Source organism: Mya arenaria, chromosome 7 (assembly GCF_026914265.1).
Source record: "Mya arenaria isolate MELC-2E11 chromosome 7, ASM2691426v1".
NCBI lineage: Eukaryota > Metazoa > Mollusca > Bivalvia > Myida > Myidae > Mya > Mya arenaria.
The window spans coordinates 438778-552254 of NC_069128.1; the positions used below are offsets into that span (position 1 = coordinate 438778).

The window sequence follows — 113477 nt, forward strand, 5'->3', positions numbered from 1 at the left end:
ACATGCATTTTTAACGTGCAAACAGCAGTATATTCATTTACAAAGTTTTGCAAAGTTTTTTTTTAAATTTAAAATACTAGTTTCAGTAAGCAAAAACAGTTTCAGATAATTCAAACATTTCATGGGGTCAGCAGGCATGAACATTTAACATTTTTATCAGAAGACTAGCTTTATGTGGGCTAGATTCCTTGACACTGGTAGTAAATACGCTTTTACACGCTGTTCATTTAACAGGACATATAATAGTTTCACCTGTTGGGTTCGCGTGTGAAGTGTCCAGTATGTTGTTCAATCAGTTACTATAAAAACAATCAAATTCTGTCCAAGAATATGTATGGGCATAATATCGACAGATTCGATAACCAGCCATATTGCTCGTCACTCAGGAGTTATCGCCCTTTGTAGAAATGGCCTAAAATCAGCCTTGTACATTCAATAACTTTAGAAATATTTGTCCTATCATGACCAAATATTGGTCAGAATGAGTAGGGGCATATTATCTGAGAACAAATTGATAATCAGCCAAATCGCTCCAGTCACTGAAGAGTTATCGCCCTGTTATTATGAAAATGACCTAAAATTGGTCTTGTCGGTCAATAACTTTAGAAGCTTTTGTCCAATCAACGCCAACTTTAGAAGATATGTGTATGGACAGAAGTAAGTGTTGATTACCAGCCACATTATCTTAGTCACCCAAGAATGATTACCCCCGAATTGGCAAAATTTGCATTCATAGTGACGATCTCCATATTTGGCTAACGTTCAACCAATTATCGCCTTACTTTCATTTCAGGAATGAACCTCCAAATCTCCTCATAGAATCGTTTGTAACAAAGGCCAACCCAGTGCTCAACATTCATTTTACACGGGAAAATCTGCTATTGGCAGCTGTAACTATGAAAGCGTCAAGAAACTTGGCATACACATAACCATATAATGGTTTTAAAAGACTCAGGCGACAGTTTAAACTTGTTGTGCAAAATTTAATGTGTAATAATTAGTTGAGCGAGACACATTAAAGAATTGATTAGTTAATTGAAAGTTTAAGACGTATTTACAATCACTTGTGATGCTTTTAGTGAGGGTGTGACTTACAGCATTTAACAACGTTACTACAGACAAGAAATTATATGAGTTGCTGGAGTGCGCTGTGCTCGGATTAATATTTGGGTACATTTGTTTCCAACAAAAGCAGAAGAAAACACATTTGATTTTTTATTGGTTTACAACATTAATTAATCTCTTAATGTAACAATTAAGCAATAAAACAGTTTTTAGTTACAAAAAGAAGTAGACAAACCCCAAAAAGTTACTCAAATACAAACAAATATTAAACGATTGCATGCGACCATGGTAAAACTACTAAACAACTAAAAAAAATAACATGTATTTAACTGCATTTCTGTTTGTCAAGTTTTCAACCAATAAAAAACGGCTGAAGTTTATTTATGTTAAGGCGCACACTATAGTTTGATGCAAAATATATAATATTTTTCAATGCATTATCGTGTTGACTTTAATGATAAAATGAACATATGGTATAGGAAAACATAAAAAAATTGTAAGCATATATAAATATTTTGTTAAATTGATACGTTTTTTTCAAGTCATCAAAAAAAAAACATTCGAAATTAACAAGAAATATATAAACTTAAACTATACAACATCAAAAAAATAATAACGAAGGTACTAGTTTACTAAAAAAAGATGACACACCATAGGATTCGAATCCGAAGCTTTCCAATATAAAGTCTTTAAAATAGTATATCGACAGAATCTATAATTACAGTGCAAGTCGTTATAATTACAACAAAACTTCGCAACATTTGTTTGATATGTGCATTTACATATAGCCTTGCAGTGACATAAGCTTTGCAATGATAACAAAACAGTTCAATTAATGTTAATGAAAAGTAATTATTTCAAATGTAAACATTATAAGGCGAAAAATAGCACTGTCTCTCTTTTTCTTTGAATACATTTAGTATTATTTCTTTTTGTTTAAAGTGCATATTGACTTAGATTGAACAGGCATGTTTATACGTCAGCCACACTTCATAATTAAATTGTTCTCTTTCATAAATGATATCATACTTAATATATTTCCGTGACTTTTTTACATCATGTGATTATTTGCTAGTCATATTTTCCTTCCTTTCTTAACCTATTGGTTTATGCATGTAGAAAGACAGTAATCGTTTGATTGTGTCATGTTTTACGAGAAAGGTTCATATAAACTTGCTATTGCCTTTTCCTTTGATATTCTCTTCCATCGTTCTGGAATATTTTCACATTGGCCAACGAGTTTGCCACAAATCTTTTCGTAATAAGTAGCAGAGAACCACGCCCAGAATGTTGAGCATTCTTCAGTATCGTTAGAAGGCTTTATGTCCCAAAGTTTGAAGAGCTCAGTGTATGTCTTGTAAAAGTGGAACTCACCAGACTGAACTCTTAAGAATGAAAACATACTCGCTATGATATCTGGTAATATACTTTTTGTACAGCCACAAGCCCCATTAATATCCGAACAGCGATAAGTACTTGTTCCTAAAGCTACTTCGTAATTACAAACATCAAAACAATTTCGATTGTTAAATTTGTCATGAACGCCTTTAAAACTTGGAGGTTTGTGTTGTAGACATTCGTGTTTTGAATCAGGTGTGTGATCCTTGCCTTTGGCGCATGGTTCGCGGCAAAACGGACACAATTCAGGACAACCCCAAATATCATCGAACAAGTTACGGAATTCATAAGAATCAGCGAAATCCCTTTTTGTAACTCTTCGTTTCAGTTCTTCCTTCAAGGAACTTAACATTTTTGTTAAGTGTCTTTCATCCAATACTGCTGTGGCAAAATGCACTGCAGTCTTTAACATTTTTTTGTTTAGAAATGGGAATAGTTTAGGATCAATTAGAATATGTTTGAATTCATTTTCAAAATGTTCTAACCACTCATTAGTTGTAAGTTCATTATGTTGCTTGCATTGGTGTTCGCAATGTTTAAGCGCATTTTAATATCTTTTTCAATATCTGTTAAATGACGTTTCAATTCGTCTTCTAGTGTTTTATCAAATAAGCCTGAACATTTACGCTTAAACCATTCTAAGGCGAATTGCTTCGGCTCCCGGGTATATTCAAAAACCTCACAAGGATCAACAACAGTAGCAATATATTCACATACGCTAGCAATGAGCTTTCGTTTCGTGTTTGGTATTAGGATTAGAAACCTTTTGCATAGCGACGTTGGTAATTTTGATTCTATAACTCCTTTAAGACAGTTTTCGAGGTAAAGGAAAAAAAAATACACGCTGTGCTTTCTTCATATCTATCCTCAAGTTCTTCTTCAAAGATTGCATACATTTCGTTTTTATATTTCTTAAGTTGGTATGTTACACCTGTATATAAATCATACTTTACATTATGATCTAAAAATTCCCCTGAAGCTATATGGAACCCATCCGCAAACAGTTTTGATGAAAAACTCTGTTTAGCGTATATTCCAATTTCCTTTAAGTCTGTTACATATTTGTCATGACACTGTTTAAAGCCTGCTGCAAAGCCTACTACATCGCTTTTAAAAAGAAGCCGCCTTTTTTCTTGTAATTAGAAATCAGGCTTTCAAATTCCCCAACTATCCTTCTCAACCACGGATTAACTATATCATGAACAAAATCTTTCCCAAATAATAATTTAGTGCAATAGTTCGTCTTTGAGAGGTTAAAATCGTGTTAAGTTATACCATTTATACCAGACAGACGTTCATAAAAACTTCCTTTTCCTTCTTTCCGCTGGTGGAAAACAGCGGAACATGTCTGACTAAACTGTCCAGCGAAATCATTGTACAAACAATCATCTTGAATAGAAAAAGTCTTTGCTTTAATTTCATTCTCAAAGTCACTCCATATTTTATCGAACTCAGCCATTTTTTCTCTAGTACCATTTGAGGATGAAACTATCTCAGCGTTTTTTTGCCGTAGTTTATCTCTTCTAGATGAATTTATTGTAGATGTTTCCATTTTCACCAACTGTTCGTCAAAATACCTATTTGTGTCATTTTCTGTGCGTCTTTTCAGTTCCTGAAATTCGTTTTCGAATCTTTCTACATACAATGAGCCCAAGTTGCCTATTTGCTGTTCTTCCAAAACCTTCATGAATACTTTTTTTAATTCCAGCTGTATTCCTCGAGATGAATGCATTTATCAAAGAAACTACTTCTTGTCTGTTCTTTTTTAATTCGTCTTCATTCTGACAGTCAGACATATATTTGAAACATTGATTTGCATGTTCGTCTCTCACCAGAAAGCCAATGTTTCTGACTAAGAGATTGAAATGGTCTTTAGTCTGAAAATATGCTTTCATTCTTATGCTACTTCGAAAGGTGAATATATATTTTTCAGAATTTATACCATCCCACACGTCAAACGCAAGCTGAGATAAATCTGAGAAGGATTTAAAGCCATAATCGGTTAAATGTGTCATAACTTTATCTTTCAATTCCAATACACGCTTAACGTAATCAGGGCTTATTCGCCTCAAATAATGACCACCTTGCCATAAATTTTGAACAGAGTGTACATCCTTTTCCGTGTTAAACTTAAGGCAATGTTTAGCATTATGAATATCTGGAACCCTTTCAGTTTTGACAGCCTCTCGAGCAACTAAATCTAATGTTGAGTCGAAATCCCTGTATACTTTCATGTAGACATCTGTAAAATTGTATGTTACGTTTTGATGAATAAAGAAACATTTATGACCTAGAACGATGCGACTTTGTGAAGATTTAATTTTGATAAGAGCGTGTATAACAATTTGCAAGATGTCTTTCATATCTGCTAAATTTTCACCCATAACGTTAATTATTGACAAGTTTCCTAATCCAGTAACAAATGTAGCAAGTTCATTATCTAGAGAAGTAGGCCTCCAGACATCGGATAAGAACGGTGATCTAAGGCCTTCTGAGTCTAAAATCATAACGTAATTCGACTCTTCATTGTTTGAGTTGTGCTGCCCCACAGGAAGCAAACTTGCTTGTATTCCTGTAGTACAGCGACCCGAATTTACAGCACACTGCACTCCAAACATTGTATTTAAAACAGTAGACTTACCAGAGCTTCGTAGCCCTAAGATTGAAATAGTTTTTATTTTATACACAGGCAGCCTCCTGTCTAGTGATTTAAAAACTTTTTACAACCATCTCGTGGCATGAAAAAGGACTCCGTCATTAGTTCAACTATCTCGCCCTCAATGATAAAATTAGAAAAAAGTGTCCACACAGTCGTTTACACTTGGCAAACGATATGTCCTAGGGTCCTCACCTAATTCAATGATCGAATCATAGACATGACTTATTCCGCGAAAAAGATGCTCAACTGTAAGAGATGAAATCTTTATAATCCCATCCAATTCTGAGTAGTGATTTTCGTTTTCCGTATCCGATTCGTACTTTTCTTTTTCCTTTGATTTTTGGGACAAGAAATGAGATAATTTTTGTTCAATAAAAATTCTAAGCCACCCAATGAAGTACTTTTGCCTCATGTTTAGTGGTCGCGTATTAACGAGATATTTTGCAAGAAGTCGAACGGTATTTGAAATATTTGAAAGGCATTCTTTCCGAGTGTTAAAAATAGCGTTACTATGCTTTTCTATTTCATTTCGATCTTCTTCCTGGTTCTTTAGTCTCAACGTTTTAATCAATTTTGGAGAATCATAATACGACACTGGTGTCAAAGTACTAATGCAGTTTTGAAAGCTGTTTTTTTCATTCGTTTGTCCAATTTCAGAAGTCATCTCTGACATCATACATTTTGCTAATTCCTTTCCTAAAACTAAGTCTTCGTTTTCTTCATCTTCTAATACGTGACCATTGTTTTCATTAAAAGTGTTGATTCTTTCTTCTAACGTCAGAACAGCCTGACATGTTTTCAAATGTTCTGCTATGTTACTCAACATGTTTTTCAACAGTTTTTCAGTTTCCTTTTCTGTTCCCATTTCATGTGTCGAAATGACTTTACATTTATCTTTGAGATTATTGCGTAACATTTTTATTTTGTCTTGTATACTGAATTTAGTTTCGTTCCCGAAATTATTGTGTTCAGAGAACAATATTACGCATTTTGGTATTTCATTGAGCAGTTTGCAATAATTCTCAAAATTGCTCACCATTTCGTTAAGCTCAATGACAACAACAAACAAATCGGATGTTTTAATTAGACATTTCCAAATATCAGTTTGAGAATTGAATTCTTCCGCAAAGTCGCTTCTGACATTCAAATATGTTCTTATCAGTTTGTTTTCATTTGCAGGAGTATCCCAAAATATCTCGACGACTCTTTTAAAAAGTACGCGACTTAACAGGCCTGACTTGCATTCCCTGTTGAAAAAGATTGAGAATGCGTCATTCCCATTTTGGATCAAGCGATTAAGAAACGTTAATTTTGAAAATTTTGGCCTACCAAGGCGAACAAAAGTTATAACATTGGTTTTCATGTTCAAAGCGCAATGCTCTAAATTACCATCTGAAATCGGAAACTGTTGAAAAGGCCATAACGAAACTCGAAGCGCATTCGTTTTAACTGAATGGTACAAAAAGGGCATGGCAAGTTTGCACAGATACATCTTCTTAAAAAGCGCTTGTTTCAAAAGTCCATCGCATGAATGAAATGTGGCCATAAATATGTCCATGGCACTCATTTCAGTTACCCTTTGGGAGTCATGTTCACTATTCTCTTCAAGCCTATCAAACATATCATCCTGCTGTGTGCCAGGTACGTTATCTCTGCATTCACAATTGCCGTGAAGAAGTCCGTGGAGAAGTGCCCACGGCGTATTTGATAGTCCCCGGTCAGATTTTGGACTTTCGGACTTCGAAATGTCTATAGCCAGTGCTTCGTTCAGCGTAATTTTTTGACGAAATCTTTCAGTCAGACTAAGCTCCTCGAAAACTGCTTTCACTTCTGTTGTGAAAGAAAAATGGTATAATTATGTATTATTGCTCTTCCATTCACCCCTGCTTATCAACATTTAAATAGCTCGCAATATGTGTGTGATATCCAATTGTATAGCGCCGGTATTCAAGTGCATGCTGTCCGCATTCCCTTGTCCGCATCCGTAGTTCGCGTACATGTTAAAACGAACGAGTAACATAATGATGTGTCTATTCAATGTGTCCTAATGCGCATACGCATCCGTAAAGAATCGGTCTGTGAGCGATTTAAGCAGATGCAGATCAAAAGCGGTCATGGTTTGGTTTGGAAAATGTATATAAAAAGTGGCCAGAAAAACTAGTGAACGTATTATTTACAGGAAAACATTTTCATAAAGCAAAACACACGGACATTGAACAACATTTTGTACACCGCTTTGTTTTAGTCCATGAAGCGAATGAAAGAAAATAATAACAGCCTTTTATACCAAAGCTTATGTAAAAAAACTACAGAAACAAGCTCAGTAGCCAAAAGTTTAAACATAAGCCATAAATACTCGTTTAATATTTGATAGTTCAAACAGGCTTTTCGTGGATTTCCAGGTACTGCGTTTGAGGGCGAGCGGATGCGACTGCTATAACAGATATTGTCCCGCTCAACAACTTAATAAGCATCAATGGATAGTGTGAAACATCATTATGTGACGACGTATCTTTTGATTGATTTGTGGGGTCAAGTAAAAAGTCGCTGAAACGAACAGTAGAAAAGTGGTTTCAGCACAAGTACCTAAGTTAGCATTAATGGATAGTGATGATACTTTTAGGTAGCAATGTAAATAAGTAGCATGGGATCGATTTTCGGGATTGTTGGGTTAATTTCACGGTCGCTTTATCTAAAATTTGAAAAAAAAAGGTTTCTGCATAGTAACGGGAATTCTTTGCTGATCAAGCAAGTTGTATAACAGTTTGGATCATTATGATCAATGTAAAAAAAATATTTATTCCACTGAATAACTATTGTAATAATTGGCGTCTAGTGATGAAACTTGTTGTATGTGAAGAGGTAGCTTTGGGTCGCTGTTTTGGTCGGTGCGGTTAACGTAGCTGTTACCAAAACTAGAAAAAATGGACTCTATTCAATAACTTAAGATAGGAATAATTTAAAGTGTTGACACTTTGTATATATACAGCAAGCTAATGTTAACATATATTATGATTGTATTTGGTATCAGTGGGATCAAGGTCAAGGTGACTTTAACTAAAAAAAGAAAATTAATTTCAGCTAAATCATTGTTGTAAGAGATAAATGTTATTGTGTAGGACGCTAACGTCAAGACAAACTTTGGGATCGCTTTGGAACAGTAGGTTAAAGGTCTCTGTTACAAGTTGACAAATTATTCATAACTTTATATAAACTTGATAAATGGTGATAATTTTTTTCTTGTAGGCATACCTTTAGATTGCTATTGATCAACGTCAAGGTAGTAGTTAAACAAAGGCCATAATGGTTTATTCTCAATAATTTAAGTTAGAACTGATTGAGGCTGGTTAAACTTGTTGTGACAAAGGTTATATGTAGGTCATATATAGACATATCTTGTAATAGCTTTTGGAGTCAGTAATATGAACATAAAGGTAGCTGTTGACAAAGCTTAAAACATGCTTTCTGTTAGCAATCATGGCTATGCAACCTAGTATATAACAAATTCGTACGGGGTTGTACTTTTGGATTACGTCTTGGGTCATTGGGGTCAAGGTCAAGCTCATTAATAATAAATATATGAAAAATATTCAGCATACTCGTGTGAAACATACCCTTCGGTTGGATGTTATTTGCTTTAAATATGAACTCAGTTTTAAATCAATTATTTTTGCTAAGAGTTGTAGTTGTTCAACAAGCTGTATACATTATTTGAGGTTAGAAGGTCACGATCTGTATTATTAATTCTCAAAACAAAATATTGCACACATTAAACGCCTGGTTTCTTCGCATAGCGGCGTTATTACTTTGTTCCTTTTTTACTTGAATGATATGTTTATTTGTTGATACCAATATATTATATTTTCGTTCGTAGAATTAATCCAACATAATTAAAGCATCTAACCTGCAGTGATGGAACTGTGTCTTGCTCTCCCAGTTAATTTAATGTTGGTATTAATTGCAACCTCTGTTGTCATGAAAATGGAGATGTCAAACCAAGGAGGCTGTGTATTTGATTGCACCATGTATGCCAAACAATGGTGTATATCAAATAAAATCTTCTCATCCTCGCCGACAATTTGAATCTCTTGTAATGTGCCTTTTGTCTCTTTGCGAAATTGAAGGATTCCAAATCCAATATAAACTTTTGACAATTCTTGACAACTTTTACCTATTTAGAACATAGAACATACTGAGTTTGATTTTAAAGGTAGTGACAAGACAATGTATACTTCTGGAGTCTAAAACTTTAAAAGTCGCAAACAACAAAGTTTAATAATCATTCAACGAGAAAACCAACGGCACCAGGAAATTACGGGCGTCGATATTTAGTCTACCCATCAATTAGAGGATTGGTAAGTAATCATGCAGGACTATTTCCCTATGCCTAAATGGAAACAATTTGTATTTCCATATTCAAATGCTCAATATCCAGATCATTTATTAGTAGCGTTGAGCAACGTTTGTTCAAATAATACAGATATATGTTCCTAATCCTTTATTTTCTTGCTCAGCGGACAAGCATTTCCGTTATACTTGGCCGTTTCGAAACATCCCATCTGGCACCCCTTTTGCCAGATGAGTAAAGCGCAACGACGCCCGAAATCATTTACTACATACTTAACGAAAATGAAATTATGACATTTCAATAGAGTGCGATTAAATAAATATTTTGACACAGATCTTAATAATAAAAGGAAAAAAAAATAATGTCTAAACACGCGACTTTTAGAGGAACTATTGACAGCAACATTGAACTGAAATTACTACTCCTCATTACCTCAGTGGACACCGTAACTCAAGTCTTTTCGTGAAATGTAAAAGCATGCGATTTATACGTTTATTTTCACAATTGAATAACTTAAAGCATACAAGAAAAAAGACAATGATGTATTTCCTGTCCGGATCGTAAACGGGGGACTGTAAACACATGTTATGTATTACAAATCCGGACGGGAAACACATGATCAACATCATTAGTAAGCAATTTATATATTCATGATATGTAATTATGAAATATTTATTTTGCCGATCCTTGTACATAGGTTTAATACATACAGAATACAGACCACTTGGTCATGGAATTAACCTCGTTTAAAAAATAAACATACTAAAATCTGAAGGAGGCGTGCAAGACATCCGATTTAGATCTGTAAAAAGCAGGTCACCTGCAAATCGTTTGAATACATATATTAGTTACAAAAATACGGTTTCAATCCGCGTAATAAAGTTATAGTACTGCTAGGATAGGTGAAAATGCAACTGTGGAAAAAAGGCTTTCTTCGCACTGCGTGAGACCTTGAACAAGGGCTTTCTTTAAATTATTTCCAAATGTTTCGACATTGATCTGTTAACAATAATTGTACATTTTGTCGTCATGCAAAATTCAAGAAAAAGAATACAAGCCATAATAATCCTTTATCTACAATTTATTTACGTACATTCATTTGTTTACAATCAGTGATGACAGCAGCGTATAACTCTTATTAAAAGCTATGCATAAAAATGAAATAATAATGGGCGCATCTTCCTATTTTATAAATGCTTTCTTCTGGGAAGACTCTTGGTAGTACAGTATGAATCTCGTAAACGTTGATTTAGTGTATAAAATCCACAAATGGCTTAACTATGGTGGCAAAAAAACTGCCGGAAGATTTGTTTCGAATTGTTTTGTGTCAACCTCTTAATTTGCGCAATTATTATCTAGCTATCTAGTTAATATTCTCGAATCTAAAATTATTCATGTTACCACTTACTACTAGTCCAAATAATTGTACGTTGAAGGATTTTTTTACAATTTTTGATATGGCAAATCCTTCACGTATTTGGGGATTGGAAGAATCCCGTATAACACGTCTATCATTTTAGACTACACTTGCTACGTACAATTAGCAAATCATAAGTAGATAACCATTTGTATAGATTTATTTATAGATAACTGGTAACAAAATCATATCTAGTAAAGCAGTTATTAAGTTTCTTACTTAGAATTTCGCGAATCATGACTTGATAACTGTTAAGCCGGATATTTGCATTAATAAATTATTGGTAAAACATTCTAGCCTCGTTTTAGTATTATGTTATTCTCTTACCGAAAAGGTTATACGAGTATTAATTAAAAAGCTGAGTAATTAACTCGAAATTAAAGTGATAAACACGAAACATTTCATAACGGTTTACGTTAGTTCATTTTATGGCAGTAGTATTTCACCATACTTGACTCATCGAAAAAGCGAGAAAAGATGGAAATCGAAGTTCACATCTCCTTTCAATAAATAAAGGCTTTTCAGAAATATTAAAATAAAATTCTTTTAAGAACTATGGATCGCGTTATTTGGATAACAACGAAAACTTTATTCTCCGTGAACTGCGACAAAGAGAACATTTTTACTTTAAATCACAGTTTTCTGAAAACCTTCCAAAAAACCGTTTGGCAACGTTAGCGGTTTTCGTTAAAGTTCCTTCTGAGTTAATGGAGGCACCTCGTTAATGAACTTAGTGTTTCAAAACATTTTGATACTATTTATTCATTGCTCAGTGTTGGTAAAATCTTGAAACAAAAATCATAGTCAATCGGTCTCCTTGTTTGACATGACCTCTATTTCGTTTATTAGACGAGGTAACTTAGTGGATTCAGTTATCAACCTCAGACTTCTTCAAAATTGCTATATTATTAAGTTTAATAAAACACAATGCGTATCCCATTTACGTTCCTTCACTACATACATTCATTTAATCTGTCATTCAATATGCAACTAGAGGATGATGTCATAGTCATCGATTTGTTTCATTATTAGGGCGAACGAACAAAAAACAACAAGTAAACAAAGTCATTGCATACTGGTCGTTGAAATCGGTAAAAAAGCCCCACTTTTTTGTTTTCAGTCGGTGATTTTTTTTATCTTGCATGGAAACAAAGACATATCACCTAATTCTTATAATGTGTCATTTTGGTCTATACTTACCGCCGAATATGGTTTATACTCATCCCAAACTGGAAAAGTGACCCTTAAAAGATTTTGATTTTGCGTAACAAATCCATTATCCACTAACAAGCACGCGTTCTATACTTCATGCAACTTGCCACACTAAACTGTCAGTTTCAGCTTGTCCGTAAGTGCAATCACCGTAGGGAATTCTGAAATGTTACATAAACGCACAATCCGTGGAGCATCTTTATCAAACAATATATTGATAGTCTTCGCGGCGATGCAACAGGGATAAAAACATCCCTTTGCTAATGGGCAATTATGTTGATTTGTAGAAACTAACATCTGCCTCCACACTCATGCTTTAGAAAACATCCACTGCATTAAACATCACACCACACTCTAGCTCTTTTTGTAAGCATATCAGGCATAAAATATCACTGTTTCTGTTGCTATATTTGATATGGAAAACTTAACTACCTTCATAAATTTTTAATCAGTTCCGATAATAAAACAACAACAAAAACAACAAAACAGCATTGCACTAGTTTAATTTTGCGTTCAAGTATCAACATGCTTTGTTTTAAAACATCCTCAGTTTATAAATTCGACATTGCAATTCCTCAAATATCTACATTAGTATTTGTCTACTTAATCGTATGCGAAAGTTACATAATGACGTCGTTGAAATTGTTCGCATGAATTTGATTTGGACGTAAAAACAGGCTATCGCTTCAATTGCAAAATAGAGAAGTATATCAAATAAATAACTTCAATGTTGAAACAGTGAGAAGTTAATTATATTTCAATGATAAATCTCTACAAAACATTGGAAAGCATATAACAGATGAAATAATTGTTGGAGTTGAGTTTTAATCAATTGTTCTGTTTCTCTGGACGCTTCCTGGTAATCGACGTCTCAAAGATACTTTGACTTTGAGCAAATGATTTCATAACAAATATATCAATGAATTACATAATTTATAATTTACCAACTTAGCAACCCAATATAATAAGTATTAGTTTACCTGGTTTAGGGCCTGGGTTTGGTTCTATTCCCGCTCTCAGTAAGAGTAAACCAATAAATAAAAGGGCTCCCGTCAACCCTTAAACTCTCTGTTTTAAAACCATACTGTTCCACAAAGGATCCAAAATGGCAGGTATATATCGGACTGCATCAATACCTGGCAATTGCAACTCCAAAGTCTGTTCTGCCTTCTTCTGGTTAGCTACATCAACTACAAAGGCATTATTGCAGATATATTAATTGTGCGCTGTCTCTTCTATATATTTCTTAACATTTAATTTTGTATTCCTAACACTTAAATATACGGGTAGAAAATGCACATTTAATAAATAAAATCGTATTTCATGAAATACACCTGGTGCAATTAACAACCCTCTGCAAACTTCCTTATCGGAGCAATATTTACACATATTTGAGTGTTTACTTTTATTTTACCATCGATGTTCACTCCAAAGGCTTCGCAATACTGCTTGATAGTATTAAGATTTATTTACTTGTCCATCAGATCACGTGAATAATTAGTTTTAAACAATGTGCGTAGTACAAAGAATATGCATACATGCAATGGATGCATAAACTCACCGGCATCTGTAAGACTGAAATCGTAGGCGCCTGACCTCACCACAAGGCACATAACAATCACGAATAGAGAAATCGTCGTGCTTTTCAAGAAAAGGCTAAAGTTGACTGATATACTTGAAGTTACAACATCGGAGCCAAATGCAAACTTGTTCGTTCCTATTCGAGCTCGGTAGGTTTGAATATCAACACACATGATGGAATCTGAAAAAGATGAAGTAAATGTCCGTTTGGTTAACACCTTTGTTCACTCAGCAAATTAGGTTATATCTGACGTCATCAGTGAAAAAGGTCATGTGGAGGAAAATCATAGCTTGTTGTATAAATTTTTAAAAATGTTCAATTATTTTATGCTAACTCATTGCTATGGGTTTGCCTTAAAATCATATTTATCTCCTGGGTAATGATTGTTTTTGTTGTAAACGGGAAAACCACAACAGGACTCGTATTCGTTACATCACATAAATGACATAAATTATTGAACCTTTAAACATTAGAGTGCACAAATGAGGATGATAGTGGTCATCTAGAACAGATGTAAGTCTCTCATCGGCCAAGTGGGTGTTGGTTCGACCCCCACCCTCCGGGGTTCTTTCTCATGGCCTCTCAAAATGATTCAACCCCAGAAACAGACTCGAGAGAGATTCTTTTACCGAGTCTGAGAAAATAAATTTAATCTAAAGATGTTACAACAACAACAACAAAAAACTCCAGCCAATGCAGAGAACTAAGTTATTGATCACAAATAAAAATATGAGCAAATCAGGAACAGTAAAGGCCATATTCTGAGTTACTAATGTGCCGATAATAGTTTGCTGTTTAACTATGTGTGTGCAAGGTGGTTGTTGGGTGCTTTCGTAACAGCAAATGCCTTAACATGGTATGGGCAGCACTGGTATGCATATAATGTATATATTGCAAATTTCAAAGTATTTGCGCCACAAAGCCGCAAATGTGTTTGAAAATTCTCCCACCCAGGGTCTTTTTCGAGACGTGTTATTGCTGTCAAAACGGCTCAAGTGCATTATGCATTCGTTTGAATCCACTGCGGCCTGCCCTGTGGCAAATATATATTTACCAATGCATTCCTAATAATTCTTACAAAACAAACTGTTTATATATTGGCATCACTTGTTCATTTTTTAATTACTGCTGATCTTCGCATATACGGTAGCTAACTAGGAACATTCATATCCGGATTGTCGAACTTAATCGTTCGAGGCTATTTCATCCGTTGTATTGTCGTCGATTAAGTGATTTTATTTTATAGTTTTGGTAATCCTGTGGCATCTTAGCCATCTAAGGATTACTTATAATATTTTTTCGTTGTTATGAACAATCTTCATTTCACTAACTCCCTTATCATCATAGTAATGCTTTAACACATCGTATTTACCGAGCTTTTGATTTTGATCCGTTGTATTGGAATCTTTTCGTAGCCGCCGTTTTGATGCTCCAATCTTTGTGTTATTATGATTATTCAGGATCGTCAAACACGTCATTGGTTAAAATATCCAAAGGCACACGATACACATGCGACATAAAACGAATTAAAACAGGATAAAAAGGCTTTACAAAAGATGGCAGTCTATGAATACAGACCTTCAAAGTCAAGTATCGCCAAGAGTTAAGTTTAATCAAAACGATTGTTGTCTTTCAAGGCAAAGCACTTACGAATTATGGTTCTGCTGATTCAGAACACCTAAAAATACAAGAATTTCTTGCTTCGAGTTATCGCCTCATTATTGCATATACCATGTGTATCTTGACTTGATACGTGTTGCATGAATGTATCATTTTTATAACCATCCTGTAAGTATTGATCATTAATAGAGCTGCAAATTATATCATATCTTTTAAACGAAGTATTTTTAATGACAATGAAAATAATTACAGCATTCAAATATAGTGTGTCACGATTCCGTTCAAAATATCGCCATTGAGTTATGTCGTAAAACCAATGATTACTGTCAACACATTCAATAAACGATTATTGTTAATGCATGGTCGACAACCACTGTATTTACTTCGTTGCAATTCATAAATAGCGAAGTAGTGTATCGGAGGTATTGGATGTGGTTTACATTGCCTTCATACTCTTATAATGCCAAAGCGACCTGCATACCCGCACGTATTGGACGAAATTTGAGTAACCTAATTGGTTGTGACTAAATGTGAGTTATGCGTTGTCTGGATTTATCCATTTATGATCCGAAGCCCTGTTGTGACTTAATATAACTTTTTGCGTGTGTTGGGATGTTGAAGAACACTTTTGTAAATGGAGATGACATGAGTGTAATTATTGAACAAATACAATACAGCTAGCATTATTGCTAATTTTTATCTATAAGTGACCTTAACAGTTTAATTGAAATATTTATCAATTAGTGTTCATCTATGACAGATGTACAATAAAGAAGTGAACATACCAGTAATTAATGTTTGTTTTTGAGGCATTAATTCTGGTTTAAACACATTTTATGGCGGATAAACTGGTGAGTTATGTTAGATTTAGATGTTATCATTGCTTGGTATTAGATTTTATTTATATCGTTACATTGATCGGCCATTTTGGCAATGATCTAGACACATTGGAATAGTAAAGAATGTAAATGTGTTGCTTTGTAATGGGCTTAAACAACATAGCACATGTATAGCTTTTTTCTGATCTGTTGTTCTTGTTAGCAACCTACACACATGTATGTTAATTGCATGATCTGTTCTTTTTTCTGTTTACTTGCATTGTTTTACTGTGTTGTTTGTATCGTCTGTAGTCTTGCCTTACTTTGCATTGTTTTGTACTCTTACATTATTTTGCATAGCTATACTTAAGTATTCCTGCCTTATTTTGCATTGTGTTGCTTGCATTATTTTATTTCTTGGCTAGCTGCTTTAGAAAATATCATGCATGTCTGTTTATCTTGTATAACCTGATTACCTGTAACTTAGTATTATTGTGATTTTCTGTGTGTCATGTCAGTAATAATATACTATTTAATAATTTATACCAAATGATTTTATTTTATATTCTATGTGTAACATGCTAATCAGGGCACTTTAAATCTGATTTGAGCTGATATTTTCATATCTTATGCCATTTTTTAAAACAAACACACTTGTGTCATTTACATTTTTTTGTCTTGTACTAATATTTTTATGCTCTTTTAAACCTCTTTTGGTAAGATTAGCATGTCTCCCATAGTTTTTATGCTGTATTTATGTAAGTTTTACTCTCTGGTAGCTGCTTTATATATGTTATCTATATACATTTGTTGAATAGTCGGTTATTAAAGCTCATCAGAGCTTATGTAAACTGTATATCTGTCTTGCCGACTTTAAATAAAATCTTATCTTACATCTCTAGTCAACAGGTATTTAAGACGACGGGATGGATACATGTGACACTATTATGTTAAATGGCATATCTTCGTCTGTATAGTTCGATCAGTCAAACATTATTAAAAAAAAGACTTATAATGTAATGTAGAAAATGACCATGGAATTCCAATCTATTGCGCACAACTTGGCGACGTTAACTAGCTAACCGCATTATTAAACCCCTCAAACCGTTAACATTTTGTTGCGGTGAGTTTAGTCATTAGGCGTTAAAATATGTTTATTTCCCGTTTCCTGAGCTACCTTTTTTGCACCAATTCTAGACGTTATTATTGCTTTGAGTTTTTTTTTTGTTTGATTGTAATCTAGTTAAAGTTTTTTTCGGCTTTTAATAATACTACCGATACTTATACAGAGTGTTCCGTAGTTTTAAAGCTTTAAACATATAGTCAAAATATCAAGAAAATAAATGGCTAATAAAAGCATATGACGAAATAAACTTTCGACCAACCTACCTTTAATTGGGGGAGGGATGAAACCGGAAATACACCAAAGAAAGTTGTTTGACTGTCAGTTCATGCAGTGTACTCCTCCAAATTGTTAAGATCCAAACAACGTTTTCAATACGTTCGTGAATATGACGGTTCAATTGTCCATTGTGTTTGTAATCTGTTTTGCACCGCAGTGGGAGCAGAATGAGATCTAAATGCTCCCAGACTACACATTTTAACAAAGCATAACGTAATGTTAATCATGAGTGATAAATAAAGCATGAAATCCTGTCATTATTCTGCAAGTTTTGTTGAAAAAATTGTGTTGCTTAAAATATTCATGCCAAATCAAATATTTTTCAGAATGGGTCAATTCCCTCAGAAGATGAGTTCGGGAACCGAGTATACTCAATAATGTTTCACAAAAGGCTGAGCTATACATTAATAAGACATTTCTTCGTTCTTTATGAGATATATGTATCAAAAGTGCCTACTTTATTTGAACTTGTATTTTTACATTTAATAAAAAAACCTCGTCTTATTTTCATTTTCCTTTCAAATTCACAAGGATAATGGACTTTACAGATATTAAGTCAATGTTAATTTTAGCAATGGCGGCATCTCAAACTTTCGGAACTTAAATCAATACAAAAAAGTTCATATGCTTCCCAAAATGACATTGTAATACTCATATCAAAATTTCTATTACTTTCGCTCCAATGTAAAAATATCGTTTGATAAAAAAATCACAATACCTTTCTGGAGTCAGGCTCTGTTCTCATAAAAGCTACTTCCTCTACACAGCAGAAACCACAAAATGAAAACCGGCCAGTTGTTCAGCATTAAACCCGTACGCACATGCGCACTGGCAAAAAGATCGTAAAAACAACGCATTGCGCAGCTTTTTGTGCAGAATTGAACCATTACTTACGTGCTTGGGATATACTTACAATGCTCATCAATTTGAAATAAGGTCATACATATTTTTAAGTTAAGGTCGTTTGATCTCTTAAATATAAATGGAATATCTTAAAGATTCATGCTGTGACATCGGTTAAAATGAGTAAATGTTCCACATTTTACATACGCATATATGGTCATTTTTTATTCAACCACGTATGGTTAAAAACATTCACTTTCATTTTTTGAAATCTTTTTTTTATACGTTGTGTGACACGATAGGTTATACAGATCATTACATGTGAAAATAAACAATAACCATGGTATAGGAGAATGTTATATTTTAGAGCACGCCATTCGGTTTTCGGTGGCGATGGTCTAGCTGTAAACTCTGACTCTGGATCAAAGAGTAGCGAATCCAGATTCTACAACTGATCATACGTGCGTTTCTAGAAAAGGTTTACATAAATTAAGTTTCTTGTTAATCATTGCGGCGTAAAACAATCTTACCTTTGCCTTAAGTTCTTTTTTGTCAAAGACATATCAAATAACAGTCTGGGTTTAAGACGATATTTCACTGACCTTTACAAAGGACTTTATATGAATATCCATTGTCTCTAAAGAGCAATATTGGACTACTGTGTTTGACAAAGCGATACCTGCTGATTAAAATACCTCCTGCAATATGCTATTCAAAAGAATGTGTATCTATTCTCACAGCACAATCGAAATTTCATGCAATACCAATCTAAATGACGCGACAAAGTCAATGTTTATCAATGAATTATATTGCAGTTGAAACTACTTGTGTTCGGTATGATAAATTGTAATGTTTATATAATAAGTTTTAATAAGTTTTATGGACATGGTATTTCCCTGTCCCAATTAAAATATAGAAAATCGGTAGAAGTATTACTTAGGCATTACTAACGCGCTTGGGATATAAATACAATGCTAAACATATACCCAATGAAGAGAATCCGGGTGGAAAAAATAAATAAGTACACGTGAAGCCGGTTACGTTATTATTATTATTTTCATAACCCGTCACACTTTCATCGCATACGCAGTTGATACTTTATGTCTTCAAAATCTCAAGAATGAAACCAACCAACTTCACAAGCAAGTTAATGTGGGCGAACCATCCGAACGATAAGAAATACTATATAAGCGTCTAAAGAAGATGATATCGCTCCAAAAAAAATGCTAATTTTATGATAAAGGGTGCATTTGGGTGTATTTTAAGCATACTTTCTCGACCATTCTGACATAAAATGTTAACTTGGACAATGGTGGTAGCAGGTAGCCCCTCCTCCCCCCCCCCCGAGATTCGCTTGTGTATTTAATATAATAAAATTACGTGTCCACAATGTCCAAAATGCATGAGTGTGTTAAAACAACCAGGTTGCGTTCTCATTTGGCTATATATCTGGGGCAGTGATTACGAACAGTCTCAAGTCTGAGTTCAGACTCAAGACTCATTATTGCAAAACTTCATTCCATTGTAATCTTCCTTTTACCAGAGCATTGATGGTGAAATTTACTGAAACATATTAAACTAATATTTACCATTTTTTTGGTAAAAGAAATGAAATAAATATGACTTTTCTTCCTTTATCAAAATGCTTTTCTGAGTCTGAGTCTAGACTTGGACTTGAGACTGTTCGTAATCACAGCCCCAGATCATTAGCTTCAATTTGCCAGTATAATCTTCATGAATCATGAATCAACTTTATCAAAACCATCGGGACGACTCTTTATTATTTTCTGAGTTCTGATTCTTTCTGGATTGCACTGTAGTTATCGTCAGAATCTTTATCAGGATTGAACGCTACCTTTCTGTCTTGACCGTGAATTTTTCATCCAGACATGATAAATTTCTCAAAGTCTAGGCCCTTTTCGCCCAAATCGCTTCACATGTTTAGAATAACACATACCTTAAGTTCTATCTAGGAAACAACATTATTCAATAACTCAACAACATCATCAAAAACAAATATGTAAAAGCAGACAGTGGCAACTTGATCTTCGCTAGAAGGCATGTGAATTTGACATTCATTTCTATTTGATTTTCCGGGTAAAAAGTGTCTATCACAGATGGAATTTTCTGAATTATATCTTCACATATGGTTCCGTTTGCACCGCAGTCGATGTTTTTAACAGAGTTGACCCTCAAATCATCGTCGATTTTGTTTTCATTGATTTTGTTCAATTGTCCGATGTGTATAATCATTACATGGGCTGTTTTAGGATGTTTTGTCAATAGAAAAAGGTGTTCAACTTTCGATATTTTTAATAGTTTTGGTGTCATGATTTCGAATTAAATGGCTGATGATAATAATTCATTGGGACGACTCAAAAATCCTTTGACTATAATGACATCAGTTATTTTTTCGAATACTTGCATACTTTAATTTTCAGATTCATGTCTTTGTGTTGTGATGCTTATTGAATTATAATTATAGCAGTTAATGCATACAAATTATTTCGTTTTTACCTGAAAACCCCAAAATACAAGGTAAACTCAAGTATTATACAATGACTTACAAATTAATAATAAAATTTGCCAATTAATATATTATCATACAAATAGATGGTGTGAATAAGCTACACTTTCAATGCAATATATGATATAAACAAAATCCAAATAGTTAAAAAAATCAATAGAAGTTTGCGTGTTATATTTGAATATGCCTTATTGGCAGCATTTCAATTACAAAATGAAATAATATATTCATGCAGGGTTTATACTATCGTCAAATCATACCGTGATTATCAGATGAAAGCATTATGTAAGTAGAAGTGACTACATCTTTCGAAATCCTTAAACAGTGAAGAAAAAGTGATTGTGCTTTAAGAAACGGTTCTGAACATAAGCAGTAAGACATAATTGTGTTTTCATTGTTGTTTAAATAATATTACCTGCTCAATAAAAGGAAAAATACAATCATAACGTTAACTCTGATGCTTTCCAGCTTTGGGGTTAATTTCTTATTAATTACTTAAGCAACGTAGAATTAAGTCATAGAGAGAGAAAGAAAACCGGAGAGAGATGCGTGGGGGGGGAGAGAGACACTTGCTTTAGTATCAGAGGAAAATTCGGTGTATACAAAATAATGAACGGCCTCTTTTCTTTATAGATTATCGACCATGAGGGCCATTTTCTATGGGTGTCACATTACGACTCCTAAACAAAGTAAACTAATACTGGTTGTCGGTTTTCTATAGGGATTGAAATTAAAATTCTTCGGCAGTATTTTGCCCCTTATATAATTACATTCCCACTCCTCGGTCATTATGTTATAGAAAAAGTGTCCCTGGGTCATAATATATCAACTTCCGGGTCATACTATTAAGACATCCGTACGAGAAGTTAAGTGATACCGTAATTTTGTTTTTCTGTGGGGGTCGAAATTTCTTGTAAGGGTTCAATTTACTTTGTGTTGTATGCTAATTTTTTCATGACTTTAAGTTGTGGTTTTGGCTGAAAAAGAAAACACACATTAGATTTCCGCGCCTTTATACACACGGCGAAGGTTAGTTGTGTACGATCCGATAAGGTATCATTGAATGATAATTTCAAGTGTTTGTTAAACGATTTTACTATTGAAACTTATAATCGTTTATAACACATACTCAACATATAAGTTAATACGGTTAGCATTGTTTTATAATTGATAATTTGTCACGTGTTAAGTATTTTGTCCTTTAATGGAGGGATATTGATATTTAAGGCAAAAATTACCATTAGCTTCATTCAATTATTCAAGACTTCCTGATTTCGTTTAACACAAACTGGTGTGCATCGTTTGCCCATGCCACACAGTGCATTACTTTTTTTGCTATTCCTTACTGTTAAAACTCGTTCATTTAGGTTGAACAGCAGGACATTTTTTTTTTGTGCAATTTAACAAGAATACTCGATGTGGCTATTCTAATACGTCTATCGGATTTCTTAGTAGCGTCAGATGAGCCGCGTTGATTGGATCTCTGAAGAACCACAATGGTAGTAGGAAACATTTAAAACGTGGTACCTGTCAAGTGGGGATCTCAATTGTGTCTTATTTCTTTTGGTGGTACTAAGCCTCTAAAAATGCTAATTTGCTAATTTTTCAGTTGAAAGGCCAATTTTGAGCTAACATTTGGCAATTACTTGGTGGTTTAATTCGTGTCTTGTCCATAGTTGGACTTCACGGTAATTAATGTTTCATGGTGCGAGTTTTATTTTAGTGTGCAGAATTAATGTGCCACGTATGCATGTTATTAGGAATATTAACATTGTATAAGAAGCAGTTGCTCTTATTTGTTGACAGGTCTTGATGCCACAATATGCCTGTGGGACATTTCTAAATGTGGTATTGTCTAAGCTTTCTTTATGCATGGAGGACTTGTAATGGAATTTATGTCAGCCCAAATGAGAGACCATACTAACGCGGTGTATTCCCTGTGTTTAAGTCGATGTGGTTCAGTACTGGCTTCGCTAAGCTTCTTTTATGTATGGGACATTTCTAGCTGGATTAAATCTAGCCTAATTGAGTTAACAATCTAACACAGTGTATTCCCTGTGTTTCAGTAGATGTGGTTTAATTCTAGCTTCAGGTAAGCTTCCTTTATGTATGGGACATTTCAAGCCGGATTTATTCTAGCCTAATTGTGTAACCAATCTAACACAATGTATTCCTTGTGTTTTAGTAGATGTGGTTCAGTACTGGCTTCAGGTAAGTTTCCTTCATGTATGGAATATTTCTAACGGGATTTATGCTAGCCCAAATAAGAGTCCATACTAACACAGTGTGTTCCCTGTGTTTTAGTAAATGTGGTCAAGTATTGGATCAGGTAAACTATTAAGTTTTAAAGCTTTGGGAATTTCAATTGCAAACATGGTAACACAAATGAGATATTATTCAAATACATTGTATTCTCTGTGCTTAAGCTGATGTGGCTTTGCACTTGTATCAGGTAAGCTTCCTTTATACATGGGTGTTTTTAAGGTTAACCATACTAACACAGGGTATTTCCTGTATTTAAGTAGATGTGGTTCAGTTCTGGTTTCAAGTAAGATTCCATTATATACGGGGCATTTCTAACAGGATTTAGAAACAGTGTATTCACTGTGCTTGTGCAGATGTGGTTCATTACTGGTTTCAGATAACCTTTATTTAGGGTTTTGTCTATCTTAACAGAACTACAGAAAAATACTTGATTAAAATATGATGATAGGATTGCTTAAACAACCTTTGTTTCTTTAAAATTTAAGATCTCCTATCTATAAAAGACCTAAAAATGATAAATTAATTGCGAAATCAATTCTAACGAATAAATGTATTAAAATGCATATCATTCTTACAGAGGGTCTAGACAACACCGTGAAAGGGACGTCACGAAAGTCATCAAGGAAACAGATGCCATGGATGCCAACATACCTAGTCCATTATCTGTGTGAGTACTTAAAAATACTTCAAATATACATTATTATATAATTAAAATTATTAATATCTGTTTAAATCTTTCTTTTTTTCCAAATGTTAATCTTATTGATATATATCATTTAGGCCTGTCTGGTTTTCAAAATTTATAGTACTATTTGTAAAACAATTTAGCATTTTGTCACAATAGTGAATTAACTCATTAACATGAAGCAGGTAATGATTTGTTGCAACAATGTTTTGATTAAGAGGTTTTAAAGCAGTGAACAATGGTGGTGATTATATAGACAATACTTGTTTGTTTTTCATTTTAAGATATGCAATACATATCACCCTGTGCACACAAAAATACCCATTGCACGAGCGGTTATGTCAAAAGTGAAATATTTACTGTTTGTGTTCACATGGTGATAAAGTGCAATCTTTCACGAAAACAAACATCTTTCTTTTCATTTCATGCTTTTATTTAATAAAAACAGAATTTAACCGCCTGAAATTGTATCCAAATGAGGTCATACTGGAAATGAAATTAAGTGAGTTCACTGTATTTGCTTTACGGCATTGTATGCGTTTATGTGTCCATTTTAACAACGAAATGGGTAAAATATGAGAAAACAGTGATACATTATTTCATTAAACTTAATATTTCAAACAGTGAGTTTATCGAGATATAATCCACTGTTATATTTTAATAAACCACTAGAAACATGAAATAAAAGTACCAAAATTCACAATTGATATTTGATTGATTTAAGTTTGATGAACTTCAAATACGGCTAGAAATATATGAGTTATGTGACAAACTGCTAAATTCAAACTGGCAGTAAAATCTAGCATGACTTTGACCCAGTTAGAAATGTTGATACTGAACGTTCCGGTTTGAGCAGAATAATGTCTAATATGTTGTCCGATCAATAACATTTGAAGCATTTGGTCCGAATGTGTATAGGCATAATATCTCGGACAAGTTCGTTAACCAGCTATATCGCTAGTCAGTCACTCAAGATTTATCACCCTTTATTTATAAAAATAACCTTAAATCAGGTATTGTCCGATCAATAACTTTAGCATTCATTGTCAAATCATGACCAAATTTTATCAGAATGTGTATAGGCGTAATGTTTTGGACAAGTTCAATAAACAGTTTTCAAAACTAGAAATTACCTAAAATCGGTCTTGTCTGTCAATAACTTGAGAAGGCTTAGTCCGATAATCAACAATTTAAGACAATTATGATTAGGGGCAGAAGATCCTGGTCAACTTTGATAACCAACCGCATTGTCTTCGTCACTCTAGAGTTATGACCCTCGAATTGGCAAAAGCTTTACTAATAGTGTTAGGTCCCTAAATTAAACATAAAACCAATTATCACCGATTTTGCTGTCCTTAAATATGACAGGTGTATTTTGTGACAGTTGGCGCCCTTGTTTATAAAATCAAGTAAAACTTTCTCTCTTTTATTTCAGGTAAGTTTCCTTTATATATGGAACATTTCTAACGGGATTTATGCTAGCCCAAATGAGAATGAATCTCCGAATCTCCTCATAGGTTCGTTGGCGACAAAGGCCACCCAGTTCTCAACATTCATTTTACACGGAAAAACTTGCTGCTGGCAGGTGGACCCAGTAAAGTGTCATGAAACTTGGCATACTCATTACAATATAACGGTTTTAAAAGACTCAAATGACATTTCAAAGATTGGTAAAGTGCCGAACTCGATGTGTTATAATAAATTGAGAGAGCCACATGTGCTATGAAAGATACTTGTTTTGTTGAAAGTTTAAGATCATGAACCTGTTCTTGTACATAACAAGTGCAATTCAGTGTATATTGTACCAGAACATGTTGCCTTTTACTTGTGTTATGGATTATCAGTTTTACGAGAATTGACAACCACTTGTGATGCTCGTGTTGAGAAAATAGGGTGTGATTTCCAGCATGTTACAACGTTACTATGGACGTGCGTTCATGATCATGTTACTATTATAACTATTGTCTTCTGACTGAAAAATAGGATGCATTCAAGTTGCCAAGTTGGAAGGAAGCATTCATTTGGACAGCTGTAATGTCGGATTATATATTGGTACATGTTGTGCAAGTCTTAATAAATTATATGTGGATATTAATATACGAAATTTTTATGTATGTATTATTTTTCCAAATGCAAAAACACTTATAAAGACTGTGTTGTAACTCAATGTTTTTCAACTGACATAGATAGATATTCAATTAGTAACACAAGTGAGCTGTGCTCAGTTTAATATTTGGGCACATTTGTTTCCAACCAATAGCAGAAGAAAACACATATTAATAAGACAATTTTATTGAATCACAGCACGAAATGTTTTCAGTATATTTAAACAGTCCAACAATAAGAAACAATAATTTAAGTTAAAAAAGCAAAAAGAAAGAAACATCCATATATTCAATGATTGCTTGTAACCATGGTAAAACTACTATACAATTCAAAAATCTACATGCATTTAACAGTGCAATTTTTGAACAAAATGCATTGTCTGCAAATTTTCAAAACTGGTCAAAATGATTTCTATTATGTTTATTGTTATACCATTTTTTTAAAGACATTTTTATACATTAAATGTAGTATTCCTATCAAAATAACGCAGAACCTTACACTCAAAATAAACAATAGGCAAAAACATCAAAGCCTAACATGTGCACTTAGTAGAATACACGCCATCCGAAGAATTATATAAAATATTAAAAATCGTTATAGTACCTACCATAACATAAATGTCTACAAGAAATCGAAGTGTAAACCAATTTTACATTATGCAAGCTTTTTATTATAAGAGTAATATAAATTTTATAATCATTTATAATAAAAATAATGAAATATTTTAGTGAATTGGTCGCACTTACGGTTTTGAAACAAATATTTTTCTGTTATCCCTTATACATGGGATTGAGGACAATTTTACAAAATATGAGCCTCGCTTAACAATAGTTGCAAATATACATGTGTAATTAATGAATTATGACAAACAATTTAAAATACATGAAACATTAATTTGTACATATACATGTAAATGACAATAAGAAATCGAATGGTGAGCCTGTTATACAATATGTTGGCTTTGTTATCATAAAAATGATATAGTTATAATAATCAATTATTTAAAAAAAACACACACTCATATAATTTTCTATTTTTCTTAAAGGGACTGTGTCACAGATTGGCACCAAAAAAAGTTTTTTTTTCTGTAACGCATCTCAGGACAATTATCTAATAGAATGTGTTACGCTTTGATATCATAATTGTAAAATAAGTACCAAAATGTAAAAACCCGTGTCGCCAAAATTGAAGTCCAGCGTCTTACTCACTGAACTATTTAAGCTTATTCTAATCGGGTGACATAATTAAGCTATACACCTACCTCGGTAATATCACGTGATAACACCGACTAGCCAATCACGCATAAGGAATGAATTCTACCTGGTAGACATACCCAGTAAACTTTTTTAATGGAAAAATACGAAATAACAGCTAAACTTAAATTGTAAACTATCTGGTACTTCAGTTAGTAAGTTTCAATGCATTGTTCAAATCGATGCGAAGTTTAGGTCATTTTTCGTTAATTTTCTCTTTTTTTCGCTATTTTATCATCTGTGAGGTAGCCCCTTTAATAATGCATATTATCATAGCACATTTATATTACATACAATGTAAAGTCACATAACCATATACAATTATAACATTGTTATTGATCTTGATGAATCAATAATGAAGAAAAAAGGACCTCCACAAACTAACGTTTTAAAGGATGATTGCCCTTAAATCAAAATGAAAAGACAACTTTAAGGAGTGTTTCAAATTCTTGTTTGGTTTGTAATGTATCTTCAAAACAACGTGTCTTTATGTGGTTTAATCATGTTACTGCAATCTATGGAAACTTGTCGAAATAATAAACGTGTTTTGAGCTGATTTCAATTTTTAAGGAAATAGAACAACTCGGTCTGTCTTTTAAAGCTTCCGGTTGCGATTGTTAGACTCCAATATGTTATTTTTCAATTTATTTTGCGCTACATTCTCTTCTTTCTATTGAATTGTTCAATAGAGATAGTGGCCATGTACTTCTACGGTTTGTACCTATTTAAAGTGACACTCTTATTCAAAATCAATACATTCTCTTGTATAACAAACATAAATTTTGACTGATAAACTTTTAACTGCTTATTAAATAATGCATTTATTGAAAATATTGATTACTGATAACAAGATTGTAGCCGTGTGTTTAATAGTAGAAAGCGCAAAAATATTAAATGATTGGTGAATGTTAAAAGAAATACCGCGGTCTACTTTAGTCTCAGGTAGAAATACCGTGTTTTATGCTTATTTCTTTCCATTAAACTTCGTATCCTACATAAAAACTATTGCTTTCGACATTTATTAATCCTTTTTGGAATATTAAAACAATAGTATTAATCGTAGCAAACCTTATTTGGGAGTAAGAGTGCATCTTTAATTATGTTACAATGCAATAATTGAAAAGGCCACGCATCTCGGACAAAAAAAAACGAGTTCACCAATATCCATACACGTAAGCCCCATTTTGTAATTAAAATGTTCACAGTAAACGCTAGTTTTCTTAGAAATTATATCATACTTAATATAAATTTCCGTTGCAAGAATAATTTCATGTGGTTTGCTCGACTTGTTAATCTTCCTTTCTAACATCAATGGACCTTGCATGTAAAAAGAACGTATTCGTTTGATTGTGTGAAGACTTACATGAAAGGTTCATATAAACTTGCTATTGCTTTATCCTTTGATATCTTCTCCCATCGTTCTGGAATATTTTCATGTTTACCAACGAAGTGTGTACAAATTTCGTTGTAATATTGAGAAGAAAACCACGCCCAAAACCTTGAACACTCTTCTGAAGCTTTCGAAACTTTTATGTCCCAATGTTTGAAGGGTTCAATGTACATGTACTTGTTGTACAAGTGGAACTCACCAGACTGAACTCCAAAGAATAAAAACATAATCGCAAATATATCTGGTAATTTACTTTTTGTACAGTTACATGCCCCATTAATATCAGAACAGCGATACGCACATGTTCTTAAACCTACTACATAATTACAAACATCAAAACGATAATTGTTGTATTTGTCACGAACGCCTTTAAAACTTGGAGGTTTGTGTTGTAAACATTCGTGTTTTGAATCAGGTGTGTGATCCTTGCCTTTAATACAGGGTTCGCGGCAAAACGGACACAATTCAGGACAGCCCCAAATATCATCGAACATGCTACGAAAATCAAAAGAATCAGTGAAATCATTTTTTGTAACACTTCGTTTCAGTTCATCCTTCAAGATACTTAACATATTTTTTAATTGATTTTCATCCAATAGTGCTGCGGAAAAATGCACTGCAGTCTTGAACTTATTTTTGTTTAGAAATCCTGGGAATCGTTTAGGATCAATTGGTACATTTTTGAATTCATTTTCAAAATGTTCTAACCACTTATTAGTCGTAAGTTCATTATGTTGCTTGCATTGTTGTTCGCAATGTTTAAGCGCATTTTTAATATCTTTTTCAATATCTGTTAAATGACATTCCAATTCGTCTTCTAGTGTTTTATCAAATAAGCCTAAACAGTTACGCTTGAACCATTCTAATGCAAATTGCTTCGGATCCCGGGTATATTTAAAAACCTCACAAGGATCAACTGTAGTAATATATTCACATACGCTAGCAATGAGCTTTCGTTTCGTGTTTGGTATTAGGATTAGAAACCTTTTGCATAGCGACGTTGATAATTTTGATTCTATAACTCCTTTAAGACAGTTTTCGAGTTCAAGAAAAAATATAATGGACGCTGTTCTTTCTTCATATCTATCCTCAAGTTCTTTTTCAAAGATTGCATACATTTCGTGTTTATATTTCTTAAGTTGGTATGTTACACCTGTATTTAAATCATACTTTACATTATGATCTAAAAATTCTCTTGAAGCTATATGGTACCCACCCGCAAACAGTTTTGATGAAAAACTCGGTTTAGCGTATATTCCAATTTCCTTTAAGTCTGTTACATATTTGTCATGACACTGTTTAAAGCTTTCAGCAAAGCCTTCTACATCGCTTTTTAAAAGAAGCCGCTTTGATGTTTTGTAATTAGAAATCAGGCTTTCAAAGTCCCCAACTACCCTTCTCAACCACGGATAAACTATGTCATGAACAAAATCTTTCCAAAAAAATAATTTAGTGCAATAGATCGTCTTTGAGAGGTTAAAATCGTGTTTAGTTATACCATTTATACCAGACAGACGTTCATAAAAACTTGCTTTTCCATCTTTCTCTGGGTGGAAAACAGCGGAACATGTCTGACTAAACTGTCCAGCGAAATCATTGTACAAACAATCATCTTGAATAGAAAAAGTCTTTGCTTTAATTTCATTCTCAAAGTCACTCCATATTTTATTAAACTCAGCCTTTTTTTCGTCATTACTTTTTGAGGATGAAACTATCTCAGCAGTTTTGTCCCGTAGTTGATCTCTTTTAGATGAATTTATTGTAGATGTTTCCATTTTCACCAACTGTTCATCAAAATACCTATTTGTGTCATTTTCTGTACGTCTTTTCAATTCCTGAAATTCGTTTTCGAATCTTTCTACATACAATGAGCCCCAGTTGCATATTTGCTGTTCTTCCAAAAACTTCATGAATTCTTTTTTCATTCCAGCTGTATTCCTCGAGATGAATGCATTTATCAAAGAAACTACTTCTTGTCTGTTCTGTTTTAATTCGTCTTCATTCTGACAGTCAGACATATATTTGAAACATTGATTTGCATGTTCGTCTCTCACCAGAAAGCCATTTTTTCTGACTAAGAGTTTGAAATGGTCTTCAGTCTGAAAATATGCTTTCATTTCCATGCTACTTCGAAAGGTGAATATAAAGTTTTCCGAATTTATACCATCCCACACGTCAAACGCAAGCTGAGATAAATCTGAGAAAGATTTAAAGCCATAATCGGTTAAATGTGTCATAACTTTATCTTTCAATTCCAATATACGCTTACTGTAATCAGGGCTAATTCGCCTCAAAGAATGACCACCTTGCCATAAATTTTGAACAGGGTGTACATCCTTTCCCGCGTCAAACTTAAGGACATGTTTAGCATTATGAATATCTGGAATCCCTTCAGTTTTGGCAGCCTCTTGAGCCGCTGAATCTAATGTTGAGTCGAAATCCCTGTATACTTCTTTCATGTAGACATCTGTAAAACTGACTGTTACGTTGTGATGAATAAAGAAACATTTATGACCTAGAACGATTCGACTTTGTGACGATTTAATTTTGATAAGAGCGTGTATAACAATTTGCAAGATGTCTTTCATATCTGCTAATTTTTCACCCATAACATTGATTATTGACAAGTTTCCTAAACCAGTAGCAAATGTAGCAAGTTCATTATCTAGAGTAGTAGGCCTCCAGACATCGGATAACAACGGTGATCTAAGGCCTTCTGTGTCTAAAATCATAACGTAATTCGACTCTTCATTGTCTGAGTTGTGCTGCCCCACAGGAAGCAACCTTGCTTGTATTCCTGTGGTACAGCGACCCGACCTTACAGCAAACTGCACTCCAAACATTGTATTTAAAACAGTAGACTTACCAGAGCTTTGTAGCCCTAAGACGGAAATAGTTTTTATTTTATTCACAGGCAGCCTTCCGTCTAGTGATTTAAAAACATATTGCAACCATCTTCGTGGCATGAAAAAGGAATCCGTCATTAGTTCAACTGTCTCGCCCTCAATGATTAAATTAGAAAATGTGTCTACACAGTCGTTTACACTTGGCAAACGATATTTCATAGGGTCTTCATCTAATTCAATGATCGAATCATAAACGTGACTGATTTCACGAAAAAGATGCTCAACTGTAAGAGATGAAAGCTTTATGATCCTATCTAATTCTGAGAAGCGAACTTTATTTTCCTTATCCGATGTTTGACTTGTATGATCGTTCTTGCTTTCAGCAATCATGTCTAATAATTCGACTTTGTCCTTGGCCTTTTGGCATAAGAAATGAGATAATTTTTGTTCAATAAGAATTCTAAGCCACCCAATGAAGTACTTTTGCCTCATGTTTAGTGGTTGTGTATTAACAAGATATTTTGCTAGAAGTCGGACGGAGTTTGAAATATTTGAAAGGCATTCTTTCCGAGTGTTATAAATAAAGTTGTTATGCTGTTCTATTTCATTTCGATCTACTGCCTGGTTTTGTAATCTCAACGTTTTAATCAATTTTGGAGATTCAAAATATGACACTGGTGTCAAATGACTAACGCAGTTTTGAAAGCTGTTTTTGTCATTCTTTTGTCCAATTTCAGTAATGCAGTTTTGAAATCTGTTTTTGTCATTCCTTTGTTCAATTTCAGTAGTCATCTCTGCCATCAGACATTTTGCTAATTCCTTTCCTAAACTTAAGTCTTCGTTTTCGTCCTCTCCTAAAACGTGACCATTGTTTTCGTTAAATGTGTTGATCCTTTCTTCTAACGTCAGCACAGCCTGACATGTTTTCAAATGTTCCGCTATGTTACTCAACATGTTTTTCAATAGTTTTTCAGTTTCCTTTTCTGTTCCCTTTTCATGTGTCGAAATAACTTTAAATATATTTTCGTGATCATTGCGTAACTTCTTTATTTTGACTTGTATACTGATTTTAGCTTCTTTCTCGATATTATTGTGTTCAGAAAACAATATTACGCATGTTGGTATTTCAATGAGCAGTTTGCTGTAATTCTCAAAATTGCTCACCATTTCGTTAAGCTCAATGATAACAACAAACAAATCTGTTGTTTTAATCAAACATTTCCAAATAGCAGTTTGAGAATTGAATTCTTCCATAAAGTCGCTTCTGACATTTAAATATGTTCTTATCGGTTTGTTTTCATTTGTAGAAGTATCCCAAAATATCTCGACGACTCTTTTTAAAAGAACGCGACTTAACAGGCCTGACTTGCATTCCCTATTGAAAAAGATTGAGAATGCGTCTTTCCTATTTTGGATCAAGCGATTAAGAAACATTGATTACGAAAATTTTGGCCTACCAAGGCGAACAAAAGTTATAACATTGGTTTTCATGGTCAAAGCGCAACGCTCGAAATTATCATCTGAAATCGGAAACTGTTGTAAAGGCCAAAGGGAAACTCGAAGCGCATCCGTTTCAACTGAATGGTACAAAAAGGGCATGGCAAGTTTGCACAGATACATCTTCTTAAAAAGCGCTTGTTTCAGAAGTCCATCGCATGAATGAAATGTGGCCATAAATATGTCCATGGCACACATTTCAGTTACCGTTTGGGAGTCATGTTCACTATATTCTTCAAGCCAATCGCCCATATCATCCTGCTCTGTGTCAGGTACGTTATCTCTGCCTTCCCAATTGCCGTGAAGAAGTTCGTGGAGAAGTGCCCACGGCGTATTTGATAGTCCCCTGTCAGATTTCGGACTTTTGGACTTCGAAATGTCTATAGCCAGTGCTTCGTTCAGCGTAATTTTTTTACTAAGTCTTTCAGTCAGACCGAGCTCACCGAAAACTGCTTTCACTTCTGCTGTGAAAGAAAAATGCTATAATTATGTATTATTTTATGGCTCTTCCATTCACCCATGCTTATCAACATTTAAATAGCTTTCAATACTTGTGTGATATCCAATTGTATAGGTATTCAAGAGCATGCTGTCCGCGTCTCTTGTCCGCATCCGTAGTCCGCGTACATGTTACAACCGAACCAGTAACATAATGATGAGTCTATTTCATGTGTCCTAATACGCATATGCATCCGTAAAGAATCAGTCTGTGAGCGATTTAAGCAAACGCAGATCGAAAGCGGTCATGGTTTGGTTTGAAAAATGTATATAAAAAGTGGGAAGAAAATCAAGTGAACATATAATTTACAGGAATACATTTTCAAAAAAGCAAAAGACACGGACATTGAACAACACTGTGTACTCCGCTTCGTTTTAGTTCATGAAGCGAATGAAAGAAAATAAATAACGTTCACAAATAGCCCTTTAAACCAAAACATATGTGAAACATATGTGAAAAACTACAGAAACAAGCTCATTAGCCAAAAGTTTAAACATAAGCCATAAATACTCGTTCAATATTTGATAGTACAAACAGGCTTTTCGTGGATTCCCAAGTACTGCGTTTGAGGGCGAGTGGATGAGACTGCTATAACAGATATTGTCCCGCTCAACAACGTGATAAGCATCAATGGATAGTGTGAAACTTATCATTATGTGACGACGTATCTTTTGATTGATTTGTGGGGTCAAGTTAAAAGTCGCTGAAACGAACAGTAGAAAAGGGGTTTCAGCACAATTACCTAAGTCAGCATTAATGGATAGTGATGATTATTGGTGTTTAATGTAGCAATGTAAATACTTAGCATGGGATTGTTGGGTTAATTTCACAGTCGCTTTAACTAATATTTGAAAAAATGGTTTCTGCATAGTAACGGGAATTCTTTGCTGATCAAGCGAGTTGTATAACAGTTTGGATCATTATGATCAAGGTAAAAAATATTGATTCCGCTGAATAACTATTGCAATAATTGGCGTTAAGTGATGAAACTTGTTGTATGTGAAGAGGTAGCTTTGGGTCGCTGTTTTGGTCGGTGCGGTTAACGTCGCTGTTACCAAAACTAGAAAAAATGGACTCTATTCAATAACTTAAGATAGGAATAACTTAAAGTGTTGACACTTTGTATATATACAGCAAGCTAATGTTAACATATATTATGATTTTATTTGGTATCAGTGGGATCAAGGTCAAGGTGACTATAACTAAAAAAAGAAAATTAATTTCAGCTAAATCATTGTTGTGAGAGATAAAATTTATTGTGTAGGACGCTAACGTCAAGACAAACTTTGGGATTGCTTTGGAACAGTAGGTTAAAGGTCTCTGTTACAAGTTGACAAATTATTCATAACTTTATATAAAATTGATAAAAAGTGATGATTTTTTTCTTGTAGGCATACCTTTAGATTGCTATTGATCAACGTCAAGGTAGTAGTTAAACAAAGTCCATAATGGTTTATTCTCAATAATTTAAACTAGAACTGATTGAGGCTGGTTAAACTTGTTGTGCCAAAGGTTATATATAGGTCATATATAGACACATCTTGTAATAGCTTTTGGAGTCAGTAATATGAACGTAAAGGTAGCTGTTTACAAAGCTTAAAACATGTTTTCTGTTAGCACTCATGGCTATGCAACCTAGTATATAACAAATTCGTACGGGGTTGTACTTTTGGATTACGTCTTGGGTCATTGGGGTCAAGGTCAAGCTCATTAATAATAAATATATGAAAAATATTCAGCATACTCGTGTGAAACATACCCTTCGGTTGGATGTTATTTGCTTTAAATATGAACTCAGTTTTAAATCAATTATTTTTGCTAAGAGGTGTAGTTGTTCAACAAGCTTTATATATTATTTGAGGTTAGAAGGTCACGATCTGTATATTAATTCTCAAAACAAAATATTGCACACATTAAACGCCTGGTTTCTTCGCATAGTGGCGTTGTTACTTGTTCCTTTTTTACTTGAATGATATTTTTATTTGTTGATACCAATATATTATATTTTCGTTAGTAGAATTAATCCAACATAATTAAAGCATCTAACCTGCAGTGATGGAACTGTGTCTTGCTCTCCCAGTTAATTTAATGTTGGCAGCAATTGCAACATCCGTTGTCATGAAAATGGAGATGTCAAACCAAGGAGGCTGTGTATTTGATTGCACCATGTATGCCAAACAATGGTGTATATCAAATAAAATCTTCTCATTCTCGCCGACAATTTGAATCTCTTGTAATGTGCCTTTTGTCTCTTTGCGAAATTGAAGGATTCCAAATCCAATATAAACTTCTGACAATTCTTGACAACTTTTACCTATTTAGAACATAGAACATACTGAGTTTGATTTTAAAGGTAGTGACAAGACAATGCATACTTCTGGAGTCTAAAACTTTAAAAGTCGCAAACAACAAAGTTTAACAGTCATTCAACGAGAAAACCAACGGCACCAGGAAATTACGGGCGTCGATATTTAGTCTACCCATCAATTAGAGGATTGGTAAGTAATCATGCAGGACTATTTCCCTATGCCTAAATGGAAACAATTTGTATTTCCATATTCAAATGCTCAATATCCAGATCATTTATTAGTAGCGTTGAGCAACGTTTGTTCAAATTATACAGATATATGTTCCTAATCCTTTATTTTCTTGCTCAGCGGACAAGCATTTCCGTTATACTAGGCCGTTTCGAAACATTCCATCTGGCACCCCTTTTGCCAGATGAGTAAAGCGCAACGACGCCCAAAATCATTTACTACATAGTTAACGAAAATGAAATTATGACATTTCAATAGAGTGCGATTAAATAAATATTTTGACACAGATCTAAATAATAACAGGAAAAAAAAATAATGTCTAAACACGCGACTTTTCGAGGAACTATTGACAGCAACATTGAACTGAAATTACTACTCGTCATTACCTCAGTGGACACCGTAACTCAAGTCTTTTCGTGAAATGTAAAAGCATGCGATTTATACGTTTTTTTTCACAATTGAATAACTTAAAGCATACAAGAAAAAAGACAATGATGTATTTCCTGTCCGGATCGTAAACGGGGGACTGTAAACATATGTTATGTATTATAAATCCGGACGGGAAACACATGATCAACATCATTAGTCTGCAATTTATATATTCATGATATGTAATTATGAACTATTTATTTTTGCCGATCCTTGTACATAGGTTTAATACATACAGAATACAGACCACTTGGTCATGGAATTAACCTCGTTTAAAAAATAAACATACTAAAATCTGATGGAGGCGTGCAAGACATCCGATTTAGATCTGTAAAAAGCAGGTCACCTGCAAATCGTTTGAATACATATATTAGTTACAAACATACGGTTTCAATCCGCGTAATAAAGTTATAGTACCTGCTAGGATAGGTGAAAATGCAACTGTGGAAAAAAGGCTTTCTTCGCACTGCGTGAAACCTTGAACAAGGGCTTTCTTTAAATTATTTCCAAATGTTTCGACGTTGATCTGTTAACAATAATTGTACATTTTGTCGTCATGCAAAATTCAAGAAAAAGAATACAAGCCATAATAATCCTTTATCTACAATTTATTTACGTACATTCATTTGTTTACAATCAGTGATGATAGCAGCGTATAACTCCTATATATATTAAAACCTATGCATAAAAATGAAATAATAATGGGCGCATCTTCCTATTTTATAAATGCTTTCTTTTGGGAACAGTCTTGGTACAGTATGAATCTCGTAAACGTTGATTTAGTGTATAAAATCCACAAATGGCTTAACTATGGTGGCAAAAACTGCCGGAAGATTTGTTTCGAATTGTTTTGTGTCAACCACTTAATTTGCGCAATTATTATCTAGCTATCTAGTTAATATTCTCGAATCTAAAATCATTCATGTTACCACTTACTACTAGTCCAAATAATTATACGTTGAAGGATTTTTTACGATTTTTGATATGGAAAATCCTTCACGTAGTTAGGGATTGGAAGAATCCGTATAACACGTCTATCATTTTAGACTAAACTTGCTACGTACATTTAGCAAATCATAAGTAGATAACCATTTGTATAGATTTATTTATAGATAACTGGTAACAAAATCATATCTAGTAAAGCAGTTATTATGTTTCTTACTAAGTAATTCGCGAATCATGACTTGATAACTGTTAAGCCGGATATGCATTAATAAATTAGTGGTAAAACATTCTAGCCTCGTTTTAGTATTATGTTATTCTCTTACCGAAAAGGCTATACGAGTATAAACTAAAAAGCTGAATAATTAACTCGAAATTAAAGTGATAAACACGAAACATTTCACAAACGGTTTACGTTAGTTCATGTTTTGGCAGTAGTATTTCACCATACTTGACTCATCGAAAAAGCGAGAAAAAAGGAAATCGAAGTTCACATCCCCTTTCAATAAATGAAGGCTTTTCAGAAATATTAAAATAAAATTCTTTTAAGAACTATGGATCGCGTTATTTGGATAACAACGAAAACTTTATTCTCCGTGAACTGCGACAAAGAGAACATTTTTACTTTAAATCACAGTTTTCTGAAAACCTTCCAAAAAACCTATTGGCAGCGTTAGCGGTTTTCGTCAAAGTTCCTTCTTAGTTAATGGACGCATCTCGTTAATAAACTTAATGTTTCAAAACATTTTGATACTATTTATTCATTGCTCAGTGTTGGTAAAATCTTGAAACAAAAATCATAGTCAATCGGTCTCCTTGTTTGACATGACCTCTATTTCGTTTATTAGACGAGGTGACTTAGTGGATTCAGTTATCAACCTCAGACTTCCTCAAAATTGCTATATTATTAAGTTTAATAAAACGCAATGCGTATCCCATTTACGTTCCTTCACTACATACATTCACTTAATCTGTCATTCAATATGCAACTAGAGGATGATGTCATAGTCATCGATATGTATCATTATTAGGGCGAACGAACAAAAAATAACAAGTAAACAAAGTCATACTGGTCGTTGAAATCGGAAAGAAGCCCCACTTTTTGTTTTCAGTCGGTGATTTTTTTTTATCTTGCATGGAAACAAAGACATATCACCTATTTCTTATAATGTGTCATTTTCGGCTATACTTACCGCCGAATATGGTTTATACTCATCCCAAACTGGAAAAGTGACCCTTAATAGATTTTGATTTTGCTTTACAAATCCATTATCCACTAACAAGTACGCGTTCTGTACTTCATGCAACTTGCCACACTTAACTGTCAGTTTCAGCTTGTCCGTAAGTGCAATCACCGTACGGAATTCTGAAATGTTACATAAACGCACAATCCGTGCAGCATCTTTATCAAACAATATATTGATAGTCTTCTTTACATGAAATCAACATTTCCAGACCTAATTTAACCGGTTAAGTGGTTTTTGTGTCTCGCTAGTTATTTTCTCTGAAAAAAACAACAACAACTCTTGCACCGAGTTCGAGTTGATTCCCACCTTGCAATGTAGGCGCGGCGATGCAACAGGGATAAAAACATAACCGTTTGCTGATGGGCAATTATGTTTATTTGTAGAAACTAACATCTGCCTCCACACTCATGCTTTAGAAAACATCCACTGCATTAAACATCACACCACACTCTAGCTCTTTTTGTAAGCATATCAGGCATATAATATCACTGTTTCTTTTGCTATATTTGATATGGAAAACTTTACTACCTTCATAAATTTCTAATAAGTTCCGATAATAAAACAACAACAAAAACAACAAAACAGCATTGCACTAGTTTAATTTTGCGTTCAAGTATCAACATGCTTTGTTTTAAAACATCCTCAGTTTATAAATTCGACATTGCAATTCCTCAAATATCTACATTAGTATTTGTCTACTTAATCGTATGCGAAATTTACATAATGACGTCGTTGAAATTGTTCGCATGAATTTGATTTGGACGTAAAAACAGGCTATCGCTTCAATTGCAAAATAGAGAAGTATATCAAATAAATAACTTCAATGTTGAAACAGTGAGAAGTTAATTATATTTCAATGATAAATCTCTACAAAACATCGGAAAGCATATAACAGATGAAATAATTGTTGGAGTTGAGTTTTAATCAATTGTTCTGTTTCTCTGGACGTTTCCTGGCAATCGACGTCTCAAAGATACTTTGACTTTGAGCAAATGATTTCATAACAAATATATCAATGAATTACATAATTTATAATTTACCAACTTAGCAACGCAATATGATGAGTATTAGTTTACCTGGTTTAGGGCCTGGGTTTGGTTCTATTCCCGCTCTCAGTAATAGTAAACCAATAAATAAAAGGGCTCCCGTCAACCCTGAAACTCTCTGTTTTAAAACCATACAGTTCCACAAAGGACCCAAAATGGCAGGTATATATCGGACTGCATCGATACCTGGCAATTGCAACTCCAAAGTCTGTTCTGCCTTCTTCTGGTTAGCTACATCAAATACAAAGGCATTATTGCATATATATTTAATGTGCGCTGTCTCTTCTATATATTTCTTAACATTTAATTTTGTATTCCTAACACTTAAATATACGGGTAGAAAATGCACATTTAATAAAAAAAATCGTATTTCATGAAATACACCTGGTGCAATTAACTACCCTCTGCAAACTTCCTTATCGGAGCAATATTTACACATATTTGCGTGATTACTTTTATTTTACCATCGATGTTCCCTCCAAAGGCTTCGCAATACTGCTTGATAGTATTAAGATTTATTTACTGGTCCATCAGAATACGTGAATAATTAGTTTTAAACAATGTGCGTAGCACAAAGAATATGCATACATGCAATGGATGCATAAACTCACCGGCATCTATAAGACTGAAATCGTAGGCGCATGACCTCACCACAAGGCACATAACAATCACGAATAGAGAAATCGTCGTGCTTTTCAAGAAAAGGCTAAAGTTGACTGATATACTTGAAGTTACAACATCGGAGCCAAATGCAAACTTGTTCGTTCCTATTCGAGCTCGGTAGGTTTGAATATCAACACCCATGATGGAATCTGAAAAAGATGAAGTAAATGTCCGTTTGGTTAACACCTTTGTTCACTCAGCAAATTAGGTTATATCTGACGTCATCAGTGAAATAAGTCATGTGGAGGAACATCATAGCTTGTTGTTTAAATTTTTGAAAAATGTTCAATTATTTTATGTTAACTCATTGCTATGGGTTTGCCTTAAAATCATATTTATCTCCTGGATAATGATTTGTTTTGTTGTAAACGGGAAAACCTCAACAGGACTCGTTTTCGTTACATCACATGAATGACATAAATTATTGAACCTTTAAACATTAGATTGCACAAATGAGGATGATAGTGGTCATCAAGAACAGGTGTCCGTCTCTCATCGGCCAAGAGGATGTTGGTTCGACCCCCACCCTCCGGGGTTCTTTCTCATGGCCTCTCAAAATGATTCAACCCCAGAAACAGACTTGAGAGAGATTCTTTTACCGAGTCTGAGAAAAGAAATTTAAACTAAAGATGTTACAACAACAACAAAAAAACTCCAGCCAATGCAGAGAACTAAGTTATTGGTCACAAATAAAAATATGAGCAAATCAGGAATAGTAAAAGCCATATTCTGAGTTACTAATGTGCCGATAATAGTTTGCTGTTTAACTATGTGTGTGCAAGGTGTTTGTTGGGTGCTTTCGTAACAGCAAATGCCGTAACATGGTATGGGCAGCACTAGTATGCATGTAATGCATATATTGCAAGTTTCAAAGTATTTGCGCCACAAAGCCGCAAATGTGTTTGAAAATTCTCCCACCCAGGGTCTTTTTCGAGACGTTTTATTGCTGTCAAAACGGCTCAAGCGCATTATGCATTCGTTTGAATCCACTGCGGCCTGCCCTGTGGCAAACGCATATTTACCAATGCATTTCTAATAATTCTTACAAAACAAACTGTTTATATATTGGCATAACTTGTTCATTTTTTAATTACTGCTGATCTTCGCATATACGGTAGCTAACTAGGAACATTCATATCCGGATTGTCGAACTTAATCGTTCGAGGCTATTTCATTCGTTGTATTGTCGTCGATTAAGTGATTTTTTTTTATAATTTTGGTAATCCTGTGGTATCTTAGTCATTAAAGGATTACTTATAATATTTTTTCGTTGTTATGAACAATCTTCATTTCACTAACTCCCTTATTATCGTAGTAATGCTTTAACACATCGTATTTACAGAGCTTTTGATTTTGATCCGTTGTATTTGAATCTTTTCGTAGCCGCCGTTTTGATGCTCCAATCTTTGTGTTAACATGATTATTCAGGATCGTCAAACGCGTCATTGGTTAAAATATCCAAAAGCACACGAAACAATAATGATGCTACATAAAACGAATTAAAACAGGATAAAAAGGCTTTACAAAAGATGGCAGTCTATGAATACAGACCTTCAAAGTCAAGTTTCGCCAAGCGTTAAGTTTAATTAAAACGATAGTTGTCTTTCAAGGCAAAGCACTTACGAATTATGGTTCTGCTGATTCAGAACACCTAAAAATACAAGAATTTCTTGCTTCGAGTTATCGCCTCATTATTGCATATACCATGTGTATCTTGACTTGATGCGTGTTGCATGAATGTATCATTTTTATAACCATCCCGCAGGTATTGATCATTAATAGAGCTGCAAATTATATCATATCTTTTAAACGAAGTATTTTTAATGACAATGAAAATAATTACCGCATTCAAATATAGTGTGTCACGATTCCGTTCGAAATATCGCCATTGAGTTATGTCGTAAAACCAATGATTACTGCCAACACATTCAATAAACGATTATATTTAATGTATGGTCAACAACCACTGTATTTACTCCGTTTTACTTCATAAATAGCGAAGTAGTGTATCGGAGGTATTGGATGTGGTTTACATTGCCTTCATACTCTTATAATGGTAAAGCGACCTGTATACCCACATGTATTGAACGAAATTGGAGTAACCTAATTGGTTGTGACTTGATGTGAGTTATGTGTTGTCTGGAATTATCCATTTATGATCTGAAGCCCTGTTGTGACTTAATATAACTTTTTGCGTGTGTCGGGATGTTGAAGAACACTTTTGTAAATGGAGATGACATGAGTGTAATTATTGAACAAATACAATACAGATAGCATTATTGCTAATCTTTATCTATAAGTAACAGTTTAATTGAAATATTTATCAATTAGTGTTCATCTATGACGGACGTAGAATAAAGAAGTGAACATACCAGTAATTAATGTTTGTTTTTGATGCATTAATTCTGGTTTAAACACATTTTATGGCGGATAAGCTGGTGAGTTATGTTAGATTTAGATGTTATCATTGCTTGGTATTAGATTTTATTTAAATCATTACATTGATCGGCCATTTTAACAATGATCTAGACACATTGGAATGGTAAAGAATGTAAATGTGTTGCTTGTTTATGGGCTTAAACAACATAGCACAGGTATAGCTTTTTTCTGATCTGTTGTTCTTGTTAGCAACCTATATACATGTATGTTAATTGCATGATCTGTTCTTTTTCTGTTTACTTGCATTGTTTTACTGTGTTGTTTGTATTGCTCTGTAGTCTTGCCTTACTTTGCATTGTTTTGTACACTTATATTATTTTGCTATACTTTAGTATTCATGCCTTAGTTTGCATTATGTCGCTTGCATTATTTTGTCTTAAAATATCATGCATGTCTGCTTATATTTTATCACCTGAATACCTGTAACCTAACATTGTGATTTTCTGTGTCTTTTGGTTAGCTGCTTTAGAAAATATCATGCATGTCTGTTTATCTTGTATAACCTGGATACCAGTAGCCCAGCATTATTGTGATTTTCTGTGTCTTTTGGTTAGCTGCTTTAGAAAATATCATGCATGTCTGTTTATCTTGTATAACCTTGATACCAGTAGCCCAGCATTATTGTGATTTTCTGTGTGCCATGTCAGTAATAATATACTATTTAATAATTTATACCAAATGATTTAATTTTATTTTTTCAAGTCCTCAGCGTATTTTCCAACAAACCATAACCAGTATTTACAACAACCATGAGGGTCCGATGATGGCATAATCTCCCAATCATTAAAAAAATCTTTGTATTCTCTATATAGATGACCTTCATCGTTTTCTGTCAGAGGTTTTTCACAACCACATTTATTTTCAATAACAGAACAAAGATATCGCCTTTCCTTGGAATTTAGAAGAAAATTGCATGTACTCAGAACCATTTCGTCGGAACTAGCACGTCGTATATCTTTCCCACCTGGCGGGCGATGCTGTAAGCACTGGTGTTTTTCATCATGATCCTTTGTTTTCATACATGGCTCATGACAAAATGGACACACCTCTGCACAACCCCAACAGAATATACTTTCATACAAAACAGTGAATGCATTTTGTCTGTCAGCAACGTTACTTAAACTATGTTCAATGCGCTCAAAAGTTTTAGAAAGTAGACCGTCTCGCGCATTATCCGTTAGGAAAGAAAGAAAGCATTCGATGTCCTCTAATGTACCGGTTTCCAAAAATGCTCTAAAATGAAATTCGCTGCACGTAGATACTGTCAGATGTTGAGCAAAAATGCCAAACCAAGTTGACACCTTGACGGACGAATCTACATTAGTCTTAAAAATTGCTCTCTGAATCTCTCTTTGAATATTCGCTATTTCCTGTTCTAAAAGTTCCATATATTTACCGTTTGAATTCAAAACATGGTTTAAAAATGGCATTTTAAGTATGTATAACACATGCTTTTATTTAAAACATTTTATCGATCTGGGGTTGTAGTCAATATTCAACTTAAGTCATATTATAGCAAGATACAGTTATGGCTGCTACTCCCAAAACATCTCCACCCAAACAGATGGTGGAAAACTTCGGGTAGTTACAAATGCAATGAAGTTGAAATTGTTCGTTTATATCCTTTACATTTATTGAAACTACTTCATGACAACATAGTCTGCCAAAATCGTTCAACATTTCTGAACAAGGTTTGCAAAGATACCAGTCAACGCTGCTAACTCGATCATTTTCATGTTCACGCCAATCTGGCTAATTTTCTTCATTCGTATCCCCTCAGTTTGAAATCCTGTTTATATAGCACGTTGCTGTTCAAAGTGATATGCTTGTTTGATTAATTCATCACCAGAATAGGAATCTTTGTTATTATTTGAACTGTTGGTGCCATTGTCGCCCGTCAGAATTATTTTGAGGCTATAGATCACTAAACACTAAATAAATTTCCTATGTATTCTATCGTGAAATTACCGATTTGCACGCGAATTAACATTGACTTTTATGTTTTACGACCCCAACAATATTTAATGGATGAAAGTTCCACTTATGTACTCAACATTTATCAACATTATAAGAAAAGAAACGTGTGCCTTTTAAGATAAGCTTTATTTCGTAATATGAAACTTTATGATTTAAATGTGTAAATCATTTTCAAATTGAAAATGTTTTGTGTTTACATATGCTCACTCGAATCACTTTTAAAGGTCTGTCAGAATTTTGATACTTAATGATTGAAATTTAATGAAATGGCATAATAACTCATGAAATAAATCGAAATAAGCAGTAAAATGTATTCAATCCAATAACGATAGAAACAAATCCCTGAGGCAACATAAAAATGGTAGCAGTGCGAGGCTGCAGTAAGGAATGCTGAAATGGGCCGAGCAGCGACTTTTTCCTAAGCGCTGGTATGAGCTTGAAATTTTTCGGACATTGAATGCCAGTTGCCGTACATAAATGGAAGAAAAGTACTGACGAGAATCAAACTGTAGACAATCTAAAGACACATAAGAATCCGAAAGAGAAAATATGAATTTCTCGACGCAATTGATCATCAAATGATCATCGTGGTCACCAAGGAGTATCATACTTCTCAAGATGTGATTAATTTTTATATAAAATCACAGTGGAAGCACACCGGAAAACATTAAAGAAAATAAGAATAAAATAAAGACATTCGGAAACAATTGAATAACGTGACTGTTCCCATTTTCTTTGGTGAAAAAACTTAATAAGAAGCTTTAGTGGAAATCCGCATTCATGGCCTCTGTAGATGCTGCCCATGATACTTAAGAATATCAACTTTCAAAGTATAAAGTTTCCCTCCGTCTGCACATAGAGTTGGGATCTCTAATCATAGAAGTACTTGGATTTTACCTTTACGTTTATTATTATTTGTTTTATTGATAAGTTTCCTCAAGATAATGCATACTTTGATTTACCTTTTGCGTTTTATCTTTTTTTAAGGATTGTTGGGATAAGAGTGAGGTTTGTGCACATAAACTGGTTTAAACCCCCAGTAAATTTACAGTTTACTGACTGTTCCAAGGCAGTACCTAACAATTTTTGATAAACATACCAATTATTTATATATATATATATTATGTATGCACTGTGCTGTTTGTAGAGTTTTGTGCTGTTCTATGATTCTTGTTTGTGATTTTGTGTTTTATGTTTTTGGCGTTTGCCCAGTGCCACTCAACCGGGTTTATGCTACTGAGCTTGTTTCTGTAGCTTTTTGCATAAATATTTATATTATTTGAAAGGTTCTGCTATGAAAACAGTCGACGAACTTGGCCATTTCGCCTCAGCATATAGTTTAGCAAAGAAGCATTTAAAACGTAAGAAATTACCTGATCAAATGTAAGCGATATATTTTGTTTGAGATTGATATAATTTGGAATGAAAAGAATTAAAATGTTCACAGTTTAGGACTGTATGTATTAAGAGAATCAGAGTATCAGTTAATGTGAAATGAAACCATTCAAGGTCTTTATAAAGACCTTAAACGGGAAAAAGATGTATAGTGAAGATATCATCGTAAGAAATAAAACATTACCAATACCAGTTTTCTTTGCAGGCAAAATCATAAACTGTGGAGTTTTGAGAGGTTTCAAGATGGTCCATTACTAAAACCACAAATCTATGTATGTTTCAGATCCTAAAAGGGTAATCACCGGGATACGGGTTGTATGAATTGTCGAGTAAGTGGTTTCAGTGGTTGTACTAGAACACATTACCACCTCCTTCATTAGACAAAACTTGATCCTTCTGCAACAGCATTTAAACCTGAATAGCAAAAATGTTCATCGTATACAAGTATGCACTATTCAGTAAACATAGGATTGCGGACAATACCTGTGATTTTCAGGAAAATATAAGTGAACGCACTGTTAGATGACGGCAGTACAAAAAAGGAATCTAAACAGAGATGAAGTAGAAGAAATGGGACTGTTCGGTGAATTTGAAGAACTGAATGTGAATAGATTGAAAAGAAAGACTTAAAATGAAAACACAATGATTTAATATGGTCAGCACAGACAACTAAAGGACACAAGATGTAAAGGCTTATACAATAAATTATGTCACTGGTGTATTGAAAGCGATTGATTTAGCAAAATAGGGAAACATTGGCATCACATTAGTAAAATATTAGTTCGCCATATAAGCAAGAAAGCGAAGATTGATATTTCGAATGACATTATTTATTTTTTGATCAATACATGTAAATCTAATAACTACGGCTCTCGAATTTAAACCAAATTTTCAACAACTACAAAACCTCCATCAAGTCTAAAAATGAATACCAAGTGTAATCAATAAGACAACAATTTCACTTAATTAAATTATTGATTCACTTAATAAATATTCAAACAATATCAGGTAAATTAATGTTATGTTATTATTGTCTTTAGGGTGTCAAAAATACTATTTAAGGATCAACAATAGCTAATTTCTTTCTTCTTATTCTGCTAAAGCCACTGCCACACCTCGCCGCGTTGCTACTGATATTGCAGGGCATTGGTACATTTTCTAGAGCGTCGCTGGAATAATTGACATTTTTCGTGAAGATGGCGATTTCACGATGTTCTCAAGGCGACCTCTGCGTTTCTACGGAGCTCAATGAAGTTCTACTGTGTTCCAACGGAGTTCTAGTTTGCGCTCTCATGGCGTTCTCACGGCGAGTCCACTGCGGGCATCGATTTGCACGGCGCACATAGAAACAAAAAACTCATTGTAAGCGCCGTAGACGAGCCATAGACGCGCTGTTTAAACGCGATAGATACGCATTGTCATTTCAGAGAAGGCCGAATGATCGCCGAACAAGGGTCACCGATAACCATTGCGTTCAAACTGCGACCACTGTGCGCGCCCGCGGCGAACCTTTGACGTTGTAGGATACTTAACTGCGCTGCTGCTATGGCGACCTCACGGCTATCCCACTGCGCTCTTTTCAGGACGCCGAGCGACGGCAATTGTTTTCGGTATGCTCAAATTGCGTACCGTCGCTCGAGGTTCTATGCGATCCCATCGTTTTCACTGGTGATGCCACTACGTTGCCAGGGCGATGCTTGCGATTCTGCTGGGCGCAGATAGGCGTTCTTTATTACTCGTGTGATCGCGGCCCTAGTGTAAGAGGGGTTTCATAATTGCCCGGATCCCTGAGTCAGCTTGTGTTTTTTTCCAAAAATATATTTAGGTATTAAAGGTAAATTAGAATATCAAAAATCGGATATCCTTGTTTAGAGAATTCAATACCTTCGTTGTTTACAATAAAAAACATAGGTGGATCGAAATTATTCTATATTGTTTAGGATTCTCTAAAAACATGGTGCTTTTTGGGGGACTATTTATGTTAATGGATAATTTCAGACACTTCTTTTCTATAAATAGTTTATCAACGGGTTCCGGTCAGAAGGCTGCGACACATAACTTGATAATACGAGAGGCTCACAGAGGGGGTTATAAGTTTTAAAAATAATCTAAGATTTTCACTTAAATTTAACAACATATATTTTCACAGAACAATATTTTATAGAGAAATCAATTATAAGTTAGTATCCAAAACATTTTATTTCAAAACAGCACTATAATTCACAAAAAGACAAAATAAAAGTTAGGCAAAATGTTAGGTCGGTAAGCGACACCTGTGACCTAGTTTAATTTAAATTTTGGCATATGTCAACATTGCATTTGGTTTTGTCAACATACATATTACAACTTTATTATGGAGGTACAATTATGCAATACACTCATTTATTTGTATGGCTTTTTGCATATATATTGATAAATTGTTGGGCTATTATTATTGTTATTGTTCTCAACAATTATCTCTGTTCAGTGTCATTTGAAAATATTTGGGAATTGGATATTATTATGCTTTTATTAATTCGAAAGGCGAAGAGGATATTCAAACGGTAGTTGTTAACGTGTGTCCAAAGCATAAATGCCATGCGAATAACTCCAAAAAAGTTTGTGGGGTTTACTTCAATCTACGTTCCTAGTTAGAGTATATGTTGAGTGAAAGTGCATGTACAGGAACATAACTATGTCTGTGATATGTTTTAGTTATTGCCCTTTGTTTATTTTCATACTGATTTTTGTCCAGCGCATACCTCTCTTCAAACTTCATACAAAGGTTAATCATATTCAGTTGACGTGCAATGCATTGGGACCGAAGTTCTAGGTACGATTTTGACTTCAAACGCCATAATCAGATACTAGTATATCATATTGAGGAGAAGTGCAGTACACAGAAATTATATATCTGGCTGCAGTATTTCTTAAGTTATTGCCCTTTGTTCAATTCCAATCCTCCGTCAGAATACGACTGAGCTAATGTACATCATTCGGTGGGGGATATGGCAGACTGTGACTGCTCTTGTTCAAGCATTAAATGCATACCAGAGGTCTTGTTTGTTTCTAAATAGTCCTATTTAGTACATATGTTTCCCAGTTGGCATGTACACCAATTGCTGGATTTCCCTACGACTGGACAGTAAGTACCATGTCCCTACTGATGGTGATAAATCATTGAAAAAATCTAAGAATTTCACAAGGTGTGCATCAACTCACGGATTTTATTTTAGCAAGCATTCTTTTTAGAAGTTTGTTCAAATTTGTTATATAATTTATGAAGAAAAAAGAAACAGCAACCGATGTTCATTAAATCATAATTTGGAGAAAACAATCCTAAAATCGGTCAATTTTCAAGTTACAAATACATATCAGCAAAATTCTGTCACATTAACATCACTGCACTAATACGCATTTTTGGTGGTTTTTTTATCACTGAAATTATTCTTTTGTTCACATATCACAAAATTGATTTCATAAAAAGGATTATAAGAGACCTGTTGTGATCAAGAGATAATTTAGAATTGGCTGGGCACTTAGAAGGTACTCGGTAGGCTTAGGTAGAAACGCTTTATGGCTTGTTTAACACTCAATCATACATGAAACCTGCGCCGAAATGATTTATTGTACTCAATAATTTACATTCTAGGTTAGACTTGAACAATGATACTTTCGGCTGTATGGGCTAACATGAAAACTTCAAAAAAGTATAAATGTACTTTGTTAAGGCCTGGCTAAGCTGAAGTACGGACAATTATGGTAACTTGATTTTTATTAAGTTCTAATATGGGATACGAGATGGTATATGATTAAAACTGGTATGTGATTTTAATTATAATATGACCTTTTCATATGTAATGCAGGCAAACAAAATGAAGTAATAAATAATACAGTCTACATTTATTTTGGTTACTTTTGCATTTGAAATTGAAATGATCGTTTTGATCTTGATTTTGAATTGGTTAGTTTTATATATCGTTTTGAAGTGCATTATAAAACATAAGATGAATATTTTAAAGAGAAACAGTTCTAATTAATGTGGTATGACTCTTAGAGACATCATATTTCTTTTGACCGCCTTGGGTAACATGTATTGGGATGACACCTAGTTTCTGTCATGAAAGCTTTACAATATTCCTGAAAAGTAACTAAACAAGGATAAAAAAGAGGAATGAACCCTTTACTTTTCTATAAAAAAATGTGTAAGCAAGCGAAAACCAAACATAATTAAAAATAAGTTCACTGAATGGTTCAGTTCCCTCATTGGTGCGAGTTGGTGAGCCAAGTATACTTATATTTTAATAAAACTCAGAGCTATACAAAAGTAAGACCTTTTACTTTCTTTATAAGGTACATGAATAAAAAGGGACTACTTTATTTCAACTTGTCATGACACAAAACATACACTTACCTTATATTACTATTTTCCCATTAACTTTTTTTCAAAACAGTAAAACTTTATGATGTTACTTGGGTAGTAGACTTTACACACATATTAAGTAACTATCAGTTTTGATGGCATCTCAAAAGTTCAGATCTTAGATGGAAAACAATAGAACAAAAAATCCATATGCTTTCAAAAATGATCGTGTAGTTTTTCTAATATTTTCACTAAAATGTTAAGATAACGCTTTATCTACATTTTACAATACCTGTCCCGACAGGAGTCAGGTTGTCTTCTCCAAAAATCCACCTCTTCTCCTGAGCAGAAGCCGCACAATGCCAAACGGTTCGTTGTTAGAGCTTGAAACCGCCAGCACATGCGCACTGGCAATTTCATCGCAACCACGACGTATTGCGCAGCGATTCGCGCAGAATTAAAACGGAATGGCCAAATAAATAGGGCAAACATATATTTTCCTTATAAGGTAATTTGATCATTTAGATACAGGAATTGGGTGTAGTAGCTTAAAGGTACATTCTGTCACATCGGTTACATTTAATAAATGTTCAGCATTTTAAATACGATCATGTTAACATTGTTGATACAGCCACGTATTGTTTTTAGATTCACTTTTACTCCAAAATTGATTTAACCCAATGAATTGAATTGTTTTAATATACCAAGTGATGAATAAATGTCCAAAACAATAGTTTTTTATGACGGACTGTGTTTATTTTGAAAGAAATATGCAGAAAACACGGTATTTCCACTAAGAAACGATAGTAGATCACAGTAAATATGTTAGCACTCACCAATCATTTAATATATTTGCGTTTTCAGCTTTTGAATTCACAGTTAAAATCTTGTTATCGTAATTAATATGTTTTTGTAAATGCATTATTCAGTAAGTAGTTAAAATTTATCACTCAAAATTTGTGTTTGTTATACATGTGTATGTATTGATTTTGAATAAGTGTGTCACTTTAGAAAAACCCGTTTCATAATAAAGTTATTGATACAGTTCAATATGTAATGCATTCTGGCTATCCATTGAACAAATCAAATAAATGACTTTTAAGTTTTGCAACTGTTAAGTTTTAAACTAAAATATTATATTTGTCAATTTTTAATCGCAATAAATTAGCAGAACATATTCGTTTCTTCTCGGCCTTTGATAAATGCGTCGTTCAATACAGTTGTTTATTTGGATTGAACGCACGAGAACAGATCGATAACACTGCGTTTAAGTTTTATTACCCGATCTACGAAGTCTCATGAAAATATTTAGAGGGTTATATCTTAAAGTCCCATTATGTCTTTGTGATGCAAAAACATATTTGACTACTATCAACCTTTTTTGGCATTTTTAACCCGCAGAATTATAAACAAGCATTTGCCGCATGTACAAACAACAACAAAACCGAAAGTATAATCTTAATTTATTTGCGCACAATATCATTACGAAATTTGCATATCACGTGACTTCTTAAAAACCTTAAATTTTATTTTGCTTTATATTATAATGATTTACATCTTTTAACAAAAAAGTTTTTTGTTTAAATAGTGTTCCCGTGAGTGCATCTGAAAACACTTTTTCATCATTATTTCACTCGATGATATTGAAATTATAGACAAAATATGGTTAGGTATAAAACTTATTTTAGGTGTGCGAACTAGTCTAAAATAAAAGACGTGTTATACGGGATTCTTTTAATACTGAACGTCCAAACGGGTTTGTGCAAAAACGGGGGGTTTGAAAAATAATGAAATTGTATTTAGAGAAGTAATTAGTTTTTGAAATAGATAATAAATGTTTATATTTATATTTTACCTGGTACGTGCTAAGACAATTTTCACAAAACAAGCATTAAATGCATTTAAATACAGGATTTACCTTTCCATAAAATGAAACTTGACTGACACGGACAACAATTATACAACATAACAACTCGGCCATCTCCGGCAAACTTAGAGATAGACTTCGTAAATACAATCGTAACATCATTTACAGTGCAAAAAGGCATTATGTCTCTTACGTGTTTAAATAAATAGATTAATAAACGATAAAGATCAATATATCTATTGGACATGCACAGATAACATTGAAGTTTTAAATTTGGTACTCAATAATTCTTTTCTAAAATTCGGTAAATGTTTATATAAGCAAACGATTGGAATTCCAATGGGTGCCAATTATGCACCTTTACTTGCAGACCTCTTCTTATACTTCCATGAAAGTCAATATATGTTGAAATTATCTAAGTCTGGAGATCTAGCTCTTGTTGATAAATTTATTAGCACTTTTAGATATATTGATGATATTCTAAGTGAAGATAATCCTGTGTTAACAGATAACATTCAATCGATATACCCTTCATTCATAAATTTTATAAAAGAATGTACGAGTACACCAGTCTATGCCATATTTATACAGTTACATAATTAAAACTGCAGAATTTATATAAGGATGTGTAGAAAAACGAACACTCAGTATCTTCCAAATGGCAAAACTCGCCAATTTGTCTGAATATCATCCATCCGAATACCAAGACCTGGCACTTTGACATAATAAATATAGTTATATTACCAAATAAATACTCAAAAGTTTTATTGAAAAATAAACACAAATACATTCGGTTGATTAATGTGAATGAAGTAAAACATTATATGCTGTCTCTAGGACGTAATCATGAGAAACACCACGGTTTCGAGCACATTCACGATTCGTCATTAGACCTAAGTGCGCATGCGCGGGACAACATATTCAGCCACGAATGCTCGTTTCCAGTCTCTATGTTATTTGGGTTATTAGTCCCAGGTATTCGCTACATTCGCAGAAATTGAAGATAAAGAGAATTACAAGTGATGTTGCGTTTGATATTCTGTACTTGAAGACAGGACTTTGTTTGTTTATTGTATGTTAGCATGTTAACATACGACATTAGGCTGCCGAAAATGCCTGAGGCAATATATATACCAAGAGCAAACGTGACTAGACGTGGCTTAAATACACATCTAAAACTGGAAAGAACATTGAATTAATATTTTACTATACTTGATATAATTGATTAATTTACTAAAAGTCTGTTTGATTCTATTAAAGTATTGTACTACTTATTAGTTGAGTTGTGTACTTCTTCTCAAGTTCCAGTGAACTCTTGTTTCACTGGCTGTTCCAAGGCGGTAATCCCATCATTTAACGGTAAAGAAATTTTGATGCGGGTATGGTTTGTTTGTGGCGTTTGTATTTGTGTATGTGGTGTCAGTTTGTTTGTGGTGTATGTATTTGTGAATCTGATGTTAATATGTTCATATCTATAGTTCATATTCGTTTGTGTAATGAAGCACAAAGCAAATATAGAGGCTGGTATTTTTATTCACCGATCGCTTACATCATAGAGCACATAATATTATAGAAATGCAGCTTACGTGATAGGGAATTAATATTACTTCCCATTTTCCAAAGAAAAGATAAAGTTTTAGATCTAAATATATAATTATATCCTAACAATAAAGGAAAGACTGATACATATAATCGACTAGATAAAATACTGACATTACTATTCAAATACAATACAATACAAAACAGTTTATTTCGCATAAACAACTTACAAAGTTTATAGCGATAACAAGCAGGATTTTAGTAATAGTATAACATTTTCAGAGGAAAACGAAGTGTGGCATTAACATTGAGCATGTGTAAGATTAAATGCATTTTAGAATGTAAAATAAAGCATAGGTTTGTACAATAACCAAGTCATGTTCTTCTTTTCATTGCAAAATATACGTATTTAGAAATATCGATTAGAGTCGGTCTTGATATTAATGACATTATTTTTTCAAATTTGTGTAAAGAAGGCCATCTCAATAATAAGAAAAAAAAGGTTTTAAACGTAAATCTCTATATGCTGGACGTACTAATAAAAAAGGATACTCTGATTCTATAATTTGCATATTACAGTACACACACAATCTTTGTTCTTATGGTATTATTGTATCTCCCGTTTCAATTGCCAAATTATAAGCAGACACTCAATTTCGTTAAGGAAATTCTATATTTCAAAATATTAATGTTATCAAAGTATGGTTCTATGTATATATATTTATACAAACATACGACCTTAATTTTCGAGAATTGTTGATTTGGCTGCAGTTCAATATCTTAATCCAATACTTAATCATTCTAATTTTTCTAAAAACAATCAAGTGTACTCTTCCTAATTCCCCATACTGTGCGGAAATATTAGTCGACTTTTTTACTCCAAGAATTCGTCTCAAATAATTAGTATGTATAAGTTTAAGATCCTTGCACTCCGAAAACCTCACTTCCAAAATGTAGGATAGATGACACAAGTGTATCAAATAGTTTGTTTTTTTGAGAAACGGTCAGTTCAACCTTGTTAAAAATTGAAAACAATTTGTTCAAAGCAAAAGAACCATGGTGAGCTACAGCTTTTTGGCTTCTAAACCAGTAGTCATTTTTGAAAAGGTAAATCCCCAAATATTTAAACGAATTAACTACCTCTAGCTTTGTGCCATATAAATAGAAATCCTTCACTGTTTTGCGTCCCTTTTCAAAAATCATTACCTTGGTTTTAGACGTATTAATTTTTAACTTACAAATATTGCAAAATAGTTCTATATCATTCAACAATAGCTATAAAGATAATGAAGAATTTGCAAAAACAACTTGATCATCAGCATATAACAGAAGAGATAGCTTTAATTCACCTATAGAAAAAAGGTTGTCTATATTAGCATCAATACTGTCTATTTAATCGTTCAAGAACATCATAAATAACAACGGAGAACTAGGGTCCCCTTGTTTCAGGCCTATATGTGAGTCGAAGAACTGAGAGTATTTTCCTTTAAGTTGTGCACATGACCGTAGATAGATGAATACATAGATTTTAGGGCTTTCAATTTTTTCAAAACAACGCTAAAGAATGTAAAATATGGGTTGGTATTGTCCGAATATAGACTACTGTCTGAGTACACGGTATCAATGGCTGTCCCACTTTCCTCGTGCTCACCTGTTATGAGTGATGACTGAGCTTTCCTTTTATTTCCTTTTTTACTCTTTCCTGCTTTTAAATTGAGCGTCGAATCCTCCGCAGACATCTAGCATATGCACTGATGATTATATTCCGTATTAAAAAATCACAAACACGTTCGAAAAAATCCAGTTTTTTGAAAATAAATTATCTCCGAAGTGAAACACGTTAGCGCTATGCAAGGGACATTGCTCTTACAAATGTACATCCTCGGCACCCCAGCGTATCATAACCTATATGGTACCCTGGGCAAATTGGCTAGGGAAACTCTGTAAATCTTAAATATTCATAAGCATTTTCCGATGAAATAGCCGAAATAAGTATGTCTTTCTCATAACGTCTTAACTGGCATTGAGTATATAATACACAGTTTAATACACCTTGAGTCAAGCATGGTATATAAAACAAAATTCTAGATCAGCTACAAACACCATTATGAACATTCTCCTTTTTTACAGGTGAATGTATACATCGACACGGGCCGGTAAGAATAAACCTTTCCCGGACAGAACCAGACTGAAACGCAAATACAGAGCCTAGTTCAATATTTTTATTTGAGTCAATAAACTTTTAGGGGCGGCCTAAGAAAGAGCATCTAAGGGCAGGGCAGGGATGAAAATCTATAAATTAATTTAAAGTATATAAAATATAAGGCATAATTTATAGGTTATCAAGCATATTCTGTCATTATTAGTACATGTGAAAGGGTAAACAAATTTTGTACATACTTTTTGACATATCAACGGACAGGGAAATGCCGTTTATGTGTAGCTGTCGCATTTTTGTCATTAGTTACACAGGTATAATTTGAATTTGGGAGCTTGTCAGGGTTAATTGAAATGCTAACGTGTAAAACAAGGATCAGAATTAATACTTTGTTCGTATTTAAAAAAAACCACTTTTTTAAATGATTCGGAATACTTTTGTTATAAAGAGTACACACTTTCACACCCAACGTGTACGGGACCCGTGTACGGGATGGGAATACGGACCCCGTTCACGCATTTATGTACGAACCTTCACGTACACGCACCGTGTAGCGGATGAATATACGGACCTTATACGGGATGGACCTAGGTAGGGTTTGACCGTGTTAGACACGAATGATAAGAAATAACAAATGCATGACATATGAAAAACTACTATTTATATAAATTTATAAGATTTAAAAATAGCATGTTTGGGTAATCAATGTTAAATGTCATTCTAGATCTGCCTTAACAATCATTTCATTGTGGCATTTGCTCAAACAAAATGTTGTAGGATTAAAATTCAACTGTCATGTCAATCAACAATTAATACAGGCTGTTAAAACAAACACCAAGACAACATTACACAACTAGGCACTAATTAACAACATCCGTTTGTACGGTCTACCAGACTTGGACGAGCACGAAACTCCATCAATTATAATAGCAACACTCTTAAAAGAAATAAAGAACTTGCAGCTTGACGTAAATGAAACAGATTTGGACATCGCCTTGGAAAACTCAAAACCTATCATCATCAAATTGGTGTCGAGATTAACCAAAGATAGTGTGACGCGACACACAATACACCTGGACAAAGGAAATATGTATCAATAATGACCAGACTCGCTAACCAGCAAGTCTTTACATCGATAACACTTAAAAATGCAAGACGAGATTAAGTCAGGATGGACCAGGAATGGCCGCATATCATTCAGACGCAACGACAATACACTTACGCACGTTGAATTTGAGGACTCTGAACACTGGTTAGAAATACCTTGGCCTCAGCGGAATCGCCATTACTAGCATTAAAACTTTTGTGAAACAGTATAGATGCATCGATTACAGAAGTATGTACACACAAATCATTAGGCCGGAATGATCATTTTACACAAATGTACTATTATTTACTGCATGATTAACGCGTTGTGGTAAAGGGACCATTATCAAGGTATACGTCTGTTGTATTTCATATTACTTAGGCATAAATGTCCTTTCTCAAAATGTGTACACCAAATTATACATATATAGCTATATCCAAATTCAAATCGTACAACATTATTTGCTCGATTATCTACTGTAAATGCTAACTCTTTTGATACATTATTTCCGATTTTGTTGCTCGAATTGTCTAAGTCGTATATGAAACACATGCTATTAGCAACAGAAAGTGGGGTAAATCCTTGATAGCCATTGGCTAACAAATATGTGCAAACACAAATAACTCTAGAGCGGTATCTTAGATGATTTTAAAACACTCGGAAGAAAAGTTAATTTATCTTCAAAAGGTTTTTCACAATTCAGGTATGTTAATATGTATGCTAAAAGCTACAGAAAGAAGCTCAGTAGCAAAATGTTTAAACATGAACCCGGTTTAATGGCACTGGGTAAACGCCAAAGACATAGAACAGAAAATCACAAACAAGAAACATGGAATAACAGCACAAAACTGCACAAGAAGCACAGTGCATACATACTATATATATATAAAAAACTAGGTATATTAATCAAGGATTGAACCACTTGTTTTCTGGATTAATAGTTGAAAAACATGTATCAAAGAGCTACCAATTCATAAATACATTTGCTGTTAAAATGAAAAGCTTTGCAAATATCGCAATTGTCTATGGCCGTGACTTTATCATGTTATCAGTAATAAATATTGTCACTATTTGATCTGTCTTCTTAAAAGCCTTCGCTTACGTTTCATCATAAATCATAGGAGCGGTTTTATACATTCTAGATTTAAAATCAAATATATTGCTGTTAAACATTTCAGTACTGTTAATGATTCTAATGATCACTAATGTAATGGTTCAATAGATTCTGCTATCGAAGACACCTGCACAAATCATAAATATCAGTTATTTCCCAAACGGACTGCATAACTGTTGTACAATTTTAATATACATGCGCTAAGACTACGTAATTTTAAGACATCAGTTTGTCCAAGAATTAAATACAAATAATAACAATTATTAATCATGAAAAAGTACGCTTGCCTTTACTGCAATGTTCATTTGGCCACCGTTAATCATTGATAGGAAAAGAACGTGTTTAAATGAATCTGTATGTCCGAAATTTGATGGTTGAAATTCTTGTTGAGGTTCCAAATCAAGCAAAATATTTCAGATAATGTTTTGAATATTAAATTACATGTAAAACTATTCTCCTTACACATCAAAGTATAATAGTGTAAGACACAAAACAAATCCATACATAGAATAATATGAAACATGATGCCATGCTCATACAATGTTTTATAATATTTTATAATTAAGGAAAAATAAAACTATGGTAAAAGATAAAAAGTTCATTTTTTTAAACAAATTTGTGCAGAATTTATACAAAAGTGATCTAAATTTAAAATGTTCATCATATACATAGATTTCATGTTAACTACCTTTGATCTCTTAAATACAAGCACTGGATGTAAAAGGTACATGCTGTCACATCGGTAACCTTGGGTATATTTCACATTTAACTTACGAACATATAAATAGTGTTGACACAACCACGTGTTTAAAACAAAACAAAACAGTTTCATTCTTTAAAATCTTCTTAGAAGTTTAGTGCAAAAAATGACATTTTTCAGATTATTACATGTAAAAATAAACATTTTTTGTAAATATCAGAAATATAATGTTATGTTTTAGAGCATACCATTGATGAAGATCCATCTATTCAGTTATTGGTGGCGATGGCTTAAATTTTCGGACCCTGGATCTGCGGGTCCTGGTTTCAATCCTCAATCGGGGTTCCGTCGATGACAGGTTAACATACAGGAATGGTAAATACTTCCTTATGACATGTACCTAGGAAATTTATATTAATTTCGTCCTTAGTTGAACACTTTTACAGCTCTTTTCTTTATTTGTATAGGCTTTGTATCCAACGAGCAATATCAGACTTTAGTTTTTGTTGATACAAGTTGAATAAATTATCGCTTTAAATAAATAGGTAATAAAAGAAGTTGAATTTATGCTCTCAACAATCTGAATGACAAGGTCAATGTCTAAGCAGTTGAAGAGTTCTCGTTTATGGCTCGCCGTTTGCACAATAATTTATGAAACTTATGATATCACAGGTTTTGGCCTGATGACCTATGTCGAATAAATTTGCAAACTGCGCGTAATATGAACTGTTATCATAGGTTGCTCGTGCCGTTGCTCAATACTTTCCTATAACCTAGGTTATCAGAGCAAATATTGTGGTATCATAACTTTCATGAATTATTGTTGAAACGGCGCGCCATACTCGTTCACGGTATGTTTAATTGCACGTTTTAAGGAAAATATTTCACTATCTAAAATAAATTATGAAACACCGTTTGATGTGCTATAACTAAGTCAATAACAGCTTGCAGTCTTTACTAAAGTTGATATTCGTTCAAATCGGTGATTTTGAAGAGTTACCCAAGCGATTTTGGTAGTAATAAAATGCCATATACGGGAAAAAAAACTACCTAAACAAGAGGACAAACGGATTAAAGACAAGAAAATTAACTTAGGCGAACAGTCTGGACGGTTGATAACATTAAATGTGCGTCTTCGAGTGAATATTTCGCCAAAATACTGCCTAATGTAGGCTGAATGGTGCATTTGACTGTATTTTATGCATAACTTCTATACCATACTTACATGAAACACTCACTTGGACAATCTCAAGGCTGGAGAGAGTCATTAATGTGATATATTCCAAATCTGGTGATATCCCAAATTGAAGACTTTCTGCTTAATACAGCATTACCCCACAGGTCGTTTTTGCCGCTTCCCCATTCTCTTTGAACGACTGTCTGAGAACTATCTTGGAGATTTTTTAAACAAAAGATGTTTGTAGTTTTTTTAATGTGTAAGAATTGATTATATGAGTAATTCTGACATTTTTATGTAACTATGGGGTGAACTATTGTTAGGACACTATTAAGCATCTTTTCACGACTTTTTGCAAATGTTTCCGAATTCTTCTTGAGAATTTAAATTACCGTACCAAAACGACAACATCAAATGCACAAAGGCAACGTATACCTGTTGCTTATGCCATGTTGAGGACTACATACTGCTAGATCTGGAAATTGATCAAACGTTTTCTGATCTGTTTTCATATCTGTTTAATATCCTTTTACTGGCACTAGCGGATAAGGGCGTGGGATTCTTTCAAAACCCTCCCCGCTAAAGTTTTATTAGCAATATGAAAGAAGATTATGTATATAATGTATCAAAACAAATCCACCATTTTAAACTGATATAACCACATTTTACTAAGGGGGATGGGGTACAAGGTATACCAAATATCAATATAAAGCCAATTTTTATATTTCAGGGAGGGGAGAGGGTGACACTTTTAGTTGCTTACTACCTCGAGTAATGCTGCCACGGACGTCAATTCGAATACCCGGCTCTAATTTGAATCTCTACTTCAAGATTATTTTCAATTTTCATTTATGCCTGTAGAAAACAGCTAAGCGTCCATAGGAACTCCTACAACGAACACATTGAGGCTGAATTTGTTCCATCTGATCTGGTTGTAATATGTTATTTGATACAAGTCGGATTTCATTAATACTTAATTGGTAGTGCAGAATTAGTGCACATTGCAAGTTTCCTGCAAGAACATTACCGATGTATTTTTTTCCATAGCATCCCTGATCAAGAAACTCCAGGGCCATCAGATGTAAACCAGAAAAGAAAAGAAAACAAGTGACGATAAAGAGGGTCCAGGAAAAGAAGTCCATGAAGTAGTTTATATTTCTTGTAGAGCTAGAGTTTGATATCATAACATCTTGTCTCTTTTGATGAAAAACCCATGTGTTTGTTAAAACAAATTCTGAAGTATATACCGGTAATAAGTTGTTTATCGTTTATTTGATCAACCCATTTCAAATCCTTTGGTGTGAGGTTGCCTAAGCAATTAGGATGTTTTGTTATTTGTATTTGCAGTTGTGGATAATATTTAATCATTTTTATCTTGTGCCTCTGTATTTGAAAAATGATTTCGAATTATTTTACAATTTGTCAATTAATTAATGTTTTGTCCAAGGTTCATATGTATAAAAAAAGGATTTCTTGAAAGAACATATGTGGATGGACATAATCTCCCATCCAAAGAATGCAAAAATGATTGAATTAAGAGATCAGACATAAAAATCATAAATATACATTACTATTACATGCTATACAATGAAAAAGCTAAGGAGATGTGGAGGTGGTAGTTTAGATAACTTAAGATAATTGGCGAGCACTTCGCCTTCTGATTGGCGTGTAACGTCGCGTGACACGAAATAGGGGTGTTGATTGGCTTTTGGGATAATTTATGCGTGCTGCTTATTCCCAAGAGATTGTGCCTCTCTCGTGCCACGAACGTACCGTCATAAAGATTGAAAAATGTGCAAAGAAATAAGGATTGTTTTTGGCATAAAATTGCATATGTTTAACAAATGAAATAACAACATTAAATGCATTTGTATGAAATGATATTTGAAGTGATGTTTGTTTATGTAAAGGTTAATATTATTTAAGCAGTCAACTTTTTTTTCTTTGTTTATTTCAACGGGAGAGGGGTAGGTCGTTCCTCTATGACTTCTAAGACCCAGACTTTGATTCCAATGATCCAAATTTCTTCCAACAGATCTGGATATTTCCATTGTATAATCACTGGTCCCGGTCATTAATCTTTATTTCCAGTTTTACAGAGACTGAGAACGGTAGTCTTTAGTTTACACAATCGTAGCCTTGTTGAAGACCTTTTTTATACAAAGGTTTTACAACATTATTCTGGTCACTTAGTGTTGATATGGCTATTCTTACCAAAATTAATGTGCCATTAAACGGTGTTTATGTTTAAACTTTTTGCAACTGTGCTGGTTTCTGTAGTTTTTCATATAAATATTTAGAAAAAATGACCCCTGGATCATAATACAAAACTCCCGGGTCTTACTATTAAGACTCTTCTAAACGAAGAATAATCATGTCGGCATGTCGTTTTGTATGGGGGTTCGAACTTTTTCGTTATGTTTCATTTTACTTCGTGTTATATGCTATTTATTTTATGACTGTAAATTGTTGTGTTGACTTTATTTCCGCCCCCTTTTGCACACGGCGAACGTGAGTTGCGCACGCCCCGATTAGGTGTCATTGAATGTCCCCAAGGATTAATAATTTCAATTTTGTGTTAAACGTTTGTCCTCTTGAACCTGATAAACGCCTATTACACATACTAAACATGTAAGTAAATATTGTTAGCAATATTTTGAAATTGATAATGTGTCATCATGTTAAATATTTTGTCCTTAAATATATTTAAGGCATGGATTACCATTGGCAGTAACCACTTCTTCAAGCAATGCTGTTTTCGTTTATCGCAAACGGGTGTGGATCTTTTGCGCATGCTAAACAGGGCATTACTTTTTTGTTGTTTCTTCGTGTTTAAATTATTTATTTAGGTTGAACAGTAGTTTGAGGATAACATTTTCAGATTTCTTAATCATTTCAATTTAAAAATACCCCCCCCCCCCCCTCTTGCTGTTCAAGTACGTATATCGGATTTCTTAGTAACTTCAGACGAGCTGTATTTATTGGTTCTCACTAGCAATGTTAGCTGGAAACATTGAAAGTGGGATACTTTCGAGGTGGGATCTCATTATTTTGTCTTGTGCATTTGTAAGGGTACTAAGGATATAAAAATATTAATTTGCCAACAATTGCTGATATTTCAGTTGAAAGGCAACTTTGCTGCTCATATTTAACACATTTTGCTGGTTTCATTTGTGTCTTGTCCATGATTGGACTTCAAAGTACTTTCAAGTCATAGAACCTTGTCACGTATGCTTTATAAGCCTTACTTATGATAGAGGTTCAAGTCAAGTCCATTACTTAGTCATTATGGTGGAAGAACGTTTTGGTTTATGTCCAATTGTGTTTCTAAAAAGAGGTATATGTTTTGGCAAGGATTTGGTGAGCTTTGGTTGAAGTTGCTCAATTTATGATCCAGGTCGGAAAATTTTATTGTAATGTTTCAAGCGTGCACAGTTCTACATTTATGTTTAAGGATGGAGAATTATATATTAATGTGAAGTTCTTGCTTCAGATAAGCTTCAATTATATGCGGGCTTTTTCACTTGGAACATGTTAACCATTCCAATATAGCCTATTCCCTGTCTTTAGTCGATGTGGTGCATTAGGATCAGGTTATCCACTCAAACATTGTATTTTGTAATTTTTTATACATAAATCTCATTTATTTTTTTAGTTAACTTGGACCTCGTCTGGTTTTCAAAGTTACTATTACTGTTTGTAACAATTAGCGTTTAGTTACCCTAGTGTAATAACTCAATAACTACAAATAGAAGCAGATAATGATTTTTTGCATTAATGTTACGTAAGTGGTTTCAAAGCATTGAATATTGTGACCATACCGCTGAATTCAAACTGGCTGTGAAATCTGAACTTCAACCCAAAGCGAACTATTGAGACTGAAAAATGCAAAATTGTGCAAAGTGCAAAATTGCAAAGAGAACATGTTTCAACTGATTAAAATGCATGTTTCACTTGCAAACATTTGAATGATATAATAAACATGTTTTGTTTTTTAAACGTTCGATTTCAGTTGAAATACGGAGCAAGAAAATGGGCTTCAATATCTCGATGTACAATTAGTTTTTTTCATTCTTACATGCTAGTAATCAGCAAGCAAAAACCCTTTTTAAATTAGATGATTCCAACATTATATGGGGCCACCAAGCATCAACATTTTACATCATAATGAGAAGACTAGCTTTTATGTGGGTCAGATTCCTTGACACTTGTAGTTAACAGGCATTTTATACGTTTGTTCATTGAACAGGACATAAAATAGTTTCACTTGTTGCGTTCGCGTCTGAGGTGTCCAGTATGTTGTTCAATTAATCACTATAAAAGCAATCAAATTCTGTCCAAGAATATGTATGGGCATAATATCGACAAATTCGATAACCAGCGATATTGCTCAAGTCACTCAAAAGTAATCGCCCTTTATAGAAATGACCTAAAATCAGCCCTGTATATTAAATAACTTCAGAAACCTTTGTCCAATCATGATCAAAGTTTGGTCAGAATTTGCATGGGCATATTATCTGGGAAAAAATTATAACCAGCCAAATCGCTCAAGTCACTGGAGAGTTATCTCCCTATTTATCGAAATATGACCTAAAATTGGTCTGGTCGGTCAATAACTTTAGAAGCTTTTGTCTGATCATCACCAACTTAGAAAATATGTGTATGGGCAGTGGAAAGGTTTGATTACCAGACATGTTATCTCAGTCACTTAAGAATTATAACCCTCGAATAGGCAAAAGCTGTATCTATATTGACGCTCTCCATATTTGGCTTATGTTCACCTAACTTGGTGTCCTATCAATAGGATTGGTATATTTGTTGACAGTTGGCGCTCTTTTACATAGTATAACGTTACACTTGCTCTGTTTTATTTCATGAATGAATCTCCCAATCTCCACATAAAATCGTTTGCAACAAAAGCCCACCCACAGCTCAACATTTATTTTACACGGAAAAATCTGCTGTTGGTAGCTGGACCCATGAAAACGTCATGAAACTGGGCATACACATAACCATTTAATGGTTTTATAAGACCCAGGCGACAGTTCAAACATTGATATTGTGCCGAATTTGATGTGTTATAATCAGTTGAGAGAGACGTATGTGGTATTAAAGAATTAACTTGTTAATAAAAGGTTGAAGAGGATGAACCTGTATTTGTACATAACAAGTTGAAATTAGCGCATGTGGTACCAGAACAAGTTGCCTTTTATTTGTGTTTGGGATTATCAGTTTTACAAGTATTAACAACCACTTGTGATTCTTTGTTGTGAAAGAGGGTATAACTTACAGCATGTTACAACGTTACTATAGACATGCGTTCATTATCATGTTACTATTATAATTATTGTCATGTAGTGTCTGAAAGTAAACTACAATGTATCTAAGATGTCAAGTTGGAAGCATTTATTCGGACAGCTATAACTGTAAAGATTATGTAAGCATACATGTTGTGCAAGTTTTTATACATTATTTGTGGATATCCATATATCGGATTATATGGTTTTATTTTTTTCAAATGCAAAATGACAAATACAGACACAAGTGCCTCAATGTATTTCCTCTAACATAGATGGTTATTCAATGGGTTCAAAGTGCGCTGTGCTCAGTTAAATATTTGGGCACATTTGTTTTCAACCAATAGCAGAAGAACACTTATGAATAAGAAGATTTTATTGATTCACAATACAGATGATTCTATATCAATAATAGGAAACAAATATTTAGCTTCATAACGACATAAAAACATGATACTCATACAAACATGCATTAAACTGTTGGTGTGACCATAGTAAAACTACAATACAGTAAACAATCAACAAATATTAAACTGCATTTCATCAACGGTGTTTGTCTCTTTTTCAGCTTTAATAAATATATTTTCACATAACTTGCACTACTATTTTTTAATTTATTATACCAATATTGTTTGGACATTTTTTATACATTTGATTAAATTCTCTTTTCACAATAATTTCGAGCTTGCAATCAAATCTAACAATAATCAAGAATGTAAAAGCCCAACTTGCACTCAGCAAATTACATACCCACGCAAATGTATTATAAACAAAATCAATATGTGTTTTAACTTGTGTATAAAATCGCGACCTCCTCAAATAATAAGAGCAAAATAGATGTGTAATGATTCAATAATAACAAGCAAGTTGAAACAAAAATACAATAATATGTACATATTGACGTGAATGTCTATAAGAAAAAGAGGTGTGAGCCTATTATACAATACGCAAGTTATTTATCATAAAAAAGTCATTGTAAATTTAATAACAAAACACAAAAAACGCAATGATATAGTTCAATGATTTGGTAGCACGACTGTCTTTCGTTTAACCAAAACCTACAAAAATGTTATTTCAAAGGAAATATTTTCTGCTATTCTGAATATATGTACTTATATGTGAGTTGTGTCCCTTGTAATGGATGCACGTTGTTTTTTCGTGTCACAGATTTATCAAATTTAAACAAGTATGGGGATTAATATTGATCAATGGCATATGCGGATTGGATGCTTTACACAGCCAAACAAATGTGTGAGGATTATTAAGGTTTTAGTTCTTCCAAGTGGTTTTGTGAAACTGAAAATAACTCTCAGGCTAGCCACGTGTATCTTGGCTATATTACTGGTATGTGGTGACATTGAATCCAACCCGGGCCCTCCTTAAACCGATGGCACCCGGCCAGCTGCAACCAAACAGAACGGGTGATCGGGAAGAGCTGCCGTAAGTGACCAGAAGGAAGTGTATCAAGGGGAGTCGCCCCGACCCCCAAGGCCATCCCAGGAAACACCCATTATGGAGACGCGGCAACGACGTATATCGTCATACACCACTCAGAAAACAGCGCAGGCACCATTAATCTCGCACGCCAACATTAACAGTTCACATGAACCTTCGCACATCATATAGGGTAATGAAAAAGGTCAGCCTAGTGAAATTTTTGATTTCCTTAAAACAATGAAAAGCGATTTAATCACTCAGAACGAACGTGTCTCTAGTGACATTAATGCAATTAATCGCAAAATCGAAGACGTTTTTACTACGGTACAGGAGCTAAAAACGGATTATCATGAATTGAAACAGGAAAACATAAAACTTAATAATCAGATGTCAGAATTACAGAGCAAGCTTGATCAAATAGAATATCAATCAAGACGCAATAATCTCAGATTCACTGGCATTCCATGAAATATTAACGAGAGATGGTATACTACAGAACAAAAACTGAGGGATTTTATTAATACGACATTAAATTTTGGTCAACAAGCTGAACAGTTTGAGACTGACCGTGCGCACAGAGTGAAATCAAAGGACCCTACATCATGTACAATTATAGCACGCTTCAATAAATTCAAGGACTGTCAAACTATTATTGACAAAGCAAGCACTGTTTTCAAAGGTATGCACAATCCACAATATCAAGTACAACAGGACTATAGTGACCGTGTAAAAAGACACCGGCGAATACTCGGGGAGCGAATGATCCATGAACGCCAGCAGAACAAATATGCGTCCATTCGTTATGACAAGTTGTATGTGAATGATTCTATTTACAAATATGATGATAACAGTGATCAGATTGTTTTCATTGGTAAACGCTCATTCACAAGACCACGTGTCAGATCACCGCATGAAGATGAACCCGTTCTCGATGCGAGCAGACCATTGGTTACGATTCAGCACGAAGACCGTGACGTTGGAGCACGTGGTCCATCAACACCAATCAGCGATGTAACGGAAAAAATTTGATATCATTTGTTTATGTGAAACATGGAGCATGATAACAGGCGAATTCGATAGTTTTTTAGATTCATATTTTCATTTTGATAGTGTTAGATGTATGATAGGTAATGCTAAACGTAATAGCTGGGGGAATAAGTGTATTTATTAAGCATTCTCTGTATACATTGAACATATTCAAACGCATATTTAAGCATTTTGAAGATTGTGTTGTTTTACATGTCAACTTATCGTCATTATATCAATGTAATGATATTATTATGTATTTCGCATATGTTTCGCCAGAGGTTTCCACATATTACGATAGGAAAACTGATAAAAATGGCATATTACAGTTGTTTGAGCATTTCGAAATTATTAGACACGATTATGCAGATACTTTATTATTATTGTCAGGTGACTTTAATTCTCGTACTAAAGACTTCTTAGATTTTATACCCAATGATAATCTTAACTATGTATTTGGCGAAGTAGAATATAAGGGGAGTTATTTTGAAATGCCACGAAACAATAAGGATATGATTCGGGGGAATAATTTTGGAAAAAACATTAGTTAATTTTTGCTGCATTTTTGACGTTCATATTCTAAATGGTAGATTCCCGAGCGATTTAAACGGGGAATTTACATGTTTTTCAAATGGTGGTGTCAGTACAGTCGATTATATGATATCTTCCTCTGACCTTTCTCAATATATTACAGATTTTAAAGTGTTAAATGCAGATGATTCTGATCATTTTCCAATCTCATGTATGTTAAACCTGAAGTTCAAGGAATTATCGCAAACTACGGTTATGACTGATAGCATAAATGCGACTAATGATAGATACAAGTTGCAAAATAATTTGTGTGATACCTTTATAGAAAACATACGTAACTTATTGCATGCTCGTAATGCTCTTATTTTACAATCAATGAACGATGGTATAAATCAATGCATTGAAGTACTGACAAAAATATACTATGATGCTGGAAATTGTATGAAAAGGAAAATTAAATATGTGTCAGACCAACCTCCATGGTGGGACGAAGAATGCTATCAACTTAACAATTAAAAAACATTGCCCTACGTGGATTTCATCATTCTAATAGTAGCAATGACGTTAGAATATATAAAGATAAGCGCAACGCGTTTAAAAACTGTTGCTGTGTGAAGCAATACGAGTATCAATGTAAGAATATATTTAAATTAGTAAAGAGTGCAAACCCAACATCATTTTGGAAGCAATTGAAACTTGGTACAAAGAAATCGAAAGCTGTGTCTAGTATTGCTGCCAATGACTGGCACGATTGTTTCAGAAGCCTTCTCTATGATGAAAATGCAGTATTGGTTGATCCGAAAAGGAAAATGTTCATAATTGTATAGACGAAAGTGCTAGCACACTTAATGATCCTTTTACTTTATCGGAGGTAGAATCATCTATTTCCAAACTAGTAAATAATAAAAGTTGTGGGTTAAATGGAATTCCGTCTGAATTTTATAAATATACATGTTCTGATATAGGACCTTTTTCTTTTTATTATTTAATAAGATTTTGTCAACAGGAGTGTTTCCACAATCTTGGGGACAAAGTATAATATGCCCTGTTCATAAATCTGGGTCAAATACTTTACCAGGAAACTACCGTGGGATATCAATTACAAATGCCATGTATAAGATTTTTTCTGGTGTTGTAAATAAAAGACTTTAAAATTGGGCTGAGCAAAATAATAAGATTGATGAATGTCAAGCTGGGTTTCGTCGAAATTATTCCACGGTTGATTATATATTTTGTTTACAAGCTATGGTTCAGAAATACCTTTCAAAAAAGAGGACGCTTTTACTGTTTATATGTTGACTTCCGTAAAGCTTTTGATAAAATTAACCACGTAAAATTATTTCAATTACTACAAAAGTTAGGTGTACATGGTAATTTTTTAAGAGTCTTGAAATCTATGTACTTTAACCTTAATTCATGTGTTAGAACAAATGGTGGGGTAACTAATTCGTTTCCCTGTAATATCGAGGCAAGGAGATAAATCAAGTTCGACAATCTTTATCCTCTTTATAAATGAGGCATTTGCTCTTTTAAGAGAGAAATGTGGGTCTGGCATTTTCATCACCAACGATATATCAGATATAATATGTTTAATGTTCGCAGATGACATTGCAAATTGCGCCGAAACAACATTAAAACTACAACAGCAGCTCAATACGATAGATGAATTTTGTCTTAATTCCGGTATGGAGGTGAACCTTGAGAAAACAGAAATTATTGTATTTAGAAATGGTGGACCTTTATGGAGCTATGAAAAATGGCAGTTTCGTGAACTAAACGTTAAAACTATTTCAGTTTATAAGTATATGGGACTTCTTTTTACCCCACAATTGTCTTGGACATCAGCTAAAGAAAAGTTGTCGGCTCAGGCACAAAAATCTATATTTGCAATTAAACATTATCAAAAGCCCTTCGGTTATTTCCCAACCAAAGAACTTTTTAAGATATTTGATACCATGATTAACCCTATTTTATGTTACGGTTCTCAAATGTGGGGATATGAGTTTAGTAAAAGTATTAAGTCTGTACATAACGACTTTTGCAGGAAGCACCTTTGGGTAAATAAGACTACGAACACCTGCATGGTTCTTGAAGAGTGTGGTAGATTACCATTGTGTACATCATATTTTTCTAATTGTATGATATATTTTTGTAAATTATTAAGAATGACCAATACTAGATATCCGAAACAATGCTATTTAATGCTTAAATCTCTTGAAGAAGTTGGACGAACTTGCTGGGTAATAAATATTAAAAACATGTTGTTTACATATGGATTTGGATATATTTGAATAACTCAAGACGTCGGAAGTGTTAACGTTTTTTAACAATCTTTAAACAGAGAATTATTGATTGTTTTAACCAAAACTGGTTTGAATCTGTAAATAATTCTGGTCGCTGTTCTCATTACAAAAACTTTAAAACACTGTTGAATGTTGAAAGATACCTATCAGTAGTTATACCATTTAAGCACAAGATAGCACTTTCAAAATTTCGATGCTCATACCATAAATTGAGAATAGAAACTGGTAGGCATCAAAACATACCAAAAGATGATCGTATATGTACTTTTCGTTATGATAACGAACATTTATCTGTCTTAGATTGTGAATATCATGCATTTTTTGTCTGTAGAAAGTATGACAATATAAGAAGACAATATTTGTTTAATTGGTACTCTGCTGGTATAGATTTAAATGACTTTTATAGCCTTATGAAAACAACTAATTATGAGACTCTAAGTAAGTTGTCTTTCTATGTATATCAGCTTCTTTTAGAAATTAAAAATTAAAAGGATATACTCATGCTTGGATATATGCTTAAATTCCTTTCCTTGACACAACTCGTATATTATTTGTTTTATTTTGTATGTCACGTATTTTGGGCCGGTGGCCTTTGATTACTTAATAAATTTCTTGACTTTGACTTTGTTTATCATAGCACTTATAGCACTATATTATATGAAAATGAAAAACCGCAACACTATATACAATTATAAAATAATTTTAAACATTCCGGATGTATATGTACAATGAATATCTCCCAAATCAAGTACATCAATAAAAAATTGTATTTTAAAAAAGCAATCAGTGTCCAAACAGGTTAAAAACACAAACAGAAGCTGAAATTTCGTGAATTTGCTAATATTCAAATGTAATATAAAAAATGACCTAAACACGTTTATTATTATTATTATTATTATTATTATTATTATTATTATTATTATTATTATTATTATCATTATTGTTATCATTATTGTTATTTGATATTATTTATAATTCGATAAATAATCAATCATAGCACATAAGTGAAGTCAATGTCATACAATGTTTAATATAACGACTCATCGTTTCTCAGCAAAACTAATGACGTTGATATAAACAGAGATATGATATACACACAATTGGACGAATAATATTTTATATGATATTGAAATATTAGGACTTAGTTATTGAGATGCTAATGTGGAGTGAACAGATGTTAATGTGAAGTCTGAAAGTGTTGGAGGCCTGTGAAGGAGTCGGGTATGAATGAGATTGAAAATGCTGTTGGGATATTGTTGTCACCTACATGCTTTGACGTAAATGAAGATATAAGCTTCTTACACTGCACTTGCAAGAAAGATGATGTGAAGCAGATACGAAGAGTAACAGTGTTACTGCATTATATGTGGGTAATGCTAATGAAGCAAAACAGATTAGTGAAAATGTGGTAGCTAGAGTGGTTTGCAAAACTACCAATATGAAAGAATTCACGTTTAGAAAGAGGTTCGGTTGTGCTTATAAATGGCAATGCTGGGATCAAAAGTCATGATGAAGTACTATGTGTTAAGTATTACAGATTGTGGGTATTTCACAAATACATTTGTTTTGGATACAGCTATAAGCAAATTCCAGAATTTTTCATTTAATTTTCCAAACGTTTTACAAAAAAAATCACATTTATTGCGAACGTTGGCAAAATTAATATCAAATTCCATAAATCCCCAATTTCGTTTAATTTTTCAAATATTTTACCACAAAAAATCTTCTTTCTCAAAATACGTTATTTCTTAACTTTCGATATTTTAAATTGTATAATGATATCTATCACATACAGTAAATCTGGTTATTTTATTGCAAAATTGGACACAGTTATTGGCAAATTCCAGAAATTCTCACTTTTATTTATTTTTTCAAAGTTTTACCCCAAAAATCTCATTTTGCACCATGTGGTTGTTCTATATCTTCCGTTTGTTAAAAGTAATGCCTGATTTGACACAAATCCACCAAAAGAAATTTTGTACATTTTTTCACCCCATTTTTTTATTTTCCATGGACTATTTGTTAACACCGTGTGTTCACTTAAAACGATATCTACAGCAGTTAAGGTTATATCTTACGTCGTCAGTGAAATAAATCATGTGGAGGAAAATCATAGCTTGTTGTATATATTTTTGAAAAATGTTTATTTTCTTTATGTTAACTCATTGCTATGGGTTTGCCTTAAAATCCTATCTATCTCTTGCTAAATGATTGTTTTTGTTGTAAACGGGTATACCTCAACAGGACTTGTTTCTGCCGATGACGTTACACCACAAATACGACATCAGTAATTGAACTTTTAAACATCAGAGTGCACAAAGGAGGATAAGAGTGGTCATCTAGAACAGGTGTCCGTTTCTCATCTGCCAAGAGGATGTTGGTTTGACACCCACCCTCCGGGGTTCTTTTTCATTGCCTCTCAAAATGATTCTCCCCCAGAAACAGACTCGAGAGAGATTCTTTTACCGAGCTTTTAAATTTAAACTAAAGATGCTACAACAGAAAACCAAATCTCCATCCAATGCAGAGAACTAAGTTTATGATCACAAATGAAAATATGGGCAAATCAGGAACAGTAAAAGCCATATTCTGTTTCATATGTTACTCGTGTGCCGACAAAAGTTTGCTGTTTATCCTTGAGAGTGCAAGGTGTTTGCTGGGTGTTTTCGGTGTCAATAAGATACAGCAAATGCCTTAACATAGTATGGGCAGCACTGGTATGCAATGCTTGCTTGATAGTATGACTTTGCATTTTAAGCTTTATATTATTTCAAATTTTTACCCATGCAAAACACTCGTGATATTTGAGGCAAACTATATACCATCAGTTTCATAATATCAACCTTGCCGTTTTGCAATTACCGCATTTGTTTTTTTGTAAATGCGATTTCCATATTGCCGTCGGACATTATAACATTGATGGATTCAATCTCAGAGATTATTTATGAAAAATATATAGTTATTTCGTTGGATGGATGTCGTCAGTCTAAATAGGTTGTATATAGCATTCTCGTTCATGTAATGCATGTATTGCAAGTTTTAAAGTGTTTTAGCCACATTGATGTACGTTTTTTGTGATTAGTGGTGTATTGGTGGTAAGGCCACTTTGCAATCAAGATGAATCCAAAGGTCGAATAGCCAAACTTTTTTGTGTAGAGCAAAAATGAGATTTTGAAAAAAAAACGATGATTGTGTTGTATGAATCAAAATCGCCGCCATGACTGTTCAAATTAATGGATAGTTCTCCTTTGGTCCTTCGTAAATAGTAACGTTTAACTATTCTTAAGTTTGCAATAACACTAATTTAGGGATTTGATAAATTTGTAATATTACTTGAACCCTTTTGATTTCATCAATGCCCCACCCACATAGCCGCAAATGTGTATATCCGTGTTGCTATCATATTCCATGATGAATATTCTCCTACTCATGTTCCCTTTCTAGACGCGTTATTGCTGTGAAAACGGCTCAAGCGCAGTATGCATTCGTTCGAATCCACTGCCCTATGGCTAACGCATAATTACCAATGCATGCCTAATGGTTCTTACAAAACAAACTTTTTATATATTGGCATAACTTGTTCAAATTTTAGTTACTGCTGATCTTCGCATATACGGTAACTGACTAGGAACATTCATCTCCGGATTGTCCAGGGAGAGGCGAACTTAATCGTTCGAGTCTATTTCATTTATTGTATTGACGTCGATTGAGTGAAAAAATGTTTATATATGTTTGGTAGTCCTGTGGCATCTTAGTCATTCAAGGATTATTTATAATATTTTTTCGTTGTTTTGAACAATCTTCATTTCACTAGCTCTCTTATTATCGTAGTTATGCTTTAACACATCGTATTTACCGATCTTTGATTTTGATCAGTTGTATTCGAATCTTTTCGTAGCCGCCGTTTTGATGCTCCAATCCCTGTCTTAACATGATTATTTAGGATCGTCAAACGGGTCATTGCTTAGAAATATCCACATGTACACAATGCAATAATGATACGGCATAAAACGAATTAAAACATGATAGAAAGGCTTTACAAGAGATGGCAGTCTATGAATACAGACCTTCAAAGTCAAGTGTCGCCAAGCGTTAAGTTTAATCAAAGCGATTCTTGTCTTTCAAAGCAAAGCACACGATTAATGGTTTTGCTGTTTCAAAACACCTAAGAATTTCTTGCTTCGAGTTATCGCCTCATTATTGCATATACCATGTGTATCTTGTCTTGATACGTGTTGCATGAAAGTATCATTTTTGTAACCATCCTGCAAGTATTGATCATTAATAGAGCTGCAACTTATATCATATCTTCTAAACGAGGTATTCTTAATGACAATCAAAATAATTTCCGCATTCAATTTAAGTGAGTCACTATTCCGTTCAAAATATCGCCATTGAGTTTTGTCGTAAAACCAATGGTTACTGTCAACACATTCAATAAACGATTATGGTTAATGCATGGTCGACAACCACTGCATTTACTCCGTTGCACTTCATAAATAGCGAGGTTGTGTATCGGAGATATTCGATGTGGTTTACGTTTCCTTGATACTCTTATAATGCCAAAGCGACCTGCATACCCACACGTATTGGGCGAAATTGGAGTAACCTAATTGGTTATGACTTAATATAACATTTTTTTCGTGTGTTGGGGTGTTGAAGCAGACATTTGTTAATGAAGATGACATGTGTGTGATTATTGAAAAAATTCAATACAGATAGCATTATTGCTAAACTTTATCTATTAGTGAACATAACAGTTTAATTGAAATATTGATCAATTAGTGTTCATCTATGACGGATTTAGAACAAAGAAGTGAACATAACAGTAATAAATGTTTGTTTTTGATGCATTAATTCTGGTGTAAACACATTTTATGGCGGATACACTGGTGAGTTATGTTAGATTTAGATTTGATCATTGCTTGGTATTAGGGTTTATTTTAAATCATTACATTGATCGGCCATTTTGGCAATGATCTAGACACATTCTAGGCAACAGGTATTTAAGACGACGGGATGGATACATGTGAGACTATTATGTTAAATGACATATTTTCGTTTGTATAGTTCGATCAGTCACATTCTATTAAAAAAAGATATTGACCTATATTGAAATGTAGAAAATTGGCCACGGAATTCCAAACTATTGCGCACAACTTGGCGACATTAACTACCATACCGCATTATTAGACCCCTCAAACCGGAACCATTTTGTTGCGGTGAGTTTTGTCATAAGTCGTTAAAATATGTTTATTTCCCGTTTCCTAAGCTACCATTTTTGTACAAATTCTAGACGTTATTATTGCTTTGAGTTTTGGTTTTTTATTTGTTTGATAGTAATCTATTAAAAGTTTTTTTTCGGCTTTAACAATACTGCCGATACAGAGTGTTCCGTAGTTTTAAAGCATTAAACTTATAGTCAAAATATCAAGAAAATAAATGGCTAATAAAAGCTTATTACGAAATAAACTTTCGACCAACTTACCTTTAAGTGGGGGGGGGGTGAAACCGGAAACACACAAAAAAATTTTTTTGACTCTCAGTTCATGAATTGTACTCCTCCAAATTGTTAAAATCAAAACAACTTTTTCAATACGTTCGTGAATATGACGGTTCAATTGTCTATTGTGTGAAGCTTTAAAATCTGTTTTGCACTGCAGTGGTAGTAAAATGAGATGTGATGTTTATCATTAGTGATAAATAAAGCACTATTCAAGGATGAAATATTTTCGTTATTCTGCAAGTTTTGTTAAAATTATGTGCTGCTTGAAATATTCATCCCAAATTTAACTTAAACTATTTTACTGAATGGTACAGTTCCCTTAGTAGAAAGAGTTCGGAAACCGAGTATACTGATTTATGTTTCACAAAAAGCTGAGCTATACATTAATAAGACATTTCTTCGTTCTTTCTGTGTGTATCAAAAGTGCCAACTCTATTTGAATCTGTATTTTTATATTTTATATAAAAAAATGTCTTATTAACATTTTCCTTTCAATCTTACACGGGTAATGGACTTTACACATATTAAGTCAATGTAAATTTTAGCAATGGCGGCATCTCAAACTTTCGGAACTTAAATGAATACGTTAAAAGTTAATATGCTACCCAAAAATAACATTGTAATACTCAAAACAAAATTTCTATTACTTTCACTCCAATGTGAAGATATCGTTTAACTAAAATTCACAATACCTTTCTGGAGTCAGGCTCTGTTCTCATAAAAGCAACTTCCTCTACACAGCAGAAACCACAATATGCAAAACGGCTAGTTGTTCAGCATTGAACCCGCTAGCACATGCGCACTGGCAAATAGATCTTAAATACGGCGTATTGCGCAGCTTTTTGTGAAGAATTAAATCGAAAATGAAATCAATTTGAAATAAGATCATACATGTTTTTCAAGTTAAGGTCGTTTGATCTCTTAAAATAAATGGAATAGCCTAAAGATTCATGCTGTGACGTCGGTTAAAATAAATAAATGTTCCGCATTTTACATACGAACATATGGACATTGTTGATTCAACCACGTATGGTTTAAAAACATTCACTTTCATTCTTTGAAATCTTTTTTATAAGTTGTGTGACACGATAGGCTAAACAGATCATTACATGTGAAAATAAACAATATCGATGGTATAAGAAAATGTCATATTTTACAGCATGCCATTCGGTTTTCGGTGGCGATGGTCTAGCTGTAAACTATGACTCTGGATCGAAGAGTAGCGCATCCAGATTCTACAACTGATCATACGTGCGTTGTTAGAAAAGGTTTACATAAATTAAGTTTCTTGTTTATCATTGCGGCGTGAAACAATCTTACCTTTACTTTAAGCTCTTTTTTGTAGAAGAAATATCAAATAACAGGCTAAGTTTAAGACGATATTTCACTCACCTTCACAAAGGACTTTATATTAATAAGCATTGTCTCTAAAGAGCAATATTGGACTACAGTTTTTGATAAAAGCGATACATGCTGATGAAATTACCTCCTACAATATGTTATTCAAAAGAATGTGTATTTATTCTCACAGCACAATCGAAATTTCATTCAATACCAATCTAAATAACGAGACAAAGTCAATGCTTATCAATGAATTATATTGCAGTTGAAAGTACTTGTGCACGGTATGATAAATTGCAAGTTTTATGGAACTTGTATTTCCCTATCCCAACTAAAATATAGAAAATCGATAGAAGAATAACTAAAGGCATTACTAATGTGCTTGGGATATATTAACAATGATAAATATATACTCAATGAAGAGAATCCGGTTGGAAAATTAAATAAGTACATGTAAAGTCGGTTACGTTATTATTATTATTTTCATTAGCCGTAAAACTTTCACCGCATACGCAGTTGATACATACTTTATGTCTTCAAAATCTCAAGAATGAAACCAACCAACATCACAAGCAAATTAACGTGGGCGAACGATCCGAACGATAAGAAATATTATTTAAGCGTCTAAAGAAGATGATATCGCTCCAAAAAATAGCTAATTTTATGATAAAGGGTGCATTTTGGTGTATTTTAAGCATAATTTCTCGACCATACTGACATGAAATGTTAACTTGGACAATGTAAGGGTGGACGTAGGTACCCCCCCCCCCCCCCGTCGAGATTCGCTTGTGTATTTGATATAATAATATAACGTGTCCACAATGTCCACAATGCATGATTTCTAGTGTAAAAACAACCAGATTGCGTTCCCAATTGGCTATATATCAGATCATTAGCTTCGATAGGCCAGTATTATCTTCATCAATTAACATTATCAAAACCACCGGGACGACTCTCTATTACTTTCTGAGTTCTGAATCTGTCTTGATGGCACTGTTGTTATCGTCAGAATCTTTTATGAGGATTGAACGCTACATTTCTGTCTTGACCGTGGATTTTTTCTATCCAGACATGATTAATTTCTCCGTAAAAAGTCTAAGCCCTTTTCGCCCACCCCCTTCACATGATCAGAATAGCACATACCTTGAGTGCTATCTAGCAAACAACATTATTCAATAACTCAACAACATCATCAAACAACAAATATGTAATAGTCGACAGTGGCAACTTGATCTTCGCTAGAAGTCATGTGAATTTGACATTTTTTTTTTAAATTTAATATTCCGGGTTAAGAGTGTCCATCACAGATGGAATTTTTTTAATTATATCTTCAAATATGGTTCAGTTTGTCTATAATGACACCAGTCATTTTTTCGATTATTTGCATATATTAATTTTTAGATTCATGTCTTTGTGTTGTGATGCTTATTGAGTTATAATTATAGCAGTTCATGCATACAAATTCCGTTTAAACATGAAACCCCCAAAATACAAGGTAAACTCATAAGTATTATACAATTACTTACAGATTTATTAAAATTTGCCAATAAATATATTATCATACAAACAGATAATGTGTATAAGTTGACAATAAAAGTTTGCGTGTAATACTTGAATATGCCTTATTGATAGCATTGCAATTACAAAGAAAGTATCAAAAGGGGCATACTTCGAATAAAAAATTGACGGATGCATACAGTCTCCCTTATACACTTTGATGTCTAATGGTATATTGCATCAGCTCGGAAATCAAAAACTGAAGGCACTGTTTAAAATAGCATTTCCCCACCTATAAGTAACTTCTACGGCCCAGACTTCGACGCACACCCCTCCCCCCAATGGATCTGGATATTTCCATTGTGCAAGTATTATAGACTTTCAAACAGCATTCAAATATATTGAAATGAACATATTCATGCGGGGTTTATACTATCGTCAAACTATTACCGTGATTATCATGACTGAAATCAGATGAAAGCATTATGTTAGTAGAAGTGACTACATCTTTCGAAATCCTTGAACAGTTTATGACGCCGAAAAGTGACTGTTTTATGAAGAAAAAGTGTTTTAGAAACGATTCTGAACATTAGCATTAAGACATTATTGTGTCTTTCATTGTTGTTTAGATAATATAACCTGCTCAATAAAACGAAATATACAATCATAACGTAAACTCCGATGATTTCCGGATTTGGGGTTAATTTCTTATTAATTACTTAAACAACGTAGAATTAAGTCTTAGAGAGAGAAAGAAAAAGGGAGAGAGAGGCTGGGGGGATTACACTTCCTTCGGTATCAGAAGAAAATACAGTGTACTATACAAAATAATGACCGGCCTCTATTCTTCATAGATTATCGACCCTGGGGTCCTTTTATGTTGTGTCACATTACGACTCCTAAACGAAGTAAAATAATACCGGTAGTCAGTTTTCTATTGGGATCGAAATTCAAATTCTTTGGCAGTATTTTGACCCTTATAGAATTACAATCCCACTCCTCTATCATAATGTTATAGAAAAAGTGTCCCCGGGTCATTATATATCAACTCCCGGGTCATACTATTAAGACACTCGTACGAGAAGAAAGTGATACCGAGCTTTTGTTTTTTTGGGGGGTCGATATTTCTTGTAAAGGTTCAATTAACTTCGTCTTGTATGCTAATCATTTCATGGCTATAAGTTGTTGTGTTGACTGAAAAACACACATTTGATTTCCGCCCCTTTATGAACACGGCGAAGGTTAATTATGCCCGACCCGAATATGTGTCATTGAATGTCCTCCAGGATTGAAAGTGTGTGTTAAGCGTTTTTACTACTGAAACTGACAATCGTTTAAAACAAATACTCTACATACAAGTTAATACGGTTAACATTATTTCATAGTTGATAATTTGTCATCGCGTAAATAATTTGTCCTTTAATGATGGGATATTGATATTTAAGGCATGAATACCATTTGCATCATTCAACTCTTGAAGCCTTCATGTCTACTTTTATCGCAAACTGGTGTACATATTTTGCCCATGCCACACAGTGCATTACTTTTTTTGTTGTTTCTTACTGTAACACGCTCATTTAGGTTGAACAGCAGTTTTAGGATAACATTTTCGGAATATTTATTTTGCAATTGAACAAGAATACTCTCTGTCGCTATTCTAATACGTCTATCGGAGTAACGTCAGATGAGCCGTGTTGATTGGATCTTTGAAGAACAACAAACAATGGTAGTAGGAAACATTTGAAATGTGGTACCTGTCAAGTGGGGATCTCAATTGTGTCTTGTTTATTTTAGTGGTACTTAAGCTCTAAAAATTTAACTTTGCTAATATTTCAGTTGAAAGGCCACTTTTGAGCTAACATTTGGCAATCACTTGCTGTTTTCATTCGTGTCTTGTCCATAATTGGACTTCAAGGTAATTTCAAGTCATAGAACTTTGTCACGTATGCTTGATAAGCCTTTCCGATGATAATGGCTCAAGTCAAGTCCATAACTTAGTCATTCTGGTCAAAGTAATTATTTTGAAAAGGGATAATGTGTTGGCATGCACTTGCTGTGCTCTTGTTTAAGTTGCTAAATTACATTCTCGTACACCAGAGTGATGATTCTATGCGAACACAGATTTATCATGATCATACCTCTGATGAACAGGACTGTTTAACTAATGCTTGAAGATGAAAAACTCTATAGAAATGTTTCAAGCGTGCCAAAGCAAGTTGCTTTAGGATTTTAGTGTGCAGAATCCGACATTAATGTGTCACGTATGCATGTAATTAGGAATATAAACATTGTATAAGAAGCAGTTGCTCTTATTTGTTGACAGGTCTGGATGCTACCATATGTATTTGGGACATTTCTAACGGGAATATGTTGGCACAAATGAGAGACCATTCTAACACGGTGTATTCCCTGTGTTTTAGTAGATGTGGTTTTGTACTAGCTTCAGGTAAGCATCCTTCATGTATAGGGCATTTCTAACGGGATTTATGCCAGCCAATATGAGAGGCCATACCAACGCGGTGTACACCTTGTGCTTAAGTAAATGTGATTTAGTTCTAGCTTCAGGTAAACTTCCGTTATGTACGAAACACTTCTATTGGGATTTATGCCAGCCCAAAATGAGAGACCATACTAACGCTGTGTATTCGCTGTGTTTAAGTAGATGTGGTTTAGTTCTAACTTTAGGTAAGCTTTAAACATGGGATATAGCTAGTACAAACATGTAAGCCTGAATGAAAGACTTTTCAAATACATTAAGCTAATTTGGCTCTGCAATTGCATCAAGTAAGAATTCTTTATTAATGGGATATTTCTTAGGTTAAATATTAACCATATTAACACGTTGTTTAGAAGCATGTGGTTCAGTTCTGATTTCAAGTAAGCATCTAGTATATACAGAACATTTCTAATAGAAATTAGAAACATTGTATCCAATGTGCTTTAGCAGATGAGATATAGTTCTGGCTTAATGGTAAGCTTCCATTATATACAAAACCTTTCTAATGGGATTTAGAAACATTGTATCCACCATGATCTAGCAGATGTTGTTATGCAGTGACTTCAGGTAAGCTTTATATAGGCTTTGTCCATCCTATAAAACTATGGAAAAACATGATACAATATTATTGCTTTTACAACATTTTTTTTTTAAATTCTATTTTTTATTGATAATGAGTTGCTTGAAAAAGAACTTTAGTTGGAAATCAATTTTGACTAATACATTTTCCAGGGGGTCTTGATAACACTGTAAAACTGTGGGACGTCACAAAAGTCATCAAGGAAACAGATAAGGACATGGATGCCAGCATACCTAGTTCATTGTCTGTGTGAAAATACTTAATAAATAGACATTAACATATAATTATAATTATTATTATCTTGTAAAACTCTTTCTTTTATATGGAAATCTCATGTTTGGTTATATTCAAAGCAGTCTGGTTTTCAAAAGTTCTAGTGCCTCGAGATTTATCGCCATAAAATTTAAAGATTATTACCTTTAATCAGGTATTGTCCAATAAATTTCCTTAAATATCTTTAAATGCCATTGTCTAATCATGACCAAATTTGATCAGATTGTGTCTATGCATAATGTCATGGACAACTTTAATAACCAGTGATATTACTAGACTCACTCGAGAGTAATCAGCCTTTAACTTTAAAACATATCTAAAGTGGGTCTTGTCGGTCAATAACTTCAGAAGCTTTAGTCCGATCATCAACAAATTTAGACAATATGTGTGTGGGCAGAATATCCTGGTCATATTCGATAATTAGCCATATCGTCTAAGTCACTCAAGAGTTATGATAATCAAATTAGCAAAAGCTGTACTTACAGTGTCAATTCTCTAAATTTTGCCTACATACAACCATGTGGAAAACATTCATTTGGACAGCTGTAACTTCTGAAGATTATGTATTCGTATATGTTTTGCAAGTCTTATAAATTATATTTGGATATAAATAGATGAAATTATATGTATGTTTTCTTTTTCCAAATGCAAACATACTACTAGTACAAAGCTTTAAGTGCCTCTATGTATTTCCTCTCAATAAGAAGGATATTTAATGGGTTCTACATGTGTGCTACGCTCAGTTAGATTTTTGGTCTGGCTTGTTTCTGGTCAATTGAAGAAGGTAACACATTTGAATCAGAATTGTTATTGATTCATAGCACAAATTATTCTGTATAAGTAAGCAACACAACAATAATAAAAATGTTTAGTTTCAAAAAGGAAAAAAAAAACAGGATACATATTCAAACATGTAATCAATGATTGCGTGCGACCATGGTAAAATTAATTTGCAATTATAAAATCTACATGCATTAAACTTTGCATTTTTCCAAATGTTTTTGTCACGTTTTTGTCATATTAAGCGGGATTTTCTCAAAACTTGCACCGCTGTCAATTCTACAACCATTTCAAATTGATATATGTTATTTATTTGTTGTATCAATATTGTTTCGACTGATTTTATACATTTTGTACAATATTCTTTTCCCAATTTTACAAAGCATTGCAATCAAAACTTACAACAGTCTAATGCATCAGAACCCAACATGCACTCAGCGAAATACACACCCTTACAACAATAACAACATATTGAAATATCAGTATTATTTACGAAATCTTAACCACATAATCAGTAAGAGCAGTGTTATTACATGTTTAATTGTTACCATCGCAAACAATCTAACAACAGAAAAAAACATATTTGTACACAACAACGTAAATGTCTATAAGAAAAAGAGGTGTGAGCCTAATATACCTTAAGGAAGCTTAATCATCAATGAGTGATGATAATGATCAATACCCATCCACCCCGTCCAAAAACAACACAGAAAAACACAAAAAACAGTAATCATGTTTCGGTTGCAAGTCTGTTTTCTCTGATACGAAAACCTTCGAAGCAGTTACTTCTAACAAATTATTTTCTGTGATCCTTTAAACATTTCATGCATATTAAAAAAGTACTTTTATATTAATGACAATAGAAAACCACAGCACTTCATACAATCAAAACATTATTATTCGTGAATCTATAACAGATGAGAAAATGTTATGAGGATTTGAAAACATTCTTAATCGAGCTTATTAAAGGAAAACCAGTACAATGCAAAAAGTGTTTCAAAAAAGTATTCTCCTTTAATTAAAGAGACGTAGCAGCAGAAAGTTCTCATACTTTGTTATATGCCTTGTATAGCCTTGCAAAATATGACTTTCTTAGATTGTGTACACTGTATTTTCATGACCTAAAACAGAACAATAATACAACGGCATTTTGAATATGCATGGAACAAAAAGATACCCCTATACATATATTTGAATACCGCATTCAGTGTTGTTACATGCACTTTTATATGCGTATAAAGAAATTTCATATCATGACTTACCTAATTTTATATAAAGATACTAAACTGAGTTGACATATTGATAATATATTATTGCTCGACATTTAAAAATTACGACAATTAAGATATTACTTATTAATAACGGTTTGAAGTCCTTAAAATAACCATTTCGAAGTTTAAATATATATATATATATATATACAAATTAAACCAAAGGACAACAAAAAGGGTAAAGGAGGTAAAAAAAATAACTGACCATAGGATTCGAGTTCATGGCCTGGATTTAAAAGTCAAATGCTGCTCGTCAGCCGAAGTGCTTTAGTGTAAAAGGTTTTAAATAATACAATATATATACTTATAGTTGAAGCCGTCTACATTACAACTAAAGTTTGCAACCATATTTTGACATATTCATACAAATATAGCCTTGTCATAACACGCTTTCAGTAAATAAAATAGGTCAATTTTGAAATAAAAAGTGATTATTCTGAACGCTAACTGTGTATTTTACAAAATTACACGGTCTCTCTTACGTTTGAATATAACTTGTATTGTTCTGTTTTGATAATAGTGTGCATATTGATTTAAGCTGAATAAGAAAAATACACTGTTGCCTTGTATAGTTATTTTACAATACAATACTTCAAAAGGTCACACATCACGGATCAAAACACGAGTTAAACACGACTACCTTTATCTATTAACGTAAGCCCAACTTTGCAACTAAACCATTCACAGAAATTACCAGTGTTCTTGTAAATTATATGATACTTGATATATTTCCGTTACAATATTGATTTCATCTGCTTATTTTTTCAGCATGTTTATGTTTCTTTCTTACATCACTGGACTATGCATGTAGAAAGAAAGTCGTCGGATCGTGTCAAGACTTAAGTTTCATATAAACTTGCTATTGCTTTTTCCTTTGATATTCTCTTCCATCGTTCTGGAATATTTTCACATTTGCCAACGAGCTTGCCACAAATCTTGTCGTAATAAGAAACAGAAAACCACGCCCAAAACCTTGAACACTCTTGTGTATCTTTCGAAATTCTTATGTCCCAATCTTTAAAGATTTCAGAGAAGTTATTGTAAAGGTGAAACTCACCAGACTGAATTCCTAAAAATGAAAACATAATCGCAAATATATCTGGTAATTTACTTTTTGTGCAACCACATTTCCCATTAATATCAGAACAGCGATAAGCACTTGTTCTTAAAGCTACTTCGTAATTACAAACTTCAAAACAATTTTTGTTGAATTTGTCATGAACGCCTTTAAAACTTGGAGGTTTGTGTTGTAGGCATTCGTGTTTTGAATCAGGTGTGTGATCCTTGCCTTTAATACAGGGTTCGCGGCAAAACGGACACAATTCATGACAGCCCCAAATATCATCGAACATGTTACGGAAATCATAAGAATCAGTAAAATCATTCTTTGTAACATATATTTTCAGTTCATCTTTCAAGGAATTTAACATTTTTTTTAATTGTCTTTCTTCCAATACTGCTGTGGCAAAATGCACTGCAGGCTTGAACTTGTTTTTGTTCAGAAATCCTGGGAATCGTTTTGGGTCAATTGGAATATGTTTGAATTTCTTTTCAAAATGTTCTAACCACTCATTAGTCGTTAGTTCATTATGTTGCTTGCATTGTTTCTCGCATTGTTTAAGTGCATTTTTTATATCTTTTTCAATATCTGTTAAATGACATTTCAATTCGTCTTCTAGTATTTGGTCAAATAAGCCTAAACATTTACGCTTAAACCATTCTAAGGCGAATTGCTTCGGATCCCGGGTATATTCAAAAACCTCACTAGGATCTGTAGCAATATTTTCACACACGCTAGCAATGAGCTTTCGTTTCGCATTTGGTATTTTGAGTAGAAGCCTTTTGCATAGCGACGTTGGTAATTTTGAAAGTATAACTCCTTTAAGACAGTTTTCGAGTTCAAAAAAAAATAATATGCACGCTGCGCTTTTTTCATTTCTATCCTCAAGGTCTTCTTCAAAGATTGCATACATTTCGTGTTTACATTTCTTAAGTTGGTATGTTACACCTGTATTTAAATCATAGTTTACATTATGATGTAAAAATTCCACTGAAGCTATATGAAACCCATCCGCCAACAGTTTTGATGAAAAACTCGGTTTAGCGTATATTCCAATTTCTTTTAAATCTTTTACATGTTTGTCATGACACTGTTTAAAGCTTTCAGCAAAGCCTACTACATCGCTTTTTAAAAGAAGCCGCCTTTTAGTTTTGTAATTAGAAATCAGGCTTTCAAATTCCCCAACTATCCTCCTCAACCACGGATAAACCATGTCATGAACAAAATCTCTCCCAAATAATAATTTATTGCAATAGTTCGTCTTTGAGAGGTTAAAATCGTGTTTAGTTATACCATCTGTACCAGATAGACGTTCATAAAAACGTTCTTGTCTATCTTTCCTCTGGTGGAAAACATTAGGGGTAGCGGAACATGTCTGACTAAACTGTCCAGCAAAATCGTTGTACAAACAATCATCTTTAATAGAGAAAGTCTTTGCTTTAATTTCATTCTCAAAGTCACTCCATATTTTATCGAACTCAGCCTTTTTATCGTCTTTACTTTTTGGGGATGAAACTATCTCAGCAGTTTTTTCCCTTAGTTTAGCTCTTCTAGATGAATTTATTGTAGATGTTTCCATTTTCACCAACTGTTCATCAAAATACCTTTTTGTTTCATTTTCTGTGCGTCTGTTCAATTCCTGGAACTCGTTTTCGAATCTTTGTACATACAATGAGCCCAAGTTGGCCATTTGCTGTTCTTCCAAAAACTTACTGAATTCTTTTTTCATTCCAGCTGTATTCCTCGAGATGAAAGCTTTAATCAAAGAAACTACTTCTTGTCTGTTCTTTTTTAATTCGTTTTCATTCTGACAGTCAGACATATATATGAAGCATTGATTTGCATGTTCGTCTCTCACCAGAAAGCCAATGTTTCTGACTAAGCGTTTGAAATGGTCTTCTGTTTGAAAATATGCTTTCATTTCTATGCTACTTCGAAAGGTGAATATAAATTTTTCCGAATTTATACCATCCCAGACGTCAAACGCAAGCTGAGATAAATCAGAGAATGATTTAAAACCATGACCGGTTAAATGTGTCATAACTTTATCTTTTATTTCCAATATACTCTTACTGTACTCAGGGCTAATTCGCCTCAAAAAATGACCACCTTGCCATAAATTTTGAACAGGGTGTACATCCTTTCCTGCGTCAAACTTAAGGACATGTTTAGCATTATGAATATCTGGAATCCCTTCAGATTCAACTGCCGCTTGGGCCACTAAATCTAATGTTGAGTCAAAATCCCTATACACTTCTTTCATATAAACATCTGTAAAACTAACTGTTACGTTGTGATGAATAAAGAAACATTTATGGCCTAGAGCGATGCGACTTTGTGACGATTTTATTTTGATAAGAGCGTGGATAACAACTTGCAGAATGTCTTTCATATCTGCTAATTTTTCACCCATAACGTTGATTATTGACAAGTTTCCTAATCCAGTAACAAATGTAGCAAGTTCATTATCAAGAGAAGTAGGCCTCCAGACATCGGATAACAACGGTGACCTAAGGCCTTCTGAGTCTATGATCATAACGTAATTCGACTTTTCATTGTCTGAGTTGCGTTGCCCCACAGGAAGCAACCTTGCTTGTATTCCTGTGGTACAGCGACCCGACCTTACAGCAAACTGCACTCCAAACATTGTATTTAAAACAGTAGACTTACCAGAGCTTTGTAGCCCTAAGACGGAGATAGTTTTTATTTTATACACAGACAGCCTTCCGTCTAGTGATTTAAAAATATTTTGCAACCATCTTCGTGGCATGAAAAAGGACTCCGTCATTAGTTCAACTGTCTCGCCCTCAATGATTAAATTTGAAAATGTGCCCACACAGTCGTTTACACTCGGCAAGCAATAAGTCTTAGGGTCTTCTTCTAATTCAATGATAGAATCATAAATGTGACTCATTTCACGAAAAAGATGCTCAACTGTAAGAGATGAAAGCTTTATGATCCCATCTAATTCTGAGAAGCGAACTTTATTTTCCTTATCCGATGTTTCGCTTGTATGATCGTTCTTGCTTTCAGCAATCATGTCTAATAATTTTACTTTGTCCTTGGCCTTTTGGCATAAGAAATGAGATAACTTTTGTTCAATAAGAATTCTAAGCCACCCAATGAAGTACTTTTGCCTCATGTTTAGTGGTCGTGTATTTACAAGATATTTTGCTAGAAGTCGGACGGAGTTTGAAATATTTGAAAAGCATTCTTTCCGAATGTTATAAATATCGTTGTTATGCTTTTCTCTTTCATTTCGATCTTCTGCCTGGTTCTGTAATCTCAACGTTTTAATCAATTGTGGAGAATCAAAATATGACACTGGTGTTAAAATACTAATGCAGTTTTGAAAGCTGTTTTTGTCATTTGTTTGTACAATTTCAGTCGTCATCTCTGACATCACACATTTTGCTAATTCCTTTCCTAAACTTAAGTCTTCGTTTTCTTCCTCTTCTAATACGTGACCATTGTTTTCGTTAAATTTGTTGATCCTCTCTTCTAACATCAGAACAGCCTGACACGTTTTCAAATGTTCTGCTATGTTACTCAACATGTTTTTCAACAGTTTTTCAGTTTCCTTTTCTGTTCCCTTTTCATGTGACGAAATAACTTTAAATTTATCTTTGTGATTATTGCGTAACTTTTTTATTTTGTCTTGTATACTGATTTTAGTTTCTTTCCCGATATCATTGTGTTCAGAAAACAATATTACGCATTTTGGTATTTCAATGAGCAGTTTGCTATAATTATCAAAATTGCTCACCATTTCGTTAAGCTCAATGATAACAGCAAATAAATCTGTTGTTTTAATTAAACATTTCCAAATATCAGTTTGGAAATTGAATTCTTCCGCAAAGTCGCTTCTGACATTTAAATATGTTCTTATCAGTTTGTTTTCATTTGCAGGAGTATCCCAAAATATCTCGACGACTCTTTTAAAAAGAACGCGACTTAACAGGCCTGACTTGCATTCTTTGTTGAAAAAGATTGAGAATGCGTCATTCCTATTTTGGATCAAGCGATTAAGAAACGTTGATTTTGAAAATTGAGGCCTACCAAGGCGAACAAAAGTTATAACATTGGTTTTCATGGTCAAAGCGCAACGCTCTAAATTACCATCTGAAATCGGAAACTGTTGTAAAGGCCATAACGAAACTCGAAGCGCATTCGTTTTAACTGAATGGTACAAAAAGGGCATGGCAAGTTTGCACAGATACATCTTCTTAAAGAGTGCTTGTTTCAAAGGTCCATCGCATGAATGAAATGTGGCCAAAAATATGTCCATGGCACTAAGTTCAGTTACCGTTTGGGAGCCATGTTCACTATTCTCTTCAAGCCAATCACCCATATCATCCTGCTGTGTGTCAGGTACGTTATCTCTGCCTTCCCAATTGCCGTGAAGAAGTTCGTGAAGAAGTGCCCACGGCGTTTCTGATAATCCCCTGTCAGATTTCGGACTTTTGGACTTCGAAATGTCTATAGCCAGTGCTTCGTTCAGCGTAATTTTTTGACGAAGTCTTTCAGTCAGACTGAGCTCCTCGAAAACTGCTTTCACTTCTGCAGTGAAAGAAAAATGTTATAACTATGTATTATTTTATTGTTGTTCCATTCACCCATGCTTATCAACATTTAAAAAGCTTTCAATATGTATGTGATATCCAAATGTATAGCGCCGGTATTCCTTGTGCATGCTGTCCGTGTTCCCTTGTCCGCATCCGTAGTTCGCATACATGTTAAAACCGAACCAGTAACATAGTGATCAGTCTATTCCATGTGTCCTTATGCGCATACGCATCCGTAAAGAATCGGTCTGTGAGAGATAGATAAATACTATATATATATATATATATATATATATATATATATATATATATATATATATATATATATATATATATATATATATATATATATATATATATATATATATATATATATATATAGTATTTATGCACTGTGCTGTTTGTGGAGTTGTGTGCTGTTTTATGTTTCTTGTTTGTGAATTTGTGTTCTATGTCTTTGGCGTTGCCTATATATATAGTTATATATATACATACTATATATATATTTATGGCTTATAAGAATTGTTGGGATAAGAGTGAGGTTTGTGCACGGTCAGTAAAATGTAAATTTACTGGGAGTTTAAACCAGTTTATGTGCACAAACCTCACTCTTATCCCAACAATTCTTATAAGCCATAAATACTCGTTCAATATTTAATAGTACAAACAGGCTATTCGTGGATTCCCAAGTACTGCGTTTGAGGGCGAGTGGATGAGACTGCTATAACAGGTATTGTCCAGCTCAACAACGTAATAAGCATCAAAGGATAGTGTGAAACCTATAATTATGTGACGACGTATCTTTGGATTGATTTGTGGGGTCAAGTTCAAAGTCGCTGAAACGAACAGTAAAACACGTCATTGAAAAGTGGTTTCATCACAATTACCTAAGTTAGCATAAATGGATAGTGACGATACTTGGTGTTTTAGGTAGCAATGTAAATACGTATCATGGGATTGTTGGGTTAATTTCATGGTCGCTATAACTTAAATTGAAAATATTGTTTCTGCATAAGATCGCGAATTCTTTGCTGATCAAGCGAGTTGTATAACAGTTTGGATCATTATGATCAAGGCAAAAATATTGATTCCGCTGAATAACTATTGCAATAATTGGCGTTTAGTGATGAAACTTGTATGTGAAGAGGTTGCTTTAGGTCGCTTTTTCGGTCGGTGTGGTTAACGTCGCTGGTACCACAACTAGAAAAAATGGACTCTATTCAATAAGTTAAGATAGGAATAACTTAAATTGTTGACACTTTGTATATATAGAGCAAGGTAATGTTAACATACATTATGATTGTATTTGGTATCAGTAGGATCAAGGTCAAGGTGACTATAAATTAAAAAAGAAAATTAATATCAGCTAAATCATTTTTGTTAGAGATGAAACGTATTGTGTAGGACGCTTACGTAAAGACAAACCCTGGGATTGCTTTGGAACAGTAGGTTTAAGGTCTCTGTTAGAAGTTGACAAATTATTTATAACTTTAGATAAAATTGATGAATAGTGATGATTTTTTTCTTGTAGGCACACCTTTAGATTACTATTGATCAACGTCAAGTTAGTAGTTAAACAAAGTCCATTACGGTTTATTCATAATAATTTCAATTAGAACAGATTGAGAGCGATTTAACTTGTTTTGCCGAAGGTTATATGTAGGCTTTATGTAGACATATCTAATAATAGCTTTTGGAGTCAGTATTATGAACGTAAAGGTAGCTGTTTACAAAGCTTAAACCATGCTTTCTCTTTGCAATAAATCATGGCTATGGAACCTAGTATATAACAAATTAGTACGGGGTTGTACTTTTGGATTACGTCTGGGGTCTTTGGGATAAAGGTCAGGCTCATTAATAATAAAAATATGAAAAAAGTTTCATAACATTATAGTTCATTACATAATACAGATATATGCAACAGATATTAAGCATGCTCGTGTGAAACATATCCTGGGTTTGATGTAATTTGCATTAAATATGAACTCAGTTTTAAATAAATTGTTTTTTTTGCTATGAGGTGCAGTTGTTCAACAAGCTGTATATATTATTTGAGGTTAGAAGGTGACGATCTGTATATTAATTCTCAAAACAAAATATTGCACACATTAAACGCCTGGCTTCTTCATATAGCGGCGTTGCTACTTTGTTCCTTTTTTACTTGAATGAATTTTTCATTTGTTGATACCAATATATTATATTTTCGTTAGTAGAATCAATCCACCATAATTAAAAGCATCTAACCTGCACTAATGGAACTGTGTCTTGCTCTCCCAGTTAATTTAACGTTGGCTTCTTCAGCAATTGCAACATCCGTTGTTATGAAAATGGAGATGTCAAACCACGGAGGCTGTGTATTTGATTGCACCATGTATGCCAAACAATGGTGTATATCAAATAAAATCTTCTCATCCTCGCCGACAATTTGAATCTCTCGTAATGTTCCTTTCGTCTCTTTGCGAAATTCAAGGATTCCAAATCCAATATAAACTTCCGACAATTCTTGACAACTGTTACCTATTTGGAAAATATACTGAGTTAGATTTGTAAGATAATGACAAGTCCATGGATACTACAGGAGACTAAACTTTAAAGTAACAAACATCTAAGTTCAACAGACATTCAACGAGACAACAAACGGCACAAGGAAATTACGGGCGTCCAAATTAAGGATACCCTTCAAATAACGGATGGGTAAGTAATCATGCAAAACTATATTCCTTTGCCTCAAAGTAAACGATTTGTATGTCCATATTCAAATGCTCAATATCAAGATCATTCATTAAAAGCGTTGAGCAACATTGGTTCAGATTATACAGCTATATTTTCCTAATCCTTTATTTTCTTGCTCAGCGGACAAGCATTTCCGTTGAACTTGGCCGTTTCGAAACATTCCATTTGGCACCCCTTTTGCCAGATGAGTCAAGTGCAACAACGCCCAAAATTATTTACTACATAGTTGACGAAAATGGAATTATGACATTTCAATAGAGTGCCATTAAAAATATTTTGACACAAATCTTAATAATAATAAGAAAATTAATGTTTAAAAACACGACTTTTAGAGGAACTACTCGTCATGACCTCAGTAGACACCGTCAGTCACGTCTTTTCGTGAAATGTAAAAGCATGCGATTTATACGTTTTTGTCACAATTGAATAACTTAAGGCATGCAAGAAAAAAGACAATGATGTATTTCCTGTCTGGATCGGGGACTGTAAACACATGTTATGTATTATAAATCCGGACGGAAAAAAACATGATGAACATTATACGTAAGCAATGTATATACACATGATATGTAATTATGAACTATTTATTTTGCCAATCCTTGTATATAAGTTCTATAAACACAGAATACAGACAACTCGGTCATGGAATTAAACTCGTATAAAAAATAAACATATACTAAAATCTGAAGGCGGCTTGTAAGACATCAGAGTTAAATCTGTAATAAAGCAGGTCGCCTGGAAATCGTTTGAATAAATAATATGTTACAAAACATACGGTTTCATTCCGCGTAATAAAGTTATAGTACCTGCTACGATAGGTGAAAATGCAACTGTGGAAAAAGGGCTTTCTTCGCACTGCGTGAAACCTTGAACAAGGGCTTTCTTCAAATTATTTCCAAATGTTTCGACGTTGATCTGTACATATAATAATTGTACATTTTGTCATCATACGAAATTCAACAAAAAGAATACAAGCCATAATACTTCAATATCTATAATATATTTACGTACATTCATTTTTTACAATCAGTGATGACAGCAGCGTATGACTCTTATTTAAAGTTATACATAAAAAAGGTTACACGAGTATTAACTAAATAGCTGGATAATTATCGCGAAATCAAAGAGATTAACACGAAACATTTTACAAACGTTATTAGATAATTTTATGACAGTGTATTCCATCATAGTTGACTCATCGAAAAAGCGAGAAGAAAATGAAATTAGTTCACATCTCCTTTCAATAAATGAAGCCTTTCAGAAATATTTAAATACAATTAGTTTAGGTAGTATGAATTGCGTTATTTGGATTACAACGAAAACTGTATTTTCAGTGAACTGCGACAAAGAGAACATTTTTACTTTAAATCTCAGTTTTCCTTGCAAAATACCATTTTGGAAGCGTTAGCGGTATTTGTCAAAGTTTCTTCTAAGGTAACAGAGGCATTGCGTTAATGAACAGTTTGTTACAATTTATTCATTGCTCAGTGTTGGTATAATCTCAAAACAAAAATCATAGTCAATCGGTCTCCTTGTGTTACATGACTTCTATTTCGTTTATTAGACGAGCTGACTTAGTGAATTTAGTTATCAACCTCTGACTTCTTCAAAATTGCTATATTCTTAACTTTAACAATACGCTATGCGTATCCCATTGACGTTCCTCCATAACATTAATTTAATCTGTCATTCGATATGCAACTAGAAGATGTTGTTACATTCAACGATTTGTTTCAGATATTGGGGCGAACGAGCAAAACACCAAGTAAACAAAGTCATTGCATATTGGTCGTTGAAATCGGACAAAAAAAACCCACTTTTGCTCTCAGTCGGTGATTTGTATTTCTGTCTTACATGGAAACAAAGAAATATCACATATTTCTTATAATGTTTCTTATAGGCTATACTCACCGCCGAATATGGTTTATACTCATCCCAAACCGGAAAAGGGACCCTTAAAACCTCTTGATTTTGCAGTACAAAACCATAATCCACCAACAAGCACGCGTTCCGTACTTTATGTAACTTGCCACACTTTACTGTCAGTTTTATCTTGTCTGTAAGACCGATAACCATAGGAAATTCTGAAATGTTTAATTAACGCACATTCATTGAAGCTTCTTTATCAAAAACACATATTGACACATTGTCTTCTTAACATGAAAAAAACATTCCCGGACCTGAATTAACCGGTTAAGTGGTCTCTCTATCTGGCACGTTATTTCCTCTGAAAAGGACATATGCCTGACTTCGAGTTGGTTCCCCAATGGCAGTAAATGCGCAGCGAAGCAACAGAGATAAAAATATAACAGTTTGTAAACGTGCAGTTTTGTTGATTTATATGAGCTAACATCTGTCTCCACACTAGAGCTAAGTCACATTAGAAAACATCAACTGTTTTAAAATTCACACCGCTCTCTAGCGGTATTGTTATCATACTAGGCATATAAGATCACTTTTACTTTTACCATTTTTATATGGAAAACATAACTACCTTCAAAAAGTATATATAGTTCCGATAAAAAGGAACAATGAAAAAATTAAACAAACATGTTGTAAAGCGCTAATGTAGAAGTTCACTGTCGGTTACAAAAACAACAACAACAAAAACAATACAGCATTACACTAGTTAAATTCTGCGTTCAAGTGTAAAAATGCTTTGTTTTTAAGCATTCACAGTTCATAAAATTGACATTGCAATTCATTAAATATCTACATTACTGTTTGTCTACTAAATTGTATGCGAACGTTACGTAATGACGTCGTTGAAATTGTTCGCATTAATTTGATTTGAACGTAAAAAAATGCAAAATATTGAAAAATATCAAATTAATAATTTCAATGTTGAAACAGTGAAAGGTCAATTATATTTCACTGATAAATCTCGATAACTCATCGGAAAGCATATAGCAGATGAAATAATTGATGGAGTTGAGTTTTAATAAATTGTTTTGTTTCTATGGTCGCTTCCTGGCAATCGACGTCTCAAAGATACTTTGACTTTGAGCAAATTATTTCATAACAAGTATGTCAATGAATTAAAGAATTTATTATTAATCAACTTGTCAAGCCAATATAATAAGTATTAGTTTACCTGGTTTAGGTCCTGGGTTCGGTTCTATTCCCCCTTTGAGTAAGAGTAAACCGATAAATAGAACTGCCCCCGTTAACCCTGCAACTCTCTGTTTTAATACCAAACAGTTCCACAAAGGACCCAAAATGACAGGTATATATCGGACTGCATCTATACTTGGCAACTGCGACTCCAAATTCTGTTCTGCCTTCGTCTCATTAGCTATATCAACTATAAAGACGTTATTGCATATATATTAAATGTGCTCTGTCGCTTCCTTCTGTATCTTTCTTAACATTTAATTTTGTATACCTTACACTTAAATATACGGGTAGAAAATGCACATTTAATAAAACAAATCGTTTTTAATGAAATACACCTGGTGAAATTAACAAACCTGCAAACTTCCTTATCCTAGCAATATTTACACATATTTGTATTTATTTTTATTTGACCATCGATGTTCACTCCAAAAGCTTAGCAACACTGCTTGATAGTATTAAAATTTATTTACTGGTCCATCAGAACACGTGAATAATTAATTTTAATAATGTTTGAAGCAATGCACAGGGAATGCACAGGGAATATGCATACATACAGTGGATGCATAAACTCACCGGCATCTATAAGACTGAACTCGAAGGCGCCTGACCTCAGCACAAGGCACATAACAACCAAGAAGAGAGAAACCGTTGTGCTTTTCAAGAAAAGGCTGAAGTTGACTGATATTCTTGAAGTTACAACATCAGAGCCGAATGCAAACTTGTTCGTTCCTATTCGAGCTCGGTAGGTTTGTATATCAACACCCATGGTGAAATCTGAAAAAGATGAAGTAAATGTCCGTTTAGTTAACACCGTTTGTTCACTCATACCAATATTTACACTGAATAAGGTTATATCTGACGTCGCCAGTGAAATAAGTCATGTGGAGGGAATCCAAGCTTGTTGTATATATATATTTGGACAATGTTCATTTATTTTATGTTAACTTATTGCTATGGGTTTGCCTTTAATTCCTATCTATCTCTTGGTAAATGATTGTGTTTGTTGAAAACAGGAAAAACTCAAAAGGACTCGCTCAATATTGTGGATCTCATTGTTAAATTCACATTCCGATTAACAGATAATGGTGAAGCATTGTTCTTTAATATATTTTTCTTGCAGTGATATTGAAGGGCATATTTTATACCATTGCATTCATGTTGACCCTTAATCTGATAAGATTCTTTTTGCTCTCCCCCGCCCATATTTCTCCGTGTTGTATAATTATGTTTTTTTTTGTACTTCATAATACAACCAGTGATAGACTGAATGGCGTCAAAGATGAAATAATTGCAATGCTTTCCTGTTATAAAATCATTACCGCACAAAATTTTATGCGGATGAACTTGCTATGCATTTTCCAAATGGATCGATACCACAATCAGCTTAGGTGGATGTAAACGAACAATCAGCATATAAACGGCACTTTTATGGAAGAAGGAATACTTATTTCTTAAAATCAAAGGTTTCTTGAGTTGTGTTCTCAATACCATTGAAAAAACTCAGTCCTGGATTTAGGTTTCATTCCATCAGGATCGTAATATATGATTGAAGGCAAATGAGGGAGCATAAAATGCTGATTTTCTGATTTTCTTGATTTTCATGGAAGTAGTTTAAAAAGGGAAACTTGCATAGCCTCTGAAGTAATGAAGATTGAATGAGAAGCCTAATTTTCTCCACAATATAGCAATTTGTATGTTTATCGAAATTCCTTGTTTACATTGTATTTTAACGCGATCTGTCGATAAATGATACCGCCGGTGGTTGCATGATATCAATCGTAGTAAAGCGACCCTATTATAAATCATGTATCGCAGTCACAATAGGCACCGTGTCTTTAATGATCGCATAGTTGGTTTAGCGCAGGAGGTCACAGAAGTCTTTAATCAATTGTTGTAAATAGAGTAATATGTCGCACCCTTTGGTTAACGTGTGATCTTGTTACAGTACACGTAAGGCATGATTACTTGCGACAGCAAATCGTGAACCATCGATAAAGATCATGCAACAGGTCGCGGATTTTCGTCAGCAATATTCATTTGTATATCTGTTATTTTAAGGCTTACAACAAAACTAAGCTGCAAAATGTGATTTAATTTTATCATCTGTAAATAGGTACTTTTAAGATTATCTTGCAAGATCATGCTACCGCAGACATTTCGGCGATACCTCCAGCCTAGTCTCACGATTATAAACGTATATTTAGCATGAGCCATCTATCATTAAGACGCAAAGATGTAATCGTGCATTTGAGGTTTTAGCATAGTCATTATTTTATATTTTTATTTTTATTGATCAACTTTATAATATATTTGCATGGATTACATTTTTAATAACACGATAATGACGCTACTATTATAATATGATATATTAAAGGGAGGTTATCAAACAAATTCTGACTATGATTTAATAGCAATTTCATTAATTTGTTTCTTAAATTACATAATACCTTTATAAAATGCATTTGGTGAAAATAAACATTTTTAACCTTAAAATAGAACTTTAAGGTGGCCCTATTAAGTCAACGTTCGAGGGGACAGAATAGCCTTTTAAAAAAGAACATTGCAGTGAAAACTACGTGATTGAAAAGTACAAATTGACAGTGGTAAAAGACTGTTATAAACCTGTTCGTACTTCCATGAAATACACATGATGTATATCAGATGTCTTAGAAAAATTATTAAATCTTCGAAAGGTTTCCACTATTCAGTTATGTTTAGGCACTTATTTCCTAGATAATTAATACATTTGGGTGGTCAGAACGACACGCTTTGCTCAAGAGCATGTCTCAAAAAAAACTATCACTGAGTCTCTTATAATGTTTAACAAAACTGAAACTTTCCTTTCAAGAAAATCCACTGTTTTCAATATTCACAAGAAAATGGGGCCGTCAACACCAATTTTAACTAAGTGTACACCCATCTTCGCAGTAACAAATGAATTTTACTTTGGGTATCTAATGGCTGCAAATAAAATTGAATTTAATGCATCACGACACTTTCATTTAGAAATAATATTCTCTTTCACAAGTTTTGAGTGACCGTTTTGTTTTTACAGCAAGCATTGCTATTTTCAAAAGCTCATTAAAAATATATATGCTGACAAGGTCACTGTAATGGTTCCGCTGGAATTGAAGCTTTGAAATTTAGGGTCATGCTTTTGTCTTGTACCGCAGTGTAGAACATTGAAATATATATGCTCAACAGATTGTCAATGTAAAATAATGTAACGTTAAACCTTCAAGATCATTTGACGTTTAAATGAAAATCTTTGCAAACATTGCAGTTATCTTTGGCAGTGACTTTTAAGTTGTAAATATAATTGTTTTTTGTTGGTAATTTGCCTAAATATCACAACAAATATTCGACCTGTATGTCTACTTAAAGATCAGAGGCCTGTTTTATCATAATCAGAGGAGCGATTGTGTACCCAGATTAAAAACATTTTCAATTCAATGTATTATTGATAAACATTTCAGTACGGTAATTGATTCTAATGATAACTTGGAATGGTTAAATAGATTCTGCTAACCAAAACACCATCACAAAATATAAATAATTATAAATATCAGTAATTTCTAAAATCTGTTTTACTGCGGTAAGACTACAAGGTTTCAAGAAATGAACATGTACAATAATTAGATACATAAACTATTATTAATTAATTATGAAAAAGTACGCTTGTCGTTACCGCGAACTCCACATAATTGTTTTAACATCTTATATTGAGACTAGAGCTGTTTTTGCAGAACTTAAATGGTTGAAAATCCAGTTCATGTTCCAATTGTAGCCAAAGATGTTCCGATAATTGTTTGTATTAAATAAACTTAAGCATGTAATCAGTTTACGTATCAAAACGTTCTAAAACAAAATAATACAAACTCCATTATGCAACATGACTTCAAGCGCATATACTGTTTTATAATAAGTCGTAAAGAAAACATTAGTAATCAAATGAGAAAAACTTCAATGTCCTGCAATGTTTGTTGAAATATGTGTGTCGCTTACAATATTCATCCTAAATATCCGTCTACCTTAATTCCCTGATTAATGCAAATTCGGGAACCAACTATACACACTTTTCTTGTAACAAAAAGCAGTTCTACACATAAATAAGAGCTTTCTATTTTCTTTATAAGATAAATGTTTCATGAGTGAAACTTCTTATTTTTCAACAACAGTATTAAAGAACGTATTATCATTTTCCCCCTATTTTTCAACTAAATAAAACAACAACAAAAATGCATACGCTTTCCAAAAATTACCTTGTAGTATGCTGAACACAAAGTTTCTGTTATTTCCACTCAAATATGAAGACAACGCATGATCTAAATATCACAATACCTCTCCCGACAGGAGTCGGGCGGTCTTCATCCAAAAAATCCCCCTCTACACAACAGCTGTAAACACACAATGCCAAACGGCTAGTTGTTAGGCATTGCAACCAATGCCGCACATGCGCACTTGCAAATATATCATAAAAATAACGTATTGCGCAGCTATTTGTGCAGAAATAAAACGGATATGACCTAAATTTAAAATAAAGTCTTACATGTCAAGCTTAGATACAAGTATAATAGCTTAAAGATGCATGCTGTCACATCGGTAACATTAGTTAGATGTTCCGCATTTTACATATACATATTGTTCCAATTTCATTCTTCGAAATCATTTAATACTGTTAGTGCAACAAGAAAGGTTAAACAAGGGAATCTTGAAGATAATTACATGTTAAATAAACAATTTAACATGGTTTTAAGAGAATATAATATTTTAGATGATACCATGTATCGGTAGCAATGGCCTATCTTTAATTGTTTCGGACTCAATGGGTCTTAGTTTTCGATTTTCACTCGGAGCTCCGTCAATGAGTCACACGGGAATGGTAAATGCTTCGTGCATACATATAAGAATTTAAAATTGTCCTTACTTTCGTTACTAGAAAAGGGTTACATACCATATGTCAATTGTTTATTATTGCGGCGTTAAATATCTTATCTGTACCATAATAGTTCTTGTCAAAAAATAACCGATTACAGCTCTTGATTTCAAACAAAATTTTACTCGTAAATATAAGGGATTTTTATATGTATGCATTGTCTCTAGCGAACACAATTTCGAGTTCAAGTGGGGATACTTTAGAACTTTATTAGAAAAGCAGATCTAAAAGAATGTCGCATTGAAATGCTGAGTCGCTTAATTATGCTTTATCAGGCGATGACGAAGTGACCTAATTAACCTTTTTAGATTGATAATGCAATATTTGAAAAGGCGATAAATGCTTATTGCATTACCCTTATCCTCCCCAATGCACACACTAACAGATTGTTTTGATTCAAATGGATGTACTCACAACACTATCGTAATTTAATTGAAAACCAATCTGCATGACGTGACAAAGATGAATATGATAAAATAATAACTTTAGCAGTTTAATGGTCCTCGTTCATGATATGATCGATTGCACTTTGTAAGAAAAATATTTTCCTATCTAGTTTTGCAAATCGTAAAAAGTATTCAAACTACTTAGTTAATGACAGCCTTCATGAGTAGTTGATATCACAGGGGCAGGTGGCGTTGTTTTGACACACCCTTTGACCACGCCCCTTCACCCCCCCCGCATTTTTAAAAAAACAATCCCAGGCTTATAAATAATGATTAGGGAACTGTTACTTATGATAACTTACAAACAAAAATGTGAATTTTTATTATATTATCTTTGTTAAGGTTGACGACTTGCCCATGTATTTCCTCATATTTGCTGAGATGACCCTGCTCAAGAGGCCATAACTTTGTCAAATCGCAACCAAACTCTACACTTTTGGGCTTTCCTTGTAGAGTTAATACCAATCTTTAAGAAATTATACACTTTACTTGAAAATAAATGCGATTTCATACCCGAAATTCAAAAATACTCGACGAACCAACTACCCGCTAATTTCACCGAAATTCCAGACTAAAATGCATTATCCTTCTATTGTATCATCAATTCAACACTTGTGCCTAAGAGAAACCATATATCTATCACGATACATGTTTTGTTTTTTGACAAATTTATGGCCTCCTGAGCAGAGTCATTAATGTAAGTTATCATGAGTAACAGTTCCCCCATCATTTTTAATAAGCCTGGGATATTTTTTAAAGAAAATGGGGGAGGGCGTAGTCAAAGGGGTGTGTCAAAACAACGCACCCTCCCCCTATGGTTGATATTTGTAAATTTGGCGATTTTGAAAAACGTTACTTACGCGATTTTGATAAACAATAGAATGCCATATATTTATAACGAAGCGAACCCGGTTGGCTATAATACAATTAGTTTAACCCATATCATGTCGTTAATTTCTTATGTTTATTTTTAAGAACCCGCACAGTTTATTTCACCGCATGCGCTTTTGATTCAAACAATACATCCGAAATCAATGTTTTCAAAATTCATAGAAAGAAAACAACGGACAGTGAAAGAAACCGAAAAGAGAGCGGACAAATCAGTTTATAGTCATTTTTACTTAAGCATGCAGCGCGAACGACATTGGACAATATATTACACTACGTGTGCCTTTCCGGATAAAGACATTTCAAAAAATCTGAATTTAGTCTAAAATGGTACGTTTTGATGTAATGTATGAACTATTTGTTTACAATGTTGACATGAACTGTTGGATTTGATGTTTGTTTGTGTCATTAATATGTGTCATAATTTTTTGATTGTTTTGAATAACAAACATCGTACAATGGAAACTACAGGGACAATCCCAGTAGTCAAACATTAAAAAGAATCCTGTTTGGAGACAAATGCACGTTTTTTACGTCGAAAGAAATCCCAATCGACAGCGAACGAAAGACACAGTTTTATAAACATCGCATATTTAAATAGACAAAATTAAACACATCAAATAGAAAACTCACGCTTTTAAATAGCTTTACCGATAAATGATTGGATTGCCGCCATGTCTTAAATGGACTGACAGTTTAGCATCCATGCCATCCTCGGCATCCGGCAAAACATTCCAAGCTTTCATCTTTAGAGTCACATTTGCACTTAAATCAAATAATGTTTAACAAAAAACCTGGATCAGCGAATTGTGAGTATTTAACTTTAATCGGTAGAAGGCGTCCGCTCAAAAGTTCCAATCATTATTAAGTTGGATTGAATTTTCTCGGTGTTTTGAAGTATATTATTTAAAAATAAACACCATCTTCATACTTCCTGCTTAGAATTATATCTGAATGTTTCCAAGTTCAGTTATTTCTACGTAACTTTCTCTCTTGAAATTGGTATATTCACATATGATGCGGGAGTTGTACAAGCTATCACATCCGTTAAATGAAATATTCCATGCCCATTTAAGGTTTGTAACTCTTCGTATTTTGGTCTTTTTAAAGCTGCACTATCACAGATTGAACACTTTGACAACCTTTTTATTCTTTGTCTTGGAACAAGCCAATGTTTGCGAAAATGCATGGAGACCAGTTATATAAGACTGCTGACAAATATAGATCGCAGATTCTTATATTTAAGTTCAAAAAATGATGTTTAGTGCATTTTTCTCAAACCGTTAGTAATGGTTTAAGCCATAAAGCATTATTTTTCGAACGAAATATGAATATCTGCGATCTGATCTTTTGTCAGCAATCTTTAATCGTTGGTTTGCAGATATTTTAAGTGCTCTTTCAAACCGAAAATAGTTGAAAAACGGTATACCTCTGAAAGTGCAGCTTAAAGGGGGGTTTGGGACTCCAAAGAACAATAATAGAATGTGTTGTCAGGTTCGGAACTTGATTTTACATGTTGATTAATTTAAAAATGCCATAGAAAAGAAGGCATAAACATGCACAAAGTATACCTGTTACCGATGCCATCTACATACTGCTTAACGTTTTCAGAGAAAAGAGAAATTATTCATTATAAAACTGGCGATCATGTAACTTCTTGCAGACATTGTCTCTGTGAATTTTATTTTCCAGAACACCCGAATTGAAAACCTTCGTTAGCTTACGTTTCTTGTTTTCAAAAGCTTAATTCTTTACAGAAGTTATAATGGTATTTGCATTTAAAAGTCATTTAGTTCTATACATAAATAGTAGCTTCTTTGAAGATTTCATTACTTCACGGCTGAAATAGGTGGTTTGGAATTTAAAACTCTCTTCTTTTAAACGAGACGGCAAATAGTTCTGGCATAATGCATGAGTTTGAGTTAATTAATAACAAAGAACAGGCCATGAATATTTTTAAAAATTGTTGATTATGCATTCAAACGTCGTTGTTCCAGTTCTTGCGCTGTCAAAGCTGAATATTTTCAAATTGTAATACCATATTATATTTGTTGATGATGTGATAAATGATGTATTATTTCTGAATGCAAGTTATCATTTCGAATGGTTCTTTCAAAGTACGTTTTTATTAGTAATGTTTGCTTTAAATCGTGTGAATTAATTTTTGGTATTTAATATAAAAAAAGATCAGTAAAATTTGAATTTAGCCAAATAATTTCGTGACTGGCACCTATACTTTTTGTTTAAAATCGTTTAAAATAAGCGTTGAACTTTCATTTTATATCAGTTAAATTAAAATTAGTCATTTTTGGCACTTTATCAAAGAATTAAACTATTAATCAAAATATGCCCGTATATTCTGGCATGGTTACTTTCTAGCTAAACGTGTATATAAATCGTTTTCATAGAAAGAGATGAATATTTCTAACATAACGAACTCGTATTACCACCGACCAGTCAAACTGAAAACCATAGTGAATAGTTTCATTTAATTTCTCGTTTTAACCGTTAGGCTTATTTATGTTGTAGGCGGTTTTTGGAAGTTTTTACCAGCATCACCTCAGTTCTTGAAAACGAATTAAGTAAAGTTAAACGAGAGTTGTTATAAGTCAGTACTTTTTTTCTTACATAAATAAAAATTATCCATAGACAGCTTCCCATTGAAAATTGCAAACATGTATCCCTTAAGACGTGGCCTCCTAATTTAACGTTCGAAAAACTAATCCTTCGGATTGTTGACAACAGAGATATGCTTATAATGTTATGTGCACGGGCAGTATCAAGCATGGCACAGTCCTAGTCAGAATAAGTGGAGATGGTTCAAGCATTTCGGCCAAGTCTATTTCGAAGGTGGCAGTGCCACCGGTCCTATCAAATTAATTTCTGTTTAAAATCCATTTAATTTCAATTAGCGGAATCGAGCGTGGTATACCCCCCTCTCATTTCCAAACTAATACTTCCCCTATTTTACTTGGGGGGAGGACGTACCCTCTAAACCAAACATCAATTGCATAGGCTACAATTTTCGATTTCGCGGGAGGGATGACATTTTCAGTTTCTCCCCAACTCAAGTCATGCTGCCCCAGTTGTCCCCTGAACCGTATAGCAAGGTTGTTTTCTATTTTCTATTAAACTTGTCTATCGAATGACTATAAATAGATCTTTCAGTAAAATAATCGTGACGTAGGCCGATTTTTTATTCTGTCCCCCTTTACGTCTTTAGAAATCTGCTCAGCAGGAACACCAGGTTGCTGAATATGTTCAGCGAATTTCGACCCCATCAAACCTGATTGTTACCATTCCATTATACACTGGCCTATTAGGTTGATGTTTATGTTTATATCATCCCTGGTTCAGAAACTCCGGGGCCATCAGGTGTCAAGAAGACCATAAATAATTGTAGACGATTTTATTTTACATTTAGAGTTTGATATATTAGAAAAATATTATATTCTGTATGAAATGTATGCTACACCAAATCAAGGGTCGATACTAGGGATAGGTGCCGGTGTAAGTGCATATTTCTAGCTTGTTTGATCAACCTAATTAAATTCATTTGGTGCTAACTTCCTAAGAATTTAGTTAAGAAGCTTGAGAGGAGGTTAGGAATGAAAGGAAATAAGTTATTAATTAATGCCGTTTGTATCTGCAGCTGTCGAAGCAAAAACTATCAAGTATGTGCCTAAATAATCAGCAACACTCCAACCCATTTCCAAACTGACTTATTGAAGGTATTTGTACTAAGTATTGTATGTGATACTATGTGTCTGTGAACAAATACACACTATTGTAGCAATTATATTTTACGACATTGTTCATTTAGCCGAGGTAGAGATAAATCTGTCTTATACATATTATGAAGACTTCTATGACCCAGACTACGATGCAGATGATCCAACAGATCAAGACGTCTCCATTGTGACAATCATAACGTTAACTCCGGTGTTTTCCAACTCAGGGTTTAATTGCTTAACAATTACTAATTATCATTTTAGAATTAAATTAAGACGCACACACACACACACACACACAGAGAGAGGGAGAGAGAGAGAGAGAGAGAGAGAGAGAGAGAGAGAGAGATTCACAAATAAAATATTACTTTTCAATCACTTCTCTAAAATCACAAATGCTACTTTACTTTCGATTTTAAATAAATATTCAGTATTGTGACCGCACTCGTTTTGCTTTATAGGATATCGACCGGTACGTCGTCCTTTTTAAATGGGTGCCGAAATGCTTTTGAAGTAATTTGACCCTCCTTATACTCACGACACCAACCGGTCATTATTCTTTAGAAAAAGTGACCCCACTCCTGGATTATGATAATCCGACTCCTTTTCGGAGTAGGATGATACCGGTCATTTGTTTTTACCTTTATAGAATCACAATCCCACTCCCCGGTCATAATTCTTTAGAAAATTGTCAGGAAATATTAACTACCAGGTCATAATATTCAGACTCCTCTACACGAAGTAAAACAGATATACTTGTGATACTGATAAACGTTTTATTACACATACTGAAGATGTAAGTTAATATGATAAGCATTATTTTGAAGTTGATAATGTGTCATCATGTTCAATAGTTTGTCCTTTAATGGAGAATTATTGGTATTTAAAGCGCGCACCATTTGCGTCATCCACTTATTTAAGACCTGCTGCTTTAGTTAACGCAAACTGGTCTGCATCTTTTGTGCACAATGTATTACTTTTATATTGTTTCTAACTGTTTAAATGCACTTTTTTGGTTGAACAGCAGTTTTAGGACGACATTTTTAGATTTCTTAATTTTTTAACTATTGCTGGTTTTATTCGTGTCTTGTCCATAGTTGGACTTCAAGGTAATACAAGACATAGAACTTTGTCACGTTTGCTTTATATGCCTTACTGCTGATAGTGGCTCAAGTCAATTTGTCACGTATGCGAATTATCAGGTAAGCTACCTTACCCACTGAAACATATTATATTATCTGTGCTATAACAGGTGTGTTTCATTTCTGGTTTGAGGTTAGCTTCCTAACCCACTTAAACACAGTATTATCTCTGCTTTAGCAGAATGGTTTCATTCTGGTTTGCGGTAAGCTTCCAAACTCAAGTGCGATTAATTGCGAGTTCAACACAATTAGAAATGAGAGGACTGACTATTCTAGTTTGAGTACATTGTCGGCAACCCCATACCCTTTATGTTACACTGTTAAATCTCGTGTTAAGAATATGCATGAGGCAGGGGAGGCAACTATTCTTCCAATGAAAAATCATGTAACAATTAAATACTGTTCAATAACCCAGTTTTATCAGTTGCCTTCACATACGAGTGGTCTAAGTAGCTCTTATTAAATGTTAAGTGATCTGGTCGACCAAGTTTAACTCTATGCATTATTTATGAATGATTAATTCCATGCCGTTTCGGATAGTAAACCAAATGGGTATAAATGCTTAATTGAAAGTAGCCTTTGTTTAGGCAGCTCTTTTTGAAACTTGTATTTTCTGCATATCCTTTCCATGCATTCTATATTGCACAATCCTGAATAAATTATATGTTGGTTATTTATAAGATTGTGTATGGGTTTTTTTTGTATTGGTGAGCATTATGTGAAATACATTTATAAAGATTGAGTAAAGGGCTATTTTAAAGTGTCTATCTGTCTGCAAAATATCTTTTTTAACCATAGACCTATAACCTGAACACATCCATAGGCCCGTTTCTTTTCATAGTCCTTAAATTATTGTAGAAAAGACAGAATATAAAACACGTTTGTCCAGTTTAATAATATCTGTCATGTGTTCCCGTTCCGGATAGAAAAATCCGACCCGAGGGTCGGATTTTTCTATCCGGAACGGACACACATGATAGATATTTTTCTAGCATACATAAATTACATATTTTTGTGAAAAAAATACATAAAAAATCGTTTTTTGGTACATATCACCAAAATGTGCGTGCGATGATGTTTACTGTCATCATGACGCGCAGTAATTTGTATTCACTGCATACATCAATAAGTTCCTTTGACATCACGTCTTTTAAAGGTTATTTTGTTTTTTAAAGAATATTTTTGTTAATGGAACTCATCTATTTCAATCTCGTAATTATGATTACATAAAGTGTATTATAAAAGAAATTAAAATCATAACATCACAGCGCGTGACTCATCTGGATGCCAGATGGAGTTTTCCAGCACGGCTGTTATCACCGGAAATACGGTTTGCTAGGAAATAGAGTATTTAATGCTATTATCTTGTAAACAATATCATGCTTAAAGGTGTCCTTTACAAAAAAAGATTCTTTTAAACTGATGAATGTTCCATAGTACATTGCTTTCATAAAAAAACATGACGTAAGTGTCGAGGTGAAACTTTAGCCCAAAAAAGTCACCAAGCCATTTCTGCAAAAGGACACGTTAACGATTTATTTTATACTTCTTCCATTTTTACACTCGCCTTATGCGTTGCTGTAACACCGGGCATAGCATCGGGCGTTTTGAAAGTGCAATACGGCTTATTTAAAATACTGGCTGTTTGTTATTTCTTAATTTTAGTGATACCAAATATGGTAATCACTCAGTTTATACTATGCCTATCAATTTTCATTTCCATATCCAACAGTGAAAATACAGCCCGCCGTATTGAAAAATGGTGTGTTGTCTAGGATCTATTTTCGCGTCGCTAAACATAGCGTGACAAAATACCTGGTAAAACATGTCAAAGTTTAGATACATAAAATTAGCTAGGTTTACTCACGCCTCTATATAGTAGCACGTAACTATTCAGGAACATGGTATTTAAAGAAACATGAGGATAAGCACGAAGGAGAGAACACTTCCGATCTATCTAGACAACTATGTGTTTGCTTATGTATTCGAAGATTATTAATTGTAAATAAACCTGACCAGCTCGCCAATACAAAAAAGAAGGCGAATTCGAGTCATCAAAAGCAATAGCGATAGACTTACAAACTTCCCTCAGTTCTGCATAATAATCGTCAAAACACCATACAAATATTCAATTTCATTATAATGGCCGAGTTACGTCTTCAGGAAATGACGATTTGTTTATACTTGTAAATTAAGTACCGTTCATGTTTGATATTTTTTGGTGCTGTGACATTTAATAAATGTTTTCGATTTAGCAGATTTTTTCTTTTGCTGAGATATAAAACAGTTTCTTCTAATGATGCTCAATAAATTTAATTATGTAACTTCTGACTTGTTTCGCTGGAGTAACGTCCCTTGATTTTAATACAAAAAGTACAAAAGTACGTAACATGTACATACGCGCAAGTCCGTCCATATACAGACATTTGACAGATAGCGGTAAATTTAAATCAAATTGAAGCCGAAATTTAAAAAAGAATAAATTGTGAGGTATATAGTGAATGGAATATTACGAAAGAACGCTTTTTTGGTGACCTGCATCACGTCTCATTAGGTGAGTAAACACATATCCGTATCAACCAGCGGTCTCGACGGATACTTGTCAACACCCCGACCTCGACGTGATGTAGGTTCCCAGAAAAGCGTCTTATCATAATATTCCATATTTATTATAAATGTAATTTTAAGTTTATTTCTGTCCAAAAAAGGTGACACCATCGAAAACACATGTTGCAATACAATTCCTTCGTGTTCATTGCTAATTTTATAAGTTTTGAATTGCTTGCAATATGTATATTGAAATAAAAGGTCTCTCTCAGATATTTGAAATTTGACAACATATGTTTTTAATTTTATTTTGATTGGGACATTTTATTTATTTAATTGTCAAACACCAAATATCAAACAATTATATTGTATTATTTAACGTAATTTTGAAAAGACTAGACTCAAATCATTCATACATTCTATGAACAATGCATTTCTTGACTAGCTACTCATGGTATAAGCAGTGTGTTCACATTACGCGCAAAATGAAAGTATTCAATGTCTGATCATATAAGTCAGTAAATGGTCCCTCTGAATTATGTTCTAAGGACCTCCCACAGTGCAAAAGTGTGTTGGAAAGCCAAAATTAGACTGTTTGAAAGTTCATGTTTTATTTAGTTTTGAGGAACAACCTTTTTAGAAAGTAAAACAAACATCCTTTGTGACATGTTTTTGGGCTAATGATGAGTTGACCAACTTTTGTTTATAAAAGAATAGTTTTAAATGTTAACAACCCCCCCCCCCCCCCAAAAAAAAAAAAAAAAAAGAAGAGAGAAGATATTCAATAAAATAATGAAAACCCGTAGAATTATTTTATTTCCTGGTTACAAAGAGATAACATAGCTGCTATCACCACAAAGCCTCAATGAATTGTTGATAGAGTAGTACTGCCTATTTCGACACAAAATAATATTCATTTGGTATTAAAACTTTTCCTGGAAAATTCAAATGCTTTTTAAATAGACATCTTCCATCGCAATGTTTGCTCAACTCCTGATTACAGCTAAACGTGTCACAACGAAATATATTTTATGCTTGCTAAATAATGAACCTGAAAACTAAATTAAAAAATGAACTTTTTAATAAACACTTTATGTTTTGGTCCTTCGAACGACTTTTGTACTGTGGAAGGTCCTTAACAATTATTACTGGCATCTAGTATAACGTTTTTCAAACATGGTATTGATATTTCGTTTTGGTAAAAATATATATATTTTGTGTTTATAAAGATATAGTTTGTCGGCGCTTTTATGAACCTAGGTTTATTTGATCAGTGTACAATAAGTTGACAATGGGGCTATGACACGCACAACCTAAACGCGGGTAAAAGTTTTTCGGCACTACGATATTTGGTTTTAAACTTTCGCTTTTTGATCAGATAAAGTTGATGATGGCGCAACGATTACTTTGTTTGTCAAGGTGACAACACTGATTTAAAAGGGACAATCTGGACCCATATGATCATCCTTTTACTAGCAGCTATTTTTTAAGCAATTTCTCCAATTGTTTGGTTAGGATTGCATCATTAGGAAGTCGCACATCCTAAGATAATATTTAATTCAAACATCATTTATTCAATCATACCATGATAAAAGACAAATGAGGTTAAAACATATATAACTTATCAACTATCATTGTATGCAATACAAGACATACAAACTAGCATTCTAATCAATTTACACTCTTAGTACTAACTATTTTTCATTTTAAGTTATGCAGAAAGATGTTGTATGTGTTCATTTAAACTACTTAATTGGTTGAAATTTCTATTTGACAAAGTTCACAAATTTATTACTTAGATTTAAGCATTAAGACATTAAATATGATTGAATGTATATTAATACAACTTTCAAATGTGTATTTCAACAATTGTATGTATACATACTCATACATATCACACACATATCACACAAATACACAAACATATATATATATATATCTACTTAGGGCATTAAGGAGACCGTATGTATTTTACGGCATTAAGGAGACAATTTGTATATTTTTTGTTTTATACTTTATTTTGCTTTTTTGTTGATAATTTAGTATTGAAATGATCATTTATTATGTGTACAAGATTTAGGCTTCTTAAATTAATTAACAAAAAATATACGTAATTTGCGGTCTCCTTAATAATTTGTAAGTATGTTGCAGGTTTTAAGGGGACAGGTATATATGTCGAAGGGTTTATAGAGACCAGTGTATATATTATATTATTTTTGAGGCATTAAGGAGACCATACATATTTTATGGCATTAGGGGGACACATTATATATATCTTACTTCGACAGTGAAGGCTCCCGTAACCTTAAGAGACAACTTGGTAATAGTATTTTTATTGTGTGTAATAAATCCACAAACAATGACCAGTCGAAACGGGAGGACTGCAAATTTTAGGATATTCATCGAAAATCTTTTACAGACCATCTCATTCATTAAATGCAAGTCAGCTTCTGTGTACCGTTTGATAAACAAAATATATAATGGCCAGGGGCGGATCCAGGAATTCTCGCTAGAAGGGGGGCGTTACTTAGGGGCGTTTGCAGGAGGATTGAGGGTTACTCAATCAAGAAATGTTTAACAATTTGTAGTCGGAAATGATGCATTATGTGCGTATTTTATTATTTTCTTCTCATATAATGACACAAAAAGTAAACTTGGACGATTTTAAAGGGAGCGCACGCCGACTCCGCCCCCTTCTCAATCCGCTAGTGAATGGTGACTTAATATTTGATATATTATGGTTAAATAGAACTTTCAGTTGAATACTATAGAAACTGTAAATGCTAAATACAAGTTCTGTGCTTGTAAAAACAATAAAAGCTTCGTCTGCACACGAATGTGTCTGTTAACGCTTGAACAGTTAGCTCATGATTAAAGAACATTGTTCATTGGGTTCATTGTGACCCATGGATATAAATGATTTCAAAGTTGGGGTCAAATTTCGTCATAGTGATAAACATTAAATAGAGAAAAAAACTTCCTAAAGTAATCTATTGTCATTAAAAACGATAGGGGTCATCTACTTGTCAATGTCAACAAACTACCAAGTTTGAGGACACTATGCCTGACCATTCATCAGTTATTGATTGGACATATTTTTGTATACAGGCATAAATGGTTATTTGACAGTAACAAAGTGCCATAACTCTACTATACATAACTATATAGATTTTGACGGCATTTGACATGCATCATTCCCATTCCTGTATATTACCTAATGGAAAGTGATATATGACCCACCAGTATTAAGATATGGCTCCTGGTGGAAATTTTCCTTAACAAATAGCTAGTATTAAGTTCCAAACGGCCATAAATGTGCTTTACATTAGTGGAATGTAAAAGCTCTTAACACATCATTGCCCTTATCAAGTATACATTCATTCAAAGTTTCAACAAATTTTTACTATCAAGTACCAAAATATGGCTCGGGACAGAAAAAAAGTGTTACAGACGGACGAACAGGTGGAAGGAGGGAAGGACAGACAACACTGAAAGAATATCCATCTGCCTTTGGTGGGGATTAAAGAACTGATATAAACATACATTGTATTGTTAAAATAAATTCAAACTTTCCAGGCAGTAACTTTTTATTCTCATAGACGTGAAATTGTATTTGTACAGTTCACTCTTGTATTAAGTTCTAATGCTGTTTTATGTTAAATGTTACATTGTATCATATTATGTTTATAAACATTAAGTGAAACTGAGGGTTATGGGAGAAACTGGTGTCTCTGTTAATACTATGCTATCCTATGCCTGTCCATGCCAGTCGAAAACCTATTTTGGTTTTAGAAAATAATAAACACCGGAATTTATTTAGAAATATTTACTGAACATCCAAAAAACAAACATTCACAACTTTGATACAATGTTATAATTAAG

General features: G+C 33.6%; 3 protein-coding genes and 1 long non-coding RNA gene across 9 annotated transcripts; all 4 read right to left on the minus strand.

Annotated features, from left to right (window-relative positions):
- Positions 1 to 5236: 5236 nt before the first annotated feature.
- On the minus strand, positions 5237 to 9276 carry LOC128241760 (interferon-induced very large GTPase 1-like). Its single transcript, XM_052958835.1, has 2 exons — positions 9027 to 9276; positions 5237 to 6952 (listed from the first exon to the last, which is right to left on the minus strand). The coding sequence occupies exons 1-2, from the start codon at positions 9145 to 9147 to the stop codon at positions 5253 to 5255; spliced, it is 1821 nt and encodes a 606-aa protein (XP_052814795.1). The 5' UTR covers positions 9148 to 9276; the 3' UTR covers positions 5237 to 5252.
- Positions 9277 to 11844: 2568 nt separating this feature from the next.
- On the minus strand, positions 11845 to 18271 carry LOC128239842 (uncharacterized). Of its 2 annotated transcripts, none has more exons than XR_008261943.1 (4): positions 18240 to 18271; positions 13661 to 13861; positions 13080 to 13289; positions 11845 to 12260 (listed from the first exon to the last, which is right to left on the minus strand). It is a non-coding gene; the product is annotated as an uncharacterized LOC128239842 (long non-coding RNA). The 2 variants fall into 2 exon arrangements; XR_008261942.1 differs by lacking the exon at positions 18240 to 18271 and adding an exon at positions 17509 to 17676.
- An 8850-nt stretch (positions 18272 to 27121) lies between these two features.
- LOC128240808 (interferon-induced very large GTPase 1-like) lies at positions 27122 to 76915 on the minus strand. Of its 4 annotated transcripts, none has more exons than XM_052957697.1 (7): positions 76884 to 76915; positions 40245 to 40445; positions 39664 to 39864; positions 38534 to 38706; positions 36816 to 36924; positions 35480 to 35746; positions 27122 to 33394 (listed from the first exon to the last, which is right to left on the minus strand). In XM_052957697.1, exon 7 carries the CDS (start codon positions 32868 to 32870, stop codon positions 28560 to 28562), a length of 4311 nt encoding a protein of 1436 aa, XP_052813657.1. In that variant the 5' UTR covers positions 32871 to 33394; positions 35480 to 35746; positions 36816 to 36924; positions 38534 to 38706; positions 39664 to 39864; positions 40245 to 40445; positions 76884 to 76915; the 3' UTR covers positions 27122 to 28559. The 4 variants fall into 2 exon arrangements, with proteins under 4 accessions (XP_052813657.1, XP_052813660.1, XP_052813656.1 ...); XM_052957696.1 differs by having other exon boundaries at positions 27122 to 33397.
- Positions 76916 to 83177: 6262 nt separating this feature from the next.
- Positions 83178 to 100288, minus strand: LOC128240809 (interferon-induced very large GTPase 1-like). Of its 2 annotated transcripts, none has more exons than XM_052957702.1 (7): positions 100168 to 100288; positions 96479 to 96679; positions 95883 to 96083; positions 94700 to 94872; positions 93595 to 93703; positions 92300 to 92572; positions 83178 to 90050 (listed from the first exon to the last, which is right to left on the minus strand). In XM_052957702.1, the coding sequence occupies exons 2-7, from the start codon at positions 96669 to 96671 to the stop codon at positions 85270 to 85272; spliced, it is 5730 nt and encodes a 1909-aa protein (XP_052813662.1). In that variant the 5' UTR covers positions 96672 to 96679; positions 100168 to 100288; the 3' UTR covers positions 83178 to 85269. The 2 variants fall into 2 exon arrangements, with proteins under 2 accessions (XP_052813662.1, XP_052813661.1); XM_052957701.1 differs by having other exon boundaries at positions 95883 to 96092.
- Positions 100289 to 113477: the final 13189 nt, after the last annotated feature.

What these genes read in the sequence shown, in the direction of transcription:
- LOC128241760 (XM_052958835.1), bottom strand. Translation starts at nt 9,147, where the DNA reads ATGGTGCAATCAAATACACAGCCTCCTTGGTTTGACATCTCCATTTTC. An exon ending in ACACAGTTCCATCACTGCAG is followed by an intron (nt 6,953 to 9,026) that starts GTTAGATGCTTT and finishes CTTTCACAACAG; the next exon opens with AAGTGAAAGCAGTTTTCGAG.
- LOC128240808 (XM_052957697.1), bottom strand. Translation starts at nt 32,870, where the DNA reads ATGTTTCTTAATCGCTTGATCCAAAATAGGAAAGACGCATTCTCAATC.
- LOC128240809 (XM_052957701.1), bottom strand. Translation starts at nt 96,671, where the DNA reads ATGGGTGTTGATATACAAACCTACCGAGCTCGAATAGGAACGAACAAG. An exon ending in GTTCAGTCTTATAGATGCCG is followed by an intron (nt 96,093 to 96,478) that starts GTGAGTTTATGC and finishes ACGTCTTTATAG; the next exon opens with TTGATATAGCTAATGAGACG. An exon ending in ATTTTCACCTATCGTAGCAG is followed by an intron (nt 92,573 to 93,594) that starts GTACTATAACTT and finishes TTTTCCAAATAG; the next exon opens with GTAACAGTTGTCAAGAATTG.